The sequence below is a fragment of the Lytechinus pictus genome, chromosome 12 (assembly GCF_037042905.1).
Source record: "Lytechinus pictus isolate F3 Inbred chromosome 12, Lp3.0, whole genome shotgun sequence".
Taxonomy (NCBI): domain Eukaryota; kingdom Metazoa; phylum Echinodermata; class Echinoidea; order Temnopleuroida; family Toxopneustidae; genus Lytechinus; species Lytechinus pictus.
The window spans coordinates 29,074,249-29,218,427 of record NC_087256.1 but is presented as its reverse complement, the minus strand read 5'-3'; the positions used below and the strand labels follow the sequence as shown (position 1 = coordinate 29,218,427).

General features: G+C 37.3%; 5 protein-coding genes and 1 long non-coding RNA gene across 32 annotated transcripts; 2 read left to right on the top strand and 4 right to left on the bottom strand.

Moving 5' to 3' along the window:
* Window positions 1-4,357: 4,357 nt before the first annotated feature.
* LOC129273114 (lengsin-like) lies at window positions 4,358-28,562 on the bottom strand. The gene is made up of 2 exons (XM_054910158.2): window positions 28,481-28,562; window positions 4,358-5,982 (listed from the first exon to the last, which is right to left on the bottom strand). Exon 2 carries the CDS (start codon window positions 5,975-5,977, stop codon window positions 4,604-4,606), a length of 1,374 nt encoding a protein of 457 aa, XP_054766133.2. The 5' UTR covers window positions 5,978-5,982; window positions 28,481-28,562; the 3' UTR covers window positions 4,358-4,603.
* Window positions 28,563-46,833: 18,271 nt separating this feature from the next.
* On the top strand, window positions 46,834-48,531 carry LOC135156092 (uncharacterized). The gene has a single exon (XM_064107226.1). It carries the CDS (start codon window positions 46,834-46,836, stop codon window positions 48,529-48,531), a length of 1,698 nt encoding a protein of 565 aa, XP_063963296.1.
* A 4,434-nt stretch (window positions 48,532-52,965) lies between these two features.
* Window positions 52,966-66,198, bottom strand: LOC129272386 (N-acetyltransferase 9-like protein). Of its 4 annotated transcripts, XR_010295228.1 has the most exons (9): window positions 66,074-66,182; window positions 63,805-63,888; window positions 61,596-61,705; window positions 59,767-59,823; window positions 58,456-58,536; window positions 57,005-57,064; window positions 56,654-56,748; window positions 53,580-54,947; window positions 52,966-53,015 (listed from the first exon to the last, which is right to left on the bottom strand). XR_010295228.1 is itself a non-coding variant. In XM_064107347.1 (8 exons), the coding sequence occupies exons 2-8, from the start codon at window positions 63,879-63,881 to the stop codon at window positions 54,825-54,827; spliced, it is 603 nt and encodes a 200-aa protein (XP_063963417.1). In that variant the 5' UTR covers window positions 63,882-63,888; window positions 66,118-66,198; the 3' UTR covers window positions 53,836-54,824. The 4 variants fall into 4 exon arrangements, 3 of the variants coding, with proteins under 3 accessions (XP_063963417.1, XP_063963416.1, XP_063963419.1); XM_064107347.1 differs by lacking the exon at window positions 52,966-53,015 and having other exon boundaries at window positions 53,836-54,947; window positions 66,118-66,198; XM_064107346.1 differs by lacking the exon at window positions 52,966-53,015 and having other exon boundaries at window positions 53,836-54,947; window positions 63,805-63,883; window positions 66,118-66,174.
* Window positions 66,199-69,250: 3,052 nt separating this feature from the next.
* On the bottom strand, window positions 69,251-99,635 carry LOC129272384 (zinc finger protein 850-like). Of its 2 annotated transcripts, XM_064107552.1 has the most exons (11): window positions 99,475-99,635; window positions 89,485-89,583; window positions 88,456-88,524; window positions 83,628-85,253; window positions 83,443-83,520; window positions 83,251-83,328; window positions 83,059-83,136; window positions 82,874-82,951; window positions 75,283-77,748; window positions 75,095-75,175; window positions 69,251-74,583 (listed from the first exon to the last, which is right to left on the bottom strand). In XM_064107552.1, the coding sequence occupies exons 2-11, from the start codon at window positions 89,576-89,578 to the stop codon at window positions 74,426-74,428; spliced, it is 4,806 nt and encodes a 1,601-aa protein (XP_063963622.1). In that variant the 5' UTR covers window positions 89,579-89,583; window positions 99,475-99,635; the 3' UTR covers window positions 69,251-74,425. The 2 variants fall into 2 exon arrangements, with proteins under 2 accessions (XP_063963622.1, XP_063963623.1); XM_064107553.1 differs by lacking the exon at window positions 88,456-88,524 and having other exon boundaries at window positions 99,475-99,630.
* LOC135156224 (uncharacterized) lies at window positions 91,024-96,412 on the top strand. Its single transcript, XR_010295353.1, has 3 exons — window positions 91,024-91,085; window positions 94,414-94,536; window positions 95,142-96,412. It is a non-coding gene; the product is annotated as an uncharacterized LOC135156224 (long non-coding RNA).
* A 306-nt stretch (window positions 99,636-99,941) lies between the features above and the next one.
* On the bottom strand, window positions 99,942-137,956 carry LOC129272702 (zinc finger protein 605-like). Of its 23 annotated transcripts, XM_064107275.1 has the most exons (18): window positions 137,808-137,956; window positions 134,951-135,049; window positions 133,263-133,331; window positions 128,595-129,716; window positions 128,030-128,107; window positions 120,296-121,753; window positions 120,111-120,188; window positions 119,912-119,992; window positions 119,727-119,804; window positions 119,532-119,612; window positions 119,337-119,417; window positions 119,145-119,222; window positions 118,950-119,030; window positions 118,755-118,835; window positions 118,563-118,640; window positions 118,368-118,448; window positions 118,165-118,264; window positions 99,942-115,098 (listed from the first exon to the last, which is right to left on the bottom strand). In XM_064107275.1, the coding sequence occupies exons 2-17, from the start codon at window positions 135,042-135,044 to the stop codon at window positions 118,194-118,196; spliced, it is 3,690 nt and encodes a 1,229-aa protein (XP_063963345.1). In that variant the 5' UTR covers window positions 135,045-135,049; window positions 137,808-137,956; the 3' UTR covers window positions 99,942-115,098; window positions 118,165-118,193. The 23 variants fall into 23 exon arrangements, with proteins under 23 accessions (XP_063963345.1, XP_063963337.1, XP_063963352.1 ...); XM_064107267.1 differs by lacking the exon at window positions 118,165-118,264; XM_064107282.1 differs by lacking the exon at window positions 118,368-118,448.
* Window positions 137,957-144,179: the final 6,223 nt, after the last annotated feature.

Here is a 144,179-nt window from a genome sequence, read left to right as displayed (position 1 = left end):
TTTATTCAGATCAACTTTTTGTTTGGATGGACTTGTCCATTCAGATTGTATTCTTTTAACTACTGCCCCTGGATGGGGCTAGTGGACTTTTCGGGAAATCTATAATCATTTCCTTTGTCATCGAGACATTCATTTAGAGGTAGTGACATTTACTCCACTCACTCATCAAACCTGTTTAATCATACGCCGTAGATAGATACTAATAGACTTCTGTACAAACCTACAATGTTCCCCTTCCATTATATTGGCGCCTTGAAAGAATAACAGTTATGACTTTTTATATTTTCTTTATTGATTTATGATGATGGAATAGATTTTTTCAAGGAGACGTGTATGTGTGATGTAGGGGCGATGAACCCGAGGGTAAGAACGGGGTGAAAAAGTGAGAAAAAAGGGGGGTATAGACAGAGAAATATAAAAAGATAAATTCCTGCATGTGTCTTGTAAGTAACTATATTTACCGTATTATTCAATTGAGAAAATGACGTCACCTCAGTATCCCCCTGATCTTATAGGCTTGTACCAAAAATAAGGGTATCATCGAGTCGGGAACCCACCTATCGTCCGAAGCCACCCCCCCCCCCGTTTTACTGAAAGGGCGCGTTGGGAGCACAGGTAAGCGTCACGTTGACTGGAACAACTGAACCATTTGTCCAAAGATTCAACCCCCTCCCCTTTGGCGAAAGGGTGCGGGATGACGATGACTGCATCCTCCGCGATGGCCCGCACTCGTCTAAGGATGAATGTACCGTGATATCTCGATAAGATGTGAAGTTATCGGCTCTCTCTAGACGAGACCTTATGCGGAGGCCTTCCGCGATATTGAAATGACTAGCTAATACTGCAGGAAAATAATAATGAACATGATTACGACTGATATGAAGCCTTGGTATAATTTTTTTGTATGTCGATGAGCAAACAGTGTACCCATAATGGTTAGTTTCGGTCATGTTCGCTCATTTGGTTTACGTAGCAGACGATGCTAGCCTGCTAGTATATAGTACACTTACGCAGACCCTATTGCAAATCAAAATCAATTCAGGACTCGATATCTACTTCCTCAAACTGTAGCTATATTATAAATATCAGTGAGCAAAGCTTCATAGTACAAGAACATTGTTACTTTCAACATTAAATGCGTTAAGTTTGTTCGGACTGTATTAATTGTTTCAACTGAAAAGGGTCTAGGAACGGAAACTATCATACGTTAGTCACGTGACGTTGTACATAGAAATATGCCACGTTCTGCCTGCTCGATCTCAAAGTTTGGGAAAATAATGAGATGTAACCATTACACCAGTAATAAGTATTATACATCAAACTGTAGGTAATCTATTTAGCATTGAGATGACAATCAATCTCGACCTTTTTTACCCTTAGGGATATTCCTGTGGGAAAGCAAAGGTGCAAGTGTCTAGAAAATATGGGTGATTTCAGACCGTTTGCCATAGCAAGTGTTGTGAACATGGACACTTTCAAATGAACAGCGAGATGTAAATAGTGAATTAATTGTAATAATATTTACATCAAATTATAATTTTGGATAACATTTTCACACTATTATCAATCTGGTGTGAGGTTATTAATAGTTAAAAAGATATACCCGGATTTCTGCAATATTACGTTAATGAAAACCACTGTTCCCTGTGCTGAAGCTGTGTGTGTGGACTTTCGTACACTCAAATGCACGCGACTAACCATTATGACCCACTGATCCCTAAAATTATTTAAAAATAAAATCTAACAGACTTACTTTTTGGCTATTCTTTTCTTTACAATTTAATCTAACACGCCATAAGAACCAACTATTCAAATAATGCAAGCTACCTGAATATCTCATCTTAATCTCTTCATTCATTATCGCATACAGTAGCTGAATAAACATATTCAATGATTTTAATGTAGTGTATACAATAGACATACGTGTTGAGACAAGACAGGTCGTGGGGAGGACGATGATTGGTAATTAGGCTATCAATAGACCAACCGATAACGGGGGAGCGGCTCACAGTGGGCCGGGGCGAAACCCAAGTGCACCAAAAAAAAAATGGGCAATTTTACATTTTTGTCATGCCCAGTTGAAAAACACTTTTAAGAATAATTCTGTAAAATATCCCATTCCGGTATGTGCAAAAAATTTGCTAATTTCCTACTTCAAATAGGAAAATGTGACATTTTGCGAGTTTCAGCGTATTTGATAACCAATTTGAAAAACCAGGTATTTCACTAAAGGTTTTTCATTTACGAATCTGATATGGCTCCCATATAATTAAGATATATTCATTTTTCGTGTGAAAGGGTTGAAATAAGATAAAAGACACCTTTAAGACTATATGATTATTCCATGAAATTTCAAAATGGTGATGATTTTTTTTAATTGATTGATTTATTTAATCGTCAAGAATATCACAGGTAATAACAAATACAATGAATTTGGAGAAAACCTTGACAGGATAACCCATGAAAGCCGAAAGGCATACTTCCAATGGGGTCCTATTGATAGTACAAGTATTAATATATTGTAACAACAAAAATGTGTAAACTACGACAAGTAATGGAAAATGGTAAAAAAAAAACATATCCATCAATCAAATCATTTGCAAAAACCTGAAGCAATAATCTACCAAATATGTAAAAAAAGGTTACATTTTTAACATACCCAACATTATCTACAATACTAGAAACCAACTGTACAAAATGTGTGATTTTTACTGGTAATACTGTTCTCGAGTAGATTCTAGTTTTAGGTGCTTCGTTAATGTACTCTTAAAGTGGGGAATATCTTAACAGCTTTTACTTGATTAGGAAGAGCATTCCAAATCATAGCCCTTCCTCACTGGACCTGGCAATGAATTTTATCAATATATATATATATTAATATTAACCTGTGTAGCAAGATCCATCAACTACTTTGGCCGAGTTATTTGGCGATTCAGTTCTTAAGATATCATCACCAAAGGTTATTAAATAGAAAACATGATATTTATTCAGCCCTTCACATATTGCACTTATGTGCATGAATTAAAGATTTAAATCCCAACTATCCACCTTAATTAATACAAGGACAAATTCTAAAGTGAATAATGTATATAAAAGTTGACCTAACTACGCCGACAAAGAGTATATTTATATAATGATAGCCCGACATGTCTTGCACCCTTTACCAAATTTACAAATTGGAGATATATCGCACATGAATAAATTTAAAATCCTCCATTTTATGAATGGAATGAATAAACTATCAAGATTTCTCAAGTGAATAGAGTGAATATAACTTCATGCAACCAAAAAGCAATTAAAGAGATGTCATAATATTCATCAAACCCTCCATATATTGTTGTTTTGCAATATAATTATAGATTTGAAACCCATCTATCAATTTAGAAAATATAACATTACCTAAAGAACAACACGAATATTGAATACTTTACAGAGTATAGATTCAGAGATGAAAAATTTTAAAATGCTCAAAATCACTTTTTGACCAATAAAGAGTATGAATAGAGTATGAAAATATTGCACAATAAAAGAGATTAAAATCCCTTTTGATATAACATGCACCATGTGTATGACCTACACCTTTTCACACAATTTTCTCATTTCCCTTTTTCAAACACATTCTTTCGTAAGAAAAGTTCAGTTTTCATCATGATGATCATTAAAGGGATGGTCCGGGCTGAAAATATTTATATCTTTATACATAGAGTAGAATTCACTGAGCAAAATGCCGAAAATTTCATCAAAATCGGATAACAAATGATAAAGTTATTGAAGTTTAAAGTTTTGCAATATTTTGTGAAAACAGTCGTCATGAATATTCATTAGGTGGGCTGATGTCACGTCCCCACTTTCCGTTTTCTTATGTTACTACATAAAATCATATTTTTTTCATTATTTCATACTTGTTTGAATAATATGTCTCCCTTATAATGAAATAAGTTGCAGCAATAAATATATACTGCACTAAATCAGTTGTCAATCCAATTTTTCTAGTTCTTGGAGGAAAAAATTTGAATAAACCTAATTTCATATAATAAAATACAAAAGAACAAGTGGGGATGTGACATCATCAGTCCACCTAATGAATATTCATGACGACTGTTTTCACAAAATATTGCTAAACTTTAAAATTCAATAACTTTGTTATTTGTTATCCGATTTTGATGAAATTTTCGGCATTTTGCTCAGTGAATTCTATTCTATTTATTAAGCTATAAATACTTTCAGCCCGGACCATCCCTTTAATGATCTTAATAAACATGGTGATTGTATTCGTCATCGTGAAAATCAGAGACAGATCACCTAATTCGTCCTCATGACGAATTAAAATTCTAGTTTAGTTTTGTTTTCTTTTCTTGACTCGTATTGTTTGGGTTGTTTTATTACTTTTTAAGGTATCGGTTCGATGACCTGTCTATATTGGTCAAACCAAACGTCATATGACACGAGTACATACATTTCACAGTTGCTTACTTAGTTGATCCGTCGAACGGTTCTTTAATATTGCGCAAAAGATAAATAGGAGTAATGGAAGACTGGAAAATACAAGGTCTCCGGCAAATACCAAGAGTGATCAGAGAAATAATTAACTTCTATTTTATTATTACATGACATCAAAAAACCCTTTGTATTTATCTGGTCCAGGCTTACTCGTCGTCGGTCCATTACATCTCTTAATTTCATTTCTTCTGGCAGCAACAAGGAGGTCAACTAAGTCTTCGCCAAGAGCTCTCCGTAAGACTTTATCTTCCAACAATGCATTGACCCCGTCTTCCATATCACACGGGATTTTTTGTGTCAGCGGTGGGATGTTGCTTTCTTTGCTGGCGTCTCCAGTGCTCTCAGGTGGTAGTGATAACTTGTTGATGACACCATCCATTCCTGCTGCTACGGTACCCGCTAATATGACATAGGGGTCAGCATCACTTCTTGGGATCCTGTTTTCAATGTAAGAATCCTGCGGACCACTTTCTTTAACACGAAAGGTTACCGAACGGTTGTGTTTGCCCCAGGTTACGAAAGAGGGTTCAAAGCTTGAAGGTGGTTGATAGGCACCAAAAGATTTGATGCCATTGACGGAGGGAGCCATGAGAGTAGTAAGCGCTCTTGCATGTGCAAGCAAACCAGCTATCCAATGCTTTGCTATGTCTGTGAGATCACCTGTTGTCTTGTCATGAAAAACATTGCCAGTTTTACTATCCCAAAGAGAATGATTGAAATGAAGACTGCAAACTTCCGACGACTCGTTTACACTTGGTATAAAGGATGCAATGTAGCCATGGTTAAGAGCAATCTCCTTGCATGCATTCTTACACAAGACTACTTTATCAGCAGAAGTTATTCCAAAGGAAGGTTTGCATGTTACCTCGAGTGACCCTACATCAGATTCAGAGTGAACTGTGTCAACATCCACCCCAACCTGTGGCAAATATCCCATCAAATCCTTAATGTAAGCGTTGGCCATTAGAAGGCGAAGCACGTTTCCACTAATGACTTGATTCAACACAGGTTCTCCACTCTTCACTTCAGTTATACGAAATTCCGCTTCATATCCACTAAGCAAAGAGTATCCCAAGTCCTTAAGATGCTCCAGCTGCTGGGTCGCTATGTTTCTTGGGTGTTCCATCAGGGGAGCTTTCCCATGAAGGTCGTGGATGACAGTTGTGATTCGAGCTAGACCATGGTCCCAAGGAACAAGAGTGAACGTGTTTAGAGAAGGCAAGCCAGAGACATCAGTAAATCTATACTTTTGTGTGAGAGCACAATCATATATCTTTCCCTCGGTGTCTTCACAGAGCCATAGTGATGGGAACTGAACTCCCTTATCCAGATAGACCGCAAAGTCCTTAAGGTTGTGAGTTGATATAAGCTTGCACCTTGTGATCCCATTGATATCTGAAAACTCAAATCTTACGGTTTTTACGTTGCTACGCTGGATGTAATCCAGAAGTTGGTCAGATGTCTTTATGCAGTTCATTGTATCTGAAACAAAAATAAAACAATTGACGTTATTAGTATTATTCATATCCCTCACAATTAATCTGCTAAGTCTGTATTACAAAGGTTGCTGCTTTATTGTCTTTCACACCGGTGGAGCGGTATTGAAGACGTACCCCCCCTAAAATGTTCATAATGGTTTAATGGAACCGTCTTTGGCACTAATATACATGTGGATACATGTATAAGCATATTAAGGTTGGAAGACTTCTGAAATTATGCATGGCCTTGGGGCCCATTGAGACCAGTTAAAATCATCGCAAACAATGAACACAGTTTAGATTTAACATTTAGGTAGTAGCACGTGTATGTTCATGTTGAAATGTTTTATTATAATAATAATATGCAGCATTTATATAGCGCTTTATACAAATGTGTCTAAGCGCTGCATACTATTACCCCGGTTTTACACGGCTATCCTGATTGGACGCTCGAGCATTCAAGGAATTCCTTCTTACCGGGTACCCATTTACTACACCTGGGTGGAGAGTGGCAAATGTAGATAAACGGCTTGCCAAAGGACGCGAGTGCTGTGGTGGGATTTGAAGTGGTGGGATTTAAAGTCCGGAGACTTATCCACTGATCCACAACACCTCTACCTTTTATGAATAATAAAGGCCTGAAGATGTAATTAAAGGGGAATCGCGCCAACCCAAATAAAAACTTGTTTTTAGAGGAAAAAGAAAAATCAGACAAGTTGATAGGTGAAAGTTTGAACAATGTCGGAAAAACAATAAGAAAGTTATGAATTGTTAAAAGTTGTAAATATTGGTAATCACTATACCCACGGAGACTTCAAATTGACCGCATATGTGATTTCATAGTGATGTAAGGCAAGGACTGCTCCTAGCTCCATGTTCTCCAATACATGAAATGGCTTTTTTTAAAAAAAATCAAACGTTTAACTTCAAATTACACTTTTCTTTCATGAGGATATAAAACAATAAACTACCTTGGTTATATTTAGATTACTGCCCCAGGGGAATGGGTACTTAGGAGAAAACCACAGATCCCTGATAATTAGGTACATGGCCTATGTGAAAGTTGTCCTTGCCCCTTGTCATAATTTACTTACCCAGTTGCCAATTTGAAATCTACAAAGTCTTAGGGATCTCAATTCTAAATCAGTCATAACTTTCTTATTGCTTGTCCGATTTCTTTCAAACTTTCGCCATTCTGTTTTTTTTTCTCCAACACAACATCCTATGACCAAGGCTGGATTCCCCTTTAAAGAGCTCAATCTAAACACATACGATGGTTCCCTAGATTATATTTCCTTTGTGAAACAATAAAACGGCACCCATGTTGAAATGTTTCATGACCGAAAGAGTCCTGGAAGTGTAATCCAGGGTTTCATTGTGGTGATCACTAATAGGAACTCTTTTTGTAAAGAATTAAGCCAGTCTAAAACGATCCTTAGGTGATTAACTTTGTAATAAAAGCTTATTTGACATGCATGTAGATAAAACAGTCAAGCGCTTGCTTGCTACTGGTACCGTGTCATCCAGTACAACCTGTTTCACGGTCGAGTCGTCGGACGGTAGCATCTTGTCGAGGCCCTAGCTGGCGGCTGCTTCCCGAGCGAAGCGAGAGATATCCTAATACGCGAAGCGAATTAGGCCTGGCGAGCGCAGAGAGGGGCCAGGGCCTTTTGACATCTGAGCTGAATTATATATTCATGAGGCACATCTTCCTAATGAACACAAATGAGCTCATTTAACGGTCACCTAGTAAATTAACCAATGAAATGTCAAAGCTTATTCGTCCGGGTTTCGTAATAGTCTGAAGCGGGGGCTGGTTATAAGATGAAATGGTAATAAGCCAACCTCCATTTACCGACTTTATGCGTGTAGAGACATCCGACAGACAATCCTCCAATATATTCAAAGTGTTCCAATTATTGCACGATCCCAATATTTGACACAAAATCACAGAGATATTCTCACAAAACTAACTTGGCTAGCACAAGCGGTATTTTGGATTTTTCTCTTAGTGGAATGACAGAGAAAAACGGGTAGTACGAAAACTTGTTGAATATGAAGTATAAGATACAATGGATGAATTTGCTCCAAGTGAGATGATGGAAGTCCACAAAAGTATCAAGTATTTGACGACGTTCTCAAAACACGTGTTTACTATAGTAGAAAACTTTGGTCAGAAAAGAAAGTAGTAGTTTTCATCCCAAATGTGATGTAGGATGTAAACAAAGAGAGAGGTACCAATTCAGATAATTTTATAGTGAGTCACAGGTGAGTGTGCTGTGCTGAGGGTCATTATTGACCACTTGTTGGCATGTTTATTGCGAAAGAGTGGAAGTAACTGGTATCCAAGGGTAATGTCCTCCCGAAGATGATGAGTAATAGAAGGCAAAGTTGAGAAATGAAAAAGGATGAAATTTGGAAAATACTACAAGTCCACTATTTTGCAGGGGATTCATTTTATTGCAGTACACTAAAGGGAATATAACCAGCAAAATGCTTCAACTAGTGGTACTATTACCAGGCCTAATACTAGTACTAGCCGTAACCAACCCATCACCGCCCCGAACCTTCCCGGGAGATCGGATTGGTCAACAAGGGGAAGCACCAACTGAACAACTCGACTCCAGCATTCGATCTCGCCGCAGAGAGAGATAATCGACGCAAAGTAGAATCGCATGAAAGATTACACTTTCTCGATATCATGTGGGTAGATTTGGGTAGATTAATTTACAAACACATCTCGTCCTTTTTGCGCAGATTTAAAGCTAAATGAAAGAAGTTGCAGTTAAACACTGATTTCGTGAGAAAGTCTGTAAAACCATGGACCTATGAAGAGATGGACATTCATCGCTTAGATAATGAATTCACTAACAGGTGACGGTAATTGTCATCTGAATAACATTCTCTTCATACTAGTCTTCTTTGGTCCTATGATCGTCACCGTGAGAAGGGACTGAATTAGTTCGTTATTGGACATTTATATTTCACAAATTATATGCGCAGTTGATAGAAAATCAATGAAATAATGGATAATCGATGTGCAGTTTTTGTTTACCTTTGTTAATCTTAATTCCATGTGTTTTATTTGGGGAAATGTCTGCATATTTTGATATAGAGGCAATATTGTGATTGATTGTTTACCATTTAAAATTCAATTTTCCCAAGTTTCTCCATAATATTCCAGATATACGTGGCACATAACATGTGTAGATCGTGTATCTTTCAATGTTATTGAGGTCCTTGTGTGTGAGCGGTAGTTAGCGGATCGAATAATATCATATTTTATATCATAAAAATCGTCTGCTTCTCAAGTTTGCTGATCCATATATGAAGCAAATTGACTGAAAGGCACATACTGAAACAGGGGATCAGCCAACAAAAGTCAAGACCGGGAAACTGTTCCGTCTTTGAGTGATCAGATACCCTTGGTAGTCATGGTAATTGCTATTGTTACAACACCTGTATGTTCTCATTAAGATGCGCATAACCAGGTGACGGTGACTATCATTGGGTCAAAGAAATGCTCGCGTTAATCGTCCATCTCTTCATAGGTCCATGGTAAAACCAAGGTTAAGTATTAATTACTATATCATCGTGGATCTAGATCTGGTACAGTTACATATATAAACTGAACGTTGTGAAATCATAAAATCTAAGCTGAAAACGATCACACTGAAGATCGCCAACCCAGATTGGCACACGTGGGACAGCGTAATATTATTGCTGAAATAAAGACCCGACGGAGTCACGGAAGTGACCGAATCCGCGCTTATTTTTCAGCAATTACACTATTTCTTCCAGAATCCTTTGGCACATATTTTTTTATTCATACAAACAGACACTTGGGTGGTCATTATATTAGATTTTGTAAAAAGTCATTTTGAGATCGTTACCACAACTGGCATTTATCTTTAATGGCATCAACCTGCAAATCCTTAAATCGGTCAATATTCAGCATTTTAGAGGCATATTCAATGCTCTTTGATTTCGTCGTCACTCTTCGCCAAGAATCCAAGGGTCGCAAATTGCCTCCGATTCACTATGCAAATTTCAAGATGAGCTCAAGAATATCCAATATGACGTCATAGCAGCCTGCGCTCTCATTGGATGATTTTCACCGGCCAATCTTTGTGTCGGAATATTGGTAAAAACAATTAAAACAAAAGAAAGTCGTTGAAATTCGGCTCAGTTGTCAAGAGGCCCCGGCTCTGCTTCGTGAATTAGGATATCCCTCGCTTCGCTCGGGAAGCAGTCGCCAAGGCCTCGACAATAAATTGAGACTAAGTCGTCGGCGACTAAACTGTCAACCCCACCTACCCAGGTGAGGAGGGTGCGTGAACACCCTGTAGGATTAAAAACAAGACCTGTCGCTCATTCGGGACCAACGATCATTCACTGCAACTGTAGTACATCTTCTGATCGTCTAGATTCTCTTGTCATTGGATTCAGATGTGGCACAGCCAAGTATGTGGATCTTCGGAGTGCAACTGAGACCCAATTTAAAAACCGCGTACAGCTTCTGCTTGCAGAACAACCAATCCTACTCAAGTCCTATGGCGATTGGAGGTTAAGTCAGTCGCTCAGCTCTTGGTAACAGGAGAGCAGTTCGGTAGTTGCCTTCATGACTTAGCAGCCCTATTTAGGATCCGCTCTGCTCACCCATAGCATGGGAAGGGCTAGAAAATGTGCCCTAAACATCTACTAACACCTACTAACCCATTGGCGGCGGAAGCCAAAAAATTTAGGGGGGGCCACCTGAAATTTTGGGATGGACAAAGGTAAAAATTAGTCAAGCAATAAAAAAAGGTTATCAACCAAAATTTGAGGGGGACCACAACAATTTTAGGGGGCTACCTGAATCTAGGGGGACGCAGGAAACAAAATTGACAAGCAAAAAAAAAAATTTATATATATATATCAACAAAAAATTTAGGGGGGGCAGGACCCCCCTTCCACCGCCTATGTACTAACCTGGCTGGAACGCCGCGTCCAGAGGGTTCACCATCACAGCGGTAAGAAACATCAAATGAAAATTGGTACTTGGAATGTACGAACACTTATGGACACACAAAACAGCGACCGTCCAGAAAGACGTACTGCATTTGTGGCACGTGAGCTAAGACAACATGACATTGATATTGTTGCCCTATAAGAGACAAGACTAGCCGAAAATGGACTAGCAGAGACAGCAGGTGGATACACTTTCTTTTGGAAAGGAAAGAGCGAGAGAGAACACAGAATTCATGGCGTTGGGTTTGATATCAAGAATGAGTTTATGAGAACTATGGACCAAATGCCTGACGAGGCATCAATGAAAGACTAATTACTCTTCAGATAAACCTCAGCAAATGTAGGAAAACCACCCTTATATCCGCCTATGCTCCTACACTGATGGATGAAACAGAAGAAAAAGGAGTCCTTTTACTCAAGTCTTGATACTCTAGCTGCTCACTCAGATCCCACGTAGTCACAAACTTCTGCTACTCGGTGACTTTAATGCCAGAGTGGGTAAAGATAGCACCATTTGGAATGGTGTGCTTGGTAAAGAAGATGTTGGTAATGTCAATGACAACGGCCATCGACTCCTTACCAAAATATATGCTGATTACAGACTAACTATCACAAATACTCTCTTTCGACAGAAGAATCCCCAGAAAACTTCTTGGCGTCACCCTCGATCAGGCCATTGGCATATGATAGACTACCTTATTATCAGGCAGGATGACAAACAAGATGTTTACATCACAAGAGCAATGACTGCATCTGATGATTGCTGGACTGATCACATATTGATAAGATCTTTAATGACAATCTCCTTACAACCCGAGCATAGTTAGACTATAAGAAAAGCCGAGTATAATGTACGCTCACTTGAACAACTCAGTGTGCGAGCTGCCTTCAAAGAGAGCATGGAGAAATCCATTCTGGAGGGAAACCCTGATGATGATGATGTAGAGACATACTGGAATGACTTAAAAGATGCAATTGTGAGAACATGCAAGGAGACCTTAAAAAAGCCAGTAATCATTTAGATTGGTTTGATGAGAATGATTTGGAAATCACTCAACTCATATCAGACAAACGTTCAGCATTACCTGGCAAAATGACATACAAAACGCCAATAAGCTATCACTCTCTACGATCATTGATCCAACGCATAGTGAGAGAATTGAAAAATCCGTGGTGGTTGAAGAAAGCAGAAGAACTTCTTTGCCGCCATTCTTTAGAAAAGAAGAAGAAAGATATGGAGAAAAATCAAATCTACATTTGTTCTAGTAAGTTAAACACAAATGCAAGCCTTCAAAAGGTACGTTTGCAATTTTCTGCATAAGAAAACATACTACAATTTCAGAAGTGAACAAAGATCATGTCCATAATCATGTTGACAATTTTAGAGGCCTAAATCTTCTACCGTAGTTGTGTGTGGGTGTTTGGCCATGGAAAGTATGACTGGTTCCATATGTTTTGATAATTAATTGGGGGCAAATGAAAGAAAAGTAGTCAGCTCTTTATAACACCATTTACAGACGTTATAGGTTAGCTGCAACAACAGCCATCTTGAAAAAAGCGAGAGCTTTTTTTGGAGAAGTGATCACGTGTAATAACATAGTATAGTCTACACTTGCAGACCTTTATCAGTTATCACCAAACCATATCCACACAATAAACTACCGCCTTTAATTTTGTCCGTTATGAGATCCAAAAAAGTTGATTCAAAACTCCACTGCAGCTCGGATTAGAGCAAATATTCAGCAAAGTATTAAATTAAGCGAAATAAAACCCGCTCGGGGCACTACTACGGATCGCTACGCGAATAACTTCTAGCTCGATTTTTGGGCCGCACTAGGTTCAGGTCATCGGGGAGTAGTTCCCCTTGACCCTGCCGTCATTCGGAAAAATAATTCATATCAAATCAATGACGTACATCTGAGAAAGTTTTATCACATGAACATACATAGGACTATTGCTGCTTCAGATTTTTCGTTTTATTATTTTATGGGGATTTTATTAGTTGCCCAAGTATACCTGCACTGTTGCTGCAGCTAAGTTTCAGGGTATTCTGGGTTTCAGACATCATCATATTCTCAGAAAATAAAGGATATTTGATGATCTCTTAATGAAAAAGGTATAGATTGTGTCAGTACTAAAAGACAAATCCACCCCAACAAAAAGTTGACTTGAATGAATAAAGAAGAAAAATCCAATAGGCAAAAAACTAAAAATTTCATCAAAGTCGGATGTAAAATAAGAAAGCTATGACTTTTTAAAGTTGCGCTTAATTTCACAAAACAGTTATATGCAAGTTCTGGTCGGTTTGCAAATAAGCAGACTGATGACGTCACCCACTCACTTTGTTTTGTATTTTATTATATGCAAAATGAAAGATCTAAATTTTCTCCTCATTTTCATGAGAAGCAAAATTTTATTCCTCGCTGAACATGTGGATTTACTATTATTTTAACAGTTTATGGTTAAGTCAAGTTGGTCCTTGTTGTCAAATCTGTAAAATTTGAAATGTAGTATAATTCAAACAATAAAAACAAAAATTAGTGAGTGAGGGACATCATTGATTCTCTCATTTGCATATCACTGAGTTGTGCATAATTATAACTGTTTTGTGAAAATTAAGCAAAACTTAAAACTGTCATGATCTTATTTTACATCTGATTTTGATGACATTTTCAGCTTTATCCTTTTTTGATTTTTCTCTGTCGATTCAATCAGTGGCGTAACAGGTGGGGGACAGGGGCCAGGCTACCCCCCCCCCCCCCGGCGGATTTCACCGGGGGAAAAGTCTGGAAAAGGAGAAAAGGGAGGAAGAAAGAAAGTGGAAGGAAAGGAGGAAAAGGGAAAAGGTGAAAATAATATTTAAGAAAAAAACATCATAAAAAATGAAAAACGGAAGGGAAGCGGGAAAAGGAACGGAAGACGACATACTGTGTATATCTGCGATTTGATTAAAAATAGCGGCAATCTGTAACCCACCCGCATAGCATTGGCGGTTTGGCCATGGCCCCCAAAAGTTCTACAACCAAGAACAAGAAAGAAAAGGAGACAAGAAAAGCAAAGGAAGAATGTAAGATATGATGTTAGGGCCTATTTACTGAATATAATGACAGAAATGTCTCAAAGTTAGATTCTCATGAAAAGGTAATTATTTGTCTTTCTCGCCTCGCTCGCTCGGGACTTTTATCAAGCAGTTTTTTGGCACATGCGCCATACTAGCTGTGCACTACTTTTTTTTTTACTCTTCACGCTACCGCCGCAAAGATCTTCGCGCACAATCATAAAAAAGAATCCTGTTCACGATGGCGTACAGACAGAATGCTATGTCGAAATATATCACAAAATTTTATTTCTGTAATAACTGAAAAAAAGTCAAAATTTTTGCTCGCTCGCTTGCAACATTTTTTTTAAAATAAATACTGCCCGATGCGCCATATCTGACTCCCTCAAAATTTTGCCTCAATTTGGCCTGTTCATACCATGATTATAACCGGGAAATGTTTGGCTCTTGCTCCCACCCCCTCCCCTGGCCACCATCCCCTATTACTCCCCAGACACCCAGACGCACACTTCTGTACTAAGGGGCATACAAATAAGGGTACTAATGGATAATTCGTTTTTCCTTTCCAATCATCGCAGAGCAAAAACGGAATTCAACCTCGTGGTTCGGTCTTTGAAAACACAAAAACGAAATCACAACGAGAAAAACGTGTTGTGATTCCGTTTTTGTAGATCAAAAACAGAATATTGAAATCAGAAATACTTTTGGGCTCTTTCTGATTTCTCATTCTATACTTGTGTTTGTTATATATCAAAAACAAAATCAGAACACGCTCTCCGCTCCGTGATTCTGTTTGGAAAAACGCAGACAGCGAAAACGAAATCGGAAATTTGCTTTCCACTTCCTGCTCTGTGATTTTGTTTTTCGTACAGCCAACAGCCATACGAAATATGGTTTCCGCTCCCTCTACCCTTTCGATCGTTATACACGAGCATGCGTGAATATAAAATCTACTCATATTAAATCTTCTCTCACGTGAATATTAAATGTTTGATTTTAGGTTGTACTGTTTTGGACTGTTTTTCAATTAGACATATATATTATGTATGTACATAAATGTAAGAAAAAAGAATATATGTTCCTTGTAATAATCATGGAAATAATCTTGTTAGAAAAAAAAATGTATATCAGATATTTTGAGAACAAATTGAATTGATTTAGAATTTATTCATGACATTGTTTTACTTAATTTTCGTTAAGAATTGTCAAATGTATGGATGTGTTGATCACAATATGTGTACATTCTTAACCAAACTGTAATTATGGTGTGATTTGATTTAATATCGCTTTTTAATCTATGATCATGAATGTAATATTCTACTATGTTCAATTTTGTTTTGATGAGAGAAGAGAATAAAATATTATTTAAAAAAATGCAGCGCAGTGCATGCATGTTGACCGGCAGGAAATTGGTTGCATATTCAAAATTCAAACTGTAAAGATGGACAGTTTGATATTCAGGTTCGATATTAAAATGCGTGTGAAGTTGGCCAATATTCGATATTCGATATAAGGGTTTTGAAGACTAACTAGGGGATTTAACAGGTGAAGCGCGTTGGGATATCCCTTGGGGCCCCTTGAAAAAAAAATCAAAAATTTAAAATTTTATGCCCTTTTATTCACTCAAGTTGGTCCCCTAAATGTTCTTGCACTTGGGCATGCCAGTGTTTTTATGGTTGCCCGAGACACGCTTCACCTGTTAAATCCCCTAGTTAGTCTTCAAAACCCTTATATCGAATATCGAATATTGGTCCAACTTCACACGCATTTTAATATCGAACCTGAATATCAAACTGTCCATCTTTACAGTTTGAATTTTGAATATCCAACCAACTTCCCGCCGGTCAACATGCATGCACTGCGCTCCTTTTTTTAAATAATCTTTTATTCTCTTCTCTCATCAAACAAAATTGAACATAGTAGAATATTACATTCATGATCATAAATTAAAAAGCGATATTAAATCAAATCACACCTTAATTACAAAGTTTGGTTAAGAATGTACACATATTGTGATCAACACATCCATACATTTGACAATTCTTAACGAAAATTAAGTAAAACAATGTCATGAATAAATTCTAAATCAATTCAATTTGTTCTAAAAATATATGATACACATTTGTTTTTCTAACAAGATTATTTCCATGATTATTATAAGGAATATATATTCTTTTTTCTTACATTTATGTACATACATAATATATATGTCTAATTGAAAAACAGTCCAAAACAGTACAACCTAAAATCAAACATTTAATATTCACGTGAGAGAAGATTTAATATTCATGAGTAGATTTTATATTCACGCATGCACGCGTATATAACGATCGAAAGGGTAGAGGGAGCGGAAACCGTATTTCGTATATGGTTTTTTGCTGTGCGAAAAACAAAATCACAGAGCAGGAAGTGGAAAGCAAGTTTCCGATTTCGTTTTCGCTGTCTGCGTTTTTCCAAACAGAATCACGGAGCGGAGAGCGTGTTCTGATTTTGTTTTTGATATATAACAAACACAAGTATAGAATGAGAAATCAGAAAGAGCCCAAAAGTATTTCTGATTTCAATATTTTGTTTTTGATCTACAAAAACGGAATCACAACACGTTTTTCTCGTTGTGATTTCGTTTTTGTGTTTTCAAAGACCGAACCACGAGGTTGCATGAATTCCGTTTTTGCTCTGCGATGATTGGAAAGGAAAAACGAATTATCCATTAGTACCCTGATTCATACATCCTATGATGCTGTGAAGATGAAAATTGGTGACCTTGTCCTTCCCAGCTATATAGGCAGATGCCGCTGCCACCCGTACAATTGATTTGTTTAATTGGCATGAAATTGATAAGGCGTGTGCAAGGTTAATTGGTAATACAATAGGCCAAGAGCATTAGGTTCAACTTGGAAATTTCTAGTAACAAGCTGATTATTTAAGAAATATGTCTAGAATAACATACTAAAAGTCGTGAGGGTTTTCCGTCTGGCGTCCAAAATGGCCATAGACAGAAAATGTACATAACTCACTCATTATCCACCCTAGACATCAAATTGTGGTGCATATTTCATGGTCCAAAAAGGTAAAAAGGCTATGATACAGACTAGAGTGAACATAAGCTGACCAGTGTACCCAATAATCCAAGATGGCGTCTTAATTGGCTGACAAAGCATAACAATCAACAATTCTTTTATTACTTATTTTAGTGTCTTTAATTTTGTTTCTGTTTAATGGTTTGAAGGTTCAAGTAGTACATTGGGACAAAGTTACAAGGACAGTCAATGGTCAAGTATGTCCTAAAATCCAAGATGGCTTCCAAAAATGGAGTCTAAAATGGCTGCTACTTTACAAATGGACGTAGTTCATTTAATATCTGCTTGGGATTTATATCTGATTTTGGTGTCTAAACCATGGTCTAAAGAGTCAAACAATACATTAGGACAAGTTAAAAGGACCGTCAGTGGTCCTGTATGTCTGAAAATCCAAGATGGCTTCCAAAAATTGAGTCTAAATTGACTGTTACTGAAAAATTGACATACTTCATTAAAATCCACCTGAGAGATATGATTGTTGTGTCTGGATCTGGATGTAAGCAATGCAGGGCAGCTGCAATTAATACACCGGGTGAACACCCTACTCTTTGGCGAATTTCGTATTTCGTATATGGTTTTTTGCTGTGCGAAAAACAAAATCACAGAGCAGGAAGTGGAAAGCAAGTTTCCGATTTCGTTTTCGCTGTCTGCGTTTTTCCAAACAGAATCACGGAGCGGAGAGCGTGTTCTGATTTTGTTTTTGATATATAACAAACACAAGTATAGAATGAGAAATCAGAAAGAGCCCAAAAGTATTTCTGATTTCAATATTTTGTTTTTGATCTACAAAAACGGAATCACAACACGTTTTTCTCGTTGTGATTTCGTTTTTGTGTTTTCAAAGACCGAACCACGAGGTTGCATGAATTCCGTTTTTGCTCTGCGATGATTGGAAAGGAAAAACGAATTATCCATTAGTACCCTGATTCATACATCCTATGATGCTGTGAAGATGAAAATTGGTGACCTTGTCCTTCCCAGCTATATAGGCAGATGCCGCTGCCACCCGTACAATTGATTTGTTTAATTGGCATGAAATTGATAAGGCGTGTGCAAGGTTAATTGGTAATACAATAGGCCAAGAGCATTAGGTTCAACTTGGAAATTTCTAGTAACAAGCTGATTATTTAAGAAATATGTCTAGAATAACATACTAAAAGTCGTTAGGGTTTTCCGTCTGGCGTCCAAAATGGCCATAGACAGAAAATGTACATAACTCACTCATTATCCACCCTAGACATCAAATTGTGGTGCATATTTCATGGTCCAAAAAGGTAAAAAGGCTATGATACAGACTAGAGTGAACATAAGCTGACCAGTGTACCCAATAATCCAAGATGGCGTCTTAATTGGCTGACAAAGCATAACAATCAACAATTCTTTTATTACTTATTTTAGTGTCTTTAATTTTGTTTCTGTTTAATGGTTTGAAGGTTCAAGTAGTACATTGGGACAAAGTTACAAGGACAGTCAATGGTCAAGTATGTCCTAAAATCCAAGATGGCTTCCAAAAATGGAGTCTAAAATGGCTGCTACTTTACAAATGGACGTAGTTCATTTAATATCTGCCTGGGATTTATATCTGATTTTGGTGTCTAAACCATGGTCTAAAGAGTCAAACAATACATTAGGACAAGTTAAAAGGACCGTCAGTGGTCCTGTATGTCTGAAAATCCAAGATGGCTTCCAAAAATTGAGTCTAAATTGACTGTTACTGAAAAATTGACATACTTCATTAAAATCCACCTGAGAGATATGATTGTTGTGTCTGGATCTGGATGTAAGCAATGCAGGGCAGCTGCAATTAATACACCGGGTGAACACCCTACTCTTTGGCGAATTTCGTATTTCGTATATGGTTTTTTGCTGTGCGAAAAACAAAATCACAGAGCAGGAAGTGGAAAGCAAGTTTCCGATTTCGTTTTCGCTGTCTGCGTTTTTCCAAACAGAATCACGGAGCGGAGAGCGTGTTCTGATTTTGTTTTTGATATATAACAAACACAAGTATAGAATGAGAAATCAGAAAGAGCCCAAAAGTATTTCTGATTTCAATATTTTGTTTTTGATCTACAAAAACGGAATCACAACACGTTTTTCTCGTTGTGATTTCGTTTTTGTGTTTTCAAAGACCGAACCACGAGGTTGCATGAATTCCGTTTTTGCTCTGCGATGATTGGAAAGGAAAAACGAATTATCCATTAGTACCCTGATTCATACATCCTATGATGCTGTGAAGATGAAAATTGGTGACCTTGTCCTTCCCAGCTATATAGGCAGATGCCGCTGCCACCCGTACAATTGATTTGTTTAATTGGCATGAAATTGATAAGGCGTGTGCAAGGTTAATTGGTAATACAATAGGCCAAGAGCATTAGGTTCAACTTGGAAATTTCTAGTAACAAGCTGATTATTTAAGAAATATGTCTAGAATAACATACTAAAAGTCGTGAGGGTTTTCCGTCTGGCGTCCAAAATGGCCATAGACAGAAAATGTACATAACTCACTCATTATCCACCCTAGACATCAAATTGTGGTGCATATTTCATGGTCCAAAAAGGTAAAAAGGCTATGATACAGACTAGAGTGAACATAAGCTGACCAGTGTACCCAATAATCCAAGATGGCGTCTTAATTGGCTGACAAAGCATAACAATCAACAATTCTTTTATTACTTATTTTAGTGTCTTTAATTTTGTTTCTGTTTAATGGTTTGAAGGTTCAAGTAGTACATTGGGACAAAGTTACAAGGACAGTCAATGGTCAAGTATGTCCTAAAATCCAAGATGGCTTCCAAAAATGGAGTCTAAAATGGCTGCTACTTTACAAATGGACGTAGTTCATTCAGGGGCGTAGACAACGGGGGGGATGAGGGGGATGCATCCCCCCCACCTTGTGAGGTGGGGGGGATGGCATGTACAATCATCCCCCCCCAGGTTTTGGGGAATGATATTTGGTTACTTAATAAGTCATAATGATGATAATAATAGTAATAATAATAATGATAACAATTATAATAATAATAATAATAATTATTATGATGATGATTATAATAATCCTCATCATTATTGTAATTGTGTTTATTGTTATTAGCCGCATTCACACGGTGAAAGCCAATTCAGACGGAAAAAAAAGAAAATCTTACAAGTATTTTGTGGTTATCTTGTGGTTTGGAAACCACAAGATAACCACAAGATTAATCGCGCATATTTTGCAGTGCGCGCAATCTCGTGGTGTGGAAACCAAAAGATAACCACGAGTTTTGCGTGTTCAAATGGGGCAAACCACAAGATAACCACAAGATACCTCTAAGATTCACAAATGGCCACAGAGGCTGTTTTCATTAATAACCACATACCCATATCAAGACAACAAAGACTATACCTGCGTGTACACAGTTGACATTGTTTTTTTTTCTGAAGAGGTGTAACAGCAAAATTCACAGAGATAAATAAATACGTAGTGTGGTTCAATATGCAATACTATGTGTCAGTCCATTCTGTATTCGTATGCCACGGTGTGTAGATCTTGTCGATGTATGTCTGTCCATTCAAGGCGTATGTGTGTGGTGCGCGCACCCGTACTATGTGTGTGTGTGTGTGTGTGTGAGTGAGTATGTGTGTGTGTGTGTGCGTGCGCGCTTGTGTGTGTTATTTTACCTCATTAAGTATGCATCAGATTGCACGATTTCAAGTTCAAAATTGCAAAAGCTCCCTACCGTGGGAGGGGGGACGCCCCCCTCCCACACCCTCCCCCCGCTCGGTCGCTTCGCTCCCTCGCTCGGGCGATTCGCGCCCTCACTAGCGTTGGCAGCCCAGTCATCCCCCCCAGGTGTACGAACCTGTCTACGCCACTGAGTTCATTTAATATCTGCCTGGGATTTATATCTGATTTTGGTGTCTAAACCATGGTCTAAAGAGTCAAACAATACATTAGGACAAGTTAAAAGGACCGTCAGTGGTCCTGTATGTCTGAAAATCCAAGATGGCTTCCAAAAATTGAGTCTAAATTGACTGTTACTGAAAAATTGACATACTTCATTAAAATCCACCTGAGAGATATGATTGTTGTGTCTGGATCTGGATGTAAGCAATGCAGGGCAGCTGCAATTAATACACCGGGTGAACACCCTACTCTTTGGCGAATACAGTCAGTCTGCAAGCCCCTGTGTTAATGAGCAAATGAGCAAGATTTATCGAAGTCCTCTCGTGGCTGAATTCATGTCCCTGCAAAATCTCGTGAATTGTGAGACTTTGTTTCTCAAAGAATTTAAACACTTTCTCCTTGAGTAAACTTGATTATTTTTATACCAAATAAAAGAGTAAACATCACTCTTTTATACTGATTATTTCTTTTGAATAAAATATTTTGATAAATAAGTGAAATCTAGGCATGAAAAGATGCCCCAAACGGAATTTTCTTCTTCTTTTTTCTCTTGCAAATTGTGCAAAATTTTGTGTTTTAGGCACCAACATTATTTATATCAGAAAGCTCAAACTCTATACTTTCTTACTATGTCACTTTTGATATGTGGCACCTTTTAGATGGGTCAGCAGCCAGCTTTTTCCAACAAAATGCAAGACGAGATTTCTGAAATTTCTGAGTAGTAGCATACAATCCAGAGTTCTGATTGGTTGATTAGTGTTTTCGAAACAGGCGCGGGTAATTTGATGAGATTACCACATGGTGAGTGTGACCTTGCAGAGGTCCAGTGTGGGAACATTGGAATTTGCGTGGGTGTGTGATCTCTACATGACCAATCAGAGCGCAGTATTCTTGTTTTTAAACTGCTTAATGTACTTGGCCTATGAAAAGCTGGCTGCTGACCCATCTAAGATACCTCTTCTTATAAAAATTATATCATATTAAAGCTTAGATCTTCAGCTTTATCATAATTTAAAAATTATTAGGGCCCAACCAGAAATTAAGTGTATAACAACAAGTTTTGTTGCATGAAAATAATTATTTTGTTTCATGTTTTAGATCAAAAGTTTCACCTGTTACAAAATCGTTTTAAAAATCCAGACACATGACCTGAAAGAATGATATTTCTTCTTTATAATGATACCAAAAACATGGAATTTGGTCAATATTTAGAGCAGCAATGGCCGAATAAAAAGAGGTGTTTTCATCCGCACCAAGCTCATTAACAATGCAAAAACCCTTTAGTCATGAATATCACTTGGATAAAAGAAGTTACTTTTTCAGGGCTTGCCGACTGACTGAATAATGTATTGGTTATAACGTGCACAGGTTGTGAGTCTCCTACACACGGGACCAACATTTGCGTCCTTTCCGATAGACGGAGGGTTTTCCAACTGCATTCACACCTGCACTGAATACAGTGGTGAGGCACGCTATTACACAACGCTATAGCATCCGACTTTTTTGTTAGACGCGTTTCGGCATGAGCGGGACTCGAACCCTCACGTAGAGATCTACGATCTTATCCGAAACATGCGCTCTCACCGAATGAGCTACGCTGCCTCCTCTGGACAGGTGTCTAAATTATGGTTTAAAGTGTAAATACATTAGGACAGGTTAGATTGGGATATTAGATGGGAGTCATTTAGACGCCATTTTTGAAGCCATATTGAATTTTTGGGCAAAATGGACAACTGCATATCATTATGAACACTCCCAAAATATCATTTGACCCTTTAAACCATAGTTTAGACCATAGTATGTGGAGCGATGTGGCCCAGCGGATTAGTCTTCTGATTTTGAAACAGGGGATCGTACATGGGTTCGAATCCCAGCCATGGCGTAATTTCCTTCAGCAAGAAATTCATTCATATTGTTCTGCACTCAACCCAGGTGAGGTGAATGGGTACCTGGCAGGGATTTATTCCTTGAAATGTCATCGCGCTGTAAAAGGCTGTGGGACTACAGACATGATAATAATATCCAAGTCCTTTGGAAGCGTATAGGGACGTGATATGCGCTATACAAGAACTGCGTTGTTAGTATTATTATTATTAGACATCACATCTCTCAGGTTGATTTTTAATAATGTGATTTCCAGTCACAGCAGTTAATTTAGACTTCATTTTTGGAAGCCATCTTGGATTTTCTGATATACTGGACCACTGACTGTCTTTGTAACTTGTGCCAATGTTTTATTTGGCTATTCAAACCATGGTTTAAACACAAAAATCATATCTGCCAGGCAGATTTCTTGAATGAACTATGTCCATTTGTAAGTAGTATAGTAGCCATTTTAGACTCCATTTTTGGAAGCAATCTGGGATTTGGGGACATACTCTTGACCACCGATTGTCCTTGTATGTCCCGATTTACTAGTTGACCCTTAAAACCATTGAACAGAAACAAAATTAAAGACACTAAAATAAAGAAAGAATTGTGGATTTTTAGGCTTTGGCAGCCATTTTAGACGTCATCTTAGATTTTTAGGTACACTGGCCTACAATTCACCAGTGCACAATTAGGGTTTATTTTTCGGTATACCGCTCCACTACACAGTATAAAGGCTGTTTATACTTTTATATAACGCTGTTTACTGTAGGAACATTGGAGTAGGCCTAGTTGTTAAACAGTTTAACCCTATCTATAGGCCGGATGAAGATTTACGCGAATTTTTTTACCGCGCCGCTCAATCGCACTCTTATACCGTGTTTACACTTAATCGGCATTTGAATCGGCTCGCGGTTCTGAACCGCGAGCCGATTCAGCATCGTCTTTTTCATAGCGTGTAAACGCGAGTAACTTGAATCGGCTCGCGGTTCAGAACCGGCAATTTGCACCACCAAAGTAGTAGGTTCTGAACCGCGAGCCGATGCAGAATCGGCTTTTTTACTACGTGTAAACAAAAAGCCGATTCTGCACCGGCAATTTGTGCGCATTCATTTACTTTACCATTGTGACGTAATTGTAAGCGCACTGATCCAGCGTTGTCTTTATTATGACGTATATTGTTGGTGTGCGTATCATTTCAGGTTTTTGCATAGGCTCGCGGTTCTGAACCGCGAGCTGTAACAACGTGTAAACGCAATCCAAATGCCGATTCTGCATCGGCATTTGGTTCAGAACCAAATGCCGATTAAGTGTAAACACGGTATTACTTTCAAGACTTGCGCATCTTTTGAGACCAATTTTGAGACGCCCGAGTACGCGATTCCGAAATTTCGCAACATTTTGTAAGTGCAGGCCAAACCAAAAATTGTTCAAAAACGCGATTTCGTGTAATAAAGTCTGTGCTAATTGTGTTTTCAACCAAAATCATAAATGTATGATTAATTTTAGTTTCGCTGGTCTAAATGGATTTATTTTATGCTGTTTGTGATCTCAAAAGAGTCCTCGACAAAGTTCATTAAAAAAAAACAATGTAAAAGAAAGGTAAAAAAACAAAGAAATACATGAGAAATTGCAAATTACAGTATAATACATAAGAAATTGATCTAATATCGCATTTTTTCACGTACTTTACATTTGCTAAAAATACCACAAAGAGTTTCAGCTTTATTTAGGGAGTTACAGGAAAAGTATGATTACGCTTGAACCAGCAATTCGCATGAAATAAATTACCATTAAATTTTCTACATTGTGTCCCAAACCAATTTTCGGCCCGATCGCGCGATGGACGGCCGAGATCTAAAGGGGGGGGGGGCTGCGTTTGGTGGTGGAAGTGTTAAGGTGTGGGCTGGATTGGCTGCAACGACTAAGACACCGCTCATCCTGATCAATGGACACCTGATTGTCGACAGATACGTGAATGAAATCCCCCATCCACATGTCGTATCAGTCGCCGCTGCCATTGGTGATGACTTTGAACTGATGGATGACAATGTCCGCCCAGCACATCGAGTATGAGTTGTGGATGCGTTCTTGGCACATGAGGGTATCAAAGAATGGTGTGGCCCGCCAACTCACCTGACCTTAACCCACTTGAACATCTGTGGGACCAGATAAAGCAAGCTGTATCTGCACGCATTAACGCCAACAACCTACCTTGCTGACCTGGCCCAGATGTTGGAAGATAAAATTCAACGCCATCCACCAGCAAAGAGCCACAAGACTCGTGAACACCATGAGGCGACGATGCCAAGAAGTCATTTGACAAACGTGGTGGCTACACACATTATTAAACTGTATACTGTCTGATAAAGAACAAGTCAATAAAGCACAGATTTTGCTGTTTTTGAAAATGCGTAATTTTCTGTTTGTGTTGTGCTCATTCAGCCGCTAAGTCACGGATATCTCTCATTTTCGAGGATATGATTCCTAACAACCCTTGCAATACCACATGCTTGGTTTCAACTTGAATAATTTGTTACACTGGCAGATTTGATGGGGTTCTTCAGGGGGGGGGGGGACTTTTACTTTTGATGTTGCGTTTACATTGAAAATGAATCTGAAGTGAACATACATTTCAATATCTTTCCATTTTCTGTATCAATCGGGACATACAGAAATTTTATGGCGTGCCATACAATAGATACAAAATTAAAATTATTAATTAAGCAAATTTAATAAAGGAATTAAATCAGTTCGGCTAAGTTCAGTTGAATTTATTCATTTTCAGCTTAAAAATGATAAAGTACTGTATACATCTTTAATACGTCATGGAATGACAAATTATATAAGAGGGAAAAGGGAAACCACAGAAAAGTTGATCAAAATTAAGTAAATTATAATTAAATGAAAAATGTACACGTATGGCATCAACAAATACCAGCAAACATACAGGCAGGGTGGGGGAGGTAAATGTGTGAGATTCGATCGGCAGTTAGAGGGAATACACTGCCTTTCCATATTCAATTATATAGGCCTACCTTTTTGACAATTGTTCACTGCAACCACCCTGCCTGTGGGGAATCTACAGGTTGGACTATGGCATCCCAGGACCAAAATCCAATTGAAACCAGTTGGATTTCCAACTGGTTTCAATTGGTTTCAATTGGTTTTAACTGGTTTCAATTGGTTTTAACTGGAATTTAACAATTTCCAGTTGAAACCAATTGAAACCAGTTGGGCAACTGGAAATCCTAACTGGAACCAGTTGGGTAACTGGAAATGACTTCCAATTGGAAATGATTTCTAACTGGAACCAGTTGAGTAACTGGAAATCCCAACTGGAACCAGTTGGGCAACTGGAAATCCTAACTGGAACCAGTTGGGTAACTGGAAATGACTTCCAATTGGAAATGATTTCTAACTGGAACCAGTTGAGTAACTGGAAATCCCAACTGGAACCAGTTGGGCAACTGGAAATCCTAACTGGAACCAGTTGGGTAACTGGAAATGACTTCCAATTGGAAATGATTTCTAACTGGAACCAGTTGAGTAACTGGAAATCCCAACTGGAACCAGTTGGGCAACTGGAAATCCTAACTGGAACCAGTTGGGTAACTGGAAATGACTTCCAATTGGAATTGATTTCTAACTGGAACCAGTTGAGTAACTGGAAATCCCAACTGGAACCAGTTGGGCAACTGGAAATCCTAACTGGAACCAGTTGGGTAACTGGAAATGACTTCCAACTGGAAATAATTTCTAACTGGAACCAGTTGGGTAACTGGAAATCTTAACTTGAACCATGTAGTTGTGTAACTGAAAATCCTAACTGGTAGCAATTGGGTAACTGGAGATGACTTCTAACTGGAAAGATGGGTAACTGGAAATGAATTCTAATTGGAACCAGTTGGGTAACTGGAAATAAAACTGGAACCAGTTGGGCAACTGGAAATGATTTCCAATTGGTTTCCAATTGGAAATTTTCCAGTTACCCAACTGGATCCAATTGAAACCAGTTAATTTGCATATTATCTGCCAGTGTGCACAGATTAATGTTTTATGAGATTCACCATCATTAACAATGTATCTATTTTTCTCTTTTCAATTTCAAGTACCACACTTTTTAAAGATAAGTATTTAGAATACTTTGCAGTGAAAACCATGTTCATAAATGTTATAGATTATAATTAAAACAGATTAAAGGATAATTAGTACACCACTAACTATTACCAAATTACATCAAATAAAAATACATCTATCTGAAGATCTTCCATATAAATATATACATATGAAAGTCTGTATTTTATCAATGCCCTTTACATTGGTATCAATAGACATATAACACTGCTTATGTGTTGGCATGAGCAATAGTTAGTGCAAATGCTAATTAATTTGTAACTAATTAAGTTCATTCCAACTGGAAGTTCCAATTGGATCCAGTTGGAAACCAATTGGTTTCAACTGGTTCCAGTTGAAACCAGTTGCCTCCAATTGGTTTCAACTGGAACCAATTGAAACCAGTTGCCTCCAATTGGATTCAACTGGTTTTAATAGGGAAATTGGAACAACTGGAACCAATTGACACAAATTGCCAACTGGTTCCAGTTGGCCAATTGGTTTTAACTGGAACCAATTGGCAACTGGTTTTCAATTGGAACCAATTGGTTTTAACTGGAACCAATTGGCAACTGGTTTTCAATTGGAACCAGTTGTTCCAATTTCCCTATTGAAACCAGTTGGCCAACTGGTTTCAATTGGTTTTGCCCTAATTGGTTTTAACTGGATTTTGGTCCTGGGATGCCAATGCTGTACAGAGCACACACTTTAAAAAATGATTAAAATATCACTTTTGTGACCAAAATTACTAATTTCCATACAGTTGCAATTTATTTTTCATTAGTAACTTGGAATAATTTTTGTATTCACTAGAGCGCTCAAAAACTTGAATTTTGGGCATATTTTTGTGTACGCCCTCTATTGGTGGAAAATAATATGGCAAGAAAATTTTCATTTTTTCATCTCTATTTTTAATTAAGAAAAAAATAATTCAAATAATCAAATTTACTTAAGAGCCAAGTTGTATGACTAATAGGTGTAATGGAAACTGCCAGTGTAAAAAATTCAAGCATTTGTCTCAAAGAAAAAGAGAAAATAAGCCAAACATTGCCATCCTTATTTTGCCACACATGGAGATATAACTGAGAACAAGGTTATATCATAACCTTGTTCATTGAATGAGTGATATAGGCCTACCTTTTTGACTGAACAATTGTCACTACTTGATCTTGTTCAACATCTTTTTATTTTCTGTTCAATCGGAACACACAAAAAATACAAAATGAAAAAAATCTAAAGGAATTGAACGGATTGTTAAATTGATTGCCTGGCCATTTGTAAACTACTATATGAAATTAGCAACTTTTTCAAGATTTAAAAGCTTTGAGAAATTTCACCGGGAATAACGAAGTTGATTTGTATGTACAATCTGAAAGCTAAGTACATACATCAGCGAACAAACCAAACAACAAACACACACGATACTCAGTTTGAAAAAAATCCAAAAGAGAGAAAAAATTTACAAAATAACCAAACATATACATACTATTTTATTTCGACTGCTGAAATGGATTTATTCTTCAATGCAGTTACAATGCAGCTCAACGCTCCGTTCCTTCCGAATGTGTATCAGTTCATACACGCTATAATTGCGAGTATGTTTACAGCAAAGTTGGCTTGAAATGTGAAGGTCGACAGAGTTTCTTCAAAAAAAAATTTCTACAGGTTCAGTCAGGCAGAATGACAGCAGGCTTTTATAGTTCAGTCAGTCCGCAAGCCCTGAAAAAGTAGCTTCTTTTATCCAAGTGATATTCATGACTAGAGGGTTTTTGCATAGTTAATGAGCTTGGTGCGAACCAAAACACCTCTTTTTATTCGGCCATTGCTGCTCTAAATATTGACCAAAATTCATGTTTTTGGTATCTTTGTAAAGAAGAAGAATAATTCTTTCAGGTCATGTGTTTGGATTTTAAAAAAATGTTGTAATATAGGAAAAACTTTTGATCTAAAACATGAAACAAAATATTTTTTCATGCAACAAAAGGTGTTGTTTTCACACTTAATTTCTGTTTGGGCACAAATGATTTTTAAATCATGATAAAGCTGAAGATCTAAGCTTTAATATGATATAATTTTTATAAGAAGATGTATTTCAGATGGGTCAGCAGCCAGCTTTTCATAGGCCAAGTACATTTTGCAGCTCAAAAACAAGAATACTGCGCTCTGATTGGTCATAGAGAACACACAAATTCCAATGTCCCCCACACTGGGCCTCTGCAAGGTCACACTCACCATGTGGTAATCTCTTAAAGTTACCCGCGCCTGTTTGTTTTGAAAACAGTATTCAGCCAATCAGAACTCTGGATTTTATCTTACTCAGAAATTTCAGAAATCTCGTCTTGCATCTTGATGGAAAAAGCTGGCTGCTGACCCATCTAAAAGATGCCACATATCAGGAGTGACATTGTAAGAAAGTATAGAGTTTGAGCTTTCTGATGATATAAATAATGTTGGTGCCTAAAACACAAAATGTTGCACAATTTGCAAGTGAAAACAGAGGAAGAAAATTATGTTTGATGCATCTTTTCAGGTAAAAAATTCACTTATTTATCAAAATATTTCATTCAAAAGAAATGACCAATATAAAAGAGTAACATTTACTCTTGCCCATAATACAAAAATAATCAATATTACTCAAGAAGAAAGTGGTTAAATTCTTTGAGAAAGAAAGTCTCACAATTCACGAGATTTTGCAGGGACATGAATTCAGCCACGAGAGGACTTGGATAAATCTTGCTCATTTGCTCATTAACACAGGGGCTTGCGGACTGACTGTGTTGCCTCAACTAGAATAGAAGATTGGCAAATCTCACTTTGGAATAACGGATTACCAAGGAGGTTTCAAATGAGAGTAACAGCAAATAAAATCTCTTTGAACAAGGTTAAAAACCGCCAGAAGAATGTATGTCAGGCATGCACTTTGCTCAACATCTCTTGCAATTGTGTAGAAAAATGATTCTCGCATGACTCCGCAGCTATAGGTCATACATAAAGGGAAATATGCTTTTGTGATGATAATTACTTTTTCGCCGCATCTTGGTCTGGTTATATGTGTAGTACATAATTCGGAGGCATGCGAAAATAAACTTTGCAATATGTCCTGAAATATGACTCAAATTTGCTCAACTGGGCATGTGCGGGCACTCATCTGGCATAATACAGTAATGAATAACAATATTCCACCGACCACATTTGAAATTTTCATTCGCCGCAAACGATCGGAAAAGTGTTAAAATCTGGTTTCAGTACAGGTCTTATTCTTTCTTTTTTTACTAATTAAAGGTTAATTGATATATGGGCAAATATCTCGTCGTAATAGTGCTTGGTTATTGATGTTTTGTCATGCATTCAAATTTCAGTGTGTTTATTAATATGAAACATGAAAAATTGATACAAATGAATATTCGTAAAATTTCACCCCCCGGATTTCTTCATTGAAACTGGCGGCTTCGAAGGTGGACATCAAAAAGGTTCTTATTGCCGTTCTTTCTTTTGTGCTTCTTTAGAAATGAACTGCTGCTTGAATAAATTTGTTGCCTGTTGGAACTCCAGTCATAGAATTTTCTTGGGATTATTAAACATTATTCGGTGCGGCTAGGGCATAGGCGGATCCAGGGGGGCCGAGGGGGCTGCCCCCCCCCCCCCCTTTGGCGGAGCAAAAAAAAGGGGTAGAAGAGAAAAGATAGAAGAAAAGAAGAGGAAAATAGGAGGAGGAAGACGAGTAAACACAACAAGGTTAGGGAAAGTCTTATTAAAAAAAAACGTTTCCTTGTCACTATACATGTATACAATTTTCGCCTACGTTACGCGCTCGCATTGCCTGTTCGATGAGATACATATCTTCTTGCTCAATAGGCTGATATATGGAGCCTAAAATATCAAGTTTTGAAGTCAATAAACAAAATATATTTCTGCTCGGACATTGAGCTTTCATTGTTTTGTTTGATTTACAAAATGATTTTAAAAGAATGCTCTGTAAAATGTCCGTTTTATGGTCTGAATATCAACATTTTCAGCCCACGCTGCGCGCTCGCATTATTTGATTTGTTAGTGCAAAGTTAGTACCAATTCTAAGTTCTCAAAATATCCCTTCTCGGGTCTGATTGTCCAAACGTATCAGCTAGCGCCGAGTATGTATACCTCTAAATCCCCTTTTCATTACAGTTTATCAAAAGTTTTGGCTCGTGATTTGCGCTCACAAAAGTATATTAACCCGTGCATCCTATCATTAATAGTGCTTAAAATGTCCACTTAATTTTCAGGCCTTAATATCAAGTTCCATCTCACGCTTAGGAAGAAGAATGTGAACATAGTCATCATTTTCATGTGATGACAAAATGTCCTTAGAATGTCCCGGCCCTCGATCGGTCAAAATAATATATGTATTAAAAAAATCAGCTCGAGTTTCGCGCTCGCATATTTATTAAGTGCGATCCATATCCAATTTGCAATTTTCTTACGCAGTGCTTGAAATAATTAAATTGACCCCTTTTTAAATCGGAATATACTTCAGCTCGCGCTTCGCGCTCGTATTAATGATTTTCATAATAAAAAAATGTATATATAGAGATATTCTAGGTCTGAATTCAAAACACGCGCACGCATGTTTATTGAGATACGTGAGACACGTATGGAATCGCCCATATACATGTAACTCATCCAGAAAGTTTGCGATGCTTACACCACTTTTCCACAATATCCTGCAAAGAATGCCCCTTTCAAAGCCAGGTGATGAACTTCTTGGGGTCATTTTTTCATTACGTAACCGAGTATAAGCCTAAAATCACCATTTGGTGAAGGATGCAACTTGATTGAGAAAAAAAAAACAGATAAATGTTCATCCATGCACGAAATACGCTGGCTCAAAGTCGTTATAGCCACTACACTATCCAGTGTTCAGTGATACGTGAGTAAAGGGGCGTTGTGCGAAATACTCCCTCCCATGGGTGTCGATCGGTATTCTTGGTTGGGGGGGGGATGATTGACACAAATATTCTTGTGGATGGGGATCTTTCAATATTACCCCCACTAAAATCACAAGTTAGGACATTTGGGAGTGGTTGATATGCATGGTGTTCTAGGAAATTCCTTCATTGTTGCAGTGTACTGTATTTATATAATTTTTTTTTCAATTCAATTTGTGTTACAAGTAAACCCAGTGGCGTACCGTGGGTCATGGCATTGGGGGGCACCAGCAAAAATTTTTAGTCACTTAGTGAGCGCGCGAAGCGCGCTCAGTTGCCAGGTATACTGACCTAATAGACACACTTTAAGGACAGTGCCATATATTAAACAGATATGTATCTCACTGATGAAATAATGCATGCGCGAAGCGCGAGCTTAAAATTTTTGATATTCGGACGTAAAAAGGGACATTACAATCAACTTTTTGTAATCATGATACGTACCTGTCTCGCTAAACAATGCGAGCGCGAAGCGCGAGTTGAAATTTTTGTATATATTGACCCCAAACAGGGAGATTTTAAGGACTATATTTAAGGAATCCACTACATATCTCACCACAGTCATCTAATGCGAATGCTAAGCGCTTGCTGATTTTGTTAGAATTACACATGAAGCACTTGAAGTCATTGTAATCATGATTATTAACATATGCATCTCAATAATCAAATATTGCGAGCGTGAAGCGCGAGTTGAAAATTTAGGAAATTCAGACCTGAAAAGGGGCATTCTAAAGCTTGTTTGTAGGAATTCACTATACGTATTTCATTAACCAAATGATGCGAGCGCGAAGCGTGACCTGAATATTTTTTATATTGAGATCTGAAAAAGGGACATTTTAAGGACTGATTCTAGGAATTCATGGAGAGCAGACATATCTCACCAATCCACTAATGCGAACATAAGCACGGACAGGAAATGTTTTATATTAAGACCTTAAAATGTCGCAATCACTTTAAGTAGTCATGAAAAGAAGCATACTATTGCACATAAAATAATAATTCGAAGTGCGAGGAAGGATATTGAAAACAGGAGGTTTTAGTACCACAGGATTATATATCTCGTTAAAGTTAAACAAACAATGTGAGCACCAGGAACAATAAAGACATGGTCCCTAATCAAATTATTTTTCATAAAGTTATGAAAAAATGCGTCTTATGTAATATAACAGAATTATAGTATAATGTAACATCATAATGAACAATAATTTCTTCTTTACATTTCTCTTCCTCTCTCCCTCTTTTTCTCCTTTTCCTCGTTTTGTTTTTGTCAGCCGATTGGGGGGGCATGTGCCCCCCATGCCCCCCGTAGTTACCCCCACTGAGTGAGCCTATTCTAAACTCATACGAAAGAAAAAATGACAAAAATTGTCTGGACCATGTACAAATTAAGTGATCTGTTTATTGAGCATGATGTATACAACTTCTCTCTTAAATCTAACCCGACTGGTAATATCTTGTTTCTTCTTAATGTATGATGATAAAATGCAGATTCGGACAAATTAAGACTAGCACAAATGACAAACTGTGTGGTTTCTCGTGCGCCATCGGGCTTACCGTCATTCCTTAGACGATTTTAACCCTGGATTTTAACATGTTTTAAATGCTTTATAAGTGCATGAAACAAAAACAAACATAAAAACAATCAAAACTCAACTGTCATGTTATTATATTTCTCCAACATCTTCTTGAATCATCAGTGTGTAATATCAGCTAATATATGTGTTAAAATGAAATTAACATACCGCATGAGTGTGCTCATATAGAATGCAAAACTGTCATCCCTTTCCAAACTCAAAAAAGATTTCTTTTTGCCAAAAATAAGAAAAAATCAACCAAGTTTAGTTATTCAAGTCCATAACAATTACAAGAATAACATGAAAAAAAAAACCTCCGATGTTCATATCCGAAGATACGCTTTAGAGAGAAATGAATGATTATTCTTTCTGAAACCATTAATTGATTTCACTTATTAAAAAATTGTAAAAAATATTATCATATTATATTGAGCTCACTGAACCTCAATATTTTCATGAGAGGTATCTGATGGGGTCAAATGATAAAATGTTTAATATTCAAAAGGGTTGTAGATTAAATGGGACAAACACCATGCACTTGGATGTGGGAAGGGGTAAATCTGTAAAAAGGTATTTGTACTTTTTTAAGATCTACCCCTATAGGATTTACGTCCATGGGGGTTTCCCTGTTTATCTTGCCACCCTTTTCCACCCTTTTGAATTAATTGATTTCTTAAAATTAATTTATTCACCACTGGTGGGATGGAACACCCTATCAACAAAAGTTGTTTTTCGTCGGGGTCCTTTTATGTCATGTGTTAAAAAAATATCTTATACCGGTACATAAACATTTCATTTTTTCATCTTGAACCTCCACCCATCTGTTTAAAAGTCCTGGAAAAGAATGTTTTTATTTAATAACAATATACACAAATTGCGAGGGAAACAAACTGATTGATGGCATACTATAATCATCACTATAATCATCATTATCAAACTTTTCATTTTTTCATCATCATTATTACAATTTTTCTACCCTAAATTATTGGGGGGATGATAATACAAGCCATCCCCCCACTTGAAATATTGGGGGGGGGGATATATCCCCCCCCCCATCCCCCCCCCCCCCCGTGATCGACACCCATGCTCCCTCCTCTTAAGAGGATGATTGAATAAAACATTTCGGCCAGAATTCCAGTCAGGAATAGAGGTTTACATGCTCCATCAGAGAGAACATGTCTTAACCAACTTTTCTGGTACTGCCCGAGGTGCGTTGTTAATTAATTTCGATGTTCCCATTGCCAAACTGTTTTTCATGGGTTTCGAATATGGTCATTCTGGCGGCCATCTTGTAATTTTCATAAGGAAATTATTATACCTTCATATCTTTTGACCTAGACAATGGGAAATCATACATGAAAACATTCTCCAGTACTTTCTCGATATTAAAAGCTGCTTATGTACAACCAGGCAGGATCGAAGGTAGTTTTTAAGAAAAGTGAGGATTTTATGCCAAAATGGCAACATTTGATTTGTGCGTTGTGTGTAAACTTTGCATCTGCAATCTCTACGACGCTTTCTATTACTATGTATTGTGTTGCACTATTCAACGGACTGCAAACCGATCGATGATTGGGGCTTATGTCATTATAAATAACCCCGAGGGCCACTTCCATTCATGAGTGGATACCACGCGCGACCATGGGGTCTCGAAAAGCACCTAAACACGTATTTTCCATATAGTGAAAATGCACCCCTTAACAAGTATTGGCGTGTAAAACCCTATACCCTTAACAAGTATTGGAAACAAAACGATACTCTAGGCAAGTATTCCCTGAATTGAACCCCTAAACAAGTACAGCGATATTTCAATTGTTATGTCACAGACGTCGGTCGTACATCATTGGGTTTAGTAGTGCAGCCCCACCTCCCACACCCCGCGCATATCGTACTCTAAACACGTAAGACTTGGGGCAAAAAGTACATCCTTTATAAAACATTTTAGTCTTAATTTTTATACCCTCGCAAATTTGACCCTAAACACGTAGCTTTCCTAGCGAAAATAGATACATTTTTTCATTATTTTAGTGTTTTTGACACCCTTATTACGTTACGTACGTAACGTGCCCTATCTTGAAAAAGACATCCTTTTTACGTGTTTTTTTTGGTCGCGCATGGTATCCACTCGTCAATGTAAGTGCCCCCCCCCCCCGGGTAAATAACTTAAAAGCTTTGACCCACGGTACGCCACTGGTTACGGCTTTATAAGTGTGACAATTTGGCGAACCTATAAAGCTTCAAATCAAACTGGTGCCCTATAGTTTCAGATCAAGTAGGCGTCCCTCAATTTCAGGTCACCGTGAATTTGGCGCCCACTTAGGCCAAGACTGAACTGGCGCCTGCTAAGTTTTAGTTAAATTTGTAAACACCTTATCTTCAAGATCATATTGGCGCCCCCTTATAAAGACCAATCATGCTCCCACCGATGTTCAACTTCAATTTGACGTCCATTAAGAATTTTGCACCCCCGTTTTTTAAATATTGAATTAGCCCCCTTAGCTACGTTGAAACTTTATTACCAAAATATATATATATATATAAAGACAATGTTATTGATGTACAAACAAGAAAATAATATCTTTGGTAAAAGGGGACCGCAAAATAGCAATAGCTGCTAGACGGGTGTGTCACCTTGTACACAGGCCCCGGGGGGGCCACTTACATTGACGAGTGGATACCATGCGCGACCAAAAAAACACGTAAAAAGGATGTCCTTTTCAAGATAGGGCACGTTACGTACGTAACGTGATAAGGGTGTCAAAAACACAAAAATATTGAAAAAGGGGTATCTATTTCGCTCGGAAAAATATACGTGTTTAGGGTCAAATATGCGGGGATGATTAAACAAAGTCAAAATGTTTTATAAAGGATGTCCTTTTTGACCCAACAATACGTGTTTAGAGTCCGATTTGCGCGAGGTGTGAAAGGTGGGGCCGTACTAAACCAAAATAATGATGTGTAAAGGTAAAACCGACGACCGATGGACCCGTGACATAACAATAAAATATCGCTGTACTTGTTTAGGGGTTCATTTCAGGAAATACTTGCCAAGAGTATCGTTTTGTTTCTAATACTTGTTAAGGGGTGCATTTTCAGAATATGGAAATTACATCGCTGTACTTGTTTAGGGGCTCAATTCTGGGAATACTTGCCGATAGTATTTGTTTCCAATACTTGTTAAGGGTAGGGTTTCACACGCCAATACTTATTAAGGGGTGCATTTTCAGAATATGGAAAATACGTGTTTAGGGTGCTTTTCAAGACCCCGTGGTCGCGCATGGTATCCACTCGTCAATGGAAGTGGCCCCCCCGGGACACAGGCACGTATCCAGGATTTTGCGCATTATAAAGCATTATTAACACAGACTGTGGTACCTAATTTCTATTTCTATAAATAATTTCGACCTTCTTGCGAAGTATAAGGGTAATTTTCTTGATATGTTCATTCCAGAGCAAATTTATATCGATATTTATACCAACATATAATGTAGCGTTGACTTTCTCGACGGTGCATCCCTTCAGGTCAACTAAACCCTCCGTAAAAATTCACCTTCTTCACCATGTAGTTTGTTTTCTTTGTATTGTTACTCTGTTTGCATCGCACCATTTGGTTACATATTTTTATTACATTTTAATTCATTTCATTATGTTTGATGAGAATGAATGAAAAATATTAGAATCATCCATATATATAATCAATAATCTCAATATGTTGATGCTCTTGGCAAGTCATTCATATATATCAAAAATAAAGTTGGTCCCAGAACCGAGCCATGCGGAACACCACACAAGGTTTCTTTCAAAGACGAAATGGCACCATTGTGCTGGATATAATTGTGCCATGTTTAACAGATAATTCCTGAACCAGGCAAGTTGCAAACCACGAATACCAAAAGTCTGCATTTTAGAAATAAATATAGAAGTATAGTATAGCATATAAGTTAGCGCACCTAAGTTAGGACACCCCTAAACTTACGATTAATATGGCAACTGCAGGTTAAGCATCAATTTAGGTAGGGCCTCCAATGAGATTGAGCATCTACACTATATGGCACCTTTAAGGTAAAGACCAAATTGCCCCCACCCCCCCCTCCTTGGCAATTTTTTTCTCCCATTTTTCTCATTTTTTTCTGTTTGCATTTGAAATCATCTTGTTTTGCTTATAGTTGAATTATGCTTCTCTTCCTCTTTCTTCCTTACTGTATACACAATTCTCTTTTTATTCATATTATCTCTATAATAGTGTTGTATTACACCATGCACTCAAAATTAAGATGCTTTACACTGCAATAAATGATGAAAGAATAAAAAATGTTGATTATGGCATATTCACTTATAAACTTTATTGCAAATAATTTTGAATCGAAGCACACTGGTGATAGTTACAGAACATAAAAAAATCTGAACATTAAAAAAAAAAACCGTAATTTTTTTATACAAATTCTATGGAGCAATCCAACCAATCATGCCAAAGAAGGTGCTTTCTTTTCTTCCACTGTGCCTTATCATAACACTTGAAACCTGGAATACGGTTATTACTTATTTGTAAACAATTTTTTTCGGCATAATTCCTTTGTGTTTAAGATCGCATGCTCGATCTGTAATGAAAATCATGAGTCAGAAAAAATGGAACCAGAGGGATTCGCACCTGCCATCTACTGCTTTCCGGGCAGTGACTTAACCACCGGGCTATTCTGGTTCACGGGTAGATCACGACAAACTGGAATTCAAATACCCTCGAGGCTTTAATTAATAGGAGGAAATTAAAATTTGTAAACAATTATTTTTTCGGCATTACTTATTGTTCTGTAGTGGGAAAGCTGTCCATTTTTTTTTTTACTTTCTTGTCTGCTAGAATGAAATGGCTGAAATATGTAAAATCTTAAAGGAAACCAAAACCCAAGAAGAGAAGCAATCTTATTGGAAAGAGTAAAATGAGAGGAACAATTTAAAACAAGTTTCATCAAAATTGGTTATGAAATAAGCAAGTTATGGACGTTTAAACAGTCTTGTTGTGCTTTCTATGGGGATCCTCAAGTTGGCAAACGTGCTTCAATATGGCTGATTTTGTGGACAACTCTCCATTTATTTGTACACAAATTTTCCCTTTTATTTTACATATTTCACATTATATCCTCCTGACCTTGACATATGTGGTGTGAATTATGCTCAGAACTCAGGAGGCAAGATGCAATTTGAAAGATGAGGAAAATCTGAAAACTTATGTCCCAAACAAATGGAGGGTTGTCCACAAAATCAGCCATTTTGAAGCACGTTTGCCAATATGAGGGTCCCCATAGAAAGTACAAGAGTTTTCAAACTTCAATAAACTCGCTTATTCTATAACCGATTTTGATAAAAACAAGTTTTAAATTGCTCATCTCATTTTATTCTTTCTGATAAGATAGATTTTCTCCTTGTATTTTGGTTTCCTTTAACATTGAGACTTGTGCATGGGTATCACCCAGAAAGCCACTCAGGGTATAGACTTCCGTTTATTGCAGTGTGAGGGTGGGTGTGTGTGTGTGTGTGTGTGTGTGTGCAGTCCATGTGCACATTGCATTTAGGAGTTGCCAGTTAAAATGATCACGAGTATTGCGTATACAATAACTTGGGATCATCTTCATCATTTCACAAAAAAAGTCAACAGATAATATGAGTGAAAACCAAATGACGTTCCACACGGATATTTACATGAAATCTATGACATGATACTTGATCAGTTTCTGCAAATAATTCTTTGGCGACTACAACTTTTTGTTTAATAAATGAAACATGCTGACATTCCTTTCATTAAAAATAATAGAATATGATACACCCCTGTAACAAAGAAAAAGAAAAAAAAACTGAAAAGTTGAATAAACAATATTCAACATTCATACATAACTTCATACAATTTTTTAATATATTAAAAACACCTTTAGCATAGCAACCAATAAGTGTCAATTAAAAAATGAATTCCTACCAGGTACGTATTTCTTTAGAGCAATCTGTATCTAACAAATTATCACAGACCATAGTCAGAATTAACAGAACAAAAAGGGAAGTTCCACCTATCAAAACGACTTAATTTTCTTTAATCAAAGTTTTTGAATAAAATCACTTCATAGAAGTGGTACAGACTACATGTAACTTCTGTGTTTAAAATCATTTGTGAGTAGACATTTAAGGCTACATTTGCTCCAGGCCCAAACCTTTTAATAAAAAGCTACATCTTTATCTATGAGGAACTTCCTATGTTGTGTGACAATCTTGCGTACAACAGAATTACTAGGGGGTTGGGAGGGGGGAGGGGCCACTGTCATTACAAGGTGGACATCATGCTCATCGACAAATACACTTTAAAAAAGATTGGTTTTCAGGATCAGACGAGACATTATTTAGGGTGGGGAAACGTGACAAAATACTTGCTTAAGGTACTCATTAAATTTAACCAGGGAATCAATTCATTATTATGTACTTCTTTAGGTTTTGGTTCACATATCTACTTGCTAAAAATGAAAATGAGTCATTATACAGTGGTGCTAAAAAGTTAGTGAACCCCACCAGAAAATGAACATATTCAAGAGTGTTCAAATTCTGCCATCTTTTAGATAATTAATTGTGCAGTCATGTGATGAATATAACACTCAATATAATTTGTTTCTCTGGGTTTGGCAGACATTGTAGAGTTGTTGTCTACGTTCAACACTCAACATAAAGGAGTGCATTTTCTGGTGGGTTTTACTAACTTTTTAGCACCACTGTATATGCTACTAGGTCCTATAACCATCAGTATTTTACTTATTCAAAACATATTTCAATTTATGAAATTCTCATGATCCATATCAGTCCTTGGCCTGCTCTATCTACAGCAAAGTTGTTAATCGTTTTCCCCATCCAGGATGCAGCATTCTGATCGTAACCTCTTGAAATATATGCAAATTAGAATACTATACACTACTCCTTACAATATCAGTACCACTATTTGACAAAACAATGTTTGCATTGTCAAGAATCATGTTTTATTTTTCAATAAAGATCAACAGCCATCATGTATTTTTCAAACTGTTTACATACAAAATATGGCAAGACTATTCTGAAGTATACAAGAATTTGACAAGAGATGCACAATTTCCTATACTGTAGAGCGTCTTGGAGGTTATATCCTCTTCAACTTCAAGAATTTCTCGAAAACTTTCATAGTTTATCAGATCATCACGTTCAAATGTATTCATGAACATTTCATTTAAAGGGTACCCTTCAATCTTATGTTCCAATCTTTAATCTTGCTCAATTAAAATAATATTATTACACTTTGGAACAAGATAATTATTATGAACAAGAGGTACAGTTTTTAAGGTATTTTCACATCTCATTTTGGGGGTGTTAAGAACAGTTTCAACGGATCATAAGGCAATAAGATCAACCTGCAAGCAAACGTGTGGCACTCAACATCCCAGTGTTCATTTAACAGTCCTATGTTATACACCTGCTAGACTTTGCTTTGGATTGATCATCTTCTAATAAGATTTTAATAATAATAATATTCCGCTTTTACATAGCACTTAATACATCGGTACGCCGTGTCTAAGCGCTTTTGTGGTCATCGGATTCAATAAGTCATTCTCGCACACAATGTATACACATCCTCCACTTCCTGGGGAGTGTTCCAGTCAGTTGCCATTAAGGCACACACAGTACTGGACAAGCTACAATGACTTTCACACATCATCCTACTGGGTACCCATTTAGCACCAGGGTCGAGAGTGGCAAAGTGTGGATTAACTTGACCTTGCCACAAGGGGATTGCAATACACGTCCCTCTGTTTACAAGGGGAGAGTCAGAATTAACTTGACCTTGCCACGATGGGATTTCAACACACGTCCCTCTGTTTACAAGGCGAGAGTCAGAATTAACTTGACCTTGCCACAATGGGATTGCAATACACGTCCCTCTGTTTACAAGGGGAGAGTCAGAATTAACTTGACCTTGCCACGATGGGATTTCAACACACGTCCCTCTGTTTACAAGGCGAGAGTCAGAATTAACTTGACCTTGCCACAATGGGATTGCAATACACGTCCCTCTGTTTACAAGGGGAGAGTCAGAATTAACTTGACCTTGCCACGATGGGATTTCAACACACGTCCCTCTGTTTACAAGGCGAGAGTCAGAATTAACTTGACCTTGCCACAATGGGATTGCAATACACGTCCCTCTGTTTACAAGGCGAGAGTAAGAATTATCTTGACCTTGCCACGATGGGATTTGAACACGCGTCCCTCTGTTTACAAGGCGAGAGTCAGAATTACTACACCAGGGATCTTCCACTAGGATATGGGGAAGCATCATGATGAAAAGATTACAATATAACGGTTGGATGAAGTTTGCCTTCAAGTAAAAGACCATGAATTTGTCACTGCCTGCTAATTCCAAACTAACCCTTTGAATGAGGAAAACTAAACTTTAAAGGAGAGAGACCAAATTTTGAAATTAAAATTGCAGACAGTAACCCTCTCAAAAAATAAACTGGAAATCAATAACCCCCATTCTGCAAAAGAAATTAAAGAATGTCTTAAGTTTGGAATAAAAAATACATATGATTTGGTTAAATTCATATGGACCAGAGCACAGACAGCGAACTCAATAGTTGATAGTTATGGGACTATAAGAGTTAACTATATCCCGATCACAAATATCGATACCGCAACCGCACACACACACAAACAAAACCGTCTAAGGAGTTTCTCAAATTAATGTTCCTGATCGATAGATTTGAATTTTGTTTCATGTGCGAATATTTGACATTTGATTAGAAGTAGGTCATACTGTAAATGTACTGTAAAGGTGAATGGAAGGCATGAAAGCAGGACAGGTGATCATGAGAGTGGGGCTAATCCGTCCCCGGGGCCCGCCAACCACTTGATTTTCCACTTTGCTGTGACAAGATGTAGGTTTTGTTGATGATGTACAGTAATGTTAAAGGAGAATGAAACTCTTGGAGCAAGTTAGCTTTTGTGAAAGCAGAAAAATCAAAGAATAAGATCAACAAAACTTTGAGTAAAATAGGACTAGCAATAAAAGAGTTATGAGCATTTGAATGTCGAGATCACTAATGCTATGGAGATCCTCCCATTGGCAATGCGACCAAGATCTGTGATGTCACACACGTACAACTCTCCCATTCGGACACTGAAAATATACCCCAAAACATCTCTTTTTGCTCATTCTAATCATATGACAAACGATTCATCAATGATATAATGTTGTGAAACCTCTGTACTTGTCATCTCATAAAGAAAACACCTAACCTTGTGACAGACTCTATAAAAGTGAGAATATAAGTGAAATAAGTACTAAAGTAATGAGGGAGTTGTACGTGTGTGATATCACAGATCTTGGTCGCATTGCCGATGGGAGGATCTACATGGCACTAGTGATCTCAATATTCAAATGCTCATAACTTTCTTATTATTCATTCAATCTTCCTCAAACTTTCAACAATATGTTTCTTTGATTTTTCTCTTTGATATGGATTCAGCTAGTTTCAAGGGTTTCATTCTCCTTTAACCTGCCCAAGGCAGCATCATACCTTGGCGAGAGGTCATCTGCTCGAAATTCCAGAGAATTACGACGACTCGTCCATTTAGAGGCCATTATGGTAAGAAATAAATTCATCAAATTTCTTGCATTTTTTATAGACACATTTTCTCATATGTTCGGTCGCTATTCAGTCAATTATATAGAGTTCAATTTCGAGGTTTTCGAGAGTTACGGTTCGAGATAGAGTTCCAGATTACAGTATTCGAGGTTTTCGAGAGTTACAGCTAAGAGATAGAGTTTGTGATTACGAGTTATCATTGTAAATTTTACCGTGCATATTGGAATCCATACAAATGTGTTCTAACTTGTTCCAATGGTTCGTTTTCTAACGTTCCTCATTTGTTGTAACAACATATTTCGAGACCTAAGTATATGTATATTGTGCAAAGAGCCAAAGACCTTTACCACTTCGTTAGAGTATCTTTCTCTGCAACTTCCTTGGAACCCAAACCTCTAACTGCATGACATTAGTTCATATACTTTTAGAATATCTGAATACCATTACCGATTCAATCTGTTGAGGAGCTCGTGAGTATGTCATATCGACTGTATTTTATAAACCTGTAATGAACATGTGATAACACTTGACGGAGGGTCTGCCCCGGGGAAGGGCACTCAGTATATAATGCATAGTGGGTATGTGCCGCGGAGGGGACCCCCATTTTTACACGCAAATTTCCGTTCCGAGGCATAGCATTTTTGTCTTATTGAGAAAAAGAACAAAGAAAGCCGCTCCAAAGCATAGCATTTTCTTCTTCTCGAGAAAAAAGAAGAAAAAAATCCGCTCCAGGGCTTCGCATATTTTCCGGTACGCCGTTCCGGTCGCAATTTTGGTGAAAAGCAGCCGCAGCTCGCTGTCCGACCATCGCCTCTGCGCTAGCGCGCCCGTCAGTCGTGCCGCCGGGCTAGCTGCATGCACGTTTCATAGGGATAAGGAGAGAAGGAACTAGCTATATATTCTGATATATATATCTTTAAGTACATTTTCATTAAATTATATTTTTCTCCTACAGAAGGTCTGTTTTTTTTTCACATCATCCAACATAGCATCTACTGTAGGTCAGACCAATGACCACACCCAGAGACTTATGAATGAAATGTTTGAGCGTTTTCAGAACGAGAACAAAAAACTATTTGAATCTATCAATGTCACTACTTATGAGGCTGTACAAAAGGAATTTCATGCGTTACTTTATCGTATGGATGAACAGGAGGCCAGGATGCTTGATGCCGAAATCAAGAACAAGTCACAGGCTGACGAGATTCATCGTTTCACATCTATTGTTACGGATCAATGCTTCATAATCAATAACCTTCGCTTATCTGTAGCTGACCTCGATCAGTATTTGCGAAGGGATTGTCTTCAGATATTTGGTATTGAAGAGCAGGATAATGAATCAACGGATGACGTCATCTGCCAGTTAGCGTAGGATTCCCTAGGAGTGAATATTTCGAAGGATGACATAGATCGCTCGCATCTAGTCGGTGACCTGAATAAATAACCTAAAACTAAAGGAAGAATGGAATGCCTGGAGTGCGTCCGATTGTTGTGAAATTTACATCCTATAGAATCTGACATTCCGTAATCTCTCGTCGTCGGAGATTGAAAGGCACTGATGTTGTTATCCAGGAACAATTGACAAAACTGTTGTGATATCGCGCTCTATGCTGACGATATATGCTTATTCACAGCGCATGTGTATGTGTAACATAAGAGAACGGCGTGTCACTCCTTTAATAAACCGTGAAAAAATGGAACCGGTATTGCAATGACACAGAGTGCTAGACTATTTTGTAGTTGTTGTCAATTTATAAGGCAAACCTAACAAAATGTATCATCCTTAATGAATAAATGTCACACATTGTTCAGTAATGTTCTCATACTTCTTTTTTTAGTCCAAGATTCAGAGAACTTAAGTATTGCTTATGGACAAAATTTGTATAATAATAATAATAGGCATTCATATGGCACCATCTATCTAGAAATATTCTATTCCGAGGCGCGATATTATTATTATTATAACCCCGGCTTTAGCTCGAGCTGCCTTTCAGCGCTCATGTGTAAATATGAGCTTCTGAATTTTTGCGATGACGTCAGAAGCGAGAGTTTTGGATTCGTTTCTCGAACATGCCGAGTGAGGGCGTAGTTGATTTATCGAGGATCTAAATTTTCTATGAGATAGAATGAAAGTCATTTTGGGATTGTTTCTAAAATTCATGTTAATCTGGAGATGCCAATGTTGTAAGTTGAATTTATCTTCATATTTCCGTAGTATAATATTTAGTTTAATGATTAGTGCCAGTAGAGGTATAAAATATGATCATAAATAATGTGTATTTTTGGTTCAAAACTTGGCATTATCACATAGAATATATGATTCGTTATACATGGTACAGCGTATGCGATAAAGCATTGACTTGTATGAGCTTCCGAAGGTTATAAATGAAAGTGAAGCTAGATTAAGATAACTGAAGTGTTTCATAGAAAGCTTTGAAATGTAAAACCAGCCAAGTGAAACAGTACATGAATGGATGGCTATCGTAATGCACGTTAGGTGACCTTTTGACACATTTCTAGGAATTAAAGGGCTTGTTGGCTATTGTGTATGGCTGCAGTGTAGGGTAGGCAGTGCATGTGTATGTTATGGGTTTATAAGACTGAATGTCATAGATATTTGCATTTGACGCGACACAAGACAAATAAGGCAAGACATGCAGGATGCATATTTTGTGGGCATTCAGAGCAGATATAAATTTATTTTGGATAAATACATCACATACACATGCAAGGTCATTACAGCAGATGTCAATTATAAAAACAAGATAGATAAAGAATTTATAGACTGAGGCACAGGTTTATAGTCAGATTATTATGCAGTGGCTGACAAATAATTCATTTCTGATGAGTGAGTTTATATGAGTTAAAGTAATCAGAAAGACAAAGTTTACATATTTATGGCGACACATTTAGTTCATAATGACAGTTTTGTTAACTGACAACTGATACATTGTATATCTTTTTCTGTGTCATTGAATTACAGATTGAACAGTTCCAAGTTCAAGTTAGAGATAACTGCAATGGTCATTAAAGTCTTGAAGAAACGTCGAACTCGTGTGATAATATTGGTACTCATCTTGTTGTCACTAAATCGTCACTCCAGAGTTGTTAGAACATTTCCAAAATTTGAGTTAGTCATCTTGTCACAAACGCCAACCTCCACATTAGTTCAATAACAAGCTATGAACTTTTGGATCAAAGATGAGTGACATTCCAAAGTCAGCTGGGGCTGCAGCACCCGATGTTAGACCTGAAGATTCTGCGAGCAACTGTGGTCAAAGTATTACGAGCTCCGTGACTAGCAGAAGGGCTAGGAGGGATGCAGCTGCGAAAAAGGCTGCTCTGATGGCTCAAGCTCAATTGTTGCAGGAGCAACAGGCATTGGAACTACAGACTCTGCAATTACAGCAGCGGATGGCTGAGCTAAAGCTGAAATCGCAGATTGCTAGTGCTGAAGCAGAGGAGGAGGTGTATAGAGCATCTGAGGACAAATCAGGATTACCAGATATTCTCCCTTCAGGCATTCAGCCAGCCAATGATGATACCCTGCCATATCCTCGTCCTGACCCATCAGAGTCGATGATGAAGATAATTCATGAAGGTTAGCAGCAACAGAGAAGGCTGATAGAATCTGTCACACTACCTCAAGCTGATTTGATGAAATACGATGGCAACCCCTTGAGGTATTGGGAATTTTGGAGAGCCTTTGAAAACAGTGTGGACAAGACTACAGTGGATGATTCTGCTAAGCTGACACGCCTGTTTCATTTCTGCACTGGTGAGGCTCATAAGTTGCTACAAGCCTGCATGGTAATGGATCCCACTGTTGGTTACAAGAAAGCCAAGCAGATGTTGAAAGAACGATTTGGCAACCCTTACAAGATAGCAGGTGCTTGGATTCAGAGAGTTACTCAAGCTACAAAGATTGAGACCAACAATAAGAAGGCTCTACAAGATCTAGCAGATGAACTTCATATTTGCATTCAAATGCTAGATGCTATGGGCTATATGTCTGAGCTGTCACCCCAGAGTGTCATCTTGCGGATTGTCGAGAGACTTCCTTTCTCCTTAAAGGACCAATGGTTAAAGGTGGTAGCCACTATCAGGAAGCAGAATCGGCTGCCACAGATTGAGGACCTTTTATCCTTCATACAGGAAACTTCAGCCCAACAGAATGATCCAGTATATGGACGACTGACTGATCTGAAGCCTGGATCCAAAGACCAGTGGAAATCATATCCCAAGAAAACATGGGACAAGAAGGCATCTAAGACACAGGGTCAGAGAAGCTCGTACTCTACCTCTAGTAGTCCAGCTCCGGTCAACATCAAGCCCTGTCTGATCTGTCAAGAAAAACATACACTTCTTGGCTATGTTCGGTTCAAGAAAATGCCACCAGAGAAGAGACTTCAGTTTGCTAAAGAGAACCGGTTATGTTTTAACTGCCTTCGTCCTGGTCATATGTTGTCAGCCTGCAACTTGAACAGAACTTGTTCTGTTGAAGGTTGTGGAAGGAAGCATACCAAGTTCCTTCATCAGACGAAGAAGGCACCATCAAGAGCACCTGACAATCAAGTCGAAGATCCCCCACAGAGTCAGGAAGGACAATTAACAAGTGATGGGGCCTCTAATGGTTATGTAGACAGTGATGCTACAGGGGCCGGCAAGCGGAGTGTTCTTCCAATTGTTCCAGTAAGAGTACAAAGTGATGGCAAGAATTTTATTCAAACGTATGCTCTGTTGGATAGTGGATCAACCCATTCATTCTGTACAGAGGCACTAGCACATCATCTGGGAGCTAGAGAAAGAAGTAATCGACTTCGCCTGACAACTATGGGTAAGAGAGATGATCACATTGACACATCAGTGGGCAGCCTTGTGGTAGACTCTGGGCCATCCACAGACCGGATTTACCTTCCTCATGTCTGCACTCGGAAGAGATTGAACATTCAGAATTCTCACATGGCCTGTAGGGAAGACATCATCAACCTGCCATATCTAAAAGGTATTGATATCCCCTTGGCAGGGGAACATGAAGTTGGCTTATTGATTGGTCAAGATTCTCCAAGAGCACTGATGCCCTTAGAAGTACGCAAAGGAGACAAGGGATCTTATGCTGTTAGAACTGCTCTAGGGTGGTCACTTCATGGCCCGATTGCTTCAAGAGGGAGATGTGATGCCTCTACCAATTTCATTCAAGGAGACACCTCTCTTGATGAGCAAGTCCAGAAGTTCTGGAAGATGAAGATGAGAATTCCCTATTCGATGATGAGAGAGGTATGTCATTTAACGACAGGAAAGCAGTCAACATCTGGGAGAACACCATCACTTTGGACAATGGTCACTACCAACTAGCCATACCTTTCAAGGAGCGCCCCCCTAGTCTTCAAGATAACCGTTGTGTAGCTGAGCATCGACTTCAGACTCTTGGAAGAAGGCTAGAAAGAGACACCCATCTTCATGAAAAATACAAGGAAGGCATATCCGACCTTCTTCAGAAAGGCTATGCAGAAGAAGTATCTGAATGGGATGACCAAGCTCAAGCTGTTACCTGGTACATTCCTCATCATCCGGTATTCCACCCGATGAAACCAGGAAAGGTTCGCATAGTGTTTGACTGTGCTTCTAAGCAGATAAAGAGGCAATGTTTCACCAGGTTAGAGTTCCCCCTGAAGATCAAAATGTACTCAGATTTTTATGGTGGCCTGGTGGAAACCTGGAAGAGACCCCCAAGGCATTTAGGATGTGTGTCCATCTGTTCGGCGGCACATGGAGCCCCAGTTGCTGTAATTTCGCTATGCGACGAACAGCTGAAGATAATCATGGACAGTTTACTAGTGATGCAGCAAAGGTGGTTTGACGACTGCCTGGTGTCACTACAGGATGAGGAAAAGGCTGTCAAACTTGTTGCAGAACTCAGAATGTAACTTCAGAAGGGAGGATTTTGTCTAGCTAAGTGGCTAAGTAACAACCCAAGAGTCCTTCAGACTATCCCTTTGGAAGATAGGGCAAAACAAGTAGCAGGACTTGATCTTAATCATGAAGCCCTACCTGTTGAACGTGCTCTGGCTATGAGATGGGACATAGAGCAGGACTGCTTTACCTACAAGATCAACCCAAAGGACAAGCCTTCAACTCGACGAGGATTACTCGGTATAGTATCTTCAGTCTATGATCCCCTAGGATATGCCAGTCCATGTGTGCTGCAAGCAAGAATGGTCTTGCAAGACAGAAGTTAGGCTGGGATGAACCCATTCCAGTTGAAGAGGCACAGAAATGGAAGACTTGGTTGGATGAACTACCAGAGATGGAAGAATTTGAGGTGAACAGATGTGTAAAGCCTCATAACTTCGGTAAGGTAACAAATTACCAACTCCATAACTTTGCGGATGCCTCAGAAGTTGCTTATGGAGCTATGACATATCTAATGATGACAAGTGAAGATGGTCAAGTATATTGCAGTCTGCTAATGGCCAAGACACGTCTTGCTCCACTGAAGAAGTCAACCATGCCACGACTTGAGCTAATGGCTGCTACCCTTGCAACAAGGATGGACACCATGATCAGGAGAGAACTGGACTTTCCTATCACCAAGTCAACATTTTGGACAGATAGCATGATAGTTTTGAATTACATTCAAAACAAGGATAAGAGGTTCCATACCTTTGTATCTAACAGGCTTGCTATCATTCATAATGCTACCGAGATGGATCAATGGTACCATATTGACTCGACCTTGAACCCAGCAGATATCCTTTCAAGGGGCATGCCTGCAAGTCAATTGAAGGAGAGTTCGAGATGGCTTAACGGACCAGAATTTCTTCAACAGCCACAAGAATTCTGGCCTACGTTTCCAAGCGAGAAGCAAGGGATTGATGATGATGACCTGGAAGTAAAGAGGACAAAAGGAATGCATAATTTTGCATCAAGCTGTGATCATGAAGACTGCATTGACAAACTGATCACACACTTCTCGGAATGGACCAGGCTAAGAAGGGCAATTGCATGGTGGCTTAGACTGAAGAAAGTTCTCCAAGGGAAAGTGACAAAGATGACACCAATCCAAGATAAAGGCAATACCTTATCTGCCAAGGAAATTGAAAGTGCTGAAAAGGTCATTTTTCATGTACAGAGTCATGCATTCTCAGAGGAGTTGAGTGTCATTAGATTCAGGTAATTCAGTCCCTAAAGTTACAAAAGGATCACGACTGTACAAGCTAGACGCAGTTTACCAAGATGGCCTGCTTCGAGTAGGAGTACGGTTAAGACATGCAATGATACCTAGTGAAGCCAAACACCAAGTAATATTGCCCAAGAAGCATCATGCGACTTCACTTCTTGTGAGACATATACATCACAGAGTTGGACACCAAGGACTGAATCATGTGTTGGCAGAGATACGACAAAGATATTGGATTCTTGGTGCTGGTGTTGTTGTAAGGAGCATGTTAAAGAAATGTGTTAACTGCCGCAAGTACCAGGCTAGACTCGGCAAGCAGAAGATGTCAGATCTCCCATCATTTAGACTTGAAGCTACCAAACCAGCCTTTACTAACGTAGGGATGGACTATTTCGGGCCATTCGACATTAAGTGTGGACGATCAACGAGAAAAAGGTACGGAGTTGTCTTCACCTGTATGACCAGTAGGGCAATCCATATAGAGGTAGCCGAGAGTCTTGAGACGAGCTCGTGTATCGATGCCATTCGTCGTATGATAAGCAGAAGAGGGCCTATCAAGAAATTGTTCTCAGACAATGGCACCAATTTAGTGGGAGCCCAGGCTGAACTGAAAAGAGCTCTGAAGGAATGGAATGAAGACGAAATCCTGCATTTCACTGCTAATCAAGGAATAGAGTGGACTTTCAACCCTCCCACTGCTTCACATCAAGGTGGTGTTTGGGAAAGACAAATTAGCACCATCAGGAAAATACTGCACGCTATTTTGACTGAGCAGTATTTAAGGACTTGTCAATCTGAGGAACAGCTTCATACACTGATGTGCGAGGTCGAGGCAATCATTAACAGCAGGCCTCTCACACGAGTCTCTGATGATCCAGATGATCTGGAAGTATTGACACCAAACAGTCTACTACTGATGAAACAGGTGACAACGCCGCCTCCGGGCAGATGTGTACGCCAGAAAACGATGGAGACAAATGCAGCATCTTTCTGATCTTTTCTGGAAGAGATGGCTACGCAAGTATTAACCAACCTTACAACAGCGTCAACGATGGCAACAACCAGAACGCAACCTACAGATTGGGGATGTGGTCCTCATCGCAGACGAGATGGCGCCTAGGTGCTCCTGGCTTATGGGTCGCGTTCTTGAGATACATCCAGACAGTGTAAAGGTGAAGACAGCAACGTCTATATTCATCAGACCAGTCACCAAGCTGCATTTACTTTTGGAGCAGGAGATTTAGTGCCTAAATTTGTAAACAGGGTTATGAACACCCTGAGGTGTGAGCCTAGTGCCGCCTTTTAGAAATATAATTCATTACTTGATATTTGACAACAAAAAGGGTTATGCACACCCTCATTGAAATTACAAGATTGAGTAATTATCATCTGCTGATAGAAATAACTTCAAATAAGGGTTATGCATACCTTCAGTGAAAAATCATTGAGATGAAATTGATTTGGAAACTAAAGATGTGAGACATATAGCATAACTTTGATATTTCGGATGGATCAACATCGTGAGCTACATCGTGAGCAAGCAAGAGAAAGTACAGAGCACACAAATCGCTTACCAAGTCTATTTTAAATGACAGGACATTAAATGCAGGACGTTTAATACGCATGCAAAAGGCTTGATTAAGATGGACTTGAAGAAATGAAGGAACAAGAAAGAAATAAAGAACTCAGACTTTTAAATTCAATTTAGTTTGATAGCTATTTGAATTGTGGACAATTTTGCATTCATTTTATTTTTCTTCATAAGTGATGCAAGTGCAGAGCTGCCAAGTAGTACTGATTTTCAGTATTTAGTACTGAAAAGTGAGAAAAATACTGATAGTTTAATATAAAATACTGATTTTAAAGTTTCAGCTTTATGTGTTGTCCTATGATATTTTTTGAAAATACTGATTTCCTCGCTGAAATACTGATTTCAACTTTAAAAATACTGAAGTGTTCTTTTTCAGGTTGGCAACTCTGCAAGTGAATGATTTTGACCAATTCATCAAGTTGAGAATTTGTCTATTTTTTTTTTCATATGCAAATTTTCAGGTAAAGAATCTGATTTGGAAGCAAAGTGCAGTTGTTGCACAGTTCAATTATTTAGACAAATTTGTGTCTGGAAACAAGACTAAGTTTACTATTTTGGAGCCTGTGGATAAGGCTACAATTCAAGGAAACAAACTGACTGGGCGTTGTGGCGTGCGCCTGTAATCCAAGCTATGCGGGGAAGTTACAAATTGATGTAGAGGTTCGAGGTTCGAGCCCTGGTCACGTCTTTCGGATGGTGACGTTAAAGGTCGGTCCCAGACGTAAATAATCATATCTGATTGATACACGTCTGACAAAACTCAAATACACACACACACACAAATTTGAACAAAATTTAAAGGGATAAAAAAAAAAACCTCTGGTCTGAAATTCAAGACTAGTCATGTTTAAGTTTGGTAGAAAGACTACTCATTGTAGTTGAGTTTGGAGAAAAGACTATTTGGTTTCAAATTAAGTGCAAAATGCCATATGCAACAGGCTACAGCACCACTTTTCCTTTCAGCCAAATTCTTGCCATATGTAAATAATTCCAATGTATGCAAAACAGGCTAAATATTGCATGTATTGATTCATGTTTTATTAGTTTTGCAGGAAAATCACCTGAGTACTTAAATTATTTATTTTTTATAAAAAAAAAAAAAAAGGGATGTCAAAGGACCATGTACATGTATGATGTTCGATTTGACCAAAGAGCGATACAAATATAATTTGGGGCAGACTATAAAGTTTTTCACAATCAGAAAGTATTGAGTAGAATATATTTGCCCTAGTTTTTCAAAGGTATATTCATTTTCAGACTTGAAATTGTTAAAGGGGCCGGAAAAGATGGTCACTTTAATTTTAGAAAACGGCTTAAAGGCAAGAGTACATTATTTAGACTTAGTGAACAAAAGTAATGTTAATTAGCACTTGACCTATTCAGAGGTGATGACGTGATGCATTGAAATGAAGTATGAATGTTATTATATTGGAATGTAAGTTACCATAGCAACCTACATAATTGTAAGAGAAGCAAAAATTCAGGACTGTTTTTCTTTTCCTTTGGTTTGTAAATGATGAGCTTTAAGCTCCCATTTAAGGGGCCGGGATGTAGATACGAGCTTCTGAATTTTTGCGATGACGTCAGAAGCGAGAGTTTTGGATTCGTTTCTCGAACATGCCGAGTGAGGGCGTAGTTGATTTATCGAGGATCTAAATTTTCTATGAGATAGAATGAAAGTCATTTCGGGATTGTTTCTAAAATTCATGTTAATCTGGAGATGCCAATGTTGTAAGTTGAATTTATCTTCATAGAAAATTTAGATCCTCGATAAATCAACTACGCCCTCACTCGGCATGTTCGAGAAACGAATCCAAAACTCTCGCTTCTGACGTCATCGCAAAAATTCAGAAGCTCGTATTTACATCCCGGCCCCTTAAATGGGAGCTTAAAGCTCATCATTTACAAACCAAAGGAAAAGAAAAACAGTCCTGAATTTTTGCTTCTCTAACAATTATGTAGGTTGCTATGGTAACTTACATTCCAATATAATAACGTTCATACTTCCTTTCAATGCATCATGTCATCACCTCTGAATAGGTCAAGTGCTAATTAACATTACTTTTATTCACTAAGTCTAAATAATGTACTCTTGACTTTTATGCCGTTTTCTAATGCTCATGCATTCAAGGAATTAATCCTGCCGGGTACCCATTCACCTCACCTGGGTTGAGTGCAGCAACATGTGGATAAATTTCTTGCTGAAGGAAATTACGCAATGGCTGGGATTCGAACCCTAGACTCTCTGTTTCAAAGTCAGAGACTAATCCACTGGGCCACAACGCTTTATGACCCTTTCCCTTGGACCCTGGTGGGTTATATTGGAGTAATGGGAATAATCTCTTCTTAAAAGCATTTCAAGGCAGATTTCTTGTTGTCTAAAATACAATGTAAATTAAAACCTTCATAATTTACTATATCACCAAAGCATGGACACACATATTCATTTCAGCTTTCAATATCACAATATTTTCATATTGTTGCCATTCATAAAGCCCTGATTAGGAACAATAACAGAAGTCTGAGCTATGTCTCTTTGTATTTTGCTTCTAATCATTTCATTCCAGCATAGCGAAAACAATGGATACAGGAATGCCCAGGGTATGTGTGACAGATGCTGAGTTGTCATCCTCCTCAGCATCCTTTTGCTTCTAATCCTCCCATGCCACTGTAAATGCCATTGTAGGATATCTACTGAAAGACGTGGCCCAGACTATGGCTAAATTGTCTAAGAACGTCCGTGACCGACGGTAAGCACAACTCCTGAATTGCCGATTCCATGTTAACATAATATACCTTCACCCAACATACAAGTACATGTTGGAGCTTCTGTCAGTAACAAATATCTGCTTTTCACAAACTGCTATACTGATGATGTCACCTTTTTGGGGAGTACACTGCAATCTGCAAGTGGTTCATCTGTTCCTTTAGCCAGTCATGGAATTGACCTTTGACCTCAAGATCAAGGGTCACCTCTTGAAAGACTTTGCTGACAGATACCTTTATGAGGGAAAATGAATCAAGAAATGCAAAGATGATTGTTATACAAATAGCGAATAGGCATGAAGGCGATGGTGCGAGATTTCACACGAGGCGAAGACGCTCTATTCAACATGGCATTAGCCGAGTTGAATAGAGCGTCTCTTTCTTTCACCCAATGTGAAATCTCGCACCATTGCATGAATAAAAATATTTGCTATTTGTGTTGTACTACGCCTCAGAATCTAGCGAAAATATGAAAAAACAAGAGTTTTTCCCTGCAGTAATCTATGAAAAGGGAGCAAAAATATTGAAAGCAAAAAGCAAGATCGCACATAATCTTGGGCAGCATTGCACATTTAGCCAACAAGCTATACGCCTATTGCACCTTCATCTTTAGATGGATTAAATTAAATGGACTAAATCGCATCATGACGTCACCTCCTACAGCCGTGCAACGGTACATTTTGGATGGTACGTCGTGTGTGCAGCGGTACGAATGTTTGACATTCAGCCTCCCATTTGCTCCCGTACAACAAGCTAAGTAGGCGTTGTACAATATGAAATAGTATAGTAAAAAGGGGCTAAAATCATGCCCCTTCAAACTAACAAACATGTAGTATGTATATTCATGGGCTGACATGAGAAGTTCATGTTATTTTTTCTGCTTTCACCTCTTTCTTTCTTAATTCATATTTGCTTTGCCTCCAATCATGCCCCCTGAAAGTAGCACATGAGGCTGCTCCCAATATGCCCCTCCCTGCCCTAGCTAAACCCACAATAGCACAGAAACTAGGGAAGATACTCGACCAAAAAAATAGTAGGTATGTGCCGCGGGCGAGACAAAAAATGGGGGCCTTGGAGCGGGCTTATTGTTAAAAGCAGGGTCATCGGAATAGGCTTCGGAATCACAAATGTTTGTGAAAACGGGGGTCCTTGGAACGGGTCGCCTGTGTGTGAGTGCATATGCATCCCTATTGAACGGGCATACATGCATGCAGCTAGCCCAGCGGCACGGGCGCCGTGTGCGCTAGCGCAGAGGAGATGGTCGAACAGCGCTTTGCGGCCGCTTTTCACCAAAATTACGGCTCATTGTAGCAGATCAATGTGGCCGGAACGGTGTAACGGAAAATATGCGAAACTTTGGAGCGGATTACTTTCTCTTTTCTCGATAAGAAAATGCTATGCTTTGGAGCTGCTTTCTTTTTTCTTTTTCTCAATAAGACAAAAAATGCTATGCCTTGGAACGGAAATTTGAGTGTAAAAATACCCACTATGCATTATATACCGAGTGCCCCCCCCCGCACAGAATTGTATTTGCCGAGTTTCTGTAAATATCTGAATATATCATATGATAAACCTGTCTCTCTGTAGATCTGTGGGTAATGCTGCTATAGCTACTGCATTGTAAAATTTCAAATTCTTCAATGACAATAGTGTTGTTTGTTTGGTTTTTTTTTAAGATGAGGGTTACATCTTTCACTCTTTGACGTAATGCTGCACACATTATTTTCATTTTCAGAACCTATACTTCTACACATATTGTTATTCTCTTTTGGTGACTTAATTTTGATTTCAGATAAGATTATTCAATTTAGCCAACTTATTGCGTTCTGAGCTGGACAGTCATACACGCACTTAGTTTATCATCATCAAAAGCCAAAACTGACAGTACAATAAAAAGATTGTCTAACTCAGTCATGTCAGTACATAGTCAACATACTAACCTCTTGAAATCCAAGTTTTTTGAAGAGGCCAAGACTGACTGTGTTCTTCTCCCCAATCTTAGCAATAAATCTGGAAACTTTCAAGAAATCCACACCTGAGAAATAAGTGATAAAAGCAATAGAATCATAGAAAGCAATGTCTCACAAGTGGTCTTTTAAGCAAATCTATTACATGTATACATAAAAAATGCAAAATCAAAGATCTACTTTATTACTTTACATATTTATCATGATATCCTTGTTGTTTTTTTTCACTAAGTTTTGTTTTGATGATTTTATAAAGCTTTCATCTTTTTTCCGATCTGCTGAATATAAAATTCAATCTGAAACTCAATCACCAATATCACTCACCATAGTACATCATGATCAGGAGAGCCTCCTTGCCATATCCCTTTCCACGACATGATGATTCTGTAGATGAATGAATTAATACAAATCTACTTCAATCAATATACAGGATACAATAGTGTCATTTAAACACATTAGAACATTCTTCAGTCATCCACATGATTTACTTATTAACATGTGATTTGCCAACTACAATTAAATGCAGATGGCAAGTCAAATCACTTCCAGTGACTTCCATTAACTGAACGGCAGTTTCAGAATTTAATCAAATGAAGTTTCTATTTTATGTCCAAATACAAGTGAATAATGGGCTAGTGGGAGAACCCCCCCCCCCTGGATTCTGAATAGAATTAACTCTTATACCTGGGCCCTATCTTACAAAGACTTACGATCAATGATCATCCATAACTATGGAAAGCCAGCAACGTCAAAATCTAAAATGCATGTTTGTTCAAAATATTTTCTAGATATGAAGAAAGGTCATATACATTCATCATTTTCTTGAAAATTCAGTATGCTTTTCTTTGCTTACAAAGGGCATTGTGCAAATTTCCTGGAGAAAAAAATCATGACACTGTTGGATTTCCATATAGTTTAGGTTGATCAGATCATTCGTAACTCCCTGTAAGACAGGGCCCAGATATATTGCAACTCTATGGCACACATTCTGAAGTCTGGGTTAACTTGGACCATTGTCTAATTCTGTACTAAAATTATGGAAAGCCAAAAATGTCAAAATATTTTTTAAACGTAGTATATTTCTTATGCTCAATTTGCTCTTTCATCATGCTATAATGGTGAAGTAAACAAATTAACCCTAAAAGGACTAAAAGGACTTCCCACGATATTTCCGAAACGCAAAAAGATAGCGCCGCAAAATTGTATGACATTTTCTTTGAAGTCATCAATAAATCTCAAATAGCCCAGTCCTTTTAGGGTTAATCCCAGACAGTGGTGAATCTGTTTGAGAATTGTGTCACAATTGGCTATCCATAGTTAACCACAACTTCAGAGTTTGAATTAAACCCCCAAGTTCAAGATATGGGCCACTGATATTTAATAACAATAATAATATGTGACATTTATATAGCGCTTAATACAAACGACAATCATCTCTAAGCGCTGCATACTATTACCCCGGCTTCAGCATGGCTATCCTGATTGGACGCTCAAGCATTCAAGGAATTCCTTCCTACTGGGTACCAATTTACTACACCTGGGTGGAGAGTGGCAAATGTAAGGAGAGTGATGCGGTGAGATTTGAACCCCAGACCCTGTAGTTCAAAGTCTGGAGACTTATCCTCTGAGCCACAACACCCCTATTTAAGTGTATTATTTGGTGTCAACCAGCAACAGTGACATATTAAAAAGTGAAGGCATCACCTCCAACAATAGTGATGATTAAGGCTTAAAGATCAACACATTGTTTCGCAATCCATTTGTTTCTACTTTACCTGCTACCATTATCTCTATCTCAGCTTGAGAGGGCACTTCATGATCATTGAAGAACAGATTGACATCTCCACACATGCTTTCTGATTGAATACAAGAAAAAAAGACAGAATTGAAAAAATATTCAATTTACAATACGGCATAAACAATACACATTCATCTGCAGAAAATATTTTATCCTGAGAGGCACAAGAAAACTAGCAAGAATAAGAGAGTTTGGGTTTGGGTAAGTGTCACGAGTTAAGAACTGTTAGAAGGGTAGCATACCAATGACAGGTGCACTCTTCCTAGAATTTGAACTTAAAAGTCTAATTATGCAATACAAGTCTCTTGTTTGTATTGTCAGTGGAATTAGAAACCATCCAAATATTGGTCTGTCCAGAATATTTGGCATACAGTTTTTATTGACTGTGGTCTAAAACCAAGTTATGGCTTCTTGATCAGGAAAATGTTTGTCCCCACTTTGGCCATGATGATGCCGCCATGTATTCAACAGACTTGCGATTGATCCAATTCATGTCAAATATGGAAAGCCAGCAATGCCATAATTCTCCATCAAGGACAGCAGTAAACAGAGGGAGCATAATTGGTTCAAACAATCATACATAATTTCTATATTGATACAACACATTGAATAGATGTGAGCAGTCTAGATGACGATGACGTCTATGGATTTCAACAGTTAAGACAGATTGGATCAATTACAAGTATAGGCCTATTAGTAAGACAGCCATGAAAATTTCAATAATGTATAATTTTCAGTGGTCAAAATATTTGGAATAATCCCTCCAGCAACATGTGCAGGGCCCTGGAAACTTTTTTTTTTGGCTGGGGGTGCTGAAGTGAATTTGAAAAACAAAAGAAATTATAAAAAATAATGATTTCATTACAAAATGATGGTAGTTTTGGTCCCCAAAACTTTGAGCAGGAAAAACAAAAGGTTCAACGCAAAATATTGGCCATTTTCCATACATTTCTCCAATTTGACATACCTACCAGAATTCCAATGCGTGCCGCCTATGGAAAATGGTACACGCAGCACCCCCTATATAAAAGAAGGAGATGCTTCTGCACCCCCGGCACCCCCACTTCCCAGGGCCATGAACATCTGTTTCTGTCATTCAGTACAATTAGTTTTTTTAAAGCCCTAAAAACAGCAGGGTTATTGAACATTGTAAAAAGCTTTGGGAGTATTACTACGGAAAAGCACTATAGAATACCAAAATGTATGTACTTTTGTATTGATGTCTGGGTGATGTATTGGTTTTGTCTGCCGTCATATGACGATTCTGTGAGCCGGTCATATTGCTTACCAATTTCATTAGTGCTTGAAGCCCATTTGGTCTTGTCCAGTATGATGAATGTACATTCTGAAGATATAAAAAGATAGGTAGGTAGGTAGATAGATAGACAGATATTAAATAGATAAATGGATAGATGGGTTAATTATATTAGGAAGTTTTAATAGATAGCAAGAAAATATTGATACACTGTGAAATTCATATCACTGACACTTCTATGAATAGACAACATATTTAACAATATGTTCCATTTGTTTAGCGCAGCTACTATACTGCGCTTGATATTTGGTATCATATTACTACCCCGGCTGTAGCTGAGCCACCGTATAGGCACTAAAGCATTCAAGGAATGAATCCTACTGGGTACCCATTCACCTCACCTGGGTCGAGTGCAGCACAATGTGGGTACAAATTTCTTGCTGAAGGAAAACACGTCATGGCTGGGATTCGAACCCAAGGACCTCTGATTGAAAGACGAGAATCGTAAATACGAGCCCATGATGCCACGGCGCACATACTGAAACTAGAAATTTGACTGCCCCCGCTTAATGCGATCAGAAATTCATTCCACATGATTGAACTTAATATCGTGCAAAAAAAACAATTTATATATATAATGAACAAATTTAGACCTTTGAACCAACTCACATATATAACGAGCTGTGACCTTTGACCTGCGGACTCCGAATTCGCACTTAACCTGTATTTTGGTGTCATCTACCTACACACCACCATTTTTTAAATCCATTAAATATTTTTCGAGTTATTGCGCGGAAACCAACTCGCATATTTAATGAGCTGTGACATTTGACCTTTGACCTGCGGACTCTGAATTCGAACTTAGCCTGTATTTTGGTGTCATCTACCTACACACCAAAAATATTTACAATCCATTATTAAAAAATGTTTTTCGAGTTATTGCGCGGAAACCAACTCGCATATTTAATGAGCTGTGATCTTTGACCTGCGGACTCCGAATTTGAACTTACCCTGTATTTTGGTGTCATCTACCTACACACCCAAAATTGTTATATCCATCAAATATTTTTCGAGTTATTGCACAAAAACCAACTCGCATATTCAATGAGCTGTGACATTTGACCTTTGACCTGCGGACTCAGAATTCGAACTTAGCCTGTATTTTGGTGTCATATACCTACACACCCAAAATTTTGAAATCCATTAAATATTTTTTGAGTTATTGTACTGAAACCAAGTGGGGGACGGACAGGTGCAATGCTTAATGTTCCCTCCGAACTTTGTCTGCGGGGGGCATAGAAATAGGGTAATAATAATCATATTTTCCATCAAAACTAGCTCAGATTGCAATACATCAGAGGTAACAGTAAACTAGAAAGTCAAAAAGGGGCCTAAGCTTTCGATCCTAGCAGAATCTTCTTCGGAGGCAAAATGACAAACATATAAAGTGGAACAACCATAATATAGACCACAAACAAGCTACAGCAACACTAGAAACAAGGAGACAAAAGGGGAATTAGTGAGTAGAGAAGACCAATCAGTAAACTCAGACATCCCAGATCAAGTTTACTCGGGTCCCAAGCAAAGGGTCCCATCAAGACTCAAAACACAGAAAAATTCTTGCTAAAGGAAAACATATCATGGCTGGCATTTGAACCGATGAACGTCGGTTGGAAAGACGAGAGTGGGAACCAAACTGAGACAGGTGCTGGATCTGAGATCACTAGGCATTGTGATTTTTATTTACTTTTGTAAACCCCTTTTTTTTTATAGACTTCTAGGTCAAGAAGCCTGATTCACATTCTACTCCCAACACTTTTACTTGAAATCCCCAAATGTATTGTACAATCAAGGGATCTTACTGTTTTCATCTTCATACCAGCTCTTCTGCATCTCATACTCCTCATCGAGAGATAGTGGTTCTGATGCCGTCAACTCCTGCAACTCGGTAGACTTCATCCATTCATGGTATCTATGTTTACAGGGTGTATAAAGAAAAAAATATATATATATCAAGGTACCTGTCTGAGCCATGGTTAGCTGATGATTGGAGCAGGAATCCCACTCTTTTTTTTTTATTAGCGTCTTTTTAATCCTCCAACTTCTCCGAAGACAAAAATCAGGAATTGGAAAAGCCAAAATGAAATCTTGCATGAGGCCGAGTCCTAGATCTGCTACATCAAAAGTAATACAAACAAAACAAATATTGTTTGTATGCAATACCAATGCTCTTTTCCATTGCAGATTTAATTTATGATATGAAATCTCCAATACTAAAAATAATATAATGATTGTGAAGAATACATTGTATGAAATAAATTCCAGTAATTAATACTGATCTTTGAGAATTCAACGAAATGTACATTATGTTAATAGATAATAAAATGATTTCACATATTCATGACAATCATGTGATTAATGACCATGAGAGGACTCACAATGATTTATTTGAATCGAAAATTGAAATTTAGAATGGATGGTTGATCCTAGAATCTTATACATTCAGTGATTTCAGTCATCATGACAGAACACTGATATTTAGTATTAGAATGGGTGAAGATCTAACAGTATTACACATTCAATAAAGATTCGAAACAAAGATTAACATTTTAAGAACAGAGGAAAGAAATAGAAGTATGCGATACTAGATTGGATATATGGTGATCTAACACTGTCACTGCTAGTACTATACATTCAATAAAGATTCAAAACAATGGTTATCATTCTCAAGAAAGAAAAAAGAAATTTAGCATTGGAATAGATAGATGATGAATCATGATCTACATTGTAACAATACTACCCATTCAACTTGGGAGTCAAAATATTTGAAGATTAGCATTCTTAGCACCTAGGCAAATGAAATAAATTTAGTATAACTTAGACTTGATAAATGATCAATCTTAAATTACACATTCAATAACAAGTAAACCCAACTGAAATAAAAAATTCTTCGAAGTTAGAACATGTATGTAAAGGCTAGAGTATAGTGCTAGAAGATGATGATCTTAAAATTTCACATTCAATGGAGCCAAAAAACAATTTACAAACTTAGAACAAGTAACAGAAGAATGAAGTTTTGTATAATAAATACATGTAGATGATGATCATTCAATAATGATTCAAAACAGTGATTAACATTCTTAGAACAGAGTAATGAAATTAGAATGGTGATTTTATAATATTACACATATAAAGTTCATCAAAACAATGATTTACAATCTTAAAAGACTAAAACTAAACTTTAGTTTGAAGGTTGTAATAAACTATATTAAGCAAGGCATTTTAAGGAGACAAAAAAATAACTCTGAAAACCTAAATTTAGATGGATATGATGACCATTACAAAATTAATAAGTTTAAAGAACTGTTATTAAACAAGTATAATTTTGGAACAAAATCAGAATGTAAAAATTGGTGGAATTATCCGCTTCAGTTGATCTTCCATGCCATGGCATGGAAAAAAAAAATATTGGCATAGCATAACTCCGCATACATTCGTAATTCCTAAGCTTCGTTATTCCGAAGGTTCGGATATTCTGAAGGTTCGTTATTCCGAAGGTTCGTAATTCCGAAGGTTCTTTAGTCCGAAAACGAAGTGAGGTTCATAATTCCGAAATCGTTACTCCGAAAACGAAGTGAGGTTCGTAATTCCGAAGGTTCGTTAATCCGAAAAAGAAATGAGGTTCGTAATTCCGAAGGTTCGTTAGTCCGAAAACTAAATGATTAACTAACCTTATTTCGTTTTCGGACTAACAAACCTTCGGAGCAACGAACCTTCGGAACAACGAACCTTATTTCGTTTTCGGATTAACGAACCTTTGGAACATCGAACCTTATTTCGTTTTCGGATTATCTAACCTTCGGAATAACGAACCTTCGGAATAACGCCACAAATGTTCGGATTAACGAACCCTTTTACATTTTCGGATTAACGAACATCGAGGTAGGCCTATAGCCTATAGGCAATTTGCGTGTTTTGGAATTACGAACCTTCGGAATAAAGAACCTTCAGAATAACGAACCTTCAGATTTACGAACCTTCGGAATTACGAAGTGTAACCGCATAACTCACCTTGGCACATGAAATTCTTTGTAAGGTACCAACACCACATTAGTTCCGATAACACAAGTTTTTTCATTGATCCTCATACCTGTCCTGGGAAAAAAGGAAAATGTTATTGTTAAAGAGATCAAATTCTAAATCAACCTTGACCAAAACAAGTCAAACACAGGACATGTGAATCAGTTAGATCTAGATCTAACTTAGACTGAGTTAGAATCTGACGCTGATGTGATATCTAACTTAACTCTAAGCTTTTGTTAGACTTGGGATTTTTTTACAATTTCAACTTCAGACTCAGACCTCAGTGTCAAATATATTATTTGTTTAAAAATGTATGATATAATATAGTGATATATTATTAGTCCTCGCCTTGCCCCGGGAACCTCGACACGACGTCTTTAGACAGTGTTGTCCTCGCCATGCAAGTACAGACAACATAGTTCAGTGGAACAAGGAGTTACTTCTCATGAAGCCCCCGTTCTCTCAGGAGTGCCGCAAGGTAGCGTGGTCGGACCTCTGCTCTTCCTCCTCTTCATTAATGACCTCCCCGAATATGTATCATCACAGTCTACGGTGCGCCTCTTTGCTGATGATTGCATCTTGTACAGAAAGGTCAAGACAGAGGAGGACACTAAACAGCTTCAGAGGGACCTGGATGCTCTTCAAGTATGGGAAGATGACTGGCTCATGCAATTTCACCCGCAAAAATGCCAAGTTATGCATGTTACCAATAAGAGGGTAGTTATCAAGAGTTCGACACCATATTGCATTCATGGAATACCCCTGGTGGAGACTGATAAAGCAAAATACCTTGGTGTAAACTTCCAGGAAAACCTTAAGTGGAATCACCATGTAGACAAAACAACTAAGTCTGCCAACTCAGTCAGCAGCTTCCTGCAGAGAAATATCAGGGACTGTCCTCTCAAGACGAAAGTGTTGTGCTACAAAGCACTTGTCCTTCCAGTACTGGAGTATGCTGCTGTGGTGTGGGACCCATTTACCCAGAGGAACATCTCAAAACTGGAAATGGTACAACGCCGTTACGCCCGCTTTGCTTTAGGAGACTTTCGACGTACCAGCAGTGTATCAGATATGCTAAAGCAACTCCAGTCAGTGGGCTACTCTTCAGGAAAGAAGGGCACAACAGCGAGCTAGCATGGTCTACTGCATCATCAACAAGCTTATTGACATCCCGGATGACCACTTCATTCCATCAACTGGACCATGTACACGTGGAAATCCTGATAAGTTCCAAATTCCATATGCCAGAACACAAATATATCAAAAGACATTCTTTCCTGATGCTATCAGAATATGGAACTCACTCCCAGCAAAGATAGTTCACAGCACCTCCCTCGCATCTTTCAAGCAGGAGGTGGCAGTGTAGCTCAGTCGGTTAGAGCGCCTGTTCCGGAAAAGATCGTAGATCTCAACGTGCGTGGGTTCGAGTCCCGCAGCATGCCGGAAGACGTCTAACAAAAAAACTTATGCTAGCGTTGTGTGTTAACGTGCCTCACCGCTGTGTTCAGTGCGGGTGTGAATGCAGTTGGAAAACACTCCGTCCATCGGAAAGGACGCAAATGTTGGTCCCGTGTATAGGAGAGTCACAACCTATGCACGTTAAAACCAATACACTATTCGTCAAAGAGTAGGGTGTTCACCCGGTGTATTGCACCTGCCGGTCCCCGGTACTACAATACTGCAATAATCTTCAGGATTGAAGGAGGCAGTGTAGCGTGAAGAAGAAGAAGAAGGTGCAGCAAAGGAGGCTTCGTTAAGGCCTCTTCTGTTTTTAGCCGCACATAGTTTTGTAGAGATTTTTACTCGCACTATTCTCATCTGGGCACTTGCAAGCACAAGTACGAATAATATTAATAATATGCCAACGGCAGTCTGTACTTTACAGGAAGAAGAAAAAAGAAGAAGAACAGCCAAGTGAGCTAACCAAATGGCAATGTACAGAAACTCAAGCTTTTGGTCTACGTCTGAACATTCTTGATTAACGCACGTTCACAGAATTAGGTATTTGTCTATCATGGTCTGAACCCCGAACGCGAACCCAGTCCCAGGCCCACCGTGCGCCGGCCGAATAACGGTACCGGCTCAGGCTGGGGGGCGCCCAGGCTAAGGCTCGCGCTTCACCCCTCGTCTGGTTCGGCGGCCCGTGAATATTTGCTGAGCTAATCAGCTCAGGCCGCTCAGTCTAACTTAAATGGTAAAAAAATCAGTGTCTAACGTTAATATTAAATAGCAATTGTCAGGTGAAAGTGTTACTTACTGCTTCTTAAAATTAAAGCTGTGAAAAAAACATATTATTGTTACCGTCGCTGCTTGACTTGGCTTTTCTTTGTTTTGAACACATCGAGATATCGGAGGATATTGCATAGAGATATGATACGCCAAGTGTCCTCACCCCCCCCCCCCCCCTTGGCCCCCATATATGCCGTAAGCGCTATGGCCTATTAAGGACGTTCCACAGTTAAAGTGAAATCCATGTCATTTTCACCAAACTTTGCACATAGATACTTTAGAACCTTAATATTTGAAATATGCAAAAATTAACATAGGTCCATGTGCTAGATTTTTTGCTATAGAGCTTCAAAGTTCACCCAAATTGATGTTCTTAAAAATTGCGCATTCAAAAGAATTTGGCATTTTTAGACCACCCAAGATTACTACAATGAGTTTAAACCTCTATTACTCAGTCAAAATACATGAAAAAGTCATCAAATTTCGCAAGAGAGTTAATAATTGTATCGTTAGAGTGGAGAATCTATTTATAGTGCTATTTGTTTGCAATTTTAAGTTTAACAGCACTGCCATTTCTTAAAAATTGCATAAAAGATAACAAAATCCCAATCTAAGAAATGTGAAATTTCAGTTACAGACTACAAACGTACAATAAATGCTGCACTTTATTTAAAATCCATGTCATTTTCACCAAAATTTGCAGAGTTGTAGAAGAAGGTATACCTAAGCGGTACAAACATTAAAAAATAGGGGTTCATGTGCTTGTTTTTAAACTATCAGCATTTTTATTAGAGCAAATGTGCTTTTTAAAACACCAAAAATGCGCCGAATGCTTTGTATCTATGTGAAGAAAAAATCAAAACCACTCTACCATTTATTCAAACTCGGGGTAATATTCGTGATTCTTGGCAGCACTGCAGAGTAAAGTATTTTGAAATTGTAGAGAATGTTTTTTTGAATGGTCCATGGAATAATTCCACTTTATAGCTTGATGAAATAACACATCGGATCTGCAGTTAAAGTGCAGAAGATGAGAAAAATCAGCTCATACCCGCAGCTAATTAATCACCTGTTCATCCATTGTGACGTCAGCGCGCAGAGTGTAAACTATGCGCAGATCATAATGCGCACAAACATAACTGTGGAACGTCCTTAAATTGCAGCGAAATGTCTCAAATAAATTTATATTTAATTCAAATGAACAATTACTAAATGAATCGAATCACCGGTATAAGTTAAACTAAAAATCATTATGAAAAGAAATTGATAATTTATACCATCTTCCAATTTCGCAATCAACTTTCGTCATTGAAAATTTGAATGAATTCTAAGCAATTTGCCATCTTGGTGCGCGGCGACTCGAAAACTGCGTCCTTTTCCGTGGTCCTTACTTAAATCTCCAGTGGCATAACTACGGGGCATGTCCCCCCCCCCCCCCCCCCCATCGGCTGGCAAAAAATTAAAGAATGGGAAAATGAGAAAAGAAGAAATTATTGTTCATTATATTATCCGGTATATTAGGCCTATACATAAGAACATAGGCGGCGGAACGGGGGGGGGGGGGGGGTCCTTTCCCCCTAACTTTAAGGTGGCCGGGGTCGGACCCCCCTAAAATTTATGTTGATAACATTTTTTTTTTTGCTTGTCAATTTCGTTTCCTGCGTCCATCCCAAAACTTCAGATGGATATCCCTTTAAATTTTTAAATTACATTACTGAAAAATTGTTCTCTATACCTTCTTCCTGTCCCTGGTCAGCCCATGCATGCAGTCTGTCCTATATAACTATCGGTACGTGAGAGCTCTAAAACTATAGCATTGCGTAAAAATCACAATTTACCGAAAGAAGTGTAGGCCTCCAGTTTAATTGATACCGACAAAGATGGTGGAACGTACTAAAAACCGAATCAGTTGGAACAGCCCCGTGTGCCCGACAGTTTATATTTTTTTCCCCCGACAGTCTGCAGGCCAGTTTTTGTTTTCCCGGCCCTTTCTCTTAAACTCTTTCTTCTTTTTCCCTTTCCCCCTTTATTCTCTCTTTCTCTTTTCCTCTCCCTTTTTGCTTCTTTTCTTTTTGCTTGTAACTCGTCGGGGGGGGGGGGGGGCGCAATCTGCCCCCTTAATAGGTACGCTAGTGCTCCTATCCCCTATGAGAATTTGCTCCCGAACTACAGTATATAAAAGCCAAACTCTAGATTGATCCCGCACTTGAAACCCATGATGTAACTTGTTCTGTCAGCGTCTCTGTTTTCAAACGCAAACTGAAATTGCTTTTACTGAGTAAGTTGATAATATTTAATGTAAATACGTCAAATACGATGTCATGTGACCTGTTGATAATATTTAATGTAAATACGATGTCATGTGACCTGTTTAAGTTTTATTACTATTTTCTTAGCTCATTTGTCTATCCCCTCTTTTCCCAGGCTGGCCCTTCAATATTCATTTAACCAACTTTCCTCTTGTGAATTAGTTTTTCCTTTCTCTCACTCCTTTTCTTTCCATCTTCCTAACCCCTACCTGGAACTAGGCAAGGGACCTCTTCTAAGCCTATCACTTTTCTTGTTCCTTTTTTTGTTTTGTGTCCACTTTTCTCTCCCTCTCCATCCTTCATCCCCCTGCTTACCTTTTCCCTTTGTAGATATCAAAATCTCCTTTGTAAATATTCCCTCACCCTCACATGATTTTATGCAGTTTTGTTTAGTTTTTTCTGGGTAAATTTTACCTCTAATCTCTTTTAAACTAGTTAAAAATTCATGCCATGTATTCTCTTTTGGGGGACCTTGCTTTGACAAGCTCAGCTTCTTGAAGGTCTCCTCCCCTTTCATGACATACATGTATATATACTTTTTCGTTTTAATATGATCTCATCTTTGTATATTTTAAGTGTGCGTGACAATCAAAGTAAAAAAAGTATTTTTTATGATGTTGTTAACTAATGTTATGTACAAATGTTGTGAAAGAAGAAATAAATGAACCATGAAATGCTACGCACCACATATTTTCAAACTTTCCCTTGTCATGTCTATTGCTTGCCCATAAGCTGGATTACAGTGCAGGGAGCTTCGGATAATATTTTTCAATTTGATTTCAATTAGAGTAAACCAAGTTCACTAGTATTACGGGCAAAAATATCCCCGTGAACACACCTAAGAAAGTTTGGTGTTTTTTTAATGCACACACATGAACATGAAAGACAATAAAAACTTGTTTCAAAATAATTTATTCATATTTCACATTTTATAACACCTGCATAGTCCATATAATGCAGGGGCCGCGGAACGATTTCCGAAGGGGGGGGGGGCTGACCATGCAAAAAATCACAATCGTATGGTCATTTTCAAGTTTTTGTATATGGTTTTGGAAAACAGCCTACCCCCCCCCCCCTGCCCCTGAAATGTGTGTTATTTTGTATTCTTATTCCTGTACTCTATCTCTTAACTTCTGAACTGAAAAAGGGTCGGTCACCATAACTTCTGAACTGAAAAAGGGCCCGTCCCTATAACTTCTGAACTGAAAAAGGGTCGGTCCCCATAACTTCTGAACTGAAAAAGGGCCCGTCCCTATAACTTCTGAACTGAAAAAGGGTCGGTCCCCATAACTTCTGAATTGAAAGAGTCAGCCCCCATAACTTCTGAACTGAAAAAAGGTCGGACCCCATAATTCTAAACTGGGCATCTGAAACAGGGTCGGTCCCCATAACTTATGAACTGAATCAGAGTCGGTCCCCATAACTTATGAACTGAAAAAGGGTCGGTCTCCATAACTTTTGAACTGAAAAAGGGTCGGTCTCCATAACTTCTGAACTGAAAAAGGGTCGGTCCCCATAACTTCTGAACTGAAAAATGGTCGGTCCCCATAACTTCTGAACTAAAAAAGGGTCAGTCCCCATAACTTCTGATCTGAAAAAGGGTCGGTCCCCATAAATTCTGAACTGAAAAAGGGTCAGTCCCTATAAATTCATACACATTACTGCACAAGACAAGAAACCAATTTATCTAACATGACTTTTGACAAAATGAATATCTTACTATGACAATTTTTTCAGCTTATTCTTACAACTTGAATAATCCCAGATGGATACTTAATTCATGTTTAATAAATTAGGAGTAGATGGAATGGAATAACATTACATTTACATTTATTTGGGTTCATTATAAGACCAGTGAACTACACTACCATGATTGATTCAACACACTTAATAAGTTAGTAATGAATTACTTCCAACAAAAATATATTCAACATGTAGCAGCCTTAGAGGGGTAGTTCACCCTGAAGAAAAGTTTGTTGTAAAAATAGCCCAAAATAGCAGAAAAGGTAATTTAAAATAATGGGTGAAGGTTTGAGGAAAATCTATTAAAGATTTAAAAAGTTATCAAAATACCAAATTTTGGATTTGTGACGTCATGAAGGAACAGCTGCCCCAAATGTTATGTGATATAAAATGCATGAATTTCATTATTTAATAGTTCCTGAAGACTTATTTTTGTTATCTTTTCATGATCGGGTGTGAAATGATTTATCCATTGACATATAAAAGGTACAGTAAAAACAATTTTCTCCATTCGCTATGTATAGGAATGCTGCTCATACATAACGTCACAAATCAATTAATTAAGAATATAATAATCACTATGTAATTCTTTGAAGGATTTTTCTTAAACCTTTCACCGTATTTTTTGTGATTTTTTTCTGCCATTTTTACAATAAACTTTTTGTCAGGGTGAACTTCCCCTTTAATATGTAAGATGCTAGATTTTAATAGTTGCATCTTGACAAACTTTGATTGCCACATTTCTCTGTTTACACAATGCATCCAAACAGTACACAGTGAAATCTGAAACTTTTCAATGATTCTGTCTACGTAAACTACATCAGTACACTTTGTAATTTACTACCTTTTGAGTATTTTTTAGTATAAGAAATTATAATGGTACACTTTGAAATTACATAGCTTTTCCATTTTTCTTTGTCAATGAAATTAAATCACTAATAATTCAAAGCCTTTTCAACCATTCTTTGTGTATGAACCTTTAACAGTACAAGTACACTTAGAAATCCAATATTGAGTATTCAACAATTCTTTGGCTATGAAATTGTCATGTTACACTTTGAAATTAAATAGCTTTCAAATAATTATTCATCTATGAAAATATACATGATATAACAGCACACTCTGAATCCAATACTTTCTTTTCAATAATTCACTGCCAATGACGGAAATTATGATGCTACATTTGGAAATTATGCATGCAACTTGTCAATTCTTCGTCCATGAAACTTTGACACTTACACTTGACATTGCTTCACTTAGGGATTAGCATCAATTATGAAGGCACAGTTTGAAGGTTTTAAAAAAAATAACAACGTAGAAAGCATCTGCTACATTTTATTTTATTTTCATTTCTTTTATATTTTGACAATTTTTTATCGCTTATACTGTGATTTAAATTATTTTACTCCTTTGTTGTTGTATACTTGTACATATGTTTTTAAAGGATGTCAAATAAATAAATTGAATTGAATTGAATCTAACAGTCTCATCTGTACTAAAAAATTCAATATAGAAACAGTGTTGACTTTGTGACACAGAAATATCAAATATTTTCCCCTTTTATTTAATTACGCTTGAATGAACAATTTAATGTTCCAAGAGCACCAAAAGCCAGGGCTGTCCCACTGACTAGCCTCAATTCTCATTTCACCGGCCCTAAACATTTTCTGTATACCCCTTTTGATTTCCCCCATTTGTGCTTTAACCAAGAAATTTGCTCTTTAACAAAATGGCCTTTCCCTCAAAATACCGTATTGAAATATGAAGCCTAAAATTTGATCTAATTTACATCCAATTCAATTACATACTGCTGAAATAATGAATAATATACAGTGCGTATCAAAAAAAAGTTTACACTTAGAAAAAATCCTGTTAAATTATACATTTGTAATATCCTGAAGATTTTTCCACATTTCAACATTGGTACAGGTCCATTTAAGCAAATGACGATATAACTGTCGAAAAATATTTCCGCTTGAGTGAGCACCACTTACTTTTGAAAAGTTAGTGAAAAATCATTTGCGCAGAACTTTGAAATAGTAATGCGAATAAAAAAGACCCTAATCATGTAGAACACGTGAAATTAAGCTAGTAAAATTGATTTGAAGATATCTTTTACCTTTTTTAACTTGTTTCCTTGCCCAAAACACTTCGAAGAGTGCATTGCGCCCCATCCACTCCCCCACACACCGAGGCCATCGGGGCGATATTTGCCTTTAATACACTAAGCTGTGATTTACATGAAATGGCTTAGGGTTGATTTTTATTTTGTTAATCATTGTCAAGCTTGGGAAAAGTGTGGAGAAACAAGTATTACGTGAAAAATGAAATGTAAACCCACTTTAAATAATAAAAACATAGTGAAAAGTATACTGGATATGTCTGCTATAAACTTTTTTTAGTTTCAGTTATGTCCTCAGATCCAGCTGGCACAAAAAGGGTAAATGTTGTGCTTACTAAGTTTTGAAATTTCAATTTGGGTGGCAAGTGTTACAAAATGCTTGAATGTATCTGTTTTATGTCAATTTACTATAAGAGCAAGGAAAATGTATGAGAAATGTTTTGCAGGGTAAGTTTGATTTTGCCCTTTCCCTTGACACAGCGTGAAAACGAGCATTTCTGCGCAAACAGATTTCTGCAAGCTTTACAAAAATGGACAGTGCTCACTCAAGTGTTACATTCTGTCATAACTTTTACTTTTATTGGATAGATGAGACCCAAACCCAAGAATATATGTGAACAAATTACCCACATGTTGTATATTTTTAAATTCCCAGGGCTTTTTCAAAGTGTAAACTTTTTTTTTGATACGCACTGTATAAATGTTAACCAAGTTAATTGACGACCTCCGACTTTGTGATCGGAAATCATGTAGGTCACTGATATACAGATAATGATTTTATCAGTTTTACAAATAAGGACCATTCAAAAAATATCTGAACAATTCATAATCGTCATCATTGTCTTTCTTCATGTTGACACCACAACCGGGACCACAACATGGTCAAACTTTATCGAACTCAAATGACCTTTGGCCTAATGACATGAAATTACAATCGTCCATTTATAGCCAATAGTTCCTTTCTCAGTACCATTGGTACAAAATGGTATAAAGTACTGAGAAACGTATTTATACCAATCAAAGTACCATTGTTATTCTTTTATACCAGTATGAAAGAATAACAATGGTACTTTGAATGGTATAACAGAATACCTTTCTCATTACCATTGATATAAAAGAATACCAATTGTACTTTCAAATGGCATAAAAGAATACCTTTCTCAGTACGTACCAGCGCATATCACAAAATATGAATTAAAATGTCTCTATGCGCTTCCAAAGGACTTGGATATTATTACCCCGGCCAGCTGTAGCTTGGCAGCCGTAATTACTGAGATTACAACGAACGCACACGCATTTCAAGGAATAAATTCCTGCCAGGTACCCATTCACCTCACCTGGGTCGAGTGCAGCACAATGTGGATAAATTTCTTGCCGAAGGAAATTACGCCATGACTGGGATTTGAACCCATGACCCTCTGTTTCAAAGTCCGGAGAATAATCCACTGGGCCACAACGCTCCAAAAATGTACCCTTTCGCACTGACATCTCTTCCCCGGCGAAAGTCGACGGCTGATTTGCTCGGGAGGAATTACCCGGAGTCAATGAAAGCATGCGCTTTTTTTAAATTTGGATTTTAATCATAGTCTTTCCTTAATAATCCCAGATCCCTAATGAATTCTATCAGTGAAAGTAGACATAAGAAGACGATCACACAAACTGAGATTTTCACATCAATAGAAAGATTTCAAACCCTTGAATAGCATCTAGCTCCATCCAGGGGGCCATTTCATAAAGCTGTTCGTAAGTTAAGAGCGACTTTAAGAACGACTGGTGATCCTTTCTTGTGGTAAATGATATTTGCACTGGCGATGGTTTAGCGCATAAGTAAGGTTCACCAGTCGTTCTTTAAGTCGCTCTTAACTTACGAACAGCTTTATGAAACACCCACCAGGTAACAAAACAAATATAAAATACAGAATTTAACCAACTAACCAAAACATAAAAAAATAAATGTGATTTTGAATTTTTTTGTACATTTGATCAGATTCATATAAAGTGTCTGTGTACCAAATATTAGCATTTTAGGGGCATTATTTAGTTAATTAAAGCAAAATTTTGATTTTACGCATAAATTAGCATAATTAATTAGCAATGAGATTTTTTCACAGAAAATGATCTTGCAGCTTTGTAGATTATGCCCTTGGTAACGCGCGTGCCAAGTTCCGTCGGGATTGCGCGATCAACGGCCGAGATCATAGTCTTCTTAGGCATCGAAATAGCCAAGTCTATTTAGGGTTAAAAAATCTTGCTCTTGAACATACATGGAGCGGTGTATCATACCTTGTGTGGTAAATTGGTCTTGACCTGTATCACGGTTGGTCACTTCTTCATTTACTTCCTGTTTGATGGTAATGGTTTGACCTAGTATGAACAGATAAATTATAGAAAGCAAATAATTCAGACTGATAACAGACAATCATGCTTAAAAAGAAATTCCAGTAGTTGCCGTAAACACTGATTTCATGAGAAAGTCTGTAAAACAAGGCTTAATTGTCAGTATATCATCGAGGATCTAGATCTGGTACAGTTACATAAACTGAACTTCATGAAATCTTGAAATCTACGCTGAAAAATGTTCAGACTGAAGATCCCCAACACAGATAAGCGCACGTGGGACAGTGTATAATTATTGCTTTGAATGTCAGGCCCGACGCTCTACCTGAATCCTGTGCTTTTTTGCTGATTTCTCAGCAATTACACAATTTTTTCCAGAATCCTTTGCCACATACGTTTTATTTATACAAACAGAAACTCTGGTGGTCATTTCATTGGATTCTGTACGAACTCATTTTGATATCGTTACCAAAACTAGCATTTACCTTTAACTCTTTAAACAATGATCAAGCAACCTACATAAACCAGTGTAACTTACCTTGTATAGTACATTGGTCTTGACCTGTATCAGGGTTGGTCATGTCTTCATCTAATTCCTGTTTGACCATGAAGGTTTGACCTAGAGGGAACAAATAAAGAAAATAATTAAGATTTACTCAACAGTCAACCATGCTTAACCCTTTAAACAAGCTAACTCTTGAACATACATGAAGCAGTGTATCTTACCTTGTATAGTACATTGGTCTTGACCTGTATCAGGATTGGTCATATGATGAGTAAGTTTGCTCTTGTAACAAAATCTCTTCTCACAATGAGAACTGTAAGGCTTTTCTCCTGTGTGTGTTCTTATATGACGAGTAAGATTGGTCTTGTTAGAAAATCTCTTCTCACAATGAGAGCAATGATAATTTCTTTCTCCTGTATGTATTCGTATATGATGATTAAGATTGCTCTTGACAGAAAAACTCTTCTCACAATGAAAACAACTGTAAGGCTTTTCTCCTGTGTGTGTTCTTATATGACGAGTAAGATTGGTCTTGTTAGAAAATCTCTTCTCACAATGAGAGCAATGATAATTTCTTTCTCCTGTATGTATTCGTATATGATGATTAAGATTGCTCTTGACAGAAAAACTCTTCTCACAATGAAAACAACTGTAAGGCTTTTCTCCTGTATGTGTTCTCATATGACGAGTAAGCATGCTCTTTCTGGAAAATCTCTTCTCACAATGACAGCAATGATAAGATTTTTCTCCTTTATGTGTTCTCATATGATGAGTAAGAGTGCTCTTGACAGAAAATCTCTTCTCACAATGAGAGCAACTGTAAGGCTTTGCTCCTGTGTGTGTTCTTATATGACAAGTAAGATTGGTCTTGTTAGAAAATCTCTTCTCACAATGAGAGCAACTGTAAGGCTTTGCTCCTGTGTGTGTTCTTATATGACAAGTAAGATTGGTCTTGTTAGAAAATCTCTTCTCACAATGAGAGCAATGATAAGATTTTTCTCCTGTATGCGTTCTCATATGATAGGTAAGAGTGCCCTTGATAGAAAATCTCTTCTCACAATGAGAGCAATGATAAGGCTTTTCTCCTGTGTGTGTTCTTATATGACAAGTAAGATTAATCTCGTTAGAAAATCTCTTCTCACAATGAGAGCAATGATAATTTCTTTCTCCTGTATGTATTCGTATATGATGATTAAGATTGCTCTTGACAGAAAAACTCTTCTCACAATGAAAACAACTGTAAGGCTTTTCTCCTGTGTGTGTTCTTATATGACGAGTAAGATTGGTCTTGTTAGAAAATCTCTTCTCACAATGAGAGCAATGATAATTTCTTTCTCCTGTATGTATTCGTATATGATGATTAAGATTGCTCTTGACAGAAAAACTCTTCTCACAATGAAAACAACTGTAAGGCTTTTCTCCTGTATGTGTTCTCATATGACGAGTAAGCATGCTCTTTCTGGAAAATCTCTTCTCACAATGACAGCAATGATAAGATTTTTCTCCTTTATGTGTTCTCATATGATGAGTAAGAGTGCTCTTGACAGAAAATCTCTTCTCACAATGAGAGCAACTGTAAGGCTTTGCTCCTGTGTGTGTTCTTATATGACAAGTAAGATTGGTCTTGTTAGAAAATCTCTTCTCACAATGAGAGCAACTGTAAGGCTTTGCTCCTGTGTGTGTTCTTATATGACAAGTAAGATTGGTCTTGTTAGAAAATCTCTTCTCACAATGAGAGCAATGATAAGATTTTTCTCCTGTATGCGTTCTCATATGATAGGTAAGAGTGCCCTTGATAGAAAATCTCTTCTCACAATGAGAGCAATGATAAGGCTTTTCTCCTGTGTGTGTTCTTATATGACAAGTAAGATTAATCTCGTTAGAAAATCTCTTCTCACAATGAGAGCAATGATAAGGCTTTTCTCCTGTATGTGTTCGTATATGACAAGTAAGAACGCTCTTGTAACAAAATCTCTTCTCACAATAAGAACAACTGTAAGGCTTTTCTCCTGTGTGTCTTCTTATATGATGATTAAGATTGCTCTTGTCAAAAAATCTCTTCTCACAATAAGAACAACTATAAGGCTTTTCTCCTCTGTGTGTTCTTATATGACGAGTAAGATTGGTCTTGTTAGAAAATCTCTTCTCACAATGAGAGCAATGATAAGGTTTTTCTCCTGTGTGTGTTTTAATATGAGTTGCAAGACGACACTTGTATCGAAATCTCTTCTCACAATGAGAACAACTGTAAGGCTTTTCTCCCATGTGTCTTCTTATATGACGGGAACGAATACTGCTACTAGAAAATCTCTTCTCACAATGAGAGCAATGATAAAAATTTTCTCCTGTGTGTGCACTTATATGAAGTGTTAGATTGCTGTTGTTAGAAAATCCCTTCTCACAATGAGAGCAATGATAAAACTCTTCTTCGGTGTGTGTGCTCACATGGGTCATAAGATGATCCTGGGATTCAAAATTCTTATCACAATGGGGGCACTTAAAGCTCATATCTAACTTTGTTCTCAGACTGCTAACAAATCCCTCTTCTCCAAAGCATGCTTTCAGATGTAGAATTAAAGTGCTCTCATCCGTGAATATCTTACTGCATTGTAAACACCGATATGACTTCTCTTCACTGCATTCTATCATGGGCGATAGTCTCTTGTCCTCTTCACTCTCAATCTCATCTGGGGAGAAGGGAAAAATATTCGTTTAAGCTCACATAAACATTGAGAGCAAGTAAAAGAGCTTTAATCTAAAATGGAAGAGAAAATCACTTTTTTAATTTGTTGATAGTGTTTTCAATTCAATACAAAGCAGGAAAAAAAATACAAGGCCACGGCGAGCGAATTCGCCCGGAAAATACCTTAAGTCGCCCCCCAAGTCACCAAAAATCATGTTTTCAGGGGCGGCATAAAATCTGGAAGTCACCCCCGAAAGTGAACAACAATAAACTAGATAATCATTTAACAATAAAAAAACAATTAAGAAAAAATTAATAGCAATTAATAAACAAGCAGGATGGGTGAATTGTCCTGGGTAGCAAAATACATACAATGTATTTACAAAAAGTGGAGCCCCTGAAATGAAAAAAGGAGCACCAAAAAGGTAGAAATGAAGCCCCGAAATTTTACAATCTAGCACATCAATGATGTGGAGCTCATCCGGCATCTGGCAAAGAAATTAACACAAATTTCAATTTCAGCCCAGTTGACACTGTAGTGAATTATATTGGTGACATAAATTGAGGAAACCGAATTGAAATTGATGAAGAAATGACTTTAGAAGAAGCATTCTTTGTGATTAATGAATAAATTTCGTATAAATTGAAATAATTTTCTAGTCAAAAATTCTACATTCTGTGTCGAACTTTGGTGAACCTCATGTAGCTCTCGGATGGAAAAAAAATCAAAATCAGTCAACAATAAAGAAGTAGTTTTTGTGAGTTTTGAAAATATGCATAAATTAGCACATTTAATGTGTTTCAAAATTCTATGTTCAAATTTTATATCCACACCAAGAGCTATCATATAAAGCAAACTAAATTGAAATCAACAAATGAAGGAGATTTTTTTTTGTGATTTATGAATAAATTTTGCATGAATTAGCATAAATAATTTTTGTTTCAATATTTCGAAATTCTGAGTGAAAATTTGGTGATCCTCATGCAGCTCTACCAGATGGAAGAAAAAATATAAAAAACATTCAACAAATAAAGAGGCATTTTCTGCGATTTATGAATTTTGCATAAATTAGCGTAAATAATTTTCTACTCAAAATTCTGAGTAGAATTAATAATAATAACTTCATGAAGTTCTACCAGATGGAAGAATAAAAATCAAAATCGGTCAACAATTAAAGAGGAAGAAGCATTTTATGAGAATTTTGAAAAATACGCAGAAATTAGCATAAAAATTTTTCTGGTCAAAATTTCAAAATTCTGTGTAGAAGTTTGGTGACTCTCATGAAGCTCTATCAGATGGAGGGAAAAAAATAAAATAGATCGGCCAGCAAATATAGAAGCATTTTTTTTTAAATGTGCATTAATTAGCATATTTAATGAGTTTCAAAATTCTGTGTAGAAATGTTGAATCCTCCACCTAGTGCTAATATATAAAGCAAATAGAATCGAAATCGGACTTGACATGACGAAAAGAAGCATTTTGAAATTGTGGAAGGACAACAGACGACGGATGCCACGCCACGGCATAAGCTCATCTGGCCCTTCGGGCTGGATGTTCATCATTTTAACACTTTACTTGTATATTATGACGAATGGAAAAAAAATCATATCAACCGATTTATCTCACATTCTAAGGTGCATTAGTCCTGACCTGTACAAGGGTTGGTCATGTATTTATCTTTTTCCTGTTTGATGGTAATGGTTTGAACTAGTATGAATAGACAACAAAAACAACAACAAATACTAAGCAAATATTTAAGATTCAAAAGAGCCAACCATGCTTAACTCTTTAAACATTGATTAATACCCCTTTCAAACTTCGCCGGCGAACTTCTCAGGCACGCATTCCTCACTTCCCCGGTGAAGAAAAATGTACCCTTTCTCACTGACATATCTTGCCCGCTGAAAGTCGACGGGTGATTTGGTGGGGCGGAAGTACCGGTGTCAATGAAAGCATGCGCTTTTTTAATTTACATTTTAATCATACTCTTTCTTTATTAATTGCAGATCCCTGATTAATTTCATAAGTGAAAGTAGACATAAGAAGATGATCACTCAAACTGAGATTTTCACGTCAATACAGTGCGTCCCAAAAAAACTATACACTTTGAAATGGCTGCCAAATAAAAAATGTAGCTTTTTGGGGAAAAATACCTACATATATGGAATGCCCATAAAGTCAACTTTCAAATGGCACCAAAAAGTTGAAAAACTATTCATGCTTGAGCGAGCACTGCCCACTGAAACAAAGGGTATGAAAATTAGGGTGGGCTGGAATTAGCCTTCCAATTTGTCAGTTTTTGAGAGGCAAATCCTTTCGAACTTACAAAGTTAAGGACGTTGTGATAAATTAATGATCAACCGTGACCAGATTTGGTTGCTTAAGCAAATTTTATAAATTATTAAATTGAACTTTAATGCATGAGTGAACACAAATTACACTTTTTGGGCAGCATTTCAACTTTATCATTTGTATCTCTTTTTGGGGCAGCATTTCAACTTTATCCGGTGGATCTCAGCAATGTGTTCATGGGAGTCGGGAGAATAGAGGATGAGATAGGACTTAAGTGGGAGAAGTAGGTTGATGGAATAAGGGTCAACAGAACATTCAGCCCCGCCCCTTCCCTCTTTCCCGCCCTCCCTTCCTGTTGAGAGATTGATTGCTATTGTCATGTGCGCGTGAAGTCCAGAGCAGAATGTTGATTTAATGATCAATTCTGAATTGGGGCATCAACCTTTTCCTATCAATCCTTTAATCATCAATTTATCAGTAAATCAACTCATTCAATGTGCAATGTGATCAATCAAGCATTCATTTTTTTCAATAAATTATTTAATTAATCATCGTAATCATTAAATTTCTTGGTAATCATTCAATAAAAAAAAAATGACCATCAGCCACCGGTCACTTGGCAGTTAAGTTTTGAATAGGCTACAATCCAGGAAGTGAGACAGAGAGGGGGGGCTGGGAAATGGAGGTGGAGAGGGGAGGGAACATATGACTTTTAATTTGTAAAAGTACAAAAAGAAGAGGAATGCACTTTTAACCAAGTCTTAGCATATCTTGCCCTCTTGCTTGTAACAGGTACCATCACATTACTCTGACTCTCACGAACACACTTCTGAGGTCCACAAGATGAATATGCTACACTAAAATTACAATTACTGTTCACTCATGCATTAGATTACAATTTAGTAACTCATGAAGTTTGCCTAAGAAACCATAAGTTATCTCACTCATTAATTTAGCTTAGCAAGTTCCAAAGGACTAACCACTCAAAAAACTGTAAGGCTAATTCCTGCCCAGCCTAGCCGAGCTTAGTCTCTCAGGAGAGAAGCGGGGGTGGGTTGAGATGGAGAGAGGAGTTGCTAAGTGTTCTGTTGACCTTTATCCCATCAACCATGTCAACGTACTTCACCTACCTAAGTCATATTACCCCCTCTTCTCCTGACTGCCATGAACACATTGTTGAGATCCACATGATAAAGACAAAATGCTGCACTAAAAATTGCAATTCATGATCACTCATGCATTAAATTTCAATTTAATAACGCATTAAATTTTCACAAACAAGCTGATCACAACTGATCTTTAATTCACCAAATAACCCTCAACTTTGCAAGTACCAATCAAACAAAAAACTGAAAGAAATTGGAAGGCTAATTCCGGCCCACCCTAATTTTTATACCTTTTTGTTTCAGTGGGCAGTGCTCGCTCAAGCATGAATAGTTTTCCAACTTTTTGGTGTCATTTGAAAAATAACTTTATTGGCTTTCCATATCTATAAGTCTTTTCTCCCAAAGTGCTACACTTTTTATTTGGCAGCAATTTCAAAAGTGTATAGTTTTTTGAGGGACGCACTGTAGAAAGATTTAAAACCCTAGAATAGCATCTAACTCCATCTAGGTAACAAAACAAAATTAAAATACCGAATTTAACCAACGAACGACAAACAAAACTGAGAGCTGGAAACGCAATTTCACTCACAGAGAAAAGGCCCGTTCATGTGACGTCACGCAGTGGCATTGTGTTTCTGGGTTTTGTACAAGCACAGTACAAACCCACATACTCTCCCAAAAGCAGAAGTTATAATTACATGTAGCCCTGGTAGTGTGGTTATTTTTGAAGATTTCTTTACTTTATTCAGAGAAAGAATAACAGGAACTTTCATGCAGTCTATATATTTTTGTATTTCATCACAAAGATTATTAACGATTAGCTTATGGGAAAAACATGGGAACCAAGGTTAGGAATGATTACACAAAAGTACATAGTGTGTAAGGATTTGGGGAGTGTTTAGTGAATTGATGACTGAACTGTGATCATGATCTTTCCATCATGCGTGACTGCTTAAAATATCATAGACAGGCTTCATACTCTGATATTTTGAAAAAGTTTTAGCCAAGTTTCCCCGTCTGTTGGTTCTAAGCTGATAACGTTTTTTGTGAATCAATGTCATATTTTTCTCCATGTGATGCAGCTAATACCAGACTGGGTGGAGCATTGTAGAATCACTAGCAAATAGTGATAGCTTGCTTCCACAAACTCTTCTAAATACATGTGAATATTTTTACTTATAGTAAACTATGAGAAGGCCTTAATTTAACTTAGTCTTACCCCAGCCCCCCCCCCCCCCCAGGCTGACCTACTTGTATTTTTTATACCAATACATGTTCATGTCAATGGCCCAAACAATACAAGGGAAAGGAAAATTATGGGAGATGGACCAAACCCCAAACATTCTAAAATCTTCCATGTAAATATTCCATGTTAACTCTATGAAATGATCAAATAGCTCATAAAGCGTGGCCTTCCACATTAGCCATGGAAATAATAGCTAGCTAGCACACAGAATCTCAGCTCAGGCGATTTCAGGGAGAAAATAAAAGACCTCTGACGTCATTAAAGAGGAGAAGTTCTCCGGTTAGCTTTCATACTGGCCGCTTTACCAGTGAATTTCGCTGGGGAAAGAGTTTCACTGGGGAAGTTCTCCACCTCGAGAGGTGGAGAAGTTCTCCTGTGTACCTTTCATACTGGACACTTTCCCTTTCGCTGGCAAAAAGGCAGTATGAAAGGGGTATAAGGCATTAAGCAAGCTCTAGAACACAAACAGGACAGTGTATCTTACCTTGTATAGTACATTGGTCATGATCTGTATCAGGGTTGGTCATGCCTTCATCTTTCTGTTTGACCATGAAGGTTTGACCTAGAGGGAACAAATAAAGAAAATAATTAAGATTCACTCAACAGTCATCCATGCTTAACCCTTTAAACAAGCTAGCTCTTGAACATACACGAAGCAGTGTATCTTACCTTGTATAGTACATTGGTCATGATCTGTATCAGGGTTGGTCATGCCTTCATCTTTCTGTTTGATGGTAATGGTTTGATCTAGTATGAACAAATAAATTATAGAAAGCAAATAATTCAGACTGATAACAGACAATCATGTTTAACCCTTTAAACAAGCTAGCTCTTGAACATACATTAAGCAGTGTAGCTTACCTTGTATAGTACATTGGTCATGATCTGTATCAGGGTTGGTCATGCCTTCATCTTTCTGTTTGATGGTAATGGTTTGATCTAGTATGAACAAATAAATTATAGAAAGCAAATAATTCAGACTGATAACAGACAATCATGTTTAACCCTTTAAACAAGCTAGCTCTTGAACATACATTAAGCAGTGTAGCTTACCTTGTATAGTACATTGGTCATGATCTGTATCAGGGTTGGTCATGCCTTCATCTTTCTGTTTGACCATGAAGGTTTGACCTAGAGGGAACAAATTTAAAAAATAATTAAGATTTGCTCAACAGTCAACCATGCTTATCCCTTTAAACAAGTTTGCTCTTGAACACACATGAAGCAGTGTATCTTACCCGATATCGCACGTTGGTCTCGATCTGTATCAGGGTTGGTCATATGACGAGTAAGATTGTTCTTGACAGAAAAACTCTTCTCACAATGAGAACTGTCAGGCTTTTCTCCTGTGTGTGTTCTTATATGACGAGTAAGAATGCTCTTTCTGGAAAATCTCTTCTCACAATGAGAGCAATGATAATTTTTTTCTCCTGTATGTATTCGTATATGATGATTAAGATTGCTCTTGACAGAAAAACTCTTCTCACAATGAGAGCAACTGTAAGGCTTTGCTCCTGTGTGTGTTCTTATATGACAAGTAAGATTGGTCTTGTTAGAAAATCTCTTCTCACAATGAGAGCAATGATAAGATTTTTCTCCTGTATGTGTTCTTAAATGATGAGTAAGATTGGTCTTGTTAGAAAATCTCTTCTCACAATGAGAGCAATGATAAGGCTTTTCTCCTGTGTGTGTTCTTGTATGACGAGTAAGTTCGCTCTTGTAACAAAATCTCTTCTCACAATGAGAGCAATGATAAGATTTTTCTCCTGTATGTGTTCTTAAATGATGAGTAAGATTGGTCTTGTTTGAAAATCTCTTCTCACAATAAAAACAAATGTAAGGCTTTTCTCCTGTGTGTGTTCTTGTATGACGAGTAAGTTCGCTCTTGTAACAAAATCTCTTCTCACAATGAGAACAACTGTAAGGCTTTTCTCCAGTGTGTGTTCTTATATGATGATTAAGATTGCCCGTGTTAGAAAATCTCTTCTCACAATGAGAGCAATGATAAGGCTTTTCTCCTCTGTGTGTTCTTATATGACGAGTAAGATTAATCTCGTTAGAAAATCTCTTCTCACAATGAGAGCAATGATAAGGCTTTTCTCCTGTATGTGTTCGTATATGACAAGTAAGAACGCTCTTGTAACAAAATCTCTTCTCACAATAAGAACAACTGTAAGGCTTTTCTCCTGTGTGTCTTCTTATATGATGATTAAGATTGCTCTTGTCAGAAAATCTCTTCTCACAATAAGAACAACTATAAGGCTTTTCTCCTGTGTGTGTTCTTATATGACGAGTAAGATTGGTCTTGTTAGAAAATCTCTTCTCACAATGAGAGCAATGATAAGGTTTTTCTCCTGTGGGTGTTTTAATATGAGTTGCAAGACGACACTTGTATCGAAATCTCTTCTCACAATGAGAACAACTGTAAGGCTTTTCTCCCATGTGTCTTCTTATATGACGGGAACGAATACTGCTACTAGAAAATCTCTTCTCACAATGAGAGCAATGATAAAATTTTTCTCCTGTGTGTGCACTTATATGAAGTGTTAGATTGCTGTTGTTAGAAAATCGCTTCTCACAATGAGAGCAATGATAAAACTCTTCTTCAGTGTGTGTGCTCACATGGGTCATAAGATGATCCTGGGATTCAAAATTCTTATCACAATGGGGGCACTTAAAGCTCATATCTAACTTTGTTCTAAGACTGCTAACAGATCCCTCTCCTCTAAAGCATGCTTTCAGATGTAGAATTAAAGTGCTCTCATCCGTGAATGTCTTACTGCATTGTAAACACCGATATGACTTCTCTTCACTGCATTCTATCATGGGCGATAGTCTCTTGTCCTCTTCACTCTCAATCTCATCTGGGGAGAAGGGAAAAATATAAGTTTAAGCTCACATAAATATTGAAAGCAAAGTAAAAGAGCTTTAATCTAAAATGGAAGAAAAAATCACTTTTTTAATTTGTTGATAGTGTTTTCAATTCAATACAAAGCAGGAAAAAAATACACGGCGGCGGTGAGCGAATTCGCCCCGGAAATGCCTAAAGTCGCCCCCGAAGTCACCAAAAATCATGCTTTCAGGGGCGGCATGAAATCTGGAAGCCACCCCTGAAAGTGAACAACAATAAATTAGATAATCATTTAACAATAAATAACAATTAAGAAAAAATTAATAGCAATTAATAAACAAGCAGGATAGGTGAATTGTCCTGGGTAGCAAAATACATATCATGTATTTACAAAAAGTGGAGCCCCTGAAATGAAAGGTAGCCCCAAAAAGGAAGAAATGAAGCCCCGAAATTTTACAATCTAGCACATCAATGATGTGGAGCTCATCCGGCATCTCCCAAAGAAATTAACACAAATTTCAATTTCAGCCCAGTTGACACTGTAGTGAATTATATTGGTGACATAAATTGAGGAAACCGAATTGAAATTGATGAAGAAATGACTTTAGAAGAAGCATTCTTTGTGATTCATGAATAAATTTCGTAAAATTAATATAATTTTCTAGTCAAAAATTCTACATTCTGTGTAGAACTTTGGTAAACATCATGTAGCTCTCGGATGGAAAAAAAATCAAAATCAGATTTAAAGAAGTAGTTTTTGTGAGTTTTGAAAATATGCCTAAATTAGCACATTCAATGAGTTTCAAAATTCTACGTTCAAATTTTATATCCCCCCCTAGAGCTATCATATAAAGCAAACTAAATTGAAATCAACAAATGAAGGAGAAAAAAAATTTGTGATTTATGAATAAATTTTGCATGAATTAGCATAAATAATTTTTGTTTCAATATTTCGAAATTCTGAGTGAAAATTTGGTGATCCTCATGCAGCTCAACCAGATGGAAGAAAAAATATCAAAAACGTTCAACAAATAAAGAAGAGGCATTTTCTGTGATTTATGAATTTTGCATAAATTAGCGTAAATAATTTTCTACTTAAAATTCTGAGTAGAAGTTTAATAACCTCATGAAACTAGTATGAAGAAATAATAGTAAGCAAATATTTAAGACTGATAACGGTCAACCATGCTTAACCCTTAATGTAGGCTGGGTAGGGGAGATCGGGGTTAGACACTGTTGTATTATTAATAGCAATAAATTGAGGGCAGTATTGCATAAATTTATTTTACAGGCGTTAACGAAAATTACAATGTTTCAACTTACCCCGCGTTCCAAATAACTCCGATCTCCCCTACTGTTTGGTGTATTGGTTATGACATGTAACAGTGAGGGTCATTATTCATATTTCTTTTAATTGATAGTATTGGTTTTAAGATAATTGAAGTAAGAATCAATAAACTACAACTGATTGGAATCTACCATGCTCATCTATTAAAATAACATTGCATGTTGTACAACGCCTTCTTAGCTTGTTGTACGCGAGCAAATGGGAGGCTGAATGTCAAACATTCGTACCGTTGCACACAAAACGTACCATCCAAAATGTACCATTGCACGGCTTTAGGAGCTGATGTCACAATACAATTAATTCATTGCGCTCAGTAAAAATGAAGGTGCAATACGCGCATAAGCCTGCTGGCTAAATGCGCAATGCTCCCCAAGGTCATGTGCACTTGTGGGATTTTGCTTTCCGCTTTCAGTATTTTTGCTCCCTTTCCATAGATTACTACAGGGATAAACTCTTGTTTTTTCATATTTTCGCTAAATGCCGAGGTGTTGTACAACACAAATAGCAAATATTCTTATTCGTGCAATGCTGCGAGATTTCGCATTAGGTGAAAGAGACGCTTTATTCAACTCAGCTAAGCCTCATTGAATAGAGCATCTTTCTTTCACCTCATGCAAAATCTCGCACCATCGCACTCATGCCTATTTGTATAATAATATCAACATATTAAAAGTAGACATTGTATTGACTGTATATAGATATGTGCACACCTATATAGCTTGGTTGAAATAGCCCAAATCACGCATTTATCAGCTAGTCTGTCCCACCCAAACAAAAAATAGGGACCAAATGTAGCAAAAAGAACATGGACTTATTTTCTAACATACCCCAATGCACTCCATACTTTCCAACCAGAAGTTTTAATGACAACCCAAAAGCTTGCCGAACATAACATCCAGTAAAACTGGATTCCAAATACTGTAGTTCAATCAGCACTATAAACTGGTTAAAGGAAAAATCATTAACTGGTGCCCTGGAAAGAATCATCCATGAATTTAAATAATTTCAGTGACTAATATCAATTTTCAAAGAAGTGAGGTTTTTTATCAATTAATCATAATAAATGTATTTATTTATAGGCAATCATTATTATTCAGTGAAAATATCAATATAGTTTTATTGGACCTATTCAAAACATTGGTAGCCCCAATGTTAAACTTTAACAGACTTGTCATTTGACCCCAACTAGACTGGTGGGGGTGCAGACCTCAAAAATTTGCAAGATATTAAAGTCCAATTGCAACATTTCCCAGTACATTTCCCAACTCATAGCTTTCAAGTCTCAAACAACCTATGTGACCATAATTGTGAAATAAATATGCAGTTCCGCAAGCAAGCATAATTTAAAATGGCTCAATAGCTATCTGGGGTAGAATTTCAATATACAATTTAGCAAGCATTCATTCGTAAGATTTTTTTTCTATGACTTCTCAAAATTACTTAATTATTTTATTCTGAGGAGGGCTCTCAAAGAATGCTGATCCACATATGGCCATATAAGCTACCAAAAAAAATAGCCTGGCCTTGTTAGCATTAACACATTGACTAAGCGTTGGAGTGGAGCCTTGTGGCCCAGTGGATTAGTCTCCGCACTTTGAATGGCGTAGTTTCCTTCAGCAAGAAATTTATCCACATTGTGCTGCACTCAACCCAGGTGAGGTAAATGGGAGCCTGGCAGGAATTTATTCCTTGAAATGCCTAGTGCGTGAAAACTGCTTGAGCTACAACCGGGGTAATAATATCCAAGTCCTTTGGAAGCGCATAGAGACATTATTCATAACGTGTTGTGCGCTATACAAGAACTGACTATTATTATTATTATTATTATGCTACACTGTAAATGAAAAAAAATGAAAGTTTCTCTTACTATGCATAGTTGTATCCTTGTTCATCATGTCTTCATCTATGTCTTGTTTAATGATGATGATGGTTTGACCTAGTATCAACAAATTGACAATAGTAGAGACAAATGAAGAAAAACCTTGCTTGTCTATAAATCCTTAAAAAAGACATTGCAACAATTTGAAGGAATCTTGCTATTCTATCTAAATTGTTTAATGAATAAGAAATCAGAGACATGCATGTGGCAAAAAACTATTCTGAATAGTCAAAACCGATATAAGCTTAACATTATAGCCTACTTATGACCGACTTGATTGCTTAAACTTATGGTATTATGCAGTATTTCTTGTATTTAAACTCTAAACATTTAATAGAAAAATATTTGTGAAAATGGAACTGAAAAATTATCTTCTTATGGTTGCTGTACAAAATTAAAAAGCAGGTCAAACAAATAAAGGGTCATCTCTCAAATTATTCCCCAAAAGAAAAAAACCATCTTGTCTTAAAAAGGAAAACTATCTTGTCTTAACAGTATGTGAAAAGTTCCCCACATACAGACACAACCAGTGTGTTTATGTTCATCATCTTGAAGCATCACTTAGAAAAAGAAGAAGAAAACAAAAATCAGATTCCTCCCCTCCTAGGTCAAGCACTGGGTGGAGACATACCCCCCCCCTTACCACCAGCAAGCCTCCTCCCCACAACAGAGCACCGGCATTGGCGGCAGAAGCCCAAAATTTTAGGGGGGACCACAAAAAAATTTTGACAAGCAAAAAAAAAAGGTTATCAACCCAAAATTTTAGGGGGGGAAGCAGGAAACGAAATTCAAATTCAATTCAGGGGGGGAACGTCCCCCCCCCCCCCCCCCCGCTTCCGCCGCCTATGAACACCGGCCATAAGTATAAACACAATGAAATACTCCTGAAGATGACAAGAACAAACTTGTCGAAACGTTGAGTTTGGATGGTCCTATTCAGGACATTTGCCCAAGAAAGATGCATGCATGATGTTCTGTGAAACCTACTGCACTATGAAATACTAAAGATTTACCAACCTTGCTCTTGTTCATATGATACATCTGCACATTTTCCTTCTCCTTCTGTGCCCAAGAGATACTCGCAACCACCAGTTTCCTGCTTTACATCCATGCTATCTGCATACAAGTTTGATGATATTCACATATTTTAGTTAATGTGTGTTTGATAAAGATATTATAACCTTCAAAGAAAAGCAGAGTCTACAGTAGGGGCGTTGTTCTGTAAACATTTCTTGTCTAGGAAATGCCAAAGATACCTTTGCTAACCAAGACAAATTATGTTCTGATGAAATGAGTATTTCAGAATTCTCTGGAATTCTTCTCTCTGTTTTTTAAGAACTCTCCCTGTGAGGCTTGAATAGCAGTTACAGTAATTGAGAGTACATGTATATCAAGCTTGTGAAAAGTTTTGGTATTAGGATAAATTATGTAATAATACTTGAGTTATAAAATTATCAAACATTCTAATCTTACAAACGGCTACATGGCATTTGCTCGGCAATAATTGCTCAAGTGGAAAATCTATGTAGCCAAACCTTATCTCTAACCTCCAAACTAAATAAACAGTTATCCCTATTTTACATTATTCTGAACCAAAACTCTATTACAATCCCGACTCAAGAGTCGTGATCGATAAAATCATTGATGAAAATGTGAAGTAGGTCAAGGGATTTCGCCGGTATTGCGATCTCAAAATTCTATTCCGATCCATGAATGCGCGCTGTGCTGGAAAACCGTTCTGAAAAGTGTGACCTAACTTTGCGGACCAAAGTATTGTGGAGATTTAAACAAAAACTCAAGCTCAAAACAGTAGAGGTGCACGGCCAATATGGGAGACTCTCTCCAATAAGGGAGACAATCTCCCATATTGGAGACTTGCTTTGCAAAAGAACAAAAGAAACAACACCAACAAAAGCAAGATTTTTTCCACCCCAAATTTTGTCCCACTGAGCTGAGGTCAGAAACCCATTTGTTTTGTGTGTAGATGACAACAAAAATCCTTATAAATGAAAACAAAAGTAGATGGTGTATTTTTTAAGTAGATGGTGAAAAGGGGTAATTTTTCATGAGGAATCTGCTTATCACATTTTTATTTGCCACCAAGGTATCCTTTTGCAGCAAATGTAAACAAAGAAACTTGGTCTCCCAAACTGGAGACTGTCTCTGAAATTGGATACCCAAATTCTTTATAAAAAGTCTCTGATATTGGAGATAATCTCTCTCATATTGGCCGTGCGCCTCTACTGCAAAAGGTGAGATATTTATATCAGATTGACGACAAAATGCTATAGAATCAGTCAGTACCACATTGAACTCACATTTTTTATGATATCTGGGCCCTGTTGCAAAAAAAATTATGTCATTATGACATAAATTTCGATCATGACATAAAATCATGCATAGCTTATGCCGTTGACATAAATTCTGTTGCATAAAAATATTTATGTATTGTTTTAGCTTATGACGCGATTTAATCATCATTACATAAACTGAATAGTCATGAACGAGCCTGTTGACATAAACTTGGCAAAACAAAAGGTGTCATTTTTCAGCCGCTGCAAGTTCTTGCGAAAAAGGGTCATCGGCTTCCCATTTTGACGGGATAGAGGCATATTTTGGTATGTATCCAATTTCATTGTTATATATCATAGATAATAGATCTATCTCACGTTCTGACTAAAAATTAATTCTTAGTATAAAGAGATATTTTAAATTAATCATTATCGCCGTCAATTTTATGCAATGATTGCTTGTAAACTCTCCGGCTGCTTTTAGCCGTACAACGCCGGCAGTGCTAGCCGGAGGTTCCGGCGTCTGACACAGACAAATAATGCATAGAATCAACACCGTCAGAAAACAGTTTTAAATGATCTTCACGACATTGGACATTGTTTTTAAGGTTCCTGTGTCGGATGAACATGCGTGTCGGATGAACATGCATGTCGGATGAACATGCGTGGAATGAACACCGACAGAAAACAGTTTTAATTCATCTTCACGACATATTAGACATTGATTTTTAAGGTTTTTTTTAGAGCACCCCCGCCCTTTCTGGAAAATTCTAAATCTAGTCAGTATATTGGTAGTCTTTCTAGAGTCTAAATTCTAACGTTAACAAGTTAGATCTAGTCTAGGCCTAATGTTAGATTCGACTAGACTAGTCTAGACCCTCTAGTTAGGGCCTAGACTAGAGTCTATCCAGCTCTGTCACTCACTGACTGTCGCGTCAGAGCCAGGCCCTAGACTCTAGAGTCTAGACTTTCTAGCCCTCAGTAAAGTCTAAGACAAACTAAGTAAGAATAAGTTAGGGCCTAGCCAGGCCAGACCTATAATAAGTTATAACAGAGCCTATGTTAGTAGATAAAAAAGAATTAGGCTAGAGAGTAGAGCCTAGGTATGGCCTACCTCAAGCGAGGGTTCGTACATGTATAGGCTCCACTATAGATAGTACGTACTTCACTACCGCTACCGTCCGCTCCACTATCAGATACAAATGAGATAGGTTGAGTGGAGGGTAGCGGTAGTGAAGTGTATTGGAGCCTATAGTATACGAGCCCTCGCCTGAGGTAGACAGGGCCAGGCCCAAAGCCTATATTAGCTATATTAGCTTGGCCCCTTTTAAGTTCTAGTCTAGATCTGCAGTAGTCAGTAGATATATTCTGATCTAGTTTTCTATCTAGGGTCTTAGTTAGACTTAGACTAGTCACTAGACCTCCCAGGTCTAGATCTAGATCTAAGAAATTTTAATTTGTCTTGGTTAGCCGAGCTGGCTCTACCATTGTATTACTGCTTTACTAGATCTACATGTAGGCCTACCCCGGTTTGGGCCTTGGTTCTGGCCAGGGAATGAGGTGGTGCAGCCCTGCCCCTGGACCGGGTCTGGCTTGGGTTCCTTCCATTCATGCTTTTATTATAGATCAAAATCGAGACCTAATTCGGGACCCAATCTAGTTTAGCAATACAAGAGATCTGAAATAGATGTAGCTCAGGCAGAACGAGCGATTGCTTGTAATTTATTTGTATATTCTAGGGCCCAAAATTGAAACTGTCTTTGCATCATTAGTAAGCTAATCATTTGTAGGGCCTATCTATCATAGATTATCTAACACTATGGATCTACTAGAACTACAAATGTTACTCTAGATCCATTCTATGTCTAATCTTTAGCCTGGCTTCTTAACTCTGACATTAAAATTCAAATTGAGTCTAGTACTGTAGGTTCTAACTTAGACCTTTGGAAGGCGGGGCCTCTGCTGCCTACGCTACGGTGGTGGAGCCCCCTGGGTTTATGATAGAGCTATGGAATAGGGTAGTCTAGCTCTAATATTGTTTTCTAATGACAGGGGTAGAGGCCTAGATCTAGTCAAGATTCATCAGTTGGAAGATGAGCACTACAATAACATGTAGAGTATTAGACCCTAGCCCTAGGAGCGAGTTGGGGGGGGGGGGGGTCCCTCTCTGTTAAGCAAAAAAAAAATGAAATGATTGGTGTGTATTGTGATAAAATAAAATAGAAAACCCTGGGACACCCTCTGTGTTAACAAAGACTGGAGACTACTGAACAGGATGGGAAAGAAGGGGGGGGGGGAGAAGAATTACGCACTGAACTAATTAATTTAAACACTGAACTGAAAAGACATGTAATTTCACAAAAAACTTGTCTGATGAGACTGATGACTACATTGTATGTTGATATCTAATATAGATATTAATGTAAATCTTCGATTTATATTTTAGACTCTTCCAATTTTTAACAAAAGCAATGAGTTGAACATGCAGTCAAAAAAAAAGAGATCTACATGTATGTATCCTCTGTGTTTTCTGATTTGAATATATTCTCTGCAAGCTGGCTGCTGGCCTGTAGACAAGCTACCTGTTTGCTAAGTTTAATACACTTCTGAGGATATAGTGCACATTTTAGTTCTTTGATTTGTTTAACAGGTTAAAAACCTTATCAAATGCCTTTTCTATTAATTTTAAACCAATGCACAAGTAATATGTTTGGAGAAAAGGCATTTCCATTACCGGTAACTACAAGATTTGGTTTCTGATCTGTGGATAAAAATAACCATGATAATTGAAATTCTCTTGGTGACTGTTATCAAGAATTTTTTATACTATTTTCTATTTCCTTTACCTATTTACTCTGAAGGATTTTTCAGATAAATTATTAAAGGGGTGCTTTTTTTTAGAAAAAAAAACCTTGGCAATTTGAATTTTTTAAAATCCCAAATTTTTGTATAAATAATAGAATTATAAGGCCTACAATTTTCTTACCTATCAAAACCTATCTTCATTAGAAGTATTCACATATTGCGTGTGTAAATCATTTTTCTAACATATTTTTCTAACAGAAAAAAGGAATTTGAAGCCTTAATGAAACACTTGAACTCTCCTTGCAATATTGCATCCTAAGTGATAAAGGTGCAAAAATTGACCTTGTCATTATTGTTTGCACCCAGAAATGTTCGTTTGCACAATAAAAGGGGCAACATTTTACCTTTTAAGGTGCATAATAGTATTACTTAAACATTAAAAATGTTCAAATCTTTTAAACCTTTATTACATGGTTCAAATCTGCTACACCCATAAAGGTGCACAAATGAGCATAATTGCGCTCATTGGCACTCCTTATTGTACCAACCCCTAAGGTTCAAATTTGAACCTTCTTAGTGTTTTCATCAAACCATTTCAAGGTTGAATGACTAGACCTTATTTGCCTTTGATTAGTATTCTCAATGCACTCATGGATAGAATTCATTTTTACACAGTTCTGAAAATAGCCAGTGAAACTGTCCCAACACCCCTGTCAAATATATTTGACAAAATCTGTAATGATTAAAATATTTTTTTTAAAGAAGGAACTTCAGTTGTTTATTCAAAATGTAAATATGAATTCATTCTCATATGTCACTATTAAAAATTTTGTATTCACTTTCCTAACAGTTGAACCACACAAACGGTGAGAAGAGGTAGAAATAAAGAGGGGGATTGCAACTGGAAGGAGATGGAAGTCCAGACACTCTGCCACTGTGTGCCATTGAACAAGAAATCTCTTTTAGTATGAAGGTAAGTTTTTATATAAAGTTGTGTTTATTGAATATTCTACTTGTAAATACAAGTATACTATACGGTAATATTTATTCTAATTTATTTTATTGTTTTTAAGAGCGGTTGTAAATGTGATGTACTGTTATATATCATTCATTTTCAAATATGAATCTCTTTTACAATTCATCTCATACAATTCATCTCAACAAAGAGACTAACAATGTGAGCTTACAAGCATAAACACAATATAAGTGCATTTAGGAATAAAATAGTGGTAGGAGTAGAAGGGAGAGGTCGCAAGTTGATAACATAAACATGACCTTGACCTCAATTTTGTGTTTTATTTTTTCGCCAAATATGAACATTTTCTCCAATGACTTGATTGAAATGAAATATATTCTTACAACCATATAAGGGTATACAAAATAATATTCGGAGACTATTAACCCATTTTTTATTTTACATTATATACATTTTTTTTATTTAAGCCTGTGATTGCAATCTCAAAAGGCTCTTTCATAATCTTGAAGAGATACATCATACATGCACATGTATGTGAACACTCTACTATTATAAAGTTGAGTTGCTAAAGTTGTTTTCACTTATTATTCTTATAATTTCAGATTATTCAGGAGTCAAGACTGTTGAAGACGTGCCGACATGGACCTGGTTGCACATGGCAAGGGAACTATCTGGTTGTACCCTGAAGTATTCGCTTTAAGATTTGAAAATTAGCAAAAGTACTAATTTTCATTTTTTCAGAGATGATAATCATTATATTGACATTGTGGATATCTTTTTATGATTGTTATCATAAAATTATTATAATGTTAATGATGATAGGTCATAATAATACAAATGAATTATAAGTAGAAAAGAAGACAACCAAAAATGAGGAGGAAAAGAAGAAGATGAAGAAGAAAAAGAAGAGGAGGGGTGGAAGAGGAGAAAAGGAGAAGAATAAATAACATCACTGTGAGTTCCTCTTCATGATATTACATAAATATTTGTCTCTTTTAAATGAAAATATTTATTAAGCATAAAAATAGGATTTAGTTATTCTTGTTTTTTAAGATGTATTATTATGTATCATGTTTGTAGTTGTACACTTGATTGAGGTACATGTATTGTATTCATTTAGGATATAAATAATATGTTTTATTTGAATCCATGTACCTCTTTAAAGGACAAGTCCACCCCAACAAAAAGTTGATTTGAATAAAAAGAGAAAAATCCAACAAGCATAACACTGAAAATTTCATCAAAATCGGATGTAAAATAAGAAAGTAATGACATTTTAAAGTTTTGCTTAATTTCACAAAACAGTTATATGCACATTCTGGTGGGTATGCAAATGAGGTGACTGATGACGTCATCCACTCACTATTTCTTTGGTATTTTATAATATGCAATATGGAATATTCAATTTTTCTCCTCATTGTCAAGTGAAAGAACGATTAATTCCTCCCTGAACATGTGGAATGAGCATTGTTTAATACTATATGATCAGTCAAGTTGTTCCTTATTGTCAAATCTATAAAAAAAGAAGAAATATAGTATAATTCAAACAATGAAAAACAAAAGAAATAGTGAGTTAGGGACATCATCGACTGTCTCGTTTGAGTTGTGCATACAATGTTTTGTGAAAAATAAGCAAAACTTTAAAATGTCATAACTTTCTTATTTTACATCCGATTTTGATGAAATTTTCAGCGTTTTGCTAGTTTGATTTTTCTCTTTTTATTTAAATCAACATTTTCTGGGGTGGATTTGACCTTTGAATCATATTTATACAGTCATGATTAAAGGACATGGGACAGGTAACAAGATTACATTGTTTTACAAATTTTAGTGTGATTTTATTTTAAAAGTAATAAATTTACATAAAATGTCATTCTTTTTGCTTCATCTCTTTGTTCGTTTTTTTTTTATTGAATCGGGAGGGGGTGGGGTGTGATTAAAATATGATTTGCCCCTCAGAACACACTTGTTTCCCTCCTAAAAATAGTAATTAGTATTTGTAGAAAATTGTATGATTGTTTTTTTATGAACTCTGAATATTGTCCCATAAATTGTCAAATTAGGAAAATAATTGATTGAGATGAAGATTTGAAGTAGGAAGGGCGAGAAATTAAAAGGAAATTCATATAAAAGTGAGAAAGATCCAGAGATGCAAAGATATATATATATATAGGGAATAATGAGAGGGGGGGGGGGGCGAGGTGAAGTAGAATGGGAAAGGGAAAGAAAAAGTACTATAAATGTGAAGGAGTCATTAACAGAGATAGATGTATTGAGAATTGAAGAGATAAGTTCCGAGAATGATAGTGGGCCAATCTCGGAGGGAGGATGATAATGAAAGGGGAAAAGAGGATAAAGCATTTTTTTTTTTTTGGGGGGGGATTACATTTGATGAGAGAGAGATAGACAGAAAATGGCCAGGTGCTCAAAGATGAAAAAATATAAATGATGGGTGACAGTGGTATTGACATATTATATAATGTTACCATGGCAACACGATTTCCGACACATGTAAAAAAATGTCCTGTATTTGTCTTTACCTCGAGACCAATGTGTGAGCCAAATTTCATGAGAATTGGTTGAAAACTAATCAAGTAGTTGGAACCAATATATTTTTACCCAATTTGGGGCTTATAGTATGTTGTAACCATGGCAACACAACTTCCAACACACACAAAATATGTGTCTCTCACACCTTTATCTCTCACTCAATGTGTGAACCAAATTCCAAGAGAATTGGTTGAAAATTTATGAAGAAATTAAAACTGAAAGTATTTTACCAATTTTTTGTCATATAATATGCCGTTACCATGGCAACATGATTTCTAACACACAAAATAGGTTTTGGAGCTAGGGGAAGCAATCGCAATTCCAACACCAACACCGGACTTGAAGTCATCCAATGTGTGTACCAAATTTCTTGTTTAATCACATCTGAATTAAGCACAAAAGGGGCGATTCTAGACTGAAAGTCAAAGTTATTATCATTATTTCGGGAGGGAGGGGTGGTGCTTGAAAATCATGAGACGTTGATATATTAAATTATAATATTATTCTAAGGAAAATGTCCTATCCTAAAAAAATAAGCACAATAACTTTTATGCTTAGGCCTAGCTTTGCTTATAAAAATAAGGGAAATATTTACGATAATTATATTTTTTAATATTGAAAGAATACATCTTAGGCTATCCAATGACACAAATATTATTTCGAAACTCCAAGTAAAACTCATTATATCATCAAAATTACAAAGGGCATAATTATGAAAAATAATCCTAAAATTACCCCTAAGTCACTTATTGCAGAAAGCCGCAGGTTATGTCTTGATTTTAATCACGACATAAATTTATGTCATTCAAATGGATTTATGTCATGATGTTATGTCGTGATTTATGACATAAAGCTTTATGCAACGGATTTATGTCAATATCTGTGTTTATGTCATGATTTATGCTGTATGACATAAATCGTGACATAAATCATGACATAAATCAATACATAAACTTTTTTGCAACAGGGCCCTGGTTGCAAAATGATATTATCATGCTTGTTGAGAATATCAGATTTCTTTGGAACGGGCGCAATTTCTTTGGAACGGTGACAATTAATGCTGATCTTTTGTAAATATTTTCATGAATACTGAAGTCATCCTACATGAAATTATACCAAAGGGTAACTTTAGGTCGTTTTTCATGTTGATGTCAGATTTTAAGAACATTGGCTAGTTTTTGAGATAAATGACCGTCCACGAAGTATGGACACACTCACTCATCGTAAGAACAAAGTTAGGTATATATAAACGGTAGCCAATATATGATCACACTCGAAGTTTGGACTCACTACCATACGTCTGGAAATTGATTTGAAGGATAGGAACACTGCACTGGCGGATCCCAGGGGGGCACCCCAAATAAAAGGGGAAAAAATAAACTATGCACTTTCCTCGATTACAATGATCGGATGAAGGTCTCTTGTGACACAGAATCCTGACATCGAGGCACAAACTGGACCCTCAAAAAAAGGAAAAGTTAGACCTTTATGTCGCGTCCGTTCTCAGTATCTGTCGGCCATTTTGTTTTCAATTTTGACAGAAGAACAAACGAGACAGAACTTTTCAGTTTTCCTTATTTTGAGGGTCCAGTTTAGTCAGGATTCTGTGTCACGATAGACCTTGATACATGTAATCGAGGTAAGTGCACGATTTATTTTTTCCCATTTCATTTGGAGTGCTAGTATTGGGACCCCATTCTACCCCATTTTGAAGAGTATATGTCTGCCTAGTAATAAGTATTACACGGACTAGACAGCTGGCAGCCGTCTGTTTCGAGGAGTTTTTTAACATTTTTTTATTTTTAAAATTTCTCCTCATACACAGACGGCTCGCTATCGTGCAGCCACCATTAGGGGACTTACAATGCAAAATCCCCCCGTCGGGGCTCTTTAATTTTTGTCTTTAATGAATCAAACTTTTGAAAATTAACACGACCGAAATGCAAATTAATATTTCCTCTTGGCATTAATTGCCAAAAAACAGGGAAAATCAAGTTAAAAGGAACAAAAACAGTGACTTACCTCGGCTGTCGCACAACTTCACTGCCCTGTTTTATCCGAACTTAATAATACACATAAACATATGGCCATTGAGTCCCCTGTACAGATCGCGCTAGAACTTCGGTCTCTGTATTTGGTGAGTGAAGCCAACGGAGTTCAGCTGAACAACCAACATAACAGAGACCGAAGCTTTTGGTCTATACACGGACGAGCCCTGGGCTCCTGCCCGGGAAGCGGGGCGGAGCTCCCTGCTGGGTTACGCCGCCCCGGCCCCCGGCCATCCCGATCAGGCACTGTCGACGTCAAGTTGGTCAAACAGTCAATATTTTAAAATCTCGCTCGATCTCCATCTCTCTCTCTTCCTTAACCCACAAGTTTACTTACCTTAAAATGAAATCGATATTTTCCCCAAATCCCAAATTTTAGAGATGATCATGAGACCTAACAACACCCTAAACTTCAGCCTAACGTTAGCTTGTTCAGCTCACTTTTTCAACAGCTCCATGAGCGTGCATGAATTAGCTCCATTTTCAGCTACGTCACCCTCTACGGCCGTTTGCAACCAAGGCCAGGGGATTACCCTTTACGAGAAATACACATGTGGACTGTCGCCATTTGTAATCACAATAATTCCAATGTATCTACTCCACCGAACTCTATACCCATGTACATGATGTAGCATACTTTAATTTCTTCTTTTTGTTATAAGCGTTAATTATCAGTAAATCCTTCCAAACTTCTTTCCATATCTCAATTTTCTAGCTTCTCCCTTGTTCTCCCCCCCCCCCCTCTCCCTACCAAAAGATCCTGTCAAAACCAAAATAAGACATATAATAATAACATAGTCACAGTTTAGGAAAATATTAAATGTTTTATTTCACATTGGATAAGAACAAACAACCTCCATATAGCATTCTTAAATTTTGATAAGCAAATTAAACAACCTGGATGGTTTTAGGGCCCTAATAACATTCCTGTTATGAGCTACAAGGTTAATGTATTCACTCCTAATTCGCATACAACCAGTTTTTCTACTAAAAATTTGGTCTAGCTAATTACAATATAGCCCATTAACCATCATCTGATTTCCAGTTAGGTTACACCAAATAGTCTAATATCTACTAAGTGTATAGGCTGTTAGACTAACTCCCAGGTGAGGGGCAGTCAAATATATTGCTCTACACATGCATGACCCCAAAAATGTGTTTAAAGGGGTGTTTTCTCAGTTTTCATGTGCACTCGTTAAGGGTATTTTCAAGAAATAGGGTGCTTTTGAAAGACTGGTCAATGATTAATTGCATGGCCAAATCTTTTTAGGGTATGTTTTTCCCTAAGCTTTTCCCCCATGTTCATATTCTGGCAACAACTTGTTTGGGGGCCAAAATGTGTAAATAAAGCCTGCGAAAAAACTTGTTTATGGGGTTATTTTGAACACAGAGAAAAAGCTTGTTGGGGGTGTTTGGAAATAATTTGGTCATGCATGTGTACAACAATACATTTCGCTGGATCTGAATCCTAGAATTCTGAAAATAACAAGGCAAAAGCAATTTTGTGTCTCGCCCACTTATGAAAATGATCGTGATTTGCGAGGGCACGGAAGAGAATTATATCGAAACTTCATTGTGAAATGACTGGAATGGAATAACACTTGTCATAAGAGCCTTGCACTGTTGCACATAAACTTTAATGTTGACCTGAAAATGACCTTTGACCTAACCATGTGACCTCCGACTGCAGCATAACATACAGGTCCCAAAGTCCATCTACCATCCAAGTTTGGTTGAAAAGCGACTTACGGTTGCAGAGTTAGGTGTCATAAGAGAGTCTTGCATGTAAACGTTAACATTGACCTGAAAATGACCTTTGACCTTATCATGTGACCTCTGACTGCAGCATAACATGTAGGTCCCCCAAGTTCATCTACCATCCAAGTTTGGTTGAAAATCGACTTGCGGTTGCGGAGTTATGTGTCATAAGAGAGTCTTGCATGTAAACTTTAACGTTGACCTGAAAATGACCTTTGACCTTACCATGTGACCTCTGACTGCAGCATAACATGCGGTCCCCCAAGTTCATCTACCATCCAAGTTTGGTTGAAAAGCGACTTACGATTGCGGAGTTAGGTGTCATAAGAGAGTCTTGCATGTAAACTTTAACGTTGACCTGAAAATGACCTTTGACCTTAGAATGTGACCTCCGACTGCAGCATAACATGCGGTCCCCCAAGTTCATCTTCCATCCAAGTTTGGTTGAAAAGCGACTTACGATTGCGGAGTTAGGTGTCATAAGAGAGTCTTGCATGTAAACTTTAACGTTGACCTGAAAATGACCTTTGACCTTAGAATGTGACCTCCGACTGCAGCATAACATGCAGGTCCCCCAAGTCCATCTACCATCCAAGTTTGGTTGAAAAGTGACTTGCGGTTGCGGAGTTAGGTGTCATAAGAGAGTCTTGCATGTAAACTTTAACGTTGACCTGAAAATGACCTTTGACCTTACCATGTGACCTTCGACTGCAGCATAACATGCAGGTCCCCCAAGTCCATCTACCATCCAAGTTTGGTTGAAAAGCGACTTACGGTTGCGGAGTTAGGTGTCCTAAGAGAGTCTTGCATGTAAACTTTAACGTTGACCTGAAAATGACCTTTGACCTTACCATGTGACCTCTGACTGCAGCATAACATGCAGGTCCCCCAAGTCCATCTACCATCCAAGTTTGGTTGAAAATCGACTTACGGTTGTGGAGTTATGTGTCATTAGGTTTGTGACGGACGGACGGACGACATTTGGATCCCTAAGTCTCGCCTTCACCTCCGGTGGGCGAGACAAAAATTGATTGAAAGTAACATTTCAGACTAAATTGACTTTATACACAAATCAATCAACAGTAACATACTTTGGGCAGATTTTATAGTCTTTCCTCAAACTCTGTCCTGAATATAATCTAATACTCAAGAAAAATAAACCATTCACATTAGTATTTATAATGTACAGTGGCAAGAGATCAAGTTCATATAATTACAAGTAGATATTTTGATAAGTTAGAAACCAACCACATAACAAAATATATAATCAAAGGGTACAGTTTCACAAAGATCAAAGCAACTTAAAGATAAAGTTTAAACACCAGTTGTGGTAACGATCTCAAGGAGTTCAAAAAATTCCAATAAAATGACCAGACCACCCTGGTGTTTGTATGTCTAAATAAAAAATATATGCCAAATGGCTCTAGAAAAAAATGTGTAATTGCAGAAAAATGAGCAAAATAAGCATAGAATTCCATAAAATATCAGGTACTTTTCCAAGCAATATATATATATATACACTGTCCAACATATGCCTTTTTGTGTAAGAATTATCGGTTTTCGTGTAAGAATTATCGGTTTTCAGCTAAGATTTCATGATTTCAAAAAGATGAGTTAATTTCAATTCACCAGATCTGGATCTATGAAAATTTGTGGTAATTGACCTTGATTTTAAAAACTTTCTCATGGCGTGTTTTCCTTCAACAAGAAATTTTGTCCACACTGCTGCACTCGACCCAGGTGAGGTGAATGGGTACCCAACAGGAGTAATTACTTGCATGCACTGTGCGCCGGTGATGGTGGCTCGAGCTAAAGCCGGGGTAATAGTAGCAGCTCTTTGTATCCTCAGGCAAAAAGCGCTTTGTAAATCCAGCTATTATTATTTTAAATATTTGCTGCAATTACTTTCTAATCTCAATGGTAAGCCGAGTTTGCTCTCTCCCGAGATGTCTCTGTTTATACAGGCATTAATTTGCAAATACCTTTCCCCGAGTCTGGGATCAGCAAATAATTATCAACTCTCGATGAATGCCGACATCTATCTGATTTTGATGTGTAATCTCACTTATGAACACCCATGTACTCAAAGCATGATCTGACGACGGTTCCATGACATTTGCTCTTGCGACAATTGATCTGCTCTTAATTCCACACACTAATCGAATGACCAACTTCAACCCTGGATTTAACACTATACCCTACCCTAACATAGAACCCTATTGTAACCCTACCCCTACATCTTAGACGAAAATAAGCCCAGAGCAATTGTCGCTGGAGCAAATGTTGTGTCACCCTGACGAATGCAGAGATGCAAGATGCTACACACATATGACAATATGAAGTTCAGACTTCAATCTGCGTGAAACACCTCGTTAGCATCTCATGTAAGAAATTCATCCAGAGAGTTGTAACAGGGAATTCCTGGTTGCTAAAATTTCTGGATATTTTCCACTACTCATAGGTTGAAATAAATCATGTCAGTAAATTTCATTTTCAATACATGTAGTACACACAAACTAGAAACAAATGGCAGGTAAGGGCTATGATTACTAGTACTTCACACAATAATAATGTTGACATACAAAATATTATAAAAATAGAATTTCTTTATGGGTTTTCTTTAATACTAGGCCTAAACAGCTCACGGTTGTTGCTATGATTTAGGCATCCTACAAGTTTTATTTAATAATATGTTCCATTTGTATAAAGCAGCTACTATAATTGCATATACTATACTGCGCTTGATACTTGGCATCATAATTACCCTGGCTGTAGCTGAGCCGCTGTATAGGCGCTAAAGCATTCAAGGGATAAATAAAGGACATAAAATAATGAGACCACAGTTTATTGTATTCAAATTATTTGCATGAACAGTGGATTAAAACCACACATGGTGTAGAGTGTTTTACACTTTATAAGGTACAGTGAATCTAAATCAGAACCAAAACAAACCATACAAACTGAGATACGTATACATGTAGAACAAGGGTGAACTTCCCCTTTAATATGTAAGATTCTAGATTTTAACAGTTGCATCTTGACAACCTTTGATTGCCATATTTCTCTGTTTACACATCTAAAACAGAACACAGTGAAATCTGAAACCTTTTCAACGATTATTTGTGTATGTAAACTACATCAGTACACTTTGTAATTAACTACCTTTCAAATATTTTTTTTTGTCTATGAAATCATCATGGTACACTTTGAAATTACATAGCTTTTCAATTATTCTTTGTCAATGAAATTAGTTCACTATGAAATTCAATACTTTTTCAACCATTCTTTGTGTATGAACCTATAACAATACACTTTGAAATCCAATATCTAGTATTCAATAATTCTTTGGCTATGAAATTGTCATGGTACACTTTGAAATTAAATAGTTTTCAAATAATTATTCATCTATGAAAATATAACAGCACACTCTGAATCCAATACTTTCTTTTCAATAACTCACTGCCAATGAAATTATGATGCTACTACATTTGGATATTATGCATGCAGCTTGTCAATTCTTTGTCCATGAAACTTTGACACTTACACTTGACATTGCTTCACCTTGGGATTAGCATCAATTATGAAGGCACAGTTTGAAGGTTTAAAAAAAAATAACAATGTAGAAAGCATATAGCGGTCTCATCTGTATTACGCAATTCAATATAGAAACAGTGTTGACTTTGTGACACTGAAATATCAAATATTTTCCCCTTTTATTTAATTACGCTTGAATGAACAATTTAATGTTCCAAGAGCACCAAAAGCCAGGGCTGTGGCTGTCCCACTGACTAGCTTCAATTCTCATTTCACCGGCCTTAAACATTTTCTGTATACCCCGTTTGATTTCCCCCATTCGTGCTTTAACCAAGAAATGTGCTCTTTAACAAAATGACCTTTCCCTCAAAATACCGTATTGAAATATGAAGCCTAAAATTTGATCTAATTTAAACCCAATTCAATTACATACTGCTGAAATAATGAATAATATATAAATGTTAACCAAGTTAATTGATGACCTCCGACTTTGTGACCGGAAATTATGTAGGTCACTGATGTACCGATAATGATTTTATCAGTTTTACAAATAAGGACCATTTAAAAAATATCTGAACAATTCATAATCGTCATCATTTGCTGTCTTTCTTCATGTTGACACCACAACCGGGACCACGATATGGTCAAACTTTATCGAACTCAAATGACCTTTGTCCTAATGATTTGAAATTACAATCGTCCATTTAAAGCCAATAATTCCTTTCTCAGTACCATTGGTATAAAATGGCAAAAAGTACTGAGGTATTTATACCAATCAAAGTACCATTGTTATTCTTTTATACCAGTATGAAAGAATAACAATGGTACTTTGAATGGTATAACAGAATACCTTTCTCATTACCATTGATATAAAAGAATACCAATTGTACTTTAGAATGGTATAGAATGGCATAAAACTAATACCTTTCTCCGTACGTACCATTGGTACCAATAGTACTTGTACTTAGAAAGGAACTCATCAATTCCTGTATTATGCAAACAATGACATACGGATCGGGAATATTGACAACAAAACAACTCAAACAAAAAATAAGTACAACACAGAGGGCAATGGAGAAAAAAAAAATGATGAACATTACACTGGGGGACAAAATAAGAAATACAGAAATTCAAAGACGAACACAAACCAATGATATCATTGTTATGTATAAGAATTGTAAGAGCAATTACATTAAGTTATTTCCTCTTTAAGGATATTCATAGCATATAATGATAAGAATATTCCAGAATGTCTCAGTAAAGCTTTGTTATAGGCATGCTATTTAATGAGAGAGTAATCTTTGTTATTTCTGGAATGTACTCAGATAGACAATAGACTGCTAGTGGCAGTGAAAAGGGCAGTAAGATTAGCTACGTTGTTTACATTGTTGATTTCATTGAGGTGTTCAAGAGTCTTCGAGAAGTGGACTATTCTAGAAAGAATGAATGTTCTTTTTAAAGACAATATATATATATACAATAAATACTAGAAGCTTCCAGAATAGTAAATATTTATGTATACATACAAGCTGGCAATTTCTTCAAGGACATCATTATATCAGATCAGAACTAAGAGTTTCACACCAGACTTTATGTCAGAGCATAGTTTATTTCCAACTGGAACACAACATTTATCTTCTGTGGAATTGTTTGCATGCCATCAATGAACTGTTTGCAGTTACATTGAGGGAGGAATTCTCAGTTCTCATCGAGATCATCAACCTGTTTTAATGAATGCTTTTCAACTCATGGATTGCTGAAATTGACTATCAATCATCATCAACATCATCTTCACGGACATTTCAACTTTTTAAAGTGACTCTTGTTATTCATCATGCATCATGCTTCAAGATGTTTCTTCATCGCTATCATTGTGAACTTTAATTTAAGAAATCTTCACCAACCAACTTGGATTTTGAGCTAGTATGGGGGTAAAAGATTATTCAAATATTACCTGAATATTAATAGTTGCTACATTGTAATTTTCGGAATTCCCGAAATTTCCTGGATTTTTTTCATTTCCCGAACCTTTCCTGGAAAAAGTAAAAATTTCCAGAATTTTGGGAAGAGTGGAAACACTGGAAGGTTAAGATAAGAGTATGTCACTGTGACCTTGACCTTTGGACCTCAAAATCAATATAATTGCTGGGATCCATGCTAGTATCATACAAACCAAATTATATGAGCCCAGGTTAAGTTAAACTGAAGTTATTGCAGACCTTGACCTTTTGACCTCAAAATCAACAGGCCCCCTGGGATCAATGCTAGTATCATACACATCAAATCATATGAGCCTAGGTTAAAAATAACCCTAATTCTCCCGGGAGGGGGGGGCCATAATGCCCCCCCTCAACAATTTTCGCGATATATCTGCTGCGCAAAATTTGTTTACCTCGCCGCTCGCTGACTTTACTTTTTTTTTTTTACTTTATTAGATTTGTGACGCTCGCGTACGCGGTTACGACATTACCCAACATTATGTAATTGCATGTTAGACCCAAAATTGCTAAAAAACATAATTTCATGTACAAATCCAATGCAAATTGTGTATTTAGCTAAAATTCATAAGTGTATCATTATTTCTTCTTTTACTGATTAAATTTAATGAATTTTGCCTTGTTTATGATCAGAATTATGTCTGGAACGATTTCCATCAAAAAAACAATAAAAAACAAAAAATAAAAAAATAAAATACATAAGAAATCGCTCTTGGTACCAGAATTTTTTTCATTCACAACTGTTAGGAATGCTATAAAGAATATCTTCACCAAAAATAGCATTCTAGGAGCTTTATTTAGTGAATCAGAGCAAACAGTATGATTTCATGAATAAATTAGCATAATTAATTCATATAAAATAAAATATATGAATTCAGTGAAATTTTCCCATGCAACTGCGTAGATTACGTCATTCTATACCATCATGCAAATTTTCGTTGTGATCGCGCAATCCGCGGCTGAGATCTTAAGGGGGCCAAATGCCCCCACCCCCCCCCTGGGAATGACAAGAATAAAAATACCCTGGGAGATTTAGGGTTAAACTGAAGTTGTCACACTTACAAGGAAAACTACTACGTACACTGAGCGTGATACCATAATACGTCCCATCTAGGACAGGCGTAAAAAAATACTACAAGCATAATGCTGAAAATTTGATCAAAATCAGATGTAAAATATCAAAGTTACAACTTAAATTTTCACTTATTTTACACAAAACAGTTATATATGCACAACTCAGTGACATGCAAATGAGAGAGCCGATGATCAGATGTGACAATAAGGACCAACTTTACTGAACCATAAAATGTTAAAACAATGGTAATCTGACATGTTCAGGGAGGAATACAACTTTTTTCACAGTAAAACAGGAAGTAAATTGGAATATTTCATATAATGAAATACAAAATATAGAGGCGGGTGAGTAATGTTATCAGTCCCCTCATTTGCATTCCAACCAAGATGTGAATATAACTTTTTGGTGAAATTAAATGAAAATTAAATATGTCATATAACTTTCTTACTTATTTTATGTTTGCTTCGTAATAGAATGAATCAACACTTACTTTAACTATATCATTGATAGAGTATATTTGTTTCACTCAAAACAATAATAGTAATAGGCCTATAGCAAGAACCAAATTGTTTTTAGCGATGAAAATTTTCTCCCGTATGAGTTCTTGGAAGATTGCTCTTTCTGGAAAATTCTTTCTAAAAAAGACAGCATATGAAGGGGTTTCTCCTGTAAGTGTTCTTATATTAGTAAATTCCGTAAAATTCTTAGGATTTGTACTTGATGACAAATTGTCTTACGATGAACACCGCTTTTTTGTTAGTAATAAGATGTCAAAAAATATAGGTATATTAGCTAAATTACGTAATAATCTTACAGAAAAACATTTGCTTATGCTCTACAATTCCTTATTGCTTCCTTATATATATTATGGTAATATCACTTGGGCAAGTTGTGGCACTACAAAACTAAACCCCATACACATACTCCAAAAAAAGGCTTTACGTATTTGTTCTAACTCCCACTACCTAGCTCCGTCACGCCCCTTATTTTTTAGATTAAACACCTTGACAGTTTTTGATATTCATAAAATTCAAATTGCAATTCTAATGTACTACGTAAATCACAACTTAGCACCCCTTAATATGATTAATCTATTTAAATTTAATGAAGACTACCATCAATACAATACTCGTTCCCACTCTAAATTCCATTATCCTGTAGCATTCAATCAATCAACCCTTCATTCATTTAAATCCACTGGTCCTCGAATATGGAATTCCCTCCCTTCCAATGTAATTTCTAGCACAAATGTTACTGCATTTAAAACAAAACTCAAAAGTTCACTTGTAATTATGTATGCCAATTAATCACACAATTCATTTTCACACCCTTTTCCTGACCCCCCCCCCCCCTCCTCTCCCCTGTAGGTTTACCGTCTTATTTTCTTATGTATTGTTTGTGTTTATTATTGTTACCTTTTCACTTTTATGTACGCTTATATATATATATATATGTATTGGGTGTCCCACTCATCAAGCTTTTGCTTTTAGGGGCACCCTAATCATTTAAACTATACTGTTACATTCATGTATGATTTGTATATATTTTGGTTTGTATATTGATTTTTTAAATGATTGAATAAAATGAATAAAAAAAAAAAAAAAAAAATATGACGAGTAAAACTGGTCTTGCAAGAAAATCTCTTCTCACAATGAGAGCAATGATAAGTTTTTTCTCCTGTGTGTTCTTATATGACAGGTAAGATTGCTTTTATCAGAAAATCTCTTCTCACAATGAGAGCAATGATAGGTTTTGTTATCAGTTTATGTGTTCTTATATGACAAGTAAGAGTGTTCTTGACAGAGAATCTCTTCTCACAATGAGGGCAAGTGTAAGGCTTTTCTCCCGTGTGTCTTCTTGTATGACGAGTAAGATTGTTCGTCAGAAAATCTCTTCTCACAATGAGAGCAATGATAAGTTTTTTCTCCTGTGTGTTCTTATATGACAGGTAAGATTGCTTTTATCAGAAAATCTCTTCTCACAATGAGAGCAATGATAGGTTTTTTTATCAGTTTATGTGTTCTTATATGACAAGTAAGAGTGTTCTTGACAGAGAATCTCTTCTCACAATGAGGGCAAGTGTAAGGCTTTTCTCCCGTGTGTCTTCTTATATGACGAGTAAGATTGTTCGTCAGAAAATCTCTTCTCACAATGAGAGCAAGTGTAAGGCTTTTCTCCCGTGTGTCTTCTTATATGACGAGTAAGATTGTTCGTCAGAAAATCTCTTCTCACAATGAGAGCAATGATAAGTGTTTTCTCCTGTATGTGTTTTTATGTGATGATTAAGAGCGCTCTTGAGAAAATCTCTAATCACAATGAGAACTGTAAGTTTTTTCTCCTGTATGTGTTCGTATATGACGGGTAAGATTGACCTTGTGAGAAAATCTCTTCTCACAATGAGAGCAATAATAAGGCTTTTTTCCTGTGTATGTTCTTATATGAGTTGTAAGATCGCTCTTGTAATAAAATCTCTTCTCACAATGAGAACAATGATAAGGTTTTTCTCCTGTATGTGTTCTTATATGACAATTAGGATTGACCTTGCAAGAAAATCGCTTCTCACAATGAGAGCAATGATAAAACTCTTCTCCAGTGTGTGGGGGTCCGACCACTTGACCGAAGGTCTGCGAGACCGAGGGTCCGCGAGACCGAGGGCCCGCGAGACCGACTTTTTTCCTTTATCAGGTGACGAGTGGTTTAAAGCGCCTCGTTGAAGCGGCGTATGCCTGTTTTCGGGGGGGGGGGGGTAGAGCCAAAACATTTCCCGGTAGTGGGCTGTACTGAACAGCGAATCGTGGAAAACACTTACTGCGCGCATGAAAGGGCTCTCTTAGGGGGGGAGTGTTTCCGATACTTACAGTAGAAACTTACGTTGCCTAATTTCACTGACACTACTTAATCATTACCTCTACTCATTTAACGTTTATTTTTATCGCATTTCTGCTTCATGATCTTGTGCATTTAATGTATAACAAAAAACTGGAAATATTGTGGAAATACATACACCTGGTGGGTGTTTCATAAAGCTGTTCGTAAGATACGAATGACTTTACGCACGACTGGTGATCCTTTCTTGTGCAAAATGATATCCCTGTATAATTGATATATGACCTAAGAACATGTTCCAGTCGTGTGTAAAGTTATGCGTAACTTTACGAACAGCTTTATGAAACACCCGCCTGGAACATTGAACCTTCATTGTGGGCAATCTTATCTTACATGTCTTAACATTTTTTTTTCATTTAAACAACCAAAAGTAAGAAGAAAAAGGTGAAAGTTTTAAAGAAAAGAACGTACATTAACTTGTCACTCAATTAAGAGTGCCGGTTTAAATCAGTATTCCTCAGGGAAGCCTGTCCTCGAGGAATGGTCCTCCGGGGGAGTTTTCATGTGGGAGTCGCCCTCCGGAGGGGTAATCCTCCCCGGGAGTTGTCCTAAAACCCATTTTTTTTAAATTATTGTTGTTACTATTTTTGTTATGATAGCAGCAGCAGCATTAATTCAAAATCAACTTATCTCACATGTCTACTTGACTTGGAGATTGTCCACTTAGACTCTCCGTCTCTTCCCAGCAGTTTAATTGTTAGTTTGTTTTGTTCTTCTGTTTCTTTTTTTTTTGGGGGGGGGGGTCCATTTTAACCTTCCAACGAGTCAGTTTTTCAGAACAGTCACTCTTGATGCAACCTCATGAATATTTATGAATCACTTTAGCGTGAACTTGTGACCGTTGTCGCATTGCTCAGGCCAACAAATTATCAACTTCATGCGTATTTTCCTAGAATACGGTGAGAAAAGTTCATGCAGCTGGCAGAAAAGGCGGCAGAAGGGCGAAGGGTAGCATGCGCGAGCTCCAATTTCAATTTTTCTGTCTGGCAGAAGGGCGTTAGCTTGAACGCTCTCTATGTGAATTGTACGGTGTGAGCGGGAGTTAACGCCCTTCTGGCAGACTCAAGACGAAATTAACATTCCCGATATGTACAATCCCACTTGACCAATGGCATGCACTTGAGAACGGGCACATCTTTCATTTTATCTTTCATTTTATCTTCTGTCAAAATGGCTCAAGAATTAGACGCATGTGTCAAAGCCGGGATTGGGAGGGGCTCGTTCTAGTTGCTAATGGGCACATATATCACAAAAACAAAGTAAATGTGGCATCTATATTGTGGCGTTGTTGACTGATTTTATTTGGCAAGTCACCATAACATATATACAGTAGCATTAAAACAACAGGCTTGCACAGGATGACCCACGAAAGCTCGAAAGCTTATTTCCAGTGGGGTCCTCAATATTCAGAATTAAGACAATAAAATTGTAAAATTATACTATTTACATATTAATAATGAAGGAAAAAAAATCAGAATTTACTATTACCAATAAATAAGATATATAGACAATAAATAAGATATATACAAGAATATAATGAAGAAGAAGAAGAAAAGAAGGAGAAGGAAGAGGAGGAACAGAAGAAGAGAGGGGACGAGGAGTAGAAAGAGACGGAAGAAACCGATAACGAAGGAAAATAAATAAGGAGAAGAACAACAGCAAAAACGTGACGACAATAACAACACGAAGAGAATAGGAAGTGATAAAAGAAATAGAAAGAATAGAAGGACATATCGAAGCTTCAATCAAACTATGTAAAATACATAATAATACCTGGTAGAGAAGAGAAAAGAACTAGGTCAGTATTCAGGCTAAATCAACCGTACAACATATCATTTGCATCTTCTTTTTGACTCTCAAGTGAAAGATATTCTTTCAATTTCCTCTTAAAATGCAAAAAGTTTCCTATTTCCTTTATATCATTGGGAAGGGAATTCCAATGTTTTATAGCATTGTAATAAAAGGAGTTGGAGGAAGCAATGTCAGGGACAAGGAACGACAAATATTTTCCAAGTTGAGGATGGGGCTCGTCCAAATAGGATGAGGGTAAGTATTCTGTATAAAGTTCCATTAAAAGATAACATGCCGCATGACCTCAGTCCCCCACCTTACTGGGTAATCCCACAGATGATGACAGATCATCGTGATTTCGAGACTTATACAAGAACTGAAAGATGCGGATCGATTGCGTCATTACATAGCCAGAAGGGGCGGGGTATTCCCCCCCCCCCCCCCCAAAGAAAAAAAAACACACATTAATTCTTCAACCGGGCTGGAGACAAAAAAAAAAAAATACAACACAAAACAAAAGCAAACAAAGTGAGAGCAAGGGGGGAGGGATTGTCAAAGTGTCGAAAGGGTGGGTGAGCAGAGCGGGGATGGCCGCACCTTACTGAGAGAACCCCCCACCCCCCCTCCCCAGTTATCCCGACAGGATGGCTTGAGAGCGGGGAGAACATTCCATGCTAAGACTCCCCAAATGTAACACTACACATGGCACTTTTTCTATATATTTTATTGGAGCGAAGTTTTTGAATAGTTTGCCCCAGAGTATTCGAGAACATGGTTTTCATTTCGTAAAAATATGAAAACTCACTTGATTAATGAAGTTTGATGATTGACATGACTTTGGGAAAAGAAATAAAAGAAACTTGTTTTAGTAGAGTAGATACATTGCACTTTGATCCTTTTGAGGAAACCATTCTCAACTAGCACTTGTGCTAACTTCTGGTTCTCCCTTTAACAGCATTTCTTTTGGTACAAAATCACCCATACCATTTATAATTTATGTTTATGCATAATATCAATTTTTATGGTGATTTGCTTCTTGTCAGGTGAAACTGCATCACTTTGAATCTTTTGTATTATATGCTGATATCACACGCGGTATCACATTGTGTTCTTATATAGACTATGCTTATATTATGAATTGCATTTATATGATTCATGTTTTATACAAACACATTCTTGTAAACATGTATCATACATAATAAATATGTTAATGTTGTTAATAAACTCAACTCAAGATAAATTAATAAACACCTATTCATGGGAACTGGGGGGCGGGGGAGGGGGGGCTTGTCTCGAAAGGGTGTGTTGAGTACACCGGCGTAAATCCACTTTGAGGAGTAGGGGATGATCGAGTTTTTATCCCCCCCCCAATAGGCGAGTCCAGAGGGGCCCGGCTCCCCCCTTTTGGCGGAGCCAAAAAAAGGAAAGAAAGAAGAAAAAAGGAGGGAAAAGAGAGGAGAAAAAAGAAGAGTAGGAAGACGAGTGAATAAAATAAGATGAGAGGAAGACTTGAAAAAAAATCTTTCATGTCACTGTACAAAATTTTCGCTCGCGCTTTGCGCTCACATTGCCTGTCAGGAGATTCACATATCTTGTTCAACAACATGGAGCTTAAATATCAAGTTTAGAAGTCAATATACAAAACATATTTCTCCTTGGAAATCGAACTTTCATTAATTTGTGTGATTTACAAATTGATTGTTAAAAAAGTGCTCGGCTGTAAAAATGTCAGTTTATGGTCTGAATATTAACATTTTTTGCTCGCGGTGCGCGCTCGCGAAATTGATTTATCAGGTACCTATTATTCTCATGTATTCCCTAAAGTTTTCAAAATATCCCTTTTCAGGTCTGATTGTCAAAACGTATCAGTTAGCGCTGCCATGCTTGCATTTTCATTTGCAAGTTATTTATGTCTCAACAAACTACTTAAAATCCCCTTTTCATGGCAGTTTATAAAAGAATTTCGGCTCCCGATTTGCGCTCGCATTAATGGTTAAAAATATATCAAATGATTAATGAAGCATCCTATTCAAAATTATAAAAGTGCTTGAAATGTACATTGTTCAGGCCATAATATCAGATTCCGCGCCCTCATTATGCATTAATAAAAAAGGTATCAATTTAATATTTTAATTGTCCCTTTTGTTTAATCTCGCGCTTAGCAAGATGAATAGGAAGACATATAGTCATCATATTCATATGATAACATGTCCTAAGGATGTCATGGTCCTTTGTCCCAAACTCAAAGTAATAATGAAAAATATCAGCTCTTTATCAAGTGCGATTTATATCCACCTTACAATTTTCCTACAAAGTGTTTGAAATATAAAGCTGAAATTGACCCCCTTTTTCAGATCGGAATATCAAATATTTTAAGCTCGCGCTTCGCACTCACCTTTATTTTCATGATAAAAGATGTATTTAGAATGCCTAGATTCTATGTCTAAATCTGAAACACGCACGCGCATGTTCATTCTAGACGGAATTACTTGGAAATATTTGGCTCTGCCCCCCCCCTCTGATAACAGGCACCTGTTACGCCACTGCAACGAGGCGCCTTAAACCACTCGACCGCGGCAACCGATGAAGGGGAAAAAGTCGGTCTCGCGGACCTTCGGCCTCGCGGGCCTTCGGTCTCGCGGGCCCTCGGTCTAGCGGGCTGTCACCAGTGTGTGTGCTCACATGGGTCATAAGATGATCCTGGGATTCAAAAATCTTATCTAAAAAAATCTTATTCAAAAATCTAACTTTGTTCTAAGACTGCTAACTGATCCCTCTTCTCCAAAGCATGCTTTCAGATGTAGAATTAAACTGTTCTCATCCGTGAATATCTTACTGCATTGTAAACACCGATATGACTTCTCTTCACTGCATTCTATCGTGGGCGATTGTCTCTTGTCCTCTTCACTCTCAATCTCATCTGGGGAGAAGGGAAAAATATTCGTTTAAGCTCTCATAAATATTGAGAGCAAAGTTAAAGAGCTTTAATCTAACATTGAAGAGAAAATCACTTTTTTTTATTTGTTGACAGAGTTTCATTTCAATATAAAGCAGGAAAAAAATACACGGTCGCGGCGAGTGAATTCGCCCCAGAAATGCCAAAAGTCGCCCCCGAAATCACCCAAAATCTTGCTTTCAGGGGGGGGCATAAAATCTGGAAGTCACCCCTGAAAGTGAACAACAAATTAGATTATCATTTATCAATAAATAACCATTAAGAAAAAATTAATAGAAATTAATAAACAATGTTAAACATTAAATTGATTTGTAAACAAGCAGGATGTGAATTGTCCTGGGTAGCAAAATGTATAGCAATGTATTTACAAAAAGTGGAGCCCCTGAAATGAAACAGGTAGCCCTAAAAAGGTAGAAATGAAGCCCCAAAATTTTACAATCTAGCACATCAATGATGTGAGAGCTCATCCAGCATCTCGCAAAGAAATTAACACAAATTTCAATTTCAGCCGAGTTGACACTAGTGAATTACATGTATATTGGTGACATAAATTGAGGTAACAGAATTGAAATTGATGAAGAAATTACTTTAGAAGTAGCATTTTTTGTGATTTATGAATAAATTTTGCATGAATAAGCATATACAATTTTTGTTTTAAAATTTCGAAATTCTGAGTGAAAATTTGGTGATCCTCATGCAGCTCTACCAGATGGAAGAAAAAATATCAAAAACGGTCAACAAATACAGAAGAGGCATTTTCTGTGATTTATGAATTTTGCATAAATCAGCGTAAATAATTTCCTACTCAAAATTCTGAGTAGAAGTTTAATGAACCTCATGAAGTTCTACCAGATGGAAGAATAAAAATCAAAATCGGTCAACAATTAAAGAGGAAGAAGCATTTTATGAGAATTTTGAAAAATACGCATAAATTAATGTCGCAGAAATTAGCATGAAAATTTTTCTAATAAAAATATCAAAATTCTGTGTAGAAGTTTGGTAAACCTCATGTAGCTCTACCAGATGGAAGCAAAAAAAATCAAAATCATTAAACAAATAAAGAAGCATTTTTTTTTAATGCACTTTAATTAGCATATTAATAAAGGTAATAAAGGGTGTTTATATTGCGCACATATCCACATTGTTAGGTGCTCAAGGCGCTCCTATATTACCCGGCTAAGCTATTCATAGCGCACACAGCTTTTTAAGGAATTACTTCCTACCGGTACCCATTTACCTCACCTGGGTTGAGTACAGCACATTGTGGATCAGTTTCTTGCTGAAAGAAATTACGCCATGGCTGGGATTCGAACCCACAACCTTCTGTTTAAAAGTCTGAAGACTAATCCACTGGGCCACAACGCTCCATAAGGAGCTCCAATATTCAATGAGTTTCAAAATTCTGTGTAGAAGTTTTGAATCCTCCACCTAGTGCTAATATATAAAGCAAAAAGAATAGAAATCGGACTTGAAATAACGAAGAAGAATCATTTTGAACTTGTGGAAGGACCCCGGGGGGGCACTCAGTATATAATGCATAGTGGGTATGTGCCGCGGAGGGGACCCCCATTTTTACACTCAAATTTCCGTTCCAAGGCATAGCATTTTTGTCTTATTGAGAAAAAGAACAAAGAAAGCTGCTCCAAAGCATAGAATTTTCTTCTTATCGAGGAAAGAGTAGAAAGAAATCCGCTTCGCATATTTTTCGTTACGCCGTTCCGATCGCATTGATCTGCTGCAATGAGCTGCAATTTTGGTGAAAAGCGTCCGCAGAGCGCTGTCCGATGGTCTGACCATCGCCTCAGCTCTGTGCAAACGCACCCGGCGGAGGCCGCGCTAGCTGCATCATGCACGCATGACCGTTCCATAGGAATGCATACGCACTCACACGCTGGCGATCAGTTCCAAGGACCCCCGTTTTTACAAACATTTGTAGTTCCAAAGCCCGATCCGGGAACCTTCCTTTTTACAATAAGCCCGCTCCAAGGCCCCCGTTTTTTGTCTCGCCCGCGGCACACCCCCGGAGGAAGGACAACAGAAGACGGATGTCATGTCGCGGCATAAGCTCATCTGGCCCTTCTACAGTTCTTGTATAGCGCATATCACAAAATATGAATTAAAATGTCTCTATGCGCTTCCAAAGGACTTGGATATTATTACCCCGGCCAGCTGTAGCTTGGCAGCCGTAATTACTGAGATTACAACGAATGCACACGCATTTCAAGGAATAAATTCCTGCCAGGTACCCATTCACCTCACCTGGGTCGAGTGCAGCACAATGTGGATAAATTTCTTGCCGAAGGAAATTACGCCATGACTGGGATTTGAACCCATGACCCTCTGTTTCAAAGTCCGGAGAATAATCCACTGGGCCACAACGCTCCAAAAATGTACCCTTTCGCACTGACATCTCTTCCCCGGCGAAAGTCGACGGCTGATTTGCTCCGGAGGAATTACCCGGAGTCAATGAAAGCATGCGCTTTTTTTTAATTTGGATTTTAATCATAGTATTTCCTTAATAATCCCAGATCCCTAATGAATTTTATCAGTGAAAGTAGACATAAGAAGACGATCACACAAACTGAGATTTTCACATCAATAGAAAGATTTCAAACCCTTGAATAGCATCTAACTCCATCCAGGTAACAAAACAAATATAAAATACAGAATTTAACCAACCAACCAAAACATAAAAAAATAAATGTGATTTTGAATTTTTTTGTACATTTGATTAGATTCATATAAAGTGTCTGTGTACCAAATATTAGCATTTTAGGGGCATTATTTAGTTAATTAAAGCAAAATGTTGATTTTACGCATAAATTAGCATAATTAATTAGCAATGAGATTTTTCGCAGAAAATGATCTTGCAGCTTTGTAGATTATGCCCTTGGTAACGCGCGTGCCAAGTTCCGTCGCGATTGCACGATCAACGGCCGAGATCATAGTCTTCTTAGGCATCGAAATAGCCAAGTCTATTTAGGGTTAAAAAATCTTGCTCTTGAACATACATGGAGCGGTGTATCATACCTTGTGTGGTAAATTGGTCTTGACCTGTATCAGGGTTGGTCATGATCTGTATCAGGGTTGGTCATGCCTTCATCTTTCTGTTTGACCATGAAGGTTTGACCTAGAGGGAACAAATAAAGAAAATAATTTAGATTCACTCAACAGTCATCCATGCTTATCCCTTTAAACAAGCTAGCTCTTGAACATACACGAAGCAGTGTTACCTTGTGTGGTCCATTGGTCTTGACCTGTATCAGGGTTGGTCACGTCTTCGTTTACTTCCTGTTTGATGGTAATGGTTTGACCTAGTATGAACAAATAAATTATAGAAAGCAAATAATTCAGACTGATAACAGACAATCATGCTTAACCCTTTAAACATCAATTAAGAAAGCAACATGAGGCAGTGTATATCTTACCTTGTATAGTACATTGGTCATGATCTGTATTAGGGTTGGTCATGCCTTCATCTTTCTGTTTGATGGTAATGGTTTGATCTAGTATGAACAAATAAATTATAGAAAGCAAATAATTCAGACTGATAACAGACAATCACACTTAACCCTTTAAACAAGCTAGCTCTTGAACATACACGAAGCAGTGTATCTTACCTTGTGTGGTCCATTGGTCTTGACCTGTATCAGGGTTGGTCACGTCTTCGTTTACTTCCTGTTTGATGGTAATGGTTTGATCTAGTATGAACAAATAAATTATAGAAAGCAAATAATTCAGACTGATAAGAGACAATCATACTTAACCCTTTAAACAAGCTAGCTCTTGAACATACACGAAGAAGTGTATCTTACCTTGTGTGGTCCATTGGTCTTGACCTGTATCAGGGTTGGTCACGTCTTCGTTTACTTCCTGTTTGATGGTAATGGTTTGATCTAGTATGAACAAATAAATTATAGAAAGCAAATAATTCAGACTGATAACAGACAATCATGCTTAACCCTTTAAACATCAATCAAGCAAGCAACATGAGGCAGTGTATATCTTACCTTGTATAGTACATTGGTCATGATCTGTATTAGGGTTGGTCATGCCTTCATCTTTCTGTTTGATGGTAATGGTTTGATCTAGTATGAACAAATAAATTATAGAAAGCAAATAATTCAGACTGATAACAGACAATCATACTTAACCCTTTAAACAAGCTAGCTCTTGAACATACACGAAGCAGTGTATCTTACCTTGTGTGGTCCATTGGTCTTGACCTGTATCAGGGTTGGTCACGTCTTCGTTTACTTCCTGTTTGATGGTAATGGTTTGATCTAGTATGAACAAATAAATTATAGAAAGCAAATAATTCAGACTGATAAGAGACAATCATACTTAACCCTTTAAACAAGCTAGCTCTTGAACATACACGAAGCAGTGTATCTTACCTTGTGTGGTCCATTGGTCTTGACCTGTATCAGGGTTGGTCACGTCTTCGTTTACTTCCTGTTTGATGGTAATGGTTTGATCTAGTATAAACAAATAAATTATAGAAAGCAAATAATTCAGACTGATAACAGACAATCATGCTTAACCCTTTAAACATCAATCAAGCAAGCGACATGAGGCAGTGTATATCTTACCTTGTATAGTACATTGGTCTTGACCTGTATCAGGGTTGGTCATGCCTTCATCTTTCTGTTTGACCATTAAGGTTTGACCTAGAGGGAACAGATAAAGAAAATAATTAAGATTCACTCAACAGTCATCCATGCTTATCCCTTTAAACAAGCTAGCTCTTGAACATACACGAAGCAGTGTATCTTACCTTGTGTGGTCCATTGGTCTTGACCTGTATCAGGGTTGGTCATGTCTTCGTTTACTTCCTGTTTGACGGTAATGGTTTGACCTAGTATGAACAAATAAATTATAGAAAGCAAATAATTCAGACTGATAACAGACAATCATGTTTAACCCTTTAAACAAGCTAGCTCTTGAACATACAAAAACCAGTGTAACTTTAATACCTTGTATAGTACATTGGTCATGATCTGTATCAGGGTTGGTCATGCCTTCATCTTTCTGTTTGACCATGAAGGTTTGACCTAGAGGGAACAAATTTAAAAAATAATTAAGATTTGCTCAACAGTCAACCATGCTTATCCCTTTAAACAAGTTTGCTCTTGAACACTCATGAAGCAGTGTATCTTACCTGATATCGCACGTTGGTCTCGATCTGTATCAGGGTTGGTCATATGACGAGTAAGAGTGTTCTTGACAGAAAAACTCTTCTCACAATGAGAACTGTCAGGCTTTTCTCCTGTGTGTGTTCTTATATGACGAGTAAGAATGCTCTTTCTGGAAAATCTCTTCTCACAATGAGAGCAATGATAATTTTTTTCTCCTGTATGTATTCGTATATGATGATTAAGATTGCTCTTGACAGAAAAACTCTTCTCACAATGAAAACAACTGTAAGGCTTTTCTCCTGTGTGTGTTCTTATATGACGAGTAAGTTCGCTCTTGTAACAAAATCTCTTCTCACAATGAGAGCAATGATAAGATTTTTCTCCTGTATGTGTTCTCATATGATGAGTAAGAGTGCCCTTGATAGAAAATCTCTTCTCACAATGAGAGCAATGATAAGATTTTTCTCCTGTATGTGTTCTTAAATGATGAGTAAGATTGGTCTTGTTAGAAAATCTCTTTTCACAATGAGAGCAATGATAAGGCTTTTCTCCTGTATGCGTTCTCATATGATAGGTAAGAGTGCCCTTGATAGAAAATCTCTTCTCACAATGAGAGCAATGATAAGGCTTTTCTCCTGTGTGTGCTCTTGTATGACGAGTAAGTTCGCTCTTGTAACAAAATCTCTTCTCACAATGAGAGCAATGATAAGATTTTTCTCCTGTAAGTGTTCTTAAATGATGAGTAAGATTGCTTTTGACAGAATATCTCTTCTCACAATGAGAACAATGATAAGGTTTTTCTCCTGTGTGTGTTTTAATATGGGTTGCAAGACGGCTCTTGTAACGAAATCTCTTCTCACAATGAGAGCAATTATAGGTTTTTTCTCCTGTATGTGTTCGTATATGACGAGTAAGATTGGTTTTGTTAGAAAATCTCTTCTCACAATGAGAACAACTATAAGGTTTTTCTTCCGGGTGTCTTCTTATATAACGGGTACGAATACTGCTACTAGAAAATCTCTTCTCACAATGAGAACAACTGTAAGGCTTTTCTCCCATGTGTCTTCTTATATGACGGGAACGAATACTGCTACTAGAAAATCTCTTCTCACAATGAGAGCAATGATAAATTTTTTCTCCTGTGTGTGCACTTATATGAAGTGTAAGATTGCTGTTGTTAGAAAATCGCTTCTCACAATGAGAGCAATGATAAAACTCTTCTTCAGTGTGTGTGCTCACATGGGTCATAAGATGATCCTGGGATTCAAAATTCTTATCACAATGGGGGCACTTAAAGCTCATATCTAACTTTGTTCTCAGACTGCTAACTGATCCCTCTTCTCCAAAGCATGCTTTCAGATGTAGAATTAAAGTGCTCTCATCCGTGAATATCTTACTGCATTGTAAACACCGATATGACTTCTCTTCACTGCATTCTATCATGGGCGATAGTCTCTTGTCCTCTTCACTCTCAATCTCATCTGGGGAGAAGGGAAAAATATTTGTTTAAGCTCACATAAATATTGAAAGCAAAGTAAAAGAGCTTTAATCTAAAATGGAAGAAAAAATCACTTTTTTAATTTGTTGATAGTGTTTTCAATTCAATACAAAGCAGGAAAAAAATACACGGCGGCGGTGAGCGAATTCGCCCCGGAAATGCCTAAAGTCGCCCCCGAAGTCACCAAAAATCATGCTTTGAGGGGCGGCATGAAATCTGGAAGCCACCCCTGAAAGTGAACAACAATAAATTAGATAATCATTTAACAATAAATAACAATTAAGAAAAAATTAATAGCAATTAATAAACAAGCAGGATAGGTGAATTGTCCTGGGTAGCAAAATACATATAATGTATTTACAAAAAGTGGAGCCCCTGAAATGAAAAAGGTAGCCCCAAAAAGGAAGAAATGAAGCCCCGAAATTTTACAATCTAGCACATCAATGATGTGGAGCTCATCCGGCATCTCGCAAAGAAATTAACACAAATTTCAATTTCAACCCAGTTGACACTGTAGTGAATTATATTGGTGACATAAATTGAGGAAACCGAATTGAAATTGATGAAGAAATGACTTTAGAAGAAGCATTCTTTGTGATTCATGAATAAATTTCGTAAAAATTAAAATAATTTTCTAGTCAAAAATTCTACATTCTGTGTAAAACTTTGGTGAACCTCATGTAGCTCTCGGATGGAAAAAAAAATCAAAATCAGATTTACAGAAGTAGTTTTTGTGAGTTTTGAGAATATGCATAAATTAGCACATTCAATGAGTTTCAAAATTCTATGTTCAAATTTTATATCCCCCCCCCTAGAGCTATCATATAAAGCAAACTAAATTGAAATCAACAAATGAAGGAGAAAAAAATTGTGATTTATGAATAAATTTTGCATGAATTAGCATAAATAATTTTTGTTTCAATATTTCGAAATTCTGAGTGAAAATTTGGTGATCCTCATGCAGCTCTACCAGATGGAAGAAAAAATATCAAAAACATTCAACAAATAAAGAAGAGGCATTTTCTGTGATTCATGAATTTTGCATAAATTAGCGTAAATAATTTTCTACTCAAAATTCTGAGTAGAAGTTTAATAACCTCATGAAGTTCTACCAGATGGAAGAATAAAAATCAAAATCGGTCAACAATTAAAGAGGAAGAAGCATTTTATGAGAATTTTGAAAAATACGCATAAATTAATGTCGCAGAAATTAGCATAAAAATTTTTCTGGTCAAAATTTCAAAATTCTGTGTAGAAGTTTGGTGACTCTCATGAAGCTCTATCAGATGGAGGGAAAAAATAAAATAGATCGGCTAGCAAATATAGAAGCATTTTTTTTTTTAATGTGCATTAATTAGCATATTTAATGAGTTTCAAAATTCTGTGTAGAAATTTTGAATCCTCCACCTAGTGCTAATATATGAAGCAAATAGAATCGAAATCGGACTTGACATGACGAAAAGAAGCATTTTGAAATTGTGGAAGGTCAACAGACGACGGATGCCACGCCACGGCATAAGCTCATCTGGCCCTTCGGGCTGGATGTTCATCATTTTAACACTTTACTTGTATATTATGACGAATGGAAAAAAAATCATATCAACCGATTTATCTCACATTCTAAGGTGCATTAGTCCTGACCTGTACAAGGGTTGGTTATGTATTTATCTTTTTCCTGTTTGATGTTAATGGTTTGAACTAGTATGAATAGACAACAAAAACAACAACAAATACTAAGCAAATATTTAAGATTCAAAAGAGCCAACCATGCTTAACTCTTTAAACATTGATTAATACCCCTTTCAAACTTCGCCGGCGAACTTCTCAGGCACGCATTCCTCACTTCCCCGGTGAACAAAAAAATGTACCCTTTCTCACTGACATATCTTTCCCGCCGAAAGTCGACGGGTGATTTGGTGGGGCAGAAGTACCGGTGTTAATGAAAGCATGCGCTTTTTTAATTTGCATTTTAATCATACTCTTTCTTTATTAATTGCAGATCCCTGATTAATTTCATAAGTGAAAGTAGACATAAGAAGATGATCACTCAAACTGAGATTTTCACGTCAATACAGTGCGTCCCAAAAAAACTATACACTTTTGAAATGGCTGCAAAATAAAAAATGTAGCTTTTTGGGGAAAAATACCTACATATATGGAATGCCCATAAAGTCAACTTTCAAATGGCACCAAAAAGTTGAAAAACTATTCATGCTTGAGCGAGCACTGCCCACTGAAACAAAGGGTATGAACTATGAAAATTAGGGTGGGCTGGAATTAGCCTTCCAATTTGTAAGTTTTTGAGAGGCAAATCCTTTCGAACTTACAAAGTTAAGGACGTTGTGATAAATTAATGATCATCCGTGACCAGATTTGGTTGCTTAAGCAAATTTTATAAATTATTAAATTGAACTTTAATGCATGAGTGAACACAAATTACACTTTTTGGGCAGCATTTCAACTTTATCATTTGTATCTCTTTTTGGGGCAGCATTTCACTTTATCCAGTGGATCTCTTTTTGGGGCAGCATTTCAAATTTATCCAGTGGATATCAGCAATGTGTTCATGGGAGTCGGGAGAATAGAGGATGAGATAGGACTTAAGTGGGAGAAGTAGGTTGATGGAATAAGGGTCAACAGAACATTCAGCCCCGCCCCTTCCCTCTTTCCCGCCCTCCCTTCCTGTTGAGAGATTGATTGCTATTGTCATGTGCGCGTGAAAAATGATTAATTCTGAATTGGGGCATCAACCTTTTCCTATCAATCCTTTAATCATCAATTTATCAGTAAATCAACTCATTCAATGTGCAATGTGATCAATCAAGCATTCATTTTTTTCGATAAATTATTTAATTAATCATCGTAATCATTAAATTTCTTGGTAATCATTCAATAAAAAACAAGGCAAAAGCAATTTTGTGTCTCGCCCACTTATGAAAATGACCAGAAATATCGTGATTTGCAAGGGCACGCAAGAGAATTATATCGAAACTTCATTGTGAAATGACTGGGATGGAATAACACTTGTCATAAGAGCCTTGCACATAAACATTAATGTTGACCTGAAAATGACCTTTGACCTTACCAGGTGACCTCTGACTGGAGCATAACATGCAGGTCGCCTAAGTACATCTACCATCCAAGTTTTGTTGAAAAGTAACTTACGGTTGCGGAGTTAGGTGTCATAAGAGAGTCTTGCATGTAAACTTTAACGTTGACCTCAGACTGACCTTTGACCTAACCATGTGACCTCCGACTGCAGCATAACATGCAGGTCCCCCAAGTCCATCTACCATCCAAGTTTGGATGAAATGCGACTTACGGTTGCGGAGTTAGGTGTCATAAGAGAGTCTTGCATGTAAACTTTAACGTTGACCTGAAAATGACCTTTGACCTTACCATGTGACCTCTGACTGCAGCATAACATGCAGGTCCCCCAAGTCCATCTACCATCCAAGTTTGGTTGAAAAGCGACTTACGGTTGCGGAGTTAGGTGTCATAAGAGAGTCTTGCATGTAAACTTTAACGTTGACCTGAAAATGACCTTTGACCTTACCATGTGACCTCTGACTGCAGCATAACATGCAGGTCGCCTAAGTACATCTACCATCCAAGTTTGGTTGAAAAGCGACTTACGGTTGCGGAGTTAGGTGTCATAAGAGAGTCTTGCATGTAAACTTTAACGTTGACCTGAAGATGACCTTTGACCTTACCATGTGACCTCTGACTGCAGCATAACATGCAGGTTGCCTAAGTTCATCTACCATCCAAGTTTTGTTGAAATGCGACTTACGGTTGCGGAGTTAGGTGTCATAAGAGAGTCTTGCATGTAAACTTTAACGTTGACCTGAAAATGACCTTTGACCTTACCATGTGACCTCCGACTGCAGCATAACATGCAGGTCCCCCAAGTCCATCTACCATCCAAGTTTGGTTGGAAATCGACTTACGGTTGTGGAGTTATGTGTCATTAGGTTTGTGACGGACGGACGACATTTGGATCCCTAAGTCTCGCCTTCACCTTCGGTGGGCGAGACAAAAACTGACCATCAGCCACCGGTCACTTGGCAGTTAAGTTTTGAATAGGCTACAATCCAGGAAGTGAGACAGAGAGGGGGGCTGGGAAATGGAGGTGGAGAGGGGAGGGAATATATGACTTTTAATTTGTAAAAGAACAAAAAGAGGAATGCACTTTTAACCAAGTCTTAGCATATCTCGCCCTCTTGCTTGTAACAGGTACCATCACATTACTCTGACTCTCACGAACACACTTGTGAGGTCCACAAGATGAATATGCTACACTAAAATTACAATTACTGTTCACTCATGCATTAGATTTCAATTTAGTAACTCATGAAGTTTGCCTAAGAAACCATAAGTTATCTCACTCATTAATTTAGCTTAGCAAGTTCCAAAGGACTAACCACTCAAAAAACTGTAAGGCTAATTCCTGCCCAGCCTAGCCGAGCTTAGTCTCTCAGGAGAGAAGCGGGGGTGGGTTGAGATGGAGAGAGGGGTTGCTAAGTGTTCTGTTGACCTTTATCCCATCAACCATGTCAACGTACTTCACCTACCTAAGTCATATTACCCCCTCTTCTCCTGACTGTCATGAACACATTGTTGAGATCCACATGATAAAGACAAACTGCTGCACTAAAAATTGCAATTCATGATCACTCATGCATTAAATTTCAATTTAATAACGCATTAAATTTTCACAAACAAGTTGATCACAACTGATCTTTAATTCACCAAATAACCCTCAACTTTGCAAGTACCAAACAAACAAAAAACTGAAAGAAATTGGAAGGCTAATTCCGGCCCACCCTAATTTTTATACCTTTTTGTTTCAGTGGGCAGTGCTCGCTCAAGCATGAATAGTTTTCCAACTTTTTGGTGTCATTTGAAAAATAACTTTATTGGCTTTCCATATCTATAAGTCTTTTCTCCCAAAGTGCTACACTTTTTATTTGGCAGCAATTTCAAAAGTGTATAGTTTTTTGAGGGACGCACTGTAGAAAGATTTAAAACCCTAGAATAGCATCTAACTCCATCTAGGTAACAAAACAAAATTAAAATACCGAATTTAACCAACGAACGACAAACAAAACTGAGAGCTGGAAACGCAATTTCACTCACAGAGAAAAGGCCCGTTCATGTGACGTCACGCAGTGGCATTGTGTTTCTGGGTTTTGTACAAGCACAGTACAAACCCACATACTCTCCCAAAAGCAGAAGTTATAATTACATGTAGCCCTGGTAGTGTGGTTATTTTTGAAGATTTCTTTACTTTATTCAGAGAAAGAATAACAGGAACTTTCATGCAGTCTATATATTTTTGTATTTCATCACAAAGATTATTAACGATTAGCTTATGGGAAAAACATGGGAACCAAGGTTAGGAATGATTACACAAAAGTACATAGTGTGTAAGGATTTGGGGAGTGTTTAGTGAATTGATGACTGAACTGTGATCATGATCTTTCCATCATGCGTGACTGCTTAAAATATCATAGACAGGCTTCATACTCTGATATTTTGAAAAAGTTTTAGCCAAGTTTCCCCGTCTGTTGGTTCTAAGCTGATATTTTTCTCCATGTGATGCAGCTAATACCAGACTGGGTGGAGCATTGTAGAATCACTAGCAAATAGTGATAGCTTGCTTCCACAAACTCTTCTAAATACATGTGAATATTTTTACTTATAGTGAACTATGAGAAGGCCTTAATTTAACTTAGTCTTACCCCAGCCCCCCCCCCCCCCAGGCTGACCTACTTGTAATTTTTATACCAATACATGTTCATGTCAATGGCCTAAACAATACAAGGGAAAGGAAAATTATGGGAGACGGACCAAACCCCCAACATTCTAAAATCTTCCATGTTAACATTCCATGTTAACTCTATGAAATGATCAAATAGTTCATAAAGCGTGGCCTTCCACATTTAATAGCCATGGAAATAATAGCTAGCTAGCACACAGAATCTCAGCTCAGGTGATTTCAGGGAGAAAAAAAAAAACCTCTGACGTCATTAAAGAGGAGAAGTTCTCCGGTTAGCTTTCATACTGGCCGCTTCACCAGTGAATTTCGCTGGGGAAAGAGTTTCACTGGGGAAGTTCTCCACCTCCAGAGTTGGAGAAGTTCTCCTGTGTACCTTTCATACTGGACACTTTCCCTTTCGCTGGCAAAAGCGCAGTATGAAAGGGGTATGAAGGCATTAAGCAAGCTCTAGAACACAAACAGGACAGTGTATCTTACCTTGTATAGTACATTGGTCATGATCTGTATCAGGGTTGGTCATGTCTTCATTTTTCTGTTTGACCATTAAGGTTTGACCTAGATGGAACAAATTAAGAAAATAATTAAGATTTACTCAACAGTCAACCATGCTTAACCCTTTAAACAAGCTTGCTCTAGAACATACATAAAGAAGTGTATCTTAACGGATATCGCGCATTGGTCTTGACCTTTATCAGGGTTGGTCATGCCTTCATCTTTCTGTTTGATGGTAATGGTCTGATCTAGTATGAACAAATAAATTATAGAAAGCAAATAATTCAGACTGATAACAGACAATCATGCTTAACCCTTTAAACAAGCTAGCTATTGAACATACATTAAGCAGTGTATCTTATCTTGTATAGTACATTGGTCTTGACCTGTATCAGGGTTGGTCATGTCTTCATCTAATTCCTGTTTGACCATGAAGGTTTGACCTAGAGGGAACAAATTTAAAAAATAATTAAGATTTACTCAACAGTCAACCATGCTTATCCCTTTAAACAAGTTTGCTCTTGAACACACATGAAGCAGTGTATCTTACCTGATATCGCACGTTGGTCTCGATCTGTATCAGGGTTGGTCATATGACGAGTAAGAGTGTTCTTGACAGAAAAACTCTTCTCACAATGAGAACTGTCAGGCTTTTCTCCTGTGTGTGTTCTTATATGACGAGTAAGATTGCTCTTGTTAGAAAATCTCTTCTCACAATGAGAGCAATGATAAGATTTTTCTCCTGTATGTGTTCTTATATGATGAGTAAGAGTGCCCTTGACAGAAAATCTCTTCTCACAATGAGAGCAACTGTAAGGCTTTGCTCCTGTGTGTGTTCTTATATGACAAGTAAGATTGGTCTTGTTAGAAAATCTCTTCTCACAATGAGAGCAATGATAAGATTTTTCTCCTGTATGTGTTCTTAAATGATGAGTAAGATTGGTCTTGTTAGAAAATCTCTTCTCACAATGAGAGCAATGATAAGGCTTTTCTCCTGTGTGTGTTCTTGTATGACGAGTAAGTTCGCTCTTGTAACAAAATCTCTTCTCACAATGAGAGCAATGATAAGATTTTTCTCCTGTATGTGTTCTTAAATGATGAGTAAGATTGGTCTTGTTAGAAAATCTCTTCTCACAATGAGAGCAATGATAAGGCTTTTCTCCTGTGTGTGTTCTTGTATGACGAGTAAGTTCGCTCTTGTAACAAAATCTCTTCTCACAATGAGAACAACTGTAAGGCTTTTCTCCCATGTGTCTTCTTATATGACGGGAACGAATACTGCTACTAGAAAATCTCTTCTCACAATGAGAGCAATGATAAATTTTTTCTCCTGTGTGTGCACTTATATGAAGTGTAAGATTGCTGTTGTTAGAAAATCGCTTCTCACAATGAGAGCAATGATAAAACTCTTCTTCAGTGTGTGTGCTCACATGGGTCATAAGATGATCCTGGGATTCAAAATTCTTATCACAATGGGGGCACTTAAAGCTCATATCTAACTTTGTTCTAAGACTGCTAACAGATCCCTCTTCTCTAAAGCATGCTTTCAGATGTAGAATTAAAGTGCTCTCATCCATGAATGTCTTACTGCATTGTAAACACCGATATGACTTCTCTTCACTGCATTCTATCATGGGCAATAGTCTCTTGTCCTCTTCACTCTCAATCTCATCTGGGGAGAAGGAAAAAAATATTAGTTTAAGCTCACATAAATATTGAAAGCAAAGTAAAAGAGCTTTAATCTAAAATGGAAGAAAAAATCACTTTTTTAATTTGTTGATAGTGTTTCCAATTCAATACAAAGCAGGAAAAAAATACACAGCGGCGGTGAGGGAATTCGCCCCGGAAATGCCTAAAGTCGCCCCCGAAGTCACCAAAAATCATGCTTTCAGGGGCGGCATGAAATCTGGAAGCCACCCCCGAAAGTGAACAACAATATATTAGATAATCATTTAACAATAAATAACAATTAAGAAAAAAAAATTAATAGCAATTAATAAACAAGCAGGATAGGTGAATTGTCCTGGGTAGCAAAATACATATAATGTAATTACAAAAAGTGGAGCCCCTGAAATGAAAAAGGTAGCCCCAAAAAGATAGAAATGAAGCCCCGAAATTTTACAATCTAGCACATCAATGATGTGGAGCTCATCCAGCATCTCGCAAAGAAATTAACACAAATTTCAATTTCAGCCCAGTTGACACTGTAGTGAATTATATTGGTGACATAAATTGAGGAAACCGAATTGAAATTGATGAAGAAATGACTTTAGAAGAAGCATTCTTTGTGATTCATGAATAAATTTCGTAAAATTAATATAATTTTCTAGTAAAAAATTCTACATTCTGTGTAGAACTTTGGTGAACCTCATGTAGCTCTCGGATGGAAAAAAAAATCAAAATCAGATTTAAAGAAGTAGTTTTTGTGAGTTTTGAGAATATGCCTAAATTAGCACATTTAATGAGTTTCAAAATTCTATGTTCAAATTTTATATCCCCCCCCCTAGAGCTATATATAAAGCAAACTAAATTGAAATCAACAAATGAAGGAGAAAAAAAAATTGTGATTTATGAATAAATTTTGCATGAATTAGCATAAATAATTTTTGTTTCAATATTTCGAAATTCTGAGTGAAAATTTGGTGATCCTCATGCAGCTCTACCAGATGGAAGAAAAAATATCAAAAACATTCAACAAATAAAGAAGAGGCATTTTCTGTGATTTATGAATTTTGCATAAATTAGCGTAAATAATTTTCTACTCAAAATTCTGAGTAGAAGTTTAATAACCTCATGAAACTAGTATGAAGAAATAATAGTAAGCAAATATTTAAGACTGATAACGGCCAACCATGCTTAACCCTAATGTAGGCTGGGTAGGGGAGATCGGGGTTAGACACTGTTGTATTAATAGCAATAAATTGAGGGCAGTATTGCATAAATTTATTTTACAGGCGTTAAAGAAAATTACAATGTTTCAACTTACCCCGCGTTCCAAATAACTCTGATCTCCCCTACTGTGTGGTGTATTGGTTATGACATGTAACAGTGAGGGTCATTATTCATATTTCTTTTAATTGATAGTATTGGTTTTAAGATAATTGAAGTAAGAATCAATAAATTACAACTGATTGGAATCTACCATACTCATCTATTAAAATTACATTGTATGTCGTACAACGCCTTCTTAGCTTGTTGTACGCGAGCAAATGGGAGGCTGAATGTCAAACATTCGTACCGTTGCACACAAAACTTACCATCCAAAATGTACCATTGCACGGCTTTAGGAGCTGACGTCACAATACAATTTAATTCATTGCGCTCAGTAATAATGAAGGTGCAATACGTGCATAAGCCTGCTGGCTAAATGCGCAATGTTCCCCAAGGTCATGTGCACTTGTGGGATTTTGCTTTCCGCTTTCAGTATTTTTGCTCCCTTATCATAGACTACTACAGGGATAAACTCTTGTTTATTTTATATTTTCGCTAAATTCCGAGGTGTTTTACAACACAAATAGCAAATATTCTTATTCGTGCAATGGTGCGAGATTTCGGTGAAAGATGCTCTATTCAACTCGGCTAACGCCTCGTTGAATAGAGCATCTTTCTTTCACCTCATGCGAAATCTTGCACTGGTCATCGCACTCATGCCTATTCGCTATTTGTGTCATAATATCAACATATTAAAAGTAGACATTGTATTGACTGTATATAGATATGTGCACACCTATATAGCTTGGTTGAAATAGCCCAAATCACACATTTATCAGCTAGTCTGTTCCACCCAAACAAAAAATAGGGACGAAATGTAGCAAAAGGAACATGGACTTATTTTCTAGGAGCGTTGTGGCCCAGTGGATTAGTCTCCGGACTTTGAAACAGAGGGTTGTGGGTTCGAATCCCAGCCATGGCGTAATTTCCTTCGGCAAGAAATTTATCCACATTGTGCTGCACTCAACCCAGGTGAGGTGAATGGGTACCTGGCAGGAATTTATTCCTTGAAATGCGTGTGCGCTGTAATCTTAGTAATTACGGCTGCCAAGCTACAGCTGGGGTAATAATATCCAAGTCCTTTGGAAGCGCATAGAGACATTATTCATAATCGTGATATGCGCTATACAAGAACTGTTTATTATTATTATTATTATTATTATTTTCTAACATACCCAAATTCACTCCATACTTTCCAACCAGAAGTTTTAATAACAACCCAAAAGCTTGCTGGACATAGCATTCAGTAAAAGAGGATTCCAAATACTGTAGTTCAATCATCACTATAAACTGGTTAGAGGAAAAATCATTAATTGGTTCCCTGGAAAGAGTCATCCGTGAATTTATATCATTTCAGTGACTAATATCAATTTTCAAAGAAGTGAGGTTTTTTATTAATTAATCATAATGAATTTATTTATTTATAGGCAATCATTATTATTCAGTGAAAATATTAATATAGTTTTATTGGACCTATTCAAAACATTGGTAGCCCCAATGTTAAACTTTAACAGACTTGTCATTTGACCCCAACTAGACTGGTGGGGTGCAGACCTCAAAAATTTGCAAGATATTAAAGTCCAATTGCAACATTTCCCAGTACATTTCCCAACTCATAGCTTTCAAGTCTCAAACAACCTATGTGACCATAATTGTGAAATAAATATGCAGTTCCGCAAGCAAGCATGATTTAAAATGGCTCAATAGCTATCTGGGGTAGAATTTCAATATACAATATTGCATACGCTTTAGCAAGCATTCATTCGTAAGATTTTTTTCTATGACTTCTCAAAATTACTTAATTATTTGATTCTGAGGAGGGCTCTCAAAGAATGCTGATCCACATATGGCCATATAAGCTACCAAAAAAAATAGCCTGGCCTTGTTAGCATTAACACATTGACTAAGCGTTGGAGTGGAGCGTTGTGGCCCAGTGGATTAGTCTCCGCACTTTGAATGGCGTAGTTTCCTTCAGCAAGAAATTAATCCACATTGTGCTGCACTCAACCTAGGTGAGGTGAATGGGTACCTGGCAGGAATTTATTCCATGAAATGCCGAGCGCTGGAAAGGCTGCTTGAGCTACAACCGGGGTAATCATATTCAAGTCCTTTGGAAGCGCATAGAGACGTTATTCATAATGGGTTATGCGCTATACAAGAACTGACTATTATTATTATTATTATTATGCTACACTGTAAATGAAATAAAAATGAAAGTTTCTCTTACTATGCATAGTTGTATCCTTGTTCATCATGTCTTCATCTATGTCTTGTTTAATGATGATGATGGTTTGACCTAGTATCAACAAATTGACAATAGTAGAGACAAATGAAGAAAAACCTTGCTTGTCTATAAATCCTTAAAAAAGACATTGCAACAATTTGAAGGAATCTTGCTATTCTATCTAAATTGTTTAATGAATAAGAAATCAGAGATATATATATATATTCTTGTTAGTAAAGTGTTTACTTTTATCATCAAATTGTTGAGTATATGCCTATTTAGTAATATATATATATATATATATGTGTGTGTGTGTGTGTGTGTGTGATATATATATTGCTGAACAGCAAAATGCCTAAACAGATACCTATTCATGAGCATAAATGTTTAATGTTTCATTTGTGAACTGATGAGCTTAATTTCTTTTCATGTGTTTGCATACTGTAACTTACATGTAAGATTGGAAGAAATCATGTAAGTGGTAAACACTTTACTAGTTAACATGAATATTAGTATGTGGGACTAGAGTGAAATTTCATGGTATCTTTTGAAGAGTTTTAAAAGGTGAAGAAATAAAATATCATCATTGGTTTTAACATATTTTGTCAATATCATACATATAATTAACATACACGAAAATCAAGTTAAAAAATTATTTGTCCGGGGGTCAAACTCAAGGTCAAGGTTAAGGTCAAAGGTCACGACCTTATAAATCGCTCCAATACATTATTTGATGCATGTTTTGGATTCCTCTCTGAATTTCCTAATAAATGGTACCAGTTTCATTAAAATTGGTCAACACATTACAACGCAGTGGCCATTGAAATTTGAAGGTCACGCCCATTTTTGTCAAAACAAGGAGAAAAGGGCGGGCCGTAGCGCGAGAACCGAAGGACCAATTGGACTTATTTTTTTGTTTTGTACATGGGCCATGGTGAATTTTATGTGTACCAATTTACAACGAATTCTGAGACGGTTGGGTGCAACCACGGGGTGAATCCAGATGGAATGACCCTATGGTATTATTATGCAGTATTTCTTGTATTTAAACTCTGAAAATTTAATAGAAAAATATTTGTGAAAATGGAACTGAAAAATTCTCTTCCTATGGTTGCTGTACAAAATTTAAATTGTCTTAAAAAGGAAAACTATCTTGTCTTAACAGTATGTGAAAAGTTCCCCACATACAGACACAACCAGTGTGTTTATGTTCATCATCTTGAAGCATCACTTAGAAAAAGAAGAAGAAAACAAAAATCAGATTCCTCCCCTCCTAGGTCAAGCACTGGGTGGAGACATACCCCCCCCCCCCTTACCACCAGCAAGCCTCCTCCCCACAACAGAACACCGGCAATGGCGGCAGAAGCCCAAAATTTTAGGGGGGACAACAAAAAAATGTTGACAAGCACAAAAAAAAGGTTATCAACTCAACATTTTAGGGGGGGAAGCAGGAAACGAAATTCAAATTCAATTCAGGGGGGGAACGTCCCCCCCCCCCCCCCCCCCGCTTCCGCCGCCTATGAACACCGGCCATAAGTATAAACACAATGAAATACTCCTGAAGATGACAAGAACAAACTTGTCGAAATGTTGAGTTTGGATGGTCCTATTCAGGACATTTGCCCAAGAAAGATGCATGCATGGTGTTCTGTGAAACCTACTGCACTATGAAATACTAAAGATTTACCAACCTTGCTCTTGTTCATATGATACATCTGCACATTTTCCTTCTCCTTCTGTGCCCAAGAGATACTCGCAACCACCAGTTTCCTGCTTTACATCCATGCTATCTGCATACAAGTTTGATGATATTCACATATTTTAGTTAATGTGTGTTTGATAAAGATATTATAACCTTCAAAGAAAAGCAGAGTCTACAGTAGGGGCGTTGTTCTGTAAACATTTCTTGTCTAGGAAATGCCAAAGATACCTTTGCTAACCAAGACAAATTATGTCCTGATGAAATGAATATTTCAGAATTCTCTGGAATTCTTCTCTCTGTTTTTTAAGAACTCTCCCTGTGAGGCTTGAATAGCAGTTACAGTAATTGAGATTATGTCAAGCATGTGAAAAGTTTTGGTATTAGGATTAATTATGTAATAATACTTGAGTTTTATCAAATATTCTAATCTTACAAACGGCTACATGGCACTTGCTCGGCAATAATTGCTCAAGTGGAAAATCTATGTAACCAAACCTTAACTCAAACCTCCAAACTAAATAAACAGTAATCCTTATTTTACATTATTCTGAACCAAAACGCTATTACAATCCCGACTCAAGAGTCGTGAACGATAAAATCATTGATGAAAATGTGAAGTAGGTCAAGGGGTTTCGCCGGTATTGCGATCTCGAAATTCTATTCCGATCCATGAATGTGCACTGTGCTGGAAAACCGTTCTGAAAAGTGTGACCTAACTTCGCGGACCAAAGTATTGTGGAGATTTAAACAAAAACTCAAGCTCAAAACAGTAGAGGCGCATGGCCAATATGGGAGACTCTCTCCAATAAGGGAGACAATCTCCAATATTGGAGACTTGCTTTGCAAAAGAACAAAAGAAACAACACCAACAAAAGCATAATTTTTTCCACCCCAAATTTTGTCCCACTGAGCTGAGGTCAGAACTTCACTCAGAAGCCCATTTGTTTTGTGTGTAGATGACAACAAAAATCCTTATAAATAAAAACAAAAGTAGATGGTGTATTTTTTAAGTAGACGGTGAAAAGGGGTATATGGGACATTGTCTCCCTTATTGGAGACTTGCTTTGCAAAAGAACAAAAGAAACAACACCAACAAAAGCATGATTTTTTCCACCCCACATTTTGTCCCACTGAGCCGAGGTCAGAAGCCCATTTGTTTTGTGTGTAGATGACAACAAAAATCATTACAAATAAAAACAAAAGTAGATGGTGTATTTTTTAAGTAGACAATGAAAAGGGGTAATTTTTCATGAGGAATCTGCTTATCACATTTTTATTTGCCACTAAGGTATCCATTTGCAGCAAATGTAAACAAAGAAACTTGGTCTCCCAAACTGGAAACTGTCTCTGAAGTTGGATACCAAAATTCTCTATAAAAGTCTCTGATATTGGAGATAATCTCTCTCATATTGGCCGTGCGCCTCTACTGCAAAAGGTGAGATATTTATATCAGATTGTCGACAAAATGCTATAGTCTAGAATCAGTCAGTACCACATTGAACTCACATTTTTTATGATATCTGCTTGCAAAATGATATTATCGTGCTTGTCGAGAATATCAGATTTCTTTGGAATGGGCGCAATTTCTTTGGAACGGTGACAATTAATGCTGATCTTTTGTAAATATTTTCATGAATACTGAAGTCATCCTAAATGAAATTATGCCAAAGGGTAACTTTAGGTCGTTTTTCATGTTGATGATGTCAGATTTTAAGAACATTGGCTAGTTTTTGAGATAAATGACAGTCCACGAAGTGTGGACACACGCACTCATCGTACGAACAAAGTTATATATAAACGGTAGCCAATATATGATCACACTCGAAGTTTGGACTCACTACCATACGTCTGGAAATTGATTTGAAGGATAGGAACACTGCACTGGCGGATCCCAGGGGGGCACCCCAAATAAAAGGGGAAAAAAAATAAACTATGCACTTTCCTCGATTACATGGATGGATCGGATGAAGGTCTCTTGTGACACACCCAAGGGTTCATTACATGCCGCCGCGCACAGAAAAATCAAGCCATAGAAGTTGTGTGTTGTGGACCCAAGAAGTAGTACTACAGTACCAAGAAGTGAGATCCCAGCACGGGCGACCCACTAGTTAGAAATCCACTGCCAAACGCGGTTCGTGGTGCGAGGTTAGTATACTAATACTAATACTAACCTCGCAATACGTGCTTGTGCTTGTGACACAGAATCCTGACATCGAGGCACAAACTGGACCCTCAAAAAAAGGAAAAGTTAGACCTCTATGTCGCGTTCGTTCTCAGTATCCGTCGGCCATTTTGTTTTCAATTTTGACAGAAGAACAAACGAGACAGAACTTTTCAGTTTTCCTTATTTTGAGGGTCCAGTTTAGTCAGGATTCTGTGTCACGATAGACCTTGATACATGTAATCGAGGTAAGTGCACTTTTTTTTTTTCCCCCATTTTATTTGGAGTGCTAGTACTAGTAGTAGTATTGGGACCCCATTTTGAAGAGTATATGTCTGCCCACTCATCCTACGAACGAGGTTATAACTTATAATACTTTTACATTTTTAAGAACAAATTTTGTCTATGAGTACGGCTCACATACCACTAGTCCCATCCCCTACCTTTTGCTGTATGGCAAATGGTCGGGGATGACTAGTGTGTCTGGCTAGTAATAAGTATTACACGGACGAGCCCTGGGCTCCTGCCCGGGAAGCGGGGCGGAGCTCCCTGCTGGGTTACGCCGCCCCGGCCCCCGGCCTTCCCGATCAGGCACTGTCGACGTCAAGTTGGTCAAACAGTCAATATTTTAAAATCTCGCTCGATCTCCATCTCTCTCTCTTCCTTAATCCACAAGTTTACTTACCTCAAAATGAAATCGATATTTTCCCCAAATCCCAAATTCTAGAGATGATCATGAGACCTAACAACACCCTAAACTTCAGCTTAACGTTAGCTTGTTCAGCTCACTTTTTCAACAGCTCCATGAGCGTGCATGAACCAGCTCCATTTTCAGCTACGTCATGACCCTCTACGGCCGTTTGCAACCAAGGCCAGGGGATTACCCTTTACGAGAAATACACATGTGGACTGTCGCCATTTGTAATCACAATAATTCCAATGTATCTACTCCACCGAACTCTCTACCCATGTACATGATGTAGCATACTTTAATTTCTTCTTTTTGTTATAAGCGTTAATTATCAGTAAATCCTTCCAAACTTTTTTCCATATCTCAATTTTCTAGCTTCTCCCTTGTTCCCCCCCCCCCTCTCCCTACCAAAAGATCCTGTCAAAACCAAAATAAGACACATAATAATAGCATAGTCACAGTTTAGGAAAATATTAAATGTTTTATTTCACATTGGATAAGAACAAACAACCTCTATATAGCATTCTTAAATTTTGATAAGCAAATTAAACAACCTGGATGGTTTTAGGGCCCTAATAACATTCCTGTTATGAGCTACAAGGTTAATGTATTCACTCCTAATTCGCATACAACCAGTTTTTCTACTAAAAATTTGGTCTAGCTAATTACAATATAGCCCATTAACCATCATCTGATTTCCAGTTAGGTTACACCAAATAGTCTAATATCTACTAAGTGTATAGGCTGTTAGACGAACTCCCAGGGGAGGGGCAGTCAAATATATTGCTCTACACATGCATGACCCCAAAAATGTGTTTAAAGGGGTGTTTTCTCAGTTTTCATGTGCACTCGTTAAGGGTATTTTCAAGAAATAGGGTGCTTTTGAAAGATTGGTCAATGATTAATTGCATGGCCAAATCTTTTTAGGGTATGTTTTTCCCTAAGCTTTTCCCCCATGTTCATATTCTGGCAACAACTTGTTTGGGGGCCAAAATGTGTAAATAAAGCCTGCGAAAAAACTTGTTTATGGGGTTATTTTGAACACAGAGAAAAAGCTTGTTGGGGGTGTTTGGAAATAATTTGGTCACGCATGTGTACAACAATACATTTCGCTGGATCTGAATCCTAGAATTCTGAAAATAACAAGGCAAAAGCAATTTTGTGTCTCGCCCACTTATGAAAATGACCAGAAATATCGTGATTTGCGAGGGCACGGAAGAGAATTATATCGAAACTTCATTGTGAAATGACTGGAATGGAATAACACTTGTCATAAGAGCCTTGCACCGTTGCACGTAAACTTTAATGTTGACCTGAAAATGACCTTTGACCTTACCATGTGACCTTTGACTGCAGCATATTATGCAGGTCCCCCAAGTCCATCTACCATCCAAGTTTGGTTGAAAAGCGACTTACGGTTGCGGAGTTAGGTGTCCTAAGAGAGTCTTGCATGTAAACTTTAACGTTGACCTGAAAATGACCTTTGACCTTACCATGTGACCTCTGACTGTAGCATAACATGCAGGTCCCCCAAGTCCATCTACCATCCAAGTTTGGTTGAAAATCGACTTACGGTTGTGGAGTTATGTGTCATTAGGTTTGTGACGGACGGACGGACGACGGACGACATTTGGATCCCTAAGTCTCGCCTTCACCTCCGGTGGGCGAGACAAAAATTGATTGAAAGTAACATTTCAGACTAAATTGACTTTATACACAAATCAATCAACAGTAACATACTTTGGGCAGATTTTATAGTCTTTCCTCAAACTCTGTCCTGAATATAATCTAATACTCAAGAAAAATAAACCATTCACATTAGTATTTATAATGTACAGTGGCAAGAGATCAAGTTCATATAATTACAAGTAGATATTTTAATAAGTTAGAAACCAACCACATAACAAAATATATAATCAAAGGCTACAGTTTCACAAAGAACAAAGCAACTTAAAGATAAAGTTTCAACACCAGTTGTGGTAACGATCTCAAGGAGTTCAAAAAATTCCAATAAAATTACCAAACCACCCTGGTGTTTGTATGTCTAAATAAAAAATATATGCCAAATGGCTCTAGAAAAAAATGTGTAATTGCAGAAAAATGAGCAAAATAAGCATAGAATTCCATAAAATATCAGGTACTTTTCCAAGCAATATATATATATATATACACTGTCCAACATATGCCTTTTTGTGTAAGAATTATCGGTTTTCAGCTAAGATTTCATGATTTCAAAAAGATGAGTTAATTTCAATTCACCAGATCTGGAGCTATGAAAATTTGTGGTAATTGACCTTGATTTTAAAAACTTTCTCATGGCGTGTTTTCCTTCAACAAGTAATGTTGTCCACACTGCTGCACTCGACCCAGGTGAGGTGAATGGGTACCCGACAGGAGTAATTCCTTGCATGCACTGTGCGCCGGTGATGGTAGCTCGAGCAAAAGCCGGTTTAATAATAGCAGCGCTTTGTATCAGGCAAAAGCGCTTTACAAATCCAGCTATTATCTTTTTTAAATATTTTGCCGCAATTACTTTCTAATCTCAATGGTAAACCGAGTTTGCTCTTTCCCAAGACGTCTCTGTTTATACAGGCATTTGCAAATACTTTTCCCAGAGTCTGGGATCAGCAAATAATTATCAGCTCCCCAAGAAAGCTGACATCCATCTGACTTTGATGTGTAATCTCACTTATGAACACCCATGTACTCTAAGCATGATCTGACGACGGTTCCATGACATTTGCTCCGGCGACAATTGATCTGCTCTTAATTCCACACACTAATCGAATGACCAACTTCAACCCTGGATTTAACACTATACCCTACCCTAACATAGAACCCTATTGCAACCCTAACCCTACATCTTAGACGAAAATAAGCCCAGAGCAATTGTCGCTGGAGCAAATGTTGTGTCACCCTGACGAATGCAGAGATGCAAGATGCTACACACATATGACAATAAAAGCATGATTTTAGTTCAGACTTGAATCTGTGTGAAACACCTCATTAGCATCTCAAGTAAGAAATTCATCCAGAGAGTTGTAACAGGGAATTCCTGGTTGCTAAAATTTCTGGATATTTTCCACTACTCATAGGTTGAAATAAATCATGTCAGTAAATTTCATTTTCAATACATGTAGTACACACAAATTAGAAACAAATGGCAGGTATGGGCTATGATTACTAGTACTTCATACAATAATAATGTCGACATACAAAATATTATAAAAATATAATTTTTTATGGGTTTTCTTTAATACTAGGCCTAAACAGCTCATGGTTGTTGCTATGATTTAGGCATCCTACAAGTTTTATTTAATAATATGTTCCATTTGTATAGCGCAGCTACTATAATTGCATATACTATACTGCGCTTGATACTTGGCATCATAATTACCCTGGCTGTAGCTGAGCTGCAGTATAGGCGCTAAAGCGTTCAAGGGATAAATAAAGGACATAAGATAATGTATTCAAATTATTCGCATGAACAGTGGACTCAAATCACACATAGTGTAGAGTGTTATACACTTTATATAAGGTACAGTGAATCTAAATCAGAACCAAAACAAACCATACAAACTGAGATACGTATACATGTAGAACAAGGGTGTGTTCATGCTTCCATTGCGAGGACAGAATCAGCATTTTCAAACATCGTTTCAAAACGCTGATCGTAAACGAGGTTCTGGGAGTGCTATTCATGCTTAAAGGAGAATGCAACCTTTGGAACAAGATAGCTGGTGTGAAAACAGAAAAAACAAAGAAAAATATCAATAAAAGTTTGAGAAAAATCTGACAAATAATGAGAAAGTTATGAGCATTTGAATATTGCAATCAGTAATGCTATAGAGATCCTCAAATTGGCAATGCGACAAAGATGTGTGATGTCACTTGTGAACAACTCTCCCCATTACTTTAGTATATATTTCACTTAAATTGCCTCTTTTATTACATCTATCAGTAGATCATGAGTTCTTTCTATAGAAGGGCATGTAATACAGATTTTTAAAGAATACATCGTGGATAAAGAGTTTGTATCACCACAAGAACAAGCAGAGACATTTTGAGGGTATTTTATAGTCCATCAAAGGGAAAGTTGTTCACATGTGACATCACACATCCTTGTCGCATTGCCAATAGGAGGATCTCCATAGCATTAGTGATTGCAATATTCAAATGCTCATAACTTTCTCCTTATTTGTCCGATTTTTCTCAAACTTTCTTTGTTCTTATTCTTTGATTTTTCTGTTTCGACGCAACCTTACTTTTTTCAAAGGTTTCATTCCCCTTTAATAACTTTTCAGAAGCGAAATCATGAACTCCAGCTGGCTTCGATCGTAATTTTTGTTGAGCAGGAAAGCGAGGTCAAATTGGGTGCACCCTTTTTCGAAAGTTTTTTTTTCCGAGTATTGTTATGGGGAAGGTACATCGACTCATATTCAAACATCGAACAATTTGCGATATTTTAGTCATTGCATGGAGCTACTTGACATAACCATATAATTTCCACCATGGTGAGGATAATAGTGAGATGAAAATAAAGAAAGTTAAAAAGTATACATCATATTTATATTTATTTATGCTACTAGGGCATCTGGCCATGTCTCCTCATAATAACTCATGTTCCAGGTTTTTTTTTATTTAAATCCCTCAACATTCATCGTGATGACAAATTGGAAGAGTAATACTAGTGATAGTATTTAAATCAATACTCACACATGCAAATGTAGCAAGGGAGATGAGAGGTAATTCCATGGAGGTAACATGCGATCATGGAGCAATGCGACTGTATTTGCCCGCGGATTTTCATTTCACCGGAAGCATTTACAGAATGACGTAATTTAAGCATGTTTACGATCGTGGTTCTGTTTATACTTCCCCAGAAAGCCTGATTCTGGTCAAACAACGTTTACAAATGCACCTTTTTGTGAGTTTACGATCAGCGTTTTGAAACCTCCTTTAAATGAAAGTAAGCATGGACGCAACCATGTTTTGGACTAATCACGTATGGAAACGCTGATTCTGGCCTGAAAAGTGGAAGCATACACACGGCCTCAATAGCACAAGCTGCACTAACAAAAGTTCAAATCATATCTTTGAAAACATCCCAGAAAATGTTTAACTTAAAATAATATATGAGTCACACCTCCAAATAATGCATGATTAATACATATAAAGGATTACAATCAGTGATAGCAAATTTGGGCTCTTTCCAAATCTCGAAAATGGCTGTAATCTACAAATAGTTTTGTGAAACACCACCCAGAGAAGACAGTGACCTTTGACCTCAATTATGGAGAGCCAATGACATCACATTTTTTTAATAGTAAAAAATACACAATGATCACCCAAAAAAAATGCATGCTGATTGGTCAAAGTAAACAGAGTGCACACTACCTTTACTCTCTTGACAGCATATTGAGCAATATACACAATAGGAATCTACTATTGCACTTCTAAACATACAAGTAGGGCCCTGATAATAATACCTCGTCACTTCTAAGGAGTTAAAACAGTGTGAGTAGGCTCCACTCTAAACCAAACACACTTGCTTATGCTGCAGTCACATTTCCCCTATAGCGGCTGTACAGCGAGTCGAAAACAGTCGTTTTATTTAGTTTTATTCAAACCCCCTGTATGTAGCTGGTACAAAAATGTTAAAACGGCTGTTTTCGACTCGCCGTACGGCCGCCGTAGGGGAAATGTGACTGCGCCATTGACCTGTTGGAGACTAAATGATTTGCTGTAAAGTTTCCAATGACCCCAGTCCGCATATTGGTTCCATGACATTTGCTCTGGCGACAATTGCTCTGCTGTAAATTCCACACACTAATCGAATAACTAACTTCAACCCTGGATTTAATACTATACCCTATCTAATCTTACACCTAACCCTAAACCTAACCTAAAACCCTATAGAGTACCGAAGCGATGATGTCAGTTGCCATGGTGTCATGGCGGCCTGGTTCTAAACAAATGAACCCGCCGAATGAAAGCATGTGTTTTTCATAGGAGAAAATGCCTTGCTATCGGAATATGATCGCTTGCAACCTATTTTTCAGACAAACAAAGGTGTACAGACGATCGTCAGCTGTGACTCTGTTTATAGAACCAGCCCGCCATGACACCATAGCAACTGACGTCACACTTCGGTACTCTATTACAACCCTATCCCTTCACCTTAAGAAGAAATAAAGCCCGGATCAATTGTCGCAGGATCAAATGTCGTGTCACCCACATATCATATGTAGGCCGAGTCTCCGATGATGGGTTAAGGCCACCGCACACCTTACGACCCGACTGGTCATCAACTGGCTTGCGACTGAGTGAGGGGAGATGTGACCTCACAGCTCTTGTCAGCTTGAG

Excerpts from the sequence above, each read along its gene's own strand:
- LOC129273114 (XM_054910158.2), bottom strand. The coding sequence starts at position 5,977 with ATGAACTGCATAAAGACATCTGACCAACTTCTGGATTACATCCAGCGT.
- LOC135156092 (XM_064107226.1), top strand. The coding sequence starts at position 46,834 with ATGAAATACGATGGCAACCCCTTGAGGTATTGGGAATTTTGGAGAGCC.
- LOC129272386 (XM_064107346.1), bottom strand. The coding sequence starts at position 66,157 with ATGTGTTCAAAACAAAGAAAAGCCAAGTCAAGCAGCGACG. Across the intron at positions 56,749-57,004 it reads CCTGATCATGATGTACTATG|GTGTGGATTTCTTGAAAGTT; the intron begins GTGAGTGATATT and ends CTTATTTCTCAG. Across the intron at positions 54,948-56,653 it reads AAAAACTTGGATTTCAAGAG|GTATCTGTCAGCAAAGTCTT; the intron begins GTTAGTATGTTG and ends TCCCTCATAAAG.
- LOC129272384 (XM_064107552.1), bottom strand. The coding sequence starts at position 89,578 with ATGGATGTAAAGCAGGAAACTGGTGGTTGCGAGTATCTCTTGGGCACA. Across the intron at positions 83,521-83,627 it reads AGACCAACGTGCGATATCGG|GTCAAACCTTCATGGTCAAA; the intron begins GTAAGATACACT and ends TGTTCCCTCTAG. Across the intron at positions 83,329-83,442 it reads TGACCAATGTACTATACAAG|ATCAAACCATTACCATCAAA; the intron begins GTAAGCTACACT and ends TGTTCATACTAG.
- LOC129272702 (XM_064107267.1), bottom strand. The coding sequence starts at position 135,044 with ATGGATGTAAAGCAGGAAACTGGTGGTTGCGAGTATCTCTTGGGCACA. Across the intron at positions 119,993-120,110 it reads TGACCAATGTACTATACAAG|GTCAAACCATTACCGTCAAA; the intron begins GTATTAAAGTTA and ends TGTTCATACTAG. Across the intron at positions 119,223-119,336 it reads AGACCAATGGACCACACAAG|ATCAAACCATTACCATCAAA; the intron begins GTAAGATACACT and ends TGTTCATACTAG.